The following is a 138,774-nucleotide window of genomic DNA, read 5'->3' as shown; positions in this document are numbered from 1 at the left end:
AGCTGGTGCATGATCGCGTCCCCCCGTCATCCCCAAGACCCCAGCGCCAGGCCCGGCTGGAGGCCCGCGAGTCCTGGGAGGTCCTCGAGAGAGTTCAGAGCCCCAGTCTCGGCTTGGGGCTGGTGCGCGTTCTCAGGCAGCACTGCCCGCCCAGGGCACCACGCCTGAGGCTGGAGGGGGCAGAGGCAGGAAGGGACATGCCCAGCCTGCCACCCAGGGCGTAAACACAGGCGGGGGCACTGGCAGGGCCCCCCAGCTTCGCAGGACTCCTGGGCAGATCTGAAGGAGACACAATGCCGCCCCGGCCTCGCATCGGTTTCATTTAGCCCAGCCAGCCCCGGCTGAGGACGCCCTGCCCTGAGCCCAGGGCCACCGCGGGGAGGCTTGGTGCCACGTCGGGAGTGGTGTCTTCCCGGGACTGTCAGCCAGGCTGCAGGGGGGCAGCGGTTAAGCCATGAGTGCCTGCCCCTCACTGGCCAGACCTTGAGTCCAGCCCCCACCCGTGGCTAGCCAGGTGCTTTTCCCTCTCTGCCTCAGTATACTCATCTGCAAAGTGGGAATGATACTCTGCATGGGGGCAGTTGTCACGAGAACTCACGGAGCCAGTATTTGTTGAGAGCTTATAGTGCTGTCAAGCCTGGAACAGACACTCCATACCAGTTACCCATCAGCAGCTGCGTCACTGCCTTAGGGACAAGGAGGTTGAGACTCACAGAGGTCAAGTGACTTGCCCAGGGTCACACAGGCAACAGAAAAGCCAGGGAACGGACCCGAGGCCGCCTGACTCTAGAATGAGCACCCTTGCCCCCTGACCCTGCAAGCAGGCCGTCTGGCAAAGGTTTGTAACGAGCGGGGGGCAGGAGAGGCGGAGCTCTCCTTTGTGGAGGGCCTACTGGGATACCAGCTCGGGGCTGGTGGTCAATCTGGAAACTGATGCCCAGGGAGGGCTGTTAAGGAGCCTGGTGGCCAGCTGGGGACCAGAGCTCAGCCTCCTGGCTCCCACCCACGGCAGCTTTCCGATGGGGAGTTGGGGGGTCCCAAGCGTTGCCCCGGCCACCCCCTTGGGCATTTTCCTCTGCACGCCTTGTCGCCACCAGGGTCAAGGCACAGCTGTCAGGGCACGAGGGAGCCCTGGGCTCTGCCCTCAGGGGCGCGGTCTCTGCAGGAAGGACGTGGGCTTTGTGGCCGGCCAGCCTCGGTCTGAACCTGCTTTGCCACTGGCCTCGGAGTGACCCTGGGCAAGCGTAGCCCCAACCGCAGGCTGGCCCTCCCTCCACACAGGCCTGTGTGAGGGGACGGAAGTGGCCTGGCCTATGCGCTCCAGTCACTTGAGGACGGACTTAGGGTCCGGCGGGAGAGTGTGGGGTGGCCTCCTGGCCTGCTCTCTGGTCTCTTGCTACACAGACGGGAGACGGACACCTAGAGAGACACGGCTTCATTGCACGTGGGAGCTGACTCATCGGGAGGTGGAGGACACGGTGTTTGGAGCTGGACTTTCTTGCCAGCTGTGCGGCCTTGAGCTGTGCGTCACCATGCTGAGCCCTGATCTCCTCCCCCGTAAGATGCCGTGGTGTCGGCATGTTCTCAGTTAACATTGGCATCCTTCAGGAGGGCACCGGACAGGATGTTATCGGGGCCGGGGCATCTGAGATCATCTTGTGGCCTCTGCGTGCAGCTTCTGGGTTCACGACGTGAGTCGTGCACAGGCGTGTGTTCACTGGCTTCATTCTCAGCACAGCTGTGTCCACGGAGGAAGACGGATGCAGAGAGGATGGGTCTCCAGACATACCCCCCAGCCCCCCAGAGCCTGCACCCCGTGTGCTGGAAGTGCCCACCCTTGGGTGCCCCGTGGCCGTGACCTCCCCTCCCAGGGGGTGTGCTAGCGAGGGGGCCTCGGGCATCCAGCTCCGTGGCTGAGGGGCGTCCCACCCCTTTCTGAGATTTCCCATTGGGCACCCTGGCCTTGGAGCTCTGAGGAGGGCTCACACATGAGAGGTGCTCCCAAAGGGCCAGGAGGAGGGGGCGATGGCCCAACCAGAGACCCCTTCCCTGCTGGGACCCCTGAGCCGGCACTCACACCCCGCCAGTCATCGCGGTAACCGATACCCGGGCAGCCAGACGGAGTTATGGTGTGCGGCTGGGAGGCTATTTTGTCTAATGCGCTGAGAGGCGTTTGGAAATTCCTGGAGCCCATCTGGTCCTAGTTACGCCACAATATTGCTGTCTCTTCAGCTTGCAGACAAGGGAACACTTTTATTTCTCCTCTCGGAGCTCAGGAATGTGCCGAAAACACAGGCCGGCAGACGCCCATCTGGTTCCCGAGGTCTTCGGTCACGTGAGGACCCGCCGTCGTTTCAAAGGCTGTGGCTCCTTCCCCAGGAATCCTGCGATGCCGCGGGGGTCCGAGGCCTGGCACGGGGTGCCGGCTGTGTGATGCGTTCCTGGACCCCAGGCTCTCGTCCGCGCGGCTGAGATGGGCACTCCTGGTGGTGGGGCTGGGGGGCACGCTAGCCTGGCACGTGGTGGGCACCTATCCAGCAGTGGCGGCTTCCCCGAGAGCTCCTCGAACCTGAGACAGTTCTTTGACCAGTCCGAGCACCAGTAGCCTCTGTCTAGTGGAAGCTTCAACTCTGATGGATGAGTCATTCCTGACACCCCAGCCTGCCCACAGCCAACCCCAGCACCAGAGGGGAAGCAAATAGAGAGGGTCCCCGTCTAACCCATCCCGGTGGAGTCCAGGCCAGACCACTCCTGCTGTCTCGCCTGGGCCGGAGCCTGACTCCTTATTCCCAGAGAGCTGGTCCCTGGGGGCCCCTCGGGGCTCCCGCTGCTGCAGTGCCCAGAGCCTGGTGCGGCCGCCCAGTGCCCCTGCTCACACACCCCTGCCTGGCCCAGCTCCCTCTTGGCCGCAACCCCGGGCGAGTGTTTAGAGCCGGTGGCACCCTCCTCCCCTTCCTGGAGGAGCTCCCACCCCTCCAGCCCAGGCTGTAGTGGTCATGGTCCCCTGCCCGCCCCCCAGCCTAGCCCCTGCTGCCCCGAGAGTGCAATGTGATTCAAGGGCAGATCCTCCTGGAGGGTGCTCCTCTCCACCCCTGAGCTTGGACGTGCCCACAGACTTGCTTCATGAACCGTGAGCTCAGTGCCTGTGTGTCTCCCCGGGGACGCTTTCCTCCCTGGGGACACTTTCCCAGCCAGTGGGCGATGCTCCAAGTGCCTCGCTCTTGCTGCAGCGACGGCGGGAACACATTTTGAGCTGGGGCATCTGTCAGTCTGGGTCCCTGAAAGCCCCAGGTGAGCAGAGCCCCCTGGACAGACAGGGGTGGATGTTCAGAGTGAGGGAGAAATAAAGCACCGCTGAGGTTCTACATGGCGCGTTGCATGGCACAACCTTGCCCATCCTGACACCTGTCCCCTGCCTCTGACCACGGAGAAGGTTCAGTGATGGACCAGAGTCCTTACCTAGACTTTTATATTTGGGGGCGGGAGGGGAAGGGACTTTGTCTCACAAGTCACAGAGCAGCCTGATTTCAGCCACAAAGATAAAGCCTGTCTAAGGTACTAGAGAATGAAACGGAGAGAGAAACAGATAAAACACGATGGGGAAACAAGGAAGCCTGGCGGCGCTTAGACAGGGTTGCCATGGAAAAAGTTGTGCACTACACAGCTCTGATGTGTGCTGCTCAGAGGGGCATCAGGGTAGATGTATTTGCCAGGATACTTTTCCAGCAGGTGGCGGTAAAGCATCTCAAGGAAGTGGAGCTTGCTGCACTTGGCACAGAACTTCATCCAGGCTGGCACCCTTGTGGTGTCAGATCCCCGAGTTCCGTCCTGGAGCCCCCACAGCGTCCGGAGCTCGAGGAGGACTCGGTGGCGCTTGTTCTCGCCATGAATTCCCCTTGTTGTTAAGCTCTGCTCACAGCAGAGTCATCGATGGTCCATTCACTGGCAAGAGGCATCGAGCTTGTTAGCCGCTTTCCAAGCAGAGCCTGGGTGCTTCTAGAAGTGACTGGACAATGACAGGAGAGGAGACAGAACAACCACTAGAAGTAAACACAAGAACAGCAACAACCAACTGCCAGTTTGGGGCCATCTGTGTAGAGGCGAGTAACCCCCGCTCTCTCCACAGGCGCCAGATGCTCTGCTGTGCTGATGCGCTGTAGCCTGAGCACGGCTGGCTGGCCTGGTCATTTTTCTGTAGGATCACAGAGGAGACACTGTGTGGGCTTCACTTCCTCTTGAATGGTTAAGTATAACTGTGTTGTTGCTTAAAAAGGACAGACCAAAATTATCCGCAGAGGGCGCATGTGTGTGTGGCTTGAGCTAGGTAAATAATGTATCATTGTAAAAGGATGCTGTTGGCCGAGGCCCAGTCCCCCAGCTGTCCCTGGCACAGGAGGGGGCTGCCCGCTGGCCGGGGGCCCTAACCCCACTCTGCCTGGCTCATGCGGACTCCCTCCTATGACTCAAAATGCGGGGAGTTTCAGGGAAAGTTTTGGGAGAGACAGTGGGTCTTCCCTGATGGCTCAGCGGGTGAAGAATCCATCTGCCATGCAGGAGACACAGGAGACATGGGTTCCATCCCTGGGTCGGGAAGAACCCCTGGAGGAGGAAATGGCAACCCACTCCAGTATTCTGGCCTGAAAAATCCCATGAACGGAGGAGCCTGGCGGGCTACTGTCCAACAGTTTGCAGAGTCGGACACGACTGAGCGACTGAGCATGCAAGCCTGTGGGCTCTGACGTCGGACCATCAGGGCACCGGGGGGCAGTCTTGGTGTTGCCTTTCCCAGCGAGATGACTCCAGACAAGCCCCTGCCCCTGCCCATTTGGAGCTGCGGCAGCCAAGAGTGGGAAAGCTGACACCCACCTGCGGGGTCCTCGGGAGGGTCTGGTGGGCGGGCGAGGGGCCCAGGGCGTGGCTGGCGGGCACAGGGCCCAGGGCCCCTGATGTGGGTCCCCGGGTGCCCGTGGCAAGTCGCTTCGCCTCTGGGAGTCTGGGTTTCCTCGTCCGTCAGGAGGTGGCTTCCCAGGGTGCAAGGAGCAACCAGGCCCTTTCTGCTTCCCTGCCGGGCAGCAAGGGGGTGGGGGTGGGGGTCTGTACCCTCGGCGTCAGCCCCAGAACAGGGCCTGCAGGCAGGAAGTGGGTCCTCAGAAGCACCCCGTTTGTGTTCTGGTCTGTGCCCACGGGCTGCAGGAGACCGGCTGGGAGTGGTCCTTGCTGGGCCAGCCTAGAGACCCCCTCCCCACGCCACATCTGGGAGGGGGCCCCCTTGCCCCCCTGAATTCTGAGCAAGTGCCCCGTCCAGGCCCCCCCCGGCCAGCCCCTCCCCAGGGGTCCCCGGCAGGCTGCTTGGCACCTCTGGTGCAGGGAGGGGGGCCCCGGGCCCCGCCAGCAGCCCTGGGCCAACACCACAATTGTTTTTCCACCTGGAGCTTCCAAGGGGCGGCTGGCAGCCAAGCCGGGGGGCTCGGGTGAGCCGCCAGCCGGCGCGGGAGGAGCCGAGTTTCAGCCACGCCATCCACGGAGTGAAGTGGACACCGCAGGTCGGCTGTCCACTGTCGTTTGACCCCGGGTGCGTGACCGAACCGCCCTCGGCTCCCGTTTCATCCATGAAATGGGGATGACATCTCAGCCTGGCTGGGGGGCCCCATGCAAAGGCCTTAGAACAGCGCCTGGCCCTGGACGAAGGCTCCAGAAGTCTGTTGCCGTGATCTTTACGGTTATAAGGCATCGCTCCTGCCGGTTGTCATCTTGACGCTGACGCAGCGTCTGTGGTGAAGCAGGTTGGACCTGTCTCCTAGCCGCTGTGTGTGTAGGGAAGCCGTGAGCCCACAGACACCCCCGCCCTCCCACTGGTCCCTGTCCCCTCTTCCTGCCTTTAGCCTGGTGGCTGCCCCCAAAAGTGTAAAGGATAGGTCACCTGCCGGCCCCCTGCGCTGCAGATGTGGTGGGCCTACGGATATCGCCACGTCCCAGCAGCCTCTGCGCGGATTTCGACATCCAGGCTGGGGACGGGGGCAGGGCAGCCCCGCAGCTGTGAGGTCCGGCGGGGCTGAGGGGCGGCCACTCAGGTCCCCAGGGCCCGGCTGTGAGAACAAGCTGTCCCCACCCACCTGGCCGCCGTCCCTCGCTGTTGTTTGGAGGAGACACGGGTCATCACACTCCGGCGGGCCTCCCTGCCTGCCCCTTGGCTCCCCCGGCTCTTGGCCTGGGACAGCCCCTGGCTGACCGAGTCGGACCCTGGCGGTCAGTGCTTCAGGCCTGCTCTCCCCCGGCCTCCACGTGAAAATCGGGGGGATGGAGCAGTCGGTCTCCGCGTGCCCTCCCCGCTCCGGGCCTGGGAGATGAGGATGGGGTGTGGGGGTAGGGGCCGGCGGGGGGGCACTCGGGGCGTTATACTCCCAGCCGCGTTTGAGAGGCCCTTTTAGGGAAGAAGGTTCTCAGGTGGGTGTGCAATCCGTCAGTGGGATGTGCCTCATCCCTCACCCCTCCTGACCTGGCCGGGCCTAGGCTGAGAAGCAGCTGCTGGGCTGTGGAATGACCACGCGCCCCAGAAAGGGACGAGGCCTCAGAAAGGGGAGGGGAGAGTCATTAACACCGGCTGGGGAAGCTGGTCCCAGGCCAGTTGGATCCCGAGGAGGACCCCGCTGGGGGAGGCAGGGGCACCTCCAGGAGCCCGGTTCCAGGGCTTGATGACAAACATAACCCAGCAGGGAGACGGTAGCTGTGTGGGCACCGGGGCACCGGGGTCACTGGCACTGCAGGGCCCGCCTGCCGATGGGAGGAGGCGCAGGGCCCAGGCGGGGAGAGGCCGACTTGAGCGGCGTTGCAGAGACCAGGCCCTGGTTCCAGTCCCGCCTGGACCTTGTCCCAGCTGTGTGACCGTGAGCAGGGCCCTTCTCCCCTCTGATTCCCCGCTCCTCGTCCACAAAGCCGAGGAGGAATGCCTCCAACATGTGCAACTTGGCCCTGGCGTACTCCAGTGGCCGGCAGGCCGGCAGGCAGGCAGGGCTTTGAGCCTCTGGCCACCTCGGGCCTCCTGCTCTGTCCGGGGGCTGGAGGATGCGGCCGTGGGCACTGATCGCGCTGGCTCCAGCTCCCAAGACCCTGGAAGCTGCCAGGTCAGTCCCGGGACGGGTGCTCTGCCCATGGGAACTTGGGTCTGTCCCAGGAACAGGAGGGCAGAGCTCTGTCAAGCTCTCTCTGACCCGGGACGGACAGTGGGCACTGCCTGCCCGTCCAGTGCCAGCGGCTGCCGACCAGGGTCTACAGCAGACAGCGGTCCTCCACCTCTGAGGGCTGGAAAGGGGAGCCAGGGCAGCCTGCAGGCTGTGAGCAAATGTCTCCCCAAAAGACGCCTGGAACTGAGCTGAATCGGGAGCTCCCTGTGGCGGCTGGACGCGTGGACCAGGCGAGAGGGAGGCACCAGCTGGGAGTGAGGACAGGGCGTCCAGCTGGGCTTGGCAGTCAGGTGCAGAGCCAGGGGGCCAGGGCGAGGTGTCCGGGGCTGGGGCCATGGCTCCAGGGGCCAGCCTGCGGCCCCTCAGAGCCATCCGAGACGCCCGCTGGGAAAGGGGGGGCCCTGCGCAGACACAGCAGGCAGGCTCAGGATTGGTGGGGGGCATGCCCCCCGTGCCCTTGTAGACGCAGCAGCCCTGGCCGTCCTCAGAGCTGATGCCTCCTCGGGGTCCAGACGGGCAGCCCCCTTGGGGGGAGGCTGGCTCCCAGCATGGCCCTCGAACTTGACCTTGAGCCCCTCCGCCCTCACCGATGACTCCACCCTTTCTCCAACACCCAGAGTGCTGGCTCCGCAGCCTCAGGCTGGATGGTTTAGGATCTTGTGTGTAGATGAAGGCGCCACCCGAGGGGAGTGCCCCCTGGAGTGAGATCGGGCAGGGTCCCCATGGATGACCAAAGGGACCTCTGGCTGCCCCCACAGACACCCGTGGGCTCAGGCCGGGGCGGCCTGCCTCCTGCAGCCTCCTTCTACTCCCTGGGGTGCTGGGGAAGCCTGGCCCCCTGATGCCCCAGCTCCCCTCCTCCACCCAGCAGCGCCAGGCTGAGATGGGGTGCCCCTCCCTCCATGGCACCCCGGGGTCTCTGAAGAGCCCCCCATTTTGCAGCCCGAGCATCACAGATGTGGGGAGAGCCCTCCACTCTTCTGCGCCTGTTTCCCCAACTCGCGCTCCGGCCAAGCCATTCCCAGCTGGATGGAGGGGGGTTCAAGGTAGGGGGGCGGGGAAAGCTGAGGCTGGAGGAAACGTGGTCAGCTGCCCAGGTAGGGACAGGGCAGTGCCCACCTCAGGGAGGCACCCCCTGCCCTCCGAGGACACCTTCCTGCCCAGGGGGCTCCACGGGGAGGGCATCATCCCGGAGATAACACCGTGGAACCCAGGTCAGCCAGGGATACCTGGGCAGCCATCCACAGCCATCCCCCTGTGGTCCTGGTGCCAGTGCCTCTTCCTGATGTGGGGTCCTGGGCTGGGGGTCTCAGGCGAGGACAGACACTTCCTGGGGTCAGGAACGCAGGGAACCTCGTGGTGGGCACGTGTGCGCGGTCACCGTGCTCTGCTTCCCACCTTTACTAAACCTGGCGGCCCTCATCAAGGGTCCTGAGAGGAAAGTGAGGCCCGCCGGGTGATGCGCCTGTCAGCGTCCCTCCAGGTAAGGACGCGGAGAGCCGGGGAGAGCGCTGCTGGCTCGCGTGCCCAGGGACGCGGTGACACAGGGCTCAGACAGAGAGTCCGCGAGCACCAGGGCCCGGGGTCCAGACGGGCTGGGGATGGGAGTCATAGCAGAAGCACGTGGGGACAAGGGGCCCCTTCGCACCAGGCCTGTCCTGGGGACAGAACGTCTCTTTGTCCATAAGTGGGGTTCAGAGAGTGTTAGTTGCTCAGTTGTGTCCGACTCTACGACCCCATGGACTGTATGCCCCCAGGCTCCTCTCTCCGTGCGATTTCCCAGGCAAGAACACTGGAGTGGGTTGCCATTTCCTCCTCCAGGGGATCTTCCCGACCCAGGGATGGAACCCGGGTCTCCCGCATCGCGAGTACATTCTTTACAGTCTGAGCCATGGCGGGGCTCAGAGTGGTCAGGAGCAAACCCAGGCTTATGCAGCTGGTGTGTGGTCGTGAGGAGCAGCCCTCCATGGGTGTGACACCAAAGCCCACGTTCGTGACCTCTCCAGCATTTTCCGCAGCTTAGCACAAGGGCTGGATGGCACAGGGCCTGGCAGGGGTCGACAGACGCTGGGCAGGCAGCCTGCTTCCTCCCTGGCCGTGGGGAAGGCCGAGACAGGGGGCCGTGGTGAAGGCAGCTAAACAAAGGCCTTTTATGTGCGGGAGGGTTTCTGGCCGGCCTGTCTGCATGCAGGATTGGAGTCATCAGTCTGGCAGAGCAGGCACGGGTTGGTCCAGGCTGCCTGCTGGGCACAGCATCCCGGCTGGCGCGGGGGCTTGTCTGCAGGGTCATGTCTCTTCAGCGGTGTGCTCGAGGCCATCAGGGCTGGGGAAGTCAGAGAGAGACAGAGAGAGCTTGACAAGCATCTTTCTGGGGTGCAGGGCAGAGCCAGAAAAGGCTCCCCTCCAAGGGTCCACCTCGATCTAGCCCTACCATGCTACCACTTGGAGTGGGGGCCCGGCAGTTGCCCCAGGTGGGACAGAAGCTGAAGACCCTGCTGACTGGTGGCCCACCAGGGGCACCCAGCAAACCCAGGAAAGCCTACAGCCACAGGGCCTCAGCGGTGGTCCTGGGGTGAGGCCTGGCGAGCAGGACTCTTTTTCCAGAGCTAGTGATTTGACAGGGCCATGCAGAACCCGGTGGGCTGGTAGGAACAGCAGCCCCCACCCCCGCCCTGGCACAGCTCACATGGGGGCCTTGCCTGTGCATGAGTTGAATCAGTCATAAAGGCAGTCTGCTTTTTATGATCACCATGCTCCAGAAATTCTGCAACGAGTTCTGGATAAAGTGCTTGCCTGTGTTAAGCCATTGCCGTGGACATGGTCGCTTTTGTGACACAGACGGGTGCTTCGGATGTGCGTGTTTTAGAGACGCACCTTTTCATAAGCATCACATCATCCGTGGAATTGAACTCAACTCCCTGTGATCCGGCTGCCCTGGCACCTGAGGACTCAACTCCAAGCACGTGTTTGGAGGGCTGAGTCGGTGGCGGCTCAGGCCACATAAGGTGCATTTGGCGTCTCTGCTGTCCAACGTGCCACCTACTCCTGTGCTTGGCTGGTGGATTGGAAATAATCAGTTCCTGCACTGTGATTACAGAGCTGGGAGACATAGAAGCTGACTCACTTCCATTCTACGTGACCGCATGCAGCTTTTATCTGGATTTAAGATCTCAAATCTTTTGATGAAAGATGCAAATTCTGAGAGAAATGCATGCACTTGGTGGGTGCACATTTTTGTTCAGACATAAAATATTTTCATTTCATGATTAAAAGTGAGGTGTGCAACGGATATCTGCACATCCGTGTCCACAGCAGTATTCTTCAGAGCGTGTTTTCAGGCGCTCAGGCGTGTCCGGCTCTTTGTGACCCCAGGGAATGCAGCACTCCAGGCCTCCCCGTCCGTCCATCATGGAATTTGCTCCAACTCACGTCCATTGAGTTGGGGATGCCATCCAACCGTCTCATCCTCTGTTGTCCCCTACTCTTATGATTCCACATATATGAGGTCCCTGGAACCGTTGAATCCTTAGACACAGGAAGCAGGACTATGCGGGGGAGGGCGTTGCCAAGGGCTGGGGGAGGGGCTGGGGAGTTGGTGTTTAATGGGCGCAGGGCTTCACTGTGGGAAGATGAGGACGTTCTGGATATGAGGTGGGGGTGTTTGCACAACGATGTGAGTGGACTTGACCCCACCGCGTTGTGCACCTAGCAACAGTCCAGACGGTCACTGCTGTGCCCTGTGTCAGCTCACGTCAGTGCAGACGCTCAGTCGGGTCCGACTCTTTGCAACCCCATGAATCACAGCACGCCAGGCCTCCTTGTCCATCACCAGCTCCCGGAGTTCACCCAAACTCATGTCCACCGAGTCGGTGATGCCATCCAACCATCTCATCCTCTGTCGTCCCCTTCTCCTCCTGCCTTCAATCTTTCCCAGCATCAGAGTCTTTTCAAAAGAGTCAGCTCTTCGCATCCGGTGGCCAAAGTATTGGAATTTCAGCTTCAACATCAGTACTTCCAATGAACACCCAGGACTGATTTCCTTTAGAATGGACTGCTTGGATCTCCTTGCAGTCCAAGGGACTCTCAAGAGTCTTCTCCAATACCACAGTTCAAAAGCATCAATTCTTCAGCACTCAGCTTTCTTTATAGTCCAACAATCACATCCATACATGACTCCTGGAAAAACCATAGCTTTGACTAGACGGACTTTTGTTGTGTGTATTTTACTACAATTACGCGTTACGTGTAAAATGACTACAATTTACAGGCAGTGGCCATGAAGTTCCCATGGGGAGGGGAGAGGCGGGCTGGGGAGGCCGGCGTGGAGGCGCCGGAGCCAGTCCTGCCCGCTCCCAAAGCCCCGGGGCGCACCCAGCGCTGCAGCGGGACCCGGGCTCTGCACACCCGGCCCACCGGCCGGGGACCCAGCGCTGCTCTGGGAGGTCAGTATGGTGATGGACCCGGCCGGGAGGTGCCCAGTGAGCTGCTGTCTGGGAGGGCGATCGGGGTTGGGGTGACACTGGACGCTGGCGTGGGCTTGTCCACCAGCTATGCCTTTAACCTGCCACAGTGGAATCGATACATCCCCGCCCTTTGTAGGGTTACCGTCCAGGCCAGTCTGCACAAAGACATTGACTGCATCGAGCACTGTTCTCTGTGCCCACTGAGACGACGGCGTGGCCTCCCGCGTTTCTTTCGCCACAGTGACCGGTCCTCCTGCCCTCCAGGCTCGCCGTCCTGGGCGGGCCACGCTCACACGCGACGCTTCTCTCTGCGGAGGCGGCCGGATTTGCTTTGTTCGCCTTCGTTGGGGTCCTTCGCGCCCATGTCTCTGGATGAGACTGGCCTATGCCTGTCCTTCCTCCTAGCTGGGGAGTCTTCCATTTCTCAGCCCTCTCCCTTGCCCCAGCCCCGGCCATGTTCTCACAGCTCAGCCGTCTAAGCTCATGGGGGCTCCAGGACCGAGGGGCAGGCCATCGCTGGGGGTGCCGCTCCCAGGGTCTGGGGAGCCTGAGCCCCTCTATGTAGCCTGGGGGTCCTGGGGCGGCGGTCCTGTTTTCTGAGGATGGTGCCCGCTGGCAGAGTCACCAAGCAGGCAGAGGCCTCCTCAGTCTGCCTGGCATATGGGGGTTTAATGGGGGGGCTCCTGCAGCTGGGCCACAGCCTGACGCCCCATGAAGCCCCGGTCTCTTCCTTTACGAGGCCCAGCTTCCTGTTTCACTGCCACTGGCTTGACGAGCAGCCTGCACTCCTGGGCGGACAAGGCAGAAAGCTCTTTTCCTTCCATCCTAGCTCTGCTGGCCGGCTGTTCCCTGATCCCCACCTCCGGCAGAACCCAGAGGGGTCAGCCAGGGAAGGCGGGTTCAGGACACTGTGAACCTCCTCTGCTGTGCCCCTCCCAGGTGGGACGTGGCCTGTGGCCTGGGGCAGGGTGGGGCGGTTGGGGCGGGTGGGGCGGCGGACCCCCCCCCCCGTCGGCCCCCACCCTCCTCTGCGTCCAGCCTGCGGAGGCCGGAGGTTGCAGGGAGGAGGCGGCGCCCGCCTCTGCTGCCCCCCTGCCTCTTCTGCTTCCCACCTCCGCTGCCCCCCGCCTCTGCTGCCCCCTCGCCTCTGCTGCCCGCTCACTGCCGTCTCCGCAGCCCCCTGGGCTGCCCTGTATGGCCATCAGGGTCCCTGGGGTGGCCTCCATCCCCACCATCGCATTCGTGGGCATGTGAGAATCTTCCAGAAGCACTGTTAGGGAGAGCGCTGACCCCGGAGCACCTTCCCTATCTGCTTTGATGCTGCCCCAGCAGGGTGCTCCAGGCCAGGCATCCCTCTAGCGTGGGGAGCTGACCTGACAGCCCGAGCCTGGCCCCCTCTAGCGCTGACCATCGGTGGGCACTAGCGACTGCCCTCTGCCCTCCTCTCCCCTGCACACCTGGGCCCCGGACACAGGGCCGCCGGGATCCAACCGGGAGTGACAGGCCTGCCTCCTTGCAGATCCACACGGTCTGGAGATCCGGCTTTGGGGGGTGCATGTTTGGGGGTTACCTTGGCTTCTGGGGGAGGGGAAATGCGGCTTATGTCCTAACAGTATAGAGCCCTCCCTGGTTGTTGAGCCCCCAGCCACCACATCCTCCTGCTCCACTGCAGATTCAGGTGTGTGGTGGGTGCTCCTGTGGGGGTGATGGAGCTGCGGCTCTCTGGCTGTCTTTAGAAGGTGGGGTTTGGGACTTCCCTGGGGGTCTAGTGGCTAGAATTCTGCGCTCGCTCAGCCGAGGGCTTGAGTTCAATCCCCGGTCAGGGAACGAAGACCCCACACGCCAAGTAGCGCAGCCAGTATAAAAAGAAAGAAAAATATGCAAGAAATTCACAATCTGAGTCTATCACAGAACGTGGGCTTTGGTGGGCTTCTTTGTCTTTGACTCTGGGTCCTGGTTACTAGTTTTTGCAAAAGCAAAAGCCGCCGTCAAGATGCTGAGCGGCTCAGATAAGTCGGTGACTCAGCCCCGGGCACCCGCAGTCTCCTGATTAGATCTGAGGCGGCCGCCTGCCTCCAGATTCCCAGATAGGGCTAATCCCTCCGGCTGCCCTTTTGTTCCACATCTAAGGACACAAAAGGTGACTTGGAGCAAGGATTCAGGCACAAGGGGTAACCCGGAAAGCTCAGTGAGGGAGGGAGGGAGGCGAGGCGGAACGTCACCAGCAGGGGTTGTGTCGGCCCTGGGGTAACTGGGGCGCAGCCAGCCAGGGCCCCTGAAGGGACTGCGCAGGGCGCGCTTGAGAACTGCTCCCATGGGGGCCGAGGAAGCTGGGTGTTTGCCCAGCAACCCTGCCCCTTGCTGGCTGAGTTAACTCCACAGCACTGGGGTGGCCCTGCACACACACACGGTCCAGCTGCGCCCCTGAAGCCAGAAGCCACACGTGTGTGCAAGGCTGACCACAGGGGCTGCAGTGACCTCCTGCATGGGCTGAGGGCGGCAGGCAGGGTGTTGCCTGCCTTTGGGCCACTCTGCTACCCTCCTGAGACCTCATCAAAACTCACATAAACAGAGCTGGGGGGATATCCCAGTTCCCACATGATCCTGTCTTGGGGTAACTTCTCACACCCCCAGCATCAGGGTGTGCATACTGGATCTTCATGAATCACACAGACTCATGAAACCGGCCCCCAGGTTAAGATTCAGAACCCAGGGACTTCACTGGCAGTCCAGCGGCTATTACTCTGCGCCTCCAACACAGGGGACACGAGTTCGATTCCTGGTCGGGGAACTAAGACCCCACATGCCAAGCACGTGACCAAAAAAAAAAAAACCACAACCCAAGAACCCTTCAAAAGTCCCCTCCGTGCCACCTCCCAGTTCTGACTACCCTGAGGGTCCCTGTTCCCAACTTGTAGCCGTACAGATTAGTTTTGCGTGTTCCCGAACTTCCTCTGTGTTCTGTTTGCGCCTGACTTCTTGGGCTGCGTTGCTGAGCGATGTCCATGTTGTCCCATGTGGCTGGGAACTGTTTGTTTTCACCGTGATGCCATCTGCAGCTGTGTGGACGCACTCTGAGCCCCGTATCCATCCCTCTGAGGTGGGCATGCAAGTGACATCCAGTTTGGGGAACTAAGGGCAGTGCTGGTGGGGACCGACTTGTCTGGCCGCTGGCGGACACACGCTCGCCTCCTCTGCAGGGGAGTTTCGGGTCATCCAAGTTCAAGTGCTCAGCTGTAGCCAATTCTACCAAATGGTTTCTGAGATGAGCGTACGGCGTGAAGCTCCCACCCGTGGCGGACAGGGATTCCAGCTGCGGCTCCTCCCGCCCACACTGCAGACTTGCGTCCTCTTCCTTCTACAAACCTAGCGGCCATGGGGCTCGTCCACAGGCGCCACGCCCTTCTGACCCCCGCCGGCCTCCTCCACGCTTCAGAGACGAGACAGAACAGAGGCCCAGAGAGGGAGTCCCTGGCCCCACGTCACACAGCGTGCGGGCGGCTGGCCGGGGCTTGAGCCAGGCTCTCTGCAGGAGGCCTTCTGCCAGCTGGCAGGAGGCGGGTGGAGGGGACGTGGGTGGAGGGGACGTGGGTGGATGTTCGGCAGATTTCCGGATGCGAGGTGGTGATCGGGACTGAGGCCCGCTCCTCTCCTGGAAGCCGTGCAGCCGGCCGGGTGATGACAGCTGGCCCTGCCCGTCCTCCGATCAGCCCCCAGGAGGGTGCCATGCCCCATCTTCCCAGGGCAGGACCAGGGAGGGTGAGTGGACGACACACCCACCCTGGCTGCTGAGACCCTGGCAAGGAGCCTCCGGGCAGTGCAGCGGAGTGCAGTCCAGTCTCTGCCTCTCCTAGCAGCGTCCCAGGACCTCTGACCACGACCTCCAAGCCTCTCTAGTTCCCCGTCCGCTCAACAGGCCATGGGCATGAGCCCTGCAAGAGCCAGGGTGGAGAGCATGCTTCCTCCAGCGCCCTTGGGCCCACGGGAGACTCAGACAGCGGGCTCTGGAGGCCGAGAGGGGGCTGGGGTGCTGCCCGCCCCCAGCCCCTCCTCCCACGTGTTGGCACGTGGCTTTGTTCAGCTGCAGCCAAGCTGCTGAAAGAGCCCAGAACACGGCCTCTTTGTTTGATCCCAGGTCTGTCTGCTCCCCGAGACTGAAGTTGTGGGCCCGACCTTGGGCTGGCCACCCACAGCATGACCTGTGATGAGAGGAGAGCCAGGACACCCCTCTGCAAGACAGGGAGACTCAGAAGACACGAGAGGTGCCTGGAGAACTCAGTCTGGCAGGACTGGAACCCGCCTCCAGGGCTCCCAGTCCATTGCCTGCCCCTCCTCCACCCTGTGGTCCCTGGGGCTCTCCCAGGGTCTCTCTCAGCGCAGCCGCTTTTCTCAAATATCCCCTAGCTGCCTCTGTCCATCTGTGTCTTCCACGGAGTTTTGCTGATCTGCTTCTGTGCAGCTATGTTCCCACTTACGAGGCATATACTTGTGAGCAAAACGGCCATACTCTTGACCCTCAGGGAGTCTGCTGTTCAGTGGCAAAGGCTCATGAGCCGGTTGACAGTTATGGCACACAGAACAGAGCCTGGAGACAGGCCTTGTGGCCCCACCGTCCGGGTAGGGGTGGACAGAAGCCAGGAGGGCTCCCTGGAGGAAGTGATGTTTCAGCTGAGACATGAAGGCTGAGAATGGAGCGAGCAGGCAAGGATGTGGGGCTGCTGGGGAGAGGGAGGCTGAGAACGGAGCGAGCAGGCAAGGATGTGGGGCTGCTGGGGAGAGGGAGGCTGTTTCTGGCAGGTGTCACAGCACAAGCAGGAGCTGGGAGGTTGCAGAGAGCAGGGTGTGGACAAGTAAGTGGATACAGCCCCACAGGCGCAGAGAGGAGGGGAGACTGAGAGGAGAGAGAGAAACGCTCGGCTCCTCCTGAGGGTAGATGCCGATCAGAGCCCAACCACTCGAGGGCCTTGCCCGCCTGGCCTCAGGCGTGGGCTTTGCTCCAGGGCCCCCAGGGAGCCACGGAAGGGCTTAAAGGCAGGGAGTCACATGGGCAGACTGCGCTTTACAAATCAGTGATTGCCGAGAAGAAAACAGTATTTTCAGGGGCGAAAGGCCTGAGCGGAAACTTCACTGAAGAGCAGCTGCAGACCCCTGGCAAACATGTCAGAATCCTCATCCCCATTAGTGACCAGGGACATGTAAATTAGAACCACGCTGAGACACCATTTCACACCTACTGCACAGGCCAGCGTTAACACGGGCTGGCGAGGAGGCGCGGCCCCTGCCGCCAGCAGCAGTTGGCGGGAGCCCGTGTGGGTGCAAACACTTGGAAAGAGCAGTTTGGCTTGAGCCGGTGGACTTGAAAACGCGCACAGCCGTGACCCGGCCGGACGCTGGCCCTGGAGGACTAGCACGGATGTCACCGGAGCAGCCAGAGCCGCGTCACGTGTAACAGGGAACCAGACCGCAGCCTGGAACGTCCAGACAGCAGACTCACCCGGCGTGCTCACCCCGCTGGACTACTACACAGCACTGAAAGCAAACCCGGACCGACGTGCGCATGCTCGCTGATGCAAAGAGGAACGTTTACAGGGCGTCTGCTAAGGTCCACTTCAAAACCAACCCAAACAGCATAACGATTTAGGGATGTACCCAGAGCTGGCCACTGCTTTTAAGGGGAGATGCTGCAACTGGGGAGGGGCCTAGGAGAGGCTTTCTGGATCTGGTAGACCCCGTCGTCCACAATCCCCCGCTTCTGGTATTTTCACAAAGTGGGAATCAGCCACTGGGCTCGTGTCACATTCCCTCCTGCTGGCTTCACATTTTTGCAATGGGTGTAACCTGCTTGTTTTATTATTAGTCACCAGCCGCAGGCGACGGCATTCCTATCAGGCCCACGTTGCGTCCCCGGTGCTGCCGGGGTTCCTGGTACCCAGTCCAGCCTCAGTCAGCGACCATGTGCGATGCAGGAATCTCTGGGCTCTCATTGGCTGGTGGCTCAGGGCTTCGTTGGCTGACAGCCAATCACTGATGAGCTCAATGAAGTCCCCAAAGTGTCTGTAGGGGATTTTACAGAGAACACACTTCAGAAATGTGTGTTGTGGGGGATTTTACAGAGAACACGCTTCAGAAATGTTTGCTATCATCTGACAGCATCTGAATCGAATGCAGAAGAAATCAAGTTCAAACCCAAGAACGCAAATGCAGTCACCCTGTGAGGGTCATTCACGGATTCCTCTCCAGGATCTGGCAACGGCCCCCAGTTTCCATTGAGAGGCTCACTCCCACACCCAGGCTTTTGGGAGAGCGTACAATCGGGGCTGAGCCAATCAACACAGCCTGTTTCTCTGGCTGCAGTGATTGGTCCAGGGCTGAGCATCTGACTTAAGCCCCTCCATCGGGAGAGAACCTTAAGGCCAGTGGAGTATTGCTTCATTTCGTCTAGACGTGAAGGGTTGTGGGCTGGAACTTCTGGGAATTTTGGTCACCAGGAGAGATGCTTTGGGTGGAAAGCGGAGAGAGGAGAGAAGAGCTGAGAGCCGAGGGGGAGAAACTTGTTCCTGGAGACATTTGGGCACCTGGATCCAGCTATGCCTGAAGTCCTCCTCTCTATATTGTTCCATTATGGAATTGACTACCTCCCCCCCCTCTTTTTTTTTGGCTGTGGGCCCCTGTGAGTCAAGTGTTCTGTGACTTGCAGCAGAAAGTGCAGTCCAGCACCCCTCCCAGCTCATCTGTGACACCTCTGGAGCCAGAAGCCTGGGAGTCGCCCCACCCCTCCCTCTCCCCAGCTCCCAGTGTCACACTACCCCAGGTGGTCTCTCTCCTCAGTGTCTCTCCAGTCCTGCCACATCCTCACGCCACGACCCTCATCCGAGCTGTGTCATCTCCCACCTAAACTCTAGCACCCAGCTTCTCAGTGTGTGCGTGCCGCTCAGTCGCTCAGTCGTGTCTGACTCTGTGGACCCCGTGGACTGCAGCCTCCCGGGCTCCTCTGTCCATGGGATTCTCCAGGCAAGAATACTGGAGTGGGCTGCCATGCCCCGCTCCAGGGGATCTTCCTGACCCAGGGATCAAGCCCACACCTCCTGCATGCCCTGAATTGCAAGAGGATTCTTGTAACTGCTGAGCCACCAGGGAAGCCCCAGCCTCCTCAGTCTCTCTCATTAAAATCCTTGAGCAGTTCCTCATAGCTCTCCGAATAAACACCAAATTCTTTGACAGCCCACTGGGCCTGGCCAAGTCCTCTCCTCACCAGCGTCCCTCCGAAGGACTCCTCAGCTTTGTGTGGGCAGCCGGGCAGCTAAGGGGCACTGCGGCCAGTGTGCTGGTGCTTCAGTATGGCCACCCTAAATAACCGCCTCCAGCATGGGTCACATCACATGAGGTCTAAAGGCTGGAATGTGGAAGGTGAAAATTCTCTTTGGACGGTGTAGACAGCCTCTGGCCCAGCCCTGGGAGAGGGACGGGCTTAGTTCGTCATAGGGTACTGGAGGAGTTGGGGGTCTGTCAGCTTGGAAAACAGGCACCCTGGAGCTCTGACTGAGGAGTAGCAGAGAGGTCTGCAGGTACCAGAAGGCAGGGCCAAGCCCAGAAAGGAGTCGCCTTCCTGTGTGAGGAAGACTTTTCTCTTCACACCCAACAGCCCAGTTTCTGGCTCCTTCTTTCAGATTCAGCTGGGACAGGAGGATCTGGGCTCCTCTACTCAGGGAAGGGCATTCTGGGCCCTTTCCTCCGGCATCGCTATAACCAGCTGGGGTCCAGGGGTCTCGGAGCTGGAAGAGGAAACCTGGAGCCTGGTGGGTTGTGTCTCTGGACTGGGAGACCTGGACTCAAGGACTTGGGACTCCGGGGTGTGGGTAGGGTGGGCACAGGGCTCACGTGAGCTTCCTGGTGGGAAGGAGAGAGGCTGGGTTTGCATCCAAGCTCAGGTCTGAGTCTCAGCTGTGTGGTGGAGAAGGATGCGAGAGAGGTGGTTGTATCAGAGGTTCATAAGCTAAATGAAGCTGTGGACTATGTTTTTTGTTTAGTCACTAAACAAAAGAGTCAAACAACATGTTTGACTCTTTGCAACCCCGTAGACTGTAGCCCACCAGGCTCCTCTGTCTGTGAGATTTCCCAGGCAGGAATACTGGAGTGGGTTGCCATTTCCTTCTCCAGGGTTTCGTCCTGACCCAGGGATCGAATCCACGTCTCCTGCTTTGTAGGTGGATTCTTTATTGCTGAGCCACCAGGGAAGCCCATGACTATCTTGATTACTATCTTTACCATTATTCTCGAAAGCTTCAGCCGGGACGAGGGAGCCCTCAGCCACTTTCTGCTGGGGGAACCCCGGGTCCTGCTGAAGTGATCCTGCATTGGCAGCCACTGTGCTCAGTTGCTGGCTGGGGGGCATTTCACACGGTGGGAGTGGGGGTCGACCAGGCTCCTTGGAGCGGGAGGTCTGAGTGAGGCATTCCCAGGGCCACTGAGAGCATCAGCACCTGAAACTCCTCAGTACCCGCGGACTGGTCGGGTGCAGCCCTGTCGGGTAACTGGAGGTTATTTGGAGCCTCAGAGGCCAAACTTCATGATTTAAATAGAGATGTGTTTTCCGTCCCACGTTCCCAGAAGGGGAGGTTTCAAGGAATTACTGGAAATTCCTGTCCCTCAACAAGTCATGGTGCTGAAGGCCCAGCCACCAGGGGTGTGGGCTAGGGTGGCCAGAGACCTAGGGCTTAAATATGAGAGTAACAATGAATGAAGGCTGGATGAATGAAAAAGAGCTGGAAGAAAACACAGGTTGCTTACTAGTCCATCTTAGAATGGAGAAATCCTACGCACAAAGGAAACTGCTAGACAGTTTTTCTACATCAAACTTCACAAGTTAAAAAAAAAAAAAACTTTACAAGCTCTACATGTTAAAAAAAAAAGAAACAAACAAATAATCTTAAAACAAAGGTGTCTGCAGCAGGTACTTGGCAGACAAAGAGTCAGCACTCCCACTATACAAAGAACTCTCAAAAATTTTTCAGATGAACACCTCAATGGTTAAAGCGAATGAAGAACAGGTTCATGGAGTTCTCAGAAGACACACAATCATTTACAAAGGCAATCAACTTCAGGCGGTGGGAGAACGCCTTCGCCTGGCAGATGGACTAGGACCTTGGAAGACGGGTGGTCCCCAGACATGGTGACTGGGTGAGGAGCAAGCGCCCTCACACGACTGTGGGGAGGAAATCTGTGTGGCTTTCCGGGGGTCCTTTGGCAGGATATATCGCAAGCATTCACACATCTGTACACCCTTGCAACTTCTGGATGGTGGACAAGTGCCCAAAAATATAGGTTGGAGGATATTTTTCAAATTATTTTTCATGATAAAAACATTGGAAATGATGAAGGGAGGATCAGATCAAGCATGGTTACAGCAGACAGTGGAATACCGGGCAGCTCTTGACTGTAGTTATGTAGATACGCGTGTTGATGTAGGAGATGGCCACTGTGTATCACATAAAAACGGAGCAGAAAGTGTGTTAGAATTTGATTGTGGGCATATATACAGACGGGCTTCCCAGGGGCGCTAGTGGTAAAGAACCTGCCTGCCAATGCAGGAGACACAGGAAACTTTAGTTCCATCCCTGGGTCGGGAAGATCCCCTGGAGGAGGAAATGGCACCCCACTCCGGTATTCTTGCCTGGAGAATCCCCGGGACAGAGGAGCCTGGGGGGCTACAGTCCACAGGGTCACAGAGTCGGACGTGACTGAAGCGACTTAGCATGCACGTATGTGTACGTACATACATTCATTCATGCAACTACTTGTTTTTATAAAACAAAAGGGGCTGGAAGAGTTTCTCTTGTGAAGGTAGATTTGCTAGTGTTGAGTGTTTTATTATGCACGTCCTAACTTATTTAGTAAACTCAGAACCAGCCTCTCCCATTTCACAGATGGGAAAACTGAGGCTCAGAGCAGACAAGAGACTTGCTGGGATCAGGCCTCCCGTCTCTGGGCTGACCCAGTAGGGAAGGGGCGCTGAGACCTAGTTTTCCAGCCCTCCAGGGAGGTCCTAGCCCCCTGAGTAGAGCGCCCCTAGCCCCCTCCCCCTCTTTCCTCCTCCCAGGAAAGCTGGCCTGGTGGTGAGACTGGGCCAAGTCTTGTCTAGGGTGACCAGAACTTTTCAGAAGTGCCAGAAATTTCATCACACCAGGCAGAGGGATGGGCGGTGGTGAGTCACGAATGAGCTAGGCCACAGGAGGTAGGGTCTGGCCATTCCCAGATGGGAGGCGTCAGGCTTTCCTGGAATCAGCAGATGGCTTGGGAAAGTGGAGAGAAATCCTAGAGTGAGAGACTGTGAAGGCTTCCTCCAGCTCCTCTCTCCACACAGCCCTCTCCAACCACTCTGCCAAGGGGTCCCCCAGCCCCTGCTCACACCCCGTGGATGGGGAACCTCCTGCCTGGCTGCAGGGTGCTCCCCTCTTGCCTCTGGGAGGGCAGGGAGAGTGTGCAGACTCTGCGCTCAGACTGCTCTGGGCTGGGGCCTTAGCTTTGCCAACAAGCTGCGGTTTCTTTGTCTGTGAGATGGGGGTGATAATACCAAGTTTCTCAAAGACTACTTTTAAGATCAAATGAATTAATCAGCGTAGGGTTCCCATTAAAGTACTGTCGTTGTTGTTCAGTCACTAAGGTGCGTCCGGCTCGTTGTGACCCCATGGACTGGAGCACACCAGGCTTCCCTGTCCTTCACTGTCTCCCAGAGTTTGCTCAGACTCATGTCCATTGAGTCAGTGATGCCATCCAACCATCGCATCCTCTGCCGTCCCCTTCTCCTCCCGCCTTCAGTCTTTCCCAGCATCACGGTCTTTTCCAATGAGTCAGCTCTTCACATCAGGTGGCCAAAGTATTGGAGCTTCAGCATCAGTCCTTCCAGTGAATATTCAGGGTTGATTTCCTTTAGGATGGACTGGTTGGATCTCCTTGCTGTCCAAGGGCCTCTCAAGAGTCTTCGCCAGCACCACAGTGTGAACTATTAAAGTGTATGATTAACAGATATGAGTTTATTTTTCATTCCAATCAGTGTCACCTTTATTTAAGGCAGAGCATCCTTGGAGATCATGAAAAACAGATTCCTGATGGCTAACTAACCTGGTGTCCTAAGTGGGCCTGGGAACTGCCGGGAGGTAACGTTGCCACAGTGAAACTCAGGCTATCAGCTGAAGCTCTTGGGTGCAAGTAATAAAACCCCAGTTCAGATTGGCTGAAGCCCCAAAGGGAATTTAGTACGCCCTGGAACAGGGGGGTGGGCTGGCTTCAGGCCTACAGACCCAGGGCTCAGCACACCTGAGGGCTCATTTCTCTTGCAGGTGAATGGCCAGGCCAGGTTCGGTGACTCCACGAGGCTCAGGGATGGTTCCAACCCAGCCTGACTTCCCCCTGGTAGACAGGGGGCCACTCCTGCTCCGTGCCCACCCCAGGCCCTCGCTTCAGCCAGCAGGAAGGGGAAAGTGTTCTTGACCTCCTGCAGCCAGAGAGTGGGGCCACGCAGAGACCGGACACAATCAGCTTTCATCGGGTTGACGAGTAGGATGCTGGGGATGCAGAAAAGAGCGCAGACAGGCAAAGGGGCTGCAGGGACGGGTGGAGTCCAGAGCAGAGGGGGCTTGCGCGGGGCTCCAGGCCTGACTGTGTGCCTGGATCTGAGCTCCCTCCATGCTACCTGCCAGCAGCTGCCCTCAGCCACCCCTTGGGACTGGCGTGTGTCCACTGTGGCCACTCCTAGGGGCAGATCGTGGGACTCGGGGGCCGTTTGAGCAGGGGATTCCAGGGCCTGGCGTGAGGCATGGTGGGCTCCAGGCAGCAGGGACACAGTTCTGCCAGAAGGCTACAGGGAGCCTGAGTTTTCCCCACTTGGCAGCACCTCCAGGCAACTGGGGCTTAAAAAAAAAAATCCCAACACCTGGCTGCACCCTCCAGAGACTCAGATTTAATCGTTCTGGAGTAGGGTGATTCTAGACAGCAGCTTTGTCCTAGAGCTGAGTTCCCAGGGGCGGGGCAACCCCGGGTCTGTCGGACAGAAGCCTGGCAGGCAGCGCCGCTCTGGGGAGGAGGGCATCTGTCTGAAAGTCACTGTCCATCCACTCTGAATGTCTTTCCCGTGTGTAGGAGACATTCTGGCTGGGCCCGGACGCTTCACTTTCTGTGCCGCGCAGTTACTGTGAACGTAAGGCCAGAGTGATGGGAAAGCCGGCCCAGCGCAGAGCTCAGTCTTGGGAAAAGGAGGGGGTTCCCTGTCACCCCCAGAGGCAGCAGCAGGCGGATCCTGGGGGAATGAGCAGCCCCCACACTGCCGGCACACAGGGCTGCAGGGAGAAGGCGGCCGGCTCAGCTGGTGCAGGCTGCGTGGAGCTAGTGACAGCGGACGTTTAATTGAAGGCTCATCACGTGCCAGACTCGCCGTAAGCATCTTCAAAACAATCCCACAGGGCAGGAACTATTTTCCAGACAAGTCCACTGAGGGCAGAGGGCTAAAGCCCCCCACGAACGTCACGCAGGCAGATGTAGCTTTAAACCAACCCTTTGGCTGCAGAGCCCGTGCGTCCAAACCTACGTGATTGTTGTCTGGGGTTATCACTGTGGTCACTCTCGTCTCTCACGCACCAGGAGAGGCATGGGACCTCCTCCTGCCTACGCAGCAAGGATATAGACCCAGCCAGCTCAGTAGGCCTTCTCTGCCTCACCGGGGCTGGCATAGGGATTCAGGTGAGCCCCCACACCCGCCAGCCCTGGCGCCTCGATGCCTGGGAGATCGTCACCGATGTAACCCCTCTGCCCACTCTGAGCATTCTGTCTCAGCCTTATCGGCCCAGAACTTCCTCCAATCATGTCTTGGCCGGGCCCCGGGCCCCAAATTCCTGGTGGGTGATGTGCACGCTGTTTGCGATAACGGCCCTGGCAGGACTCTGAGGGGCCGGCTGCCTTGGCTCATCTCCAGCTCAGATAACAGGGAGGTATCTCCACTTTATCTTCTGGAAAGCTGGCCAGGCCTTGGGGGCGGGTTGGAAGGTGAGGCCCAACCTCACTGCCGCCCCTCCCGGCCTGGACACCTGGGGCGGAAAGGGAGTGCATCTGAGAGCGGAGAGCTGCCCAGAGCCTTCCATAGCTGCCCACAGCAGGAAGGATTCAATCCACCACTCACCCGATCACCAGATATTTACCGAGCTCGCCCCCGGGGCCAAGCCCTGATCAAAGTGCTCTGGGATTTCAACTTATTTAATCCTCCCCACAAATCCCACAGGATTGGCCCTGATGTCTTTCGGCTCATTTGACAGTTGAGACAATCAAGGCCCAGGAAGGTCAAGAAATTTGCCCAAGGTCACACAGCTGGTGGGTGGTGGAGTCCTTACCGGGTTAGCTTACTTCAGTTCAGTTCAGTCGCTCAGTCATGTCCGACTCTTTGAGACCCCATGAATCGCAGCACGCCAGGCCTCTCTGTCCATCACCAACTCCCGGAGTTCACTCAGACTCACATCCATCGAGTCAGTGATGCCATCCAGCCATCTCATCCTCTGTCGTCCCCTTCTCCTCCTGCCCCCAATCCCTCCCAGCATCAGAGGCTTTTCCAATGAGGTCTTTGCATGAGGTGGCCAAAGTACTGGAGTTTCAGCTTTAGCATCATTCCTTCCAAAGAAATCCCAGGGCTGATCTCCTTCAGGATGGACTGGTTGGATCTCCTTGCAGTCCAAGGGACTCTCAAGAGTCTTCTCCAACACCACAGTTCAAAAGCATCAATTCTTCGGCGCTCAGCTTTCTTCACAGTCCAACTCTCACATCCATACATGACCACAGGAAAAACCATAGCCTTGACTAGCCGGACCTTTTGGCAAAGTAATGTCTCTGCCTTTGAATATGCTATCTAGGTTGGACATAACTTTCCTTCCAAGGAGTAAGCGTCTTTTAATTTAATGGCTGCAGTCACCATCTGCAGTGATTTTGGAGCCCAGAAAAATAAAGTCTGACACTGTTTCCACTGTTTCTCCATCTATTTCCCATGAAGTGATGGGACTGGATGCCATGATCTTCGTTTTCTGTATGTTGAGCTTTAAGCCAACTTTTTCACTCTCCTCTTTCACTTTCATCAAGAGGCTTTTTAGTTCCTCTTCACTTTCTGCCATAAGGATGGTGTCATCTGCATATCTGATAAACTCTGCATATCTGATAAACATAGCTGTCATCTGTAAACTATAGCTTACTTAGAGTTACTTATAAACGGACTTTAAAAAGGCATCTAGGGACAAGAGCTCTGAGGAACAAAGCCGGTAGAGAGGGACGGAGGGAGGGGCAGTTGCTATCTCTGCTAGGGTCTCAGGGAGGGCTCCCTGGGGGTGGGGTGGGGAGTGACATCCCATTGTATGGGGATCTGGGGGAAGGGCATTCGAGGCGGAGGGAATGGCTAGTGCAGAGGCCCCAGGCGAGAACAAGCTTCAGGGGAAAAGGGCCCGCAGAGAAAGGGCCTGGAGGGTTATGGGGAAGCCTCTGGCCTGGTCCCAGGCTTTCAGTACAGAGCTGGCCTCTCCATCCGGTTCTGGCTCGTCTGCAGCCAGTCTGAGCCCCTCGGCACTCTCTGGCTTCACCTCCTCCCAGCTGGGTGACCCTGGGCAGGCGGCTTCCCTTCTCTCTGCCTTTGCCCTTGGCTGCCTCATCCCAGTCTGGGCTCTGGAGGCCCCTAGGGTGGGGGCAGGGCCCACGATGGGCCCTCGGCTGCTGCTCAGATGTGAGGCAGCGACCGCTACCACATGTCTCTTGGCAGGGACGGAAGGTGCTCCCAGAGGTCGCTGAGCTGAGACACACACAGAGACGGAGGACAGAGTCAGAGGGAGATGCGGGGACCGAGAATAGAGGAAGACAGAGAGACACAGGTGGAGACGCAGAGACGGAGAGACAGGGTCGGTGGGGAGGGGGAGACGCCCCCACAGAGCCTGGGAGACACGGGCCATTTGAAGGAGACACGCAGAGACACAGGGAGACGTTGACCCGCAGCAGCAGAGAGATGGGGACGGAGACACTAGCAGAGAAAGCTGACTGTCCGGACACCACTGAATGGTACTTGCCGTGATGAATTTCACGCTCTGTAAATTTTACAGCGAAAAGAGAGACAGCGATGGAAGGACAGAGTTCAGGGATCCTGACTCTCTGGGGCCCTAAGCAGTGGTGGGGAAGGAACCGGGGCTGGGTCCCTGTGCAGAGTCTAGGCCTCCAGGGCCCAGGGGTCTGGGGGCTAGTCCCCCTTTCACCGGGCTGCCCCGGTCTGGCAGTGGCCGGTTTTGCTTACGTGGGCTTTGGGACGGGTTCTGAGCCCTTGGCCAGGAGACAGGGCCTAGGAGGTCTGGGGAAGGCAGCCTGTCCCTGTAGGTCCTGTCACCAGCTCCAAGGCTGCCAAACCCAGGGAGTGGGGGCCGGACGATGCCCCCCGCCCCGGCTGTGGGGGTCGGCGTCAGGGCACTCAACCTTCTGAGCTGACAGCTTGGGGTGTTCACTGCCTGTCGCACCTAGCCAGGAGGGCATAATACGGGGTTCTCCGTGGCTCCCCACCAACAGCCCAGGATATGACTGCTCAAGAGATGAGGAGCCTGGGCTGAGAGAGGTCAAGGGCCTTGGCTGAGGTCACACAGTGGCCACAGGCAGCTGTGTGGGCTGGGGAAAAGGACAAGCCTAGGCTGGGGGCTGGGACCTGGTGCCAGCAGGCCAGGGGTGGTGTGGGAGACCCCCAGACGGGGAGCGAGAGGGTGAGAGGCGGCCAGGCCCCTCGGGCCCTCTCAACATGCTCGGGGAGGCCGGCCCATCTTCCCGGAGGGGACACTGAGGCCCAGCTGGCCGAGGCAGCCGGGCCAAAGCCCCTGTGGGCGGTAGGGCCAGGGCGAGGACTCCGCGCCGAAACGGGTCGGAGAAGGGGCGCGCCCAGGGCGCTCGGGGCTCGAGGCGCACGCGCGGCGCGGCCACGTCCGGCCCCGGGGACGCGGCGGGGCGGGGAGCGGCGGCGCGCGCTCGGCCCCCTCCCCGGCCACGGCCGAGACCCCGCCCCGGAGGCGGAGGGGGCAGGGCGGCCCGGGGGCCCGGCGCCCGCTCGGCCCGCCCCCGGCCCGCCCCCCGGCCCGCCCCGCGCCGCCGCCGGGCTCCCCGAGCTCTCGACGCGCCGACGGCTGGACGGACGGACGGGTGGACGCGCCGGCGGCCGGGCGAGCGGAGCGCAGCGCGGTGAGTGCACGCGGACCCCGGCCCTCGCCCCCGGGACCCCCGGCTCCCCCTCTGCGGCGCTCCCCCGCCTAGTCCCGCCCCCAGCCCCCGTCCCCGGAGGGAACCGGGCCCTGGTCGGTTGGCACCGCTCTCCTCCCCCGCGCGTCCCCCTACCGCGGGCGGCCCAAGTTCTCCTGCTCCCGCGCACGGCCACCCCGGACCCCCTGCGCACGCCCGGCCCCTCACACTCGGCTCTCTCACGTCTCTTGTGCGCGCACAGGTTTCACCCACACGTGCCTTGCACACGGGCGGCCCCAGACACGCACGCCAGTCTCCACCCCGCTGCCTGTGAGGCGCGTGTGCCTCGCCGCCGTGCACGCGGGTGTCTGTCCCACACGCCTCTCCCGTGTGTCATACGCATACCTGCGGTGGTGAGCAGACCCCACTCCCACACACACACCATGAATGCCTGCACAGGCCAATAGCTTCCTCGTTGGGGAACCCCGGCCCCCCCACCCTCGTGGGCACCCCGCTTCATGCCCTCCTGACCCCGGTGGGGGCCCAGGCAAGCCCCCAGAGGCTTTGTCACTTGTTGGGGAGCCTGGGTGGCTCCCAGGAGCACAGGCCGGGGTGACTGGCCCTGCCAACCTCCCCCTCCTCTTCACCCCCACCCCCACACACCCCCTCCCTGTATCCTCTTCTGCCCACTCTCCAGGTAGGGGTGCCCTCTCGCCCTTTGCGGTCACAGGGTCTCATTCCCACCTCAGTGTGTGCCCACCACTCGGGCTGGTCCAAAGCTGGCCTGAGCCAGCAGGTGTCACCGTGACCGGCCAGAAATGGAAAAACGGAAAGAACGTTTGGGTGCTGGCCATCACCCCGAGCCCCTTGGATCACCATGCGGCTGCAGGGCCCTCCTGGGGTCAGCTGGTGCCTGGGCCTGGCCCGAGTCTGTGGCTGAGTGATTGGGACTCTGAGTGTCCGAGTCCCCATGTACAAACAGGGCTAAAGATCCTCGTCCCGCCGCCCCCCCCAGGAGGAATGGAGGGCCTGGGAACTACTGCTGGATCGACTGCCCACCGCGCCGACCCCCGACCAGATCCAGAGCCTTGGGAAGGGCAGTGGGCAGGGCGTGGATGGTGTCAGAGGCTCTTACTCGGAAGGCGCGGACTTGCCAGCCCCCACCGAGCCTGGCCCTGCCTGTTTGGTTTGGCTCTCAGCACGTTAGTATTCTTTTTAAAAATTTAATTAGCTGTCAGCATTTACAGATCGGTGAGCTTCACAGAAAAGTCCGGATTTCAGTCTTGTGAGAAATCGCAGGGTTCCGGCGGCTTGGGACCCATGTCGCTGGGGGTTGGTGCCCTTGAGTAGTTTGGCTTGCCTGCCGCCCCTAGGGTCCGGGCCGGGGCCCACTTGGCTGTAGTCCCCAGCTGGCCGCTTTCACATTTGCGGCTCCCTCCAGACCTGCTGTATAAACTGGGATGTTCTTGCAGCAGCAGCGCCCACCCCAAGTGGGCCTGGGCCGGTGGACACTCTTCCTGCCATGGCCTTGCAGTCACTGTGACTCCAGGACCGCCAGGCTGCAGACCCCGAGTTCCCCAAGGCTGCAGGGCCTCGGTGTGTCCTGTTGGGCATCAGAATTCTGTGTCTGCCGTGGGGGGGAGCAGGGAGCACTTCCCTTCCCCACCCCTCGCCGGCCTTGGAGGAGGAGGTGCTCTCTGCAGGGCAGGGCTCAGGCTGGGGGACAGGCTCCCAGCTCCCACTCCTTGGCGGCCTCTCACTGGGTGGCGTGGGGCGGGGCGGTGGCTGCCTTAAGGCCTGGTTGCTGTGACTCTCTGCTCTCTTTCTGCCGCATGGATGTGGCTGAACTCATGCCAGCTGACTGCCTGTGGTGGGTGGCTCCCTGGAAGTTTGCTGACTGACTGACTGAGGACCGGCCCTGTGGGCGGCACGCGGGACTTGGGGGGTGGACTCAGCCCCTGGCCTCGTCCCTGTACCTCCAGAGGCTTTCATTCCTGCTACGGAGGAGGGTGCCAAGGGCCTGTTCCGCCCTTCCGTGACCCTGTGTCTTCTCTTCTGTAAAGTGAGTTCTGTCTGATGGCTTTCCAGGGCTCATGGTCCTGAAACGGGGTGTTGGGGAGGGGAGCCTGGGGTCCACTGCTCAGGAAGTGTCTGGGTATCTCCCCTTTCTGGCTTCTTGAACCCTAATGTCCCACCTCTCACCACCTGCCCCCCTAAACTGAAGCCCTGGTCCTGGGATGTAGTTCCAGCCTGCCGGGTAGGGTGACTGAGGCAACAGAGAATTGAATTAGGTTGACTTCAGGCAGGTATAGTTGCTATAAAGGCGCTGAAGCCAACAGGGCAGCCCAACCCAGGTGGGGGGACAGGGTCCTCAGAGGAAGGGATCTCTGAGCTGAGATGGGAGCGTGCAGGCTGAGGGTGCAGCTGGTGCAAATGGCCTTTGGTGGGCTCTGGCGTGGTGTGTGTGAGCCTTGGCGTGTTCGAGGGACGAGGGACTGAAAGGGAGGGGGCTGGAGCCGGTAGGGGAGGGGAGGAGGGGCAGGGCAGGGAGTTGGAAAGCTGCGGAGAAGTGTTTATCCAGGGAGCCACGAGCTCTAATTGCCATTTTAAGACAGCCTCCCTGGCGGCGCAACCTGGGCGCTGTGTGCCCCCACCAAGAGGGTGCTGGCAGGAGTGGGGAGGCCCTCTGCGGGCCTGGGCCCGAGGGCAGGTCTCCCCCTTGAGATCCTACAGGGGAGGTGAGGAGACAGGGCCATCGACAGACCTTTGAGATCCAGGGTGATGCATGCTAGAGAAATAGGTGTTGGGGCAACCTCCATCGGAGTACTACGCAGCTGTAGAAAGGAGGCGCTGATCCTCGAGATCCACCGAGAGAAGAGAAGAAGGTGCTGAACAGTGTGTAAAATAGAGTGTGTCTTGTGCCATGTAAAAGCTGTGAACCCGGATTTGCTTATACGCTTGTAGGCAAGCGCTGGGAGGAAGCCCTGGGGCGAGTTAGAGGGCGGGTGCAGGTGGGGGCCAGGGTGTGAGATCAGTGGCACTCCACTGCCAGCCTTATATTTTTGGATTTTGAGCCACACCACTGTATTTGCTGTTTAAGCATTACATTAGAGTCAGACGCAGCTGAGCAGTTGCTGGGTGAGTGTTCATTTGTGAGTTTTAAGTGCACTGTTTAAGGCCGGTTTCTAAGTTCCTTGCTCTCCCGAACAGACTGACTTCTTCCTGGCATGGTATACAAAGGTTTCCACTGTGATGAAAATTAGATGCGAGCAAAGTCACGTTTTGCAAAGTTTGGCAACTGGACAAAAGAAAAAACGGCGCCCTTTTCTCTGCCCCTTTTCCTGTGGGAGTTTCCTTCTCCAGGTTTGACTGCTGGCTCTTCCTGGGGTGGGCACCATGGCACTTGGCGCCCATCCTCAGCCTGTCTCTGCAGTCCGCCTGCCAGTGGGCTGGAGCTTAGCGACAGGTCCAGACCACGGGGGCCTGCTGGACGCAAGGAAGTCCCCGCCTTGGCGACCCGCAAGGCTCAGATCCCACCTCTGCTGGTCGCAGGCCATGCTTTCTTTGGGACAGGACCCCCTCTGTCAAATGGCGTCACAACCCATCTCTTAGGGTTGTTGGAAGGAGGAAGGGAGTGATGCCCAGTGAGTGCTGGTCGCTGTCCTTGGGGAAAGCAGTGCCAGGACCAGCTCCTCTGCCCCCCAGAGAGCTCGCTGTCTCTGGGAGACAGACGGATGCTCACTGTGAAGTCCTGAGGCGGCCGGGTGCACCTGGGCTGCAGAGCAGGTGAAGCTGGCTGGGAACCTGGGTGGGGGTGGGGCTGCTGTAGGGGGTACGTCAGCGGAGGCCAGTGGGGTTCGGGGCAGGGGGCACAGCAGGGACTATAACCTGGAGCAGCTGGAGGAAGGACCCCCGTGAGCATGGGGGTGGTCAGATCTGGGGATACAGGGGGACTTGCAGTTTTACCCTGGGTGTGATGAGAAATCAGATGAGCGCGGGCCGATCTGATTGGGATTTTCAGGGACCCCTGGCTTCTGGGAGTGGGGTCGCAGCCTGCCTCCGGGAAGGTTGGGAACCCAGAGTGGGGATTGTGTGGGAGCAGCTGGGAGAGGCTGGCTGGACTCGGGGTTCCTTCTGTGTGAGGGACCTTGAGTCCCCTGCTCACAGCCAGCACTCAGGACAGCCTCTGGTGTGGGCCAGCCCCGGGGTCCCTCCAGTAGCCATCCTGAGGGCCCCAGGCACCCACGTAGGCAGTTCTGAAATGCTTCTGTCAGAGTGGTTCTAGGGGAGAGCACAGAGCCTCTGGGAGTTTGGGCGTGGTCAGGGAGGGCTTCCTGGAGGGAGCGATACTTCTCTGTAATGTGAACATTGAGGGGTGAGGAGGAGAGCACTGGTTCCTCTTGGATGAGTGGGAGGGGAGGTGGGCTGTGAGGCTGGCCTCACGCCCTGGACCAGACAGGGAGGACCTTAAGTCCTGCTCACAGGGTGGCGGGTGGGCAGCCTTGGGTGTTTCTGAGCGGAGGGGCGAGGGTCCGCCGGCCAGCGGGAGGCCTAGGCGGGTGACAGGGCAGGGAACCAGGCTCAGTGTAGGTGGGAGGCTGGCTGCAGTCATGCAGCATGTGAGGACCAGGGCTGGGTGGGGGCCAGGTCTGTCCACCTCGGGTCCTGCCCTGGGTTACGGGGTACCGTGGCGCGCAGGGACCACTCATTCCTTCCCTCGGGCTGGTCCCTTCCCGGGGCCCCTCGGGTCAAGTCGTGCGTCATTTTGCACCATTGTCCGCAGGGTTGTTGGAATCTGGAAGCATTGCAAAAATGCCCGTCTTCTCATATATGGAGATTATTGCAAAGAAAGTGCTGGTTTGGGGAAAGGTCATTTCCTTCCTCCAGGGTGGGGAGCCTGGCTTTTCGGTGGGGGGGGACGTGTGCTGTAATATGGGCGGCCAGGGCACCCCCGCCTGGGTCAGCGGCGGTGAGGAAGTGCTGTGCCTGTCTGCCAGGGGGGCGTAGTTGGCGGGGAGCATCAAGAGCCTCTGTGTGGCCAAGAGGGTGGGGGCCACCAGCCCCCGTGTGCCCAGGAGTGGACGACCTCCTGCGGCCCTGGAGGCTTTTGCCTTCGAGCAGACTCTGCTGGCCTCAGGCCATCTCACCTCCTAGGGCCTCAGTTTCTTCCTCATCTGCTAACTGGGGCCAGCCCTCCTGGCTCTGCTGTCACTTGGAGCCCAGGAATGGCCTGAAGCGTGAGAAGAGGGGTCCGAGGTGCTGGGTGACGGTGGGGTGAGGACCCCGCCAGGCCAGGGCGCCCGTGCACCTGCCTGGGCCTGGAAAATGGGGAGTTGGAGATTCGGAGCGAGGCTGTGGAGTCCTGACCTCCAGCCCGGCCTTCCTTACTCCAAATGGTCAGGACTCCACGCGCAGGGCACAGGGAGGGCAAAAAAGGCAGCTGTGGACGCCCAGGAAAGGTTTCCTGGCAGGGGTCATACTGAGCTGGGTCTTTAGGGATGAATAGGAGTTTGCTCAGGCCATGGGTGTGCCTGGCAGAGGGCCCAGAGCAATGGGCAGACCTGAGGGGCCGTGAGATTGAGAGGAGCCGAGGCAGGTCCTTTACTGAATGCCTGGTTTGCCTGGCTCCGTGCTGCGGTCCTTACATCTCCTCTGGAGTCTGCCCGTGTTGCCGGGAGGCTGTTGTGATTGGGCTCACAAACGAGCAGACAGGAGCGGGTCTGCTCTGGGGTCACGTGCTCTGAGCCGCCCACAGCCTGGGGGGAGCTGGGCTCACATTTGAACCCTGACCTCCAGGGTCCAGAGCTTAATCCCACTTGTTGCCCATCTCTGCTCCAGCAGAGTTGACTGACGGCCTTGGGGGCCCTTGGGGACAGCCGTAAGAAGTTTCTAAATTTCAGGGCCATGCAAATAAATGGGGGTGCTGGCCTGGCAGAGGCCCCAGACGGTCACAGAGCCTCCCTGGCTGCACTGCCTTCTGGATGCTGATGCCTCGGAGGGTGGTCCAGGAGCCCGGGTCTGCGGGACCGGCCCCCTGCCCATCCACTTCATCACACCTCCTGCCCATCCCTGTCTGTCTGTCTGCCTGCCGCTGCTTCCCTCTGTGTCTCCGTGTCTCTGTCTGTCTCCCTGCCCCCACCCCCGACCCCAGAGTCCCTCCCTGGCCTCCGTGAGGCTCAGAGGAGAACCCAGGAGACGGGGCTTCTGTATGAAGGGTGGACACACACCGGCGGTGGTTACGGTGGGACCACCACCTCCAGCTTGGCCAGTGACTTGCCAGGTGACGTCAGGCGAGTTTTTCTCCGTTGCTGAAGGCCCTTCTGGGGTGAGTGCAGGTGACACTCAGGTTGAGGACGCATCTCATATCCTGTGCCGGTCTTGTGCTGGGGCCAGGCGAGCGAATCCAGCCACCCGTCCCCACTCTCCCACCCACCAGAAGCATCAGGGCTGAGCAGGAGAGCTGGGTCCCCGCCTCCGGCCCATGTGTGCCAGATGTCAGCTCCCAGCACGGGGAGGCAACCTGCCCGCCTTGGCCCCGTGGGCATCTGGCCTGTCTGGGCAGAGGGGAGGTGGTAGCAGAACCAGCCTGCCCAGGGCACCGCGGGAGCCCGGAGCGCAGGGATGTGGGCAGAGCTGCCCGCGCTGAGGTTGGACAGGATGCAGGGTGTGATAGGCGCTGATACCTGGTCACATCAGTGCAGCTGGGAACCCAGTGGGGCAGGCATGCACAGGCTCACACTCACACACACGTACTCCTACATGCTTAAACGTGCCTCGGGGCACACACCTGCCCACACGCATACTCACTTAGACTTCACGTGCACACAGATGCTTTTACCTCACCCCCCTCTGCCCCAGCACTCCTGCTCACACGGACCTGCAGGTAATGGACATGCATCTCTCGTGGAGGGACCCTTGGTCTTTCAGCTTACCTTGAAAATGCATGTTGCTTCCGAAGGAGAAGGAAAACAGGAAGCCAGAGGTGGTCTGCGTGGTAGGTAGGGAGGTAGGGAGAGAACCGGGTCCCGGCCCCGATCGGGGACTCCTCTCTCCTCCTCCAGCGGTTTCTCAGTGTGCATGGACCCCAGGAGTCCAGGGGCTGGAGAAGGGCACATGCCTGGTTTGGGAGGCTCTGAAGGAATGGTGGACCCCAGAGTTGATCTCCTACCTTTGTGTCCCTTTCAAGGGAGAGACATTGGGCTTCCCAGGTGGCTCAGTGGCTTAAGAGTCCACCTGCAATGCAGGAGACACAGGAGACGTGGGTTCGATCCCTGGGTTGGGAAGATCCCCTGGGGGAGGGCATGGTAGCCCCCTCCAGTATTCTTGCTGGAGAATCCCATGGACGGAGGAGCCTGGAGGGCTGCACTCCATGCAGTCACATAGAGTCGTATATAACAGCATGCACACACGCAGGAGAGGAATTAAATCCCTGTAAAGGCCAGTGTATTCTGTGTATGTGTGGTGGTGGCAGGGTGGGTGATGGGTGAACCCATTCTCCATGTCTGTCAGGGAGGGAGCCCCTCCAGTAAGGACCGAGTGGATGATCCACTGTACCAGGAGCAACTGACTTCTCTCAGGGCTTTTAATCACAAAATGTTGAAGCTTTCTGAGTAGCATCTATTGAAAGTCTCACATAGAATTTGTCTTTTAGGGAATTGCCTTGATTTTTCAGTGTTGTACGGTGCTTGCATTCCTGAGGTAAGCCCTGTTTGGACACGATGTATTATTACCCCTGTAATGTGCTGCTCGATTCAACTTTCTGATATTTTACTTAGGGCTTGGCAGCTCGATTCATAAGTGAGGCTGGCCGGTACCTCACTCTTGTCGTGTCCACGTCTGCTTTTGGTATCAGGACTTTCCCTAGTCTCATAAAACGGGAGGAGGAGGCCCCGTTCTTATTCTAGGCGCTGGAACAATTTTTAATAGAGTGGGAACTATCGTCAGCTCGACTGGACCAGGTCTTGGGCTGGCCGCTGCAGCTACGTTTCGATTTCATCCCACGGCGCCCTGCGAGGGCAGCGTGTTCTCCTTGCTGGATGGAGACGGGGAAAAGGAAGCTCAGAGTTGGAGCCTCTCAGACGGCAGGAGGGGGCTCTGCTGGACTGTGAACGTGAGCCAGTCTGACACCCGCCCCGCGCTTTGCTCGCTGTTCACCGCAATGCAGGACTCCCCTGAGACGCTGGCCTGCAGGGGAGCCGCGGGCCTTGTTCTGGGTTTTCCAGGGAGGCTGGGAGGAGCACTGATGGAGCGAGAGCTCCCCTCACTTGCTCACGGTCTGCTGGCCCACCCGCCATCCGAGCATCCGCTTGTCTGGTGACCCGCTTCCTGCCCAGCCAGCCCGTTGTCCTTCAGCCCTTCGTCCCCGTGCTGCTGCCCCCGCTGCTAACCCACCCTCCCGTCCACACTGCCTGCATCTCCTCACCCGTCTTTCCACCCACCCGCCTGCCCATCCACAAGACATTTATCCACGGGCTGGTTACTCCTCCATCCACCGATCCATCTTCACATCCATCTGTCTTCCATCTGCCATTCATTCACCCATCATCCCTGATCGGACCGCCATCTGTCAGACACCCGTCCATCTCTTCATCATTGTCCATCCACATGCCAATTCATGTACCCATCTGCTAGTCCACCTTCTCATCCACCTTCCCTCTGGTGCCCACCCACTCATCTGTCCACTGATTCATGCGTTCATCTGTGCCTTCATCCACCCATCCATTCATCCGTCCACCGGCCCTTGGGTCTTGGCCTTAGATTTGGGTGTGCAGAGATTCAGGAGGGAGGGTACTCGTGTTTGGGATAACGATATTAGCCAAAATGAGCGTCTGGGAACCAGAGCCTTAGACTTTAGCAGGAATTACATATGTGGAGGACAACTCAGAGAAATGGAGTAGGAAAGATAGGTGGGAGTTGCATAGTGACGGACTTTGAAAGCTAACCCTAGGAGTTTTCACTTTATCCTTGGGCCAGGGGTATTCAACCCTGGTTCCACGAATCCCAGAGAGTCTCTGAGACCCCTGAAATGATGGGCATCAGTTATTTTCTATATAAGCCCATATATCTGTTAAGACTTTGGGTTGCAAGTGATGGAAAGCGTAAGCAAGATGGGTTCATGACTTGCAGAGCTCAGCTTATCGCTTAGCTTCAGGTCTGGCTGGATCCAGGTGCTTGACAGCTGTCGCCGTGACTCCGTCTCTGTTTTCCTGTATCTTGGCTTTGCCTTTGTTTTTTTGTTTGTTTTTGAGTTGACTCCAGCCTCAGACAGTCTCCACCTGACAACACGATGGCTTCAGGGACCCTCATTGTTAAATCAGTTCACACCTAATACAGTGGGAACAAGAGAGGCCGTTTGCCCAGGGTCTCACCTCAGTTGGGCCTCATGGGCTCAGGTCGGCCAGGTGTGCATCCCTGGGCTAGGCACTGTTGCGAGAGGAATGAGAAGCACGGATGGCATGGCGATTGAGTGGTGTGGACCCCAGAATGAAATGCAGGGGCCCTTCTTGGAAGGAGGGTGAGTGTACGATGGGTGAATGAGAAGCCGTCCCGTGTCCAGGGAACTCTCACATTTTCCTTTTGTGGTGGAAATGGGTGCATTAACCAAGAGATTGGGGTGGTAGAGAACCATCAGAATTTCTAGCAACTGGGAGGCAGTCGGGTGAGAGGTCCTCGGCGGGTAGGACCACGGGCAAGCTGGATGCCTGTCTGTCTGCCTGGGGCCGGGTGGAGGGCGTAGGGACGCAGGTGGGGAGGGTGATGAGCTCAGCCTTGGCCCGGGCAGGGCCATTTCTCACCGCTCCGCCCAGTGTGTTTCCTCTCTCCAGAGTCTTGACTCTTGGAGAAGGAAAATATCAGCTCCGTCCTGTGCCAGAAGCAGCATTTTCTTTTCTCGAGGGTTGATTGTGAGTCTTGGGTGTTCATCTTTGTAATTTTTCACCTGCTTATGTTGATAATGAGATTAGTGATTATATATGAAGGCTCAACTCTCACTCCAGATTTAAGGAGACTTTGATCATTTTACTTACTTTTTTTTTGTTTGTTTGTTTCTCTTTATGAGCAAAGAGAGGGAAGGGAGGGGAAGAAGTCTGGCTGTTAAACTGGAAGGATGGTCTTCCTGGTTTTTACAAGTCGCCCGTGGAGGGTCTCCAGGGCCATGAGTGTGAGCACACGGGCCCCAACACCCCCTGTGCCTTCCACCTGGGCCCCACTGCGGTCAGTACTTTGCACCTCAGGTTGGCCTGAGACCCGGGGTCCCCTGCACTCTCCCTCTAGTCCCTGTCTGCCTTGGGGGTCCCAGGCTAGTCCCCTGTGACCTCAGCCATGCCCACTCTCCCCGGCCAGACCTGTCTTTTTGCAGATGACGGCATCGATTACTGAGATGTCTTTCCATGAGAAAGGGAAGGAATATTGGCCTTTAAAGGTGGAAGCCAGGCCTAATCACTTTTCTTTGGGTGATTTGTGACTATTTTTCATATCTGTCCACTCCTGTCCATTTCTTCTGCCAACAGCTCTCTTGTTTCCTTTTTCTGGACTATTATAATAGGCTCTTTTCTTTTAAAACTCTCTTCCCTTGTGAAAAAACACGCATACCAAAACGTACCCAAAAGTCCATGAAAGTCAGCATACCAATGAAGAAACGCTCCTGTGACCACTACCGCCTCTGCCCCCGGAGGACACCCCTTCCTTCCGTGGTCCTTCGCCCATCCCCGCCCCCACAGCACCCAGGTACCCACCAGCCTCACTGGGCGTGGCTGTCTAGCCCTGTCCCCTGTGCCTGCTCTCCCTCTTTGACGATGACAGAGTTTGACCCGGCCCTCTGCTTCCTGTGGCTGGAATCTTCCTCCGGCTTCCTGACGACTTTCTAGCGTGCTGGGACCCGGTGATGCCTCCCGCCACCCTGTTGGAATAGTGTCCACCAAGACACTTTGCCACGTTCCCTGGGGCCCTGGGCATGGGTGACTGACTGGTCTCCTTCTCACCTTCTCTTCTTCCTTAATTTTCACACTGCCACCTCTTTTCCGTCTTGCTGTTACCGTCAGCTCCTCTCCCTTTGTTCTTTGTTTCCGTGTGTGCCGGCCACAGGGAGTGTAGCCGGTTCATGCCACAGGGCCTTTGCACGTGCTGTTACCACCTCCTGGCTTGCTTCTCCCACATCTTAGCGTGGCCACCGCGCTTGTGCCAGGAGACTCTCAGCCCAAGTGTCGCCTTCTTGGGGAGGCCCGTGCAGCCCCATCTTGCCAGGGTAATCCCTCACAACCTCCTTGTTCCCTTCTTATGTGGTATTTGTCTCTTCTGTCCACCAGGATGTTGGCCACACGAGGTTTTGGCCGCCAGGGGTCTTGTTCGTGGCCACGTCCCAGTACCTGTTGTGGAGGCTGGCAGGCAGCAGGTGGGCAATGAATGTCTGCAACGTGGAGGACCCAGGCTGTGCTCCCTGGCCCGGCAGATCTGCCTTCCGATATCTGAACCACCTTTTACCGTTGGTGTAACTGTGGGCCTATGTGGGCCTCGTTTCCTTATCTGTCGAGCGTGGTTAAATAAAATCAACATGCTGGAAGTTCTCAGGCCGGTGCTGGGCATTCTTCGGTGCCGAGGAAGCAAAGGTTAATACGAACCTGATCAACAACTAAAATCCCTCCTGACTTTTTGTGCCAAGAGCACGTTTATTTTTCCCAGAGAATTAGATGACTTCCTCTGATCAGACAAGGAGCACCGGGTCATCCTCCGATTTCCCTTTTAGCCTTGGCTGCCAGGAAGCTTCCTACAACGGGGAGGTCTCGGGGGCGGCCCTGGCTTCCTGTTAGGTCTTTAGCACAGCACTTCTTTTCCTCTGTGCTCTCTGCTCCTTGACTGTTCATTTTAGGCTCCATAGCACACGTTTTATTACTTTTGGCTGTAGAAGATACATATAAAACTGACCCGCTGAGCCATTTTTGAATGGACACCTCAGTACCGCTAAGTCCACTCCCACTGTTGTGTAAAGGTCCCCACCATCCTCTACAAAACCTTCATCTTCCCAAGCTGACCCTCCTCCCCATTAGACCCTCGCCCCTCCCACCCACCGCACACACCATCTTGCTTTCCGTCTCCGTGGAGCTGACTTCTCTAAGGACCGCGCGTAAGTGGGTCGTTCAGTCCTTGCTCGTGTATCTGACCTCTTTCACCGGGCAGTGTTCTCCAGGTTCATCCGTGTGGTCACGAGTGTTAGCACTTCCCTTTTACGGCTGGGTAATATTCCGTTGTGTGTAGGGAACCATATAATGATGATCCATCTGTCTGTTGATGGACGCCTGGGTTACTTTTCCCTTTTGGCTAGTGTGAATAATGCTGTTGTGAACATCTGTGTGCAGAGACTATTTTCAGGACACGTGTTGTGGTGGTTCAGTCGCTCAGTCGTGTCCGACTGTTTCTGACCCCATGGACTGCAGCCCGCCAGGCTTCCCTGTCCTTCACCATCTTGCGGGGTTTGCTCAAACTCATGTCCGTTGAGTCGACCTTTTAGGACATTACTTTCTTACCTTTCTGAGCCTGGGGTGATCCCAGCCCAAATTATATAGAAAGTAAAGCTAGGTTTGGGGGTAGTTTCTTGGATTAGGCTCCCTGCCCTGCTCTTGTGCACAGCACATGTGTGTGCATCTGTGCGTGGCAGAGCCTGTGGTCCCCGCTGGTGCCCAGGCTGCTGCTGCTCCTGGCTCACGCCGGCACCCTCTCCAGACGCTCAGCCTTGGCCAACACGTGTTGCTCCCCACCTCGCCCCCGCCTCAGGCCCAGGAGGGGATCTCCCGCTGTCGTGCCTCCGCCATCGTCAGCAGGTGGCCCTCTGACGTGCCTGATGGGGGTGAGCCCTGGGTGCTCCCCGTGGGGTCAGGCGGGTCAGACTTCGGCCGAGACGGCACCATTGCCATCATGTCCCCTTTCCTCTTCTCCCAAGGGCTCTTCCAGGGAGAACCGCCCTTCCTCCTGTGCTCAGAACCCATCTCAGGCTCTGCTTCTGGGAGGCACCAGCGTGCCACTCCCGCTTTCCCTCCTGTGCTTCTGTGTCTCGTGTGGCTGCATGGATGATGTCGGATTCTCACACCGTTGACCTTCCAGGCCGCCCGGGTAGGAGCGGGCTCCTTGGTTGGTGTTCAGTCGCTCAGTGGTGTCCGACTCTTTGCAACCGCATGGACTGCAGCATGCCAGGCTTCCCTGTCCTTCACTGTCTCCTGGAGCTTGCTCAAACTCATGTCCCTCGAGTTGGTGATGCCATCCAGCCATCTCATCCTCTGTCGCCCCTTCTCCTCCTGCCCTCAATCTTTCCCAGCATCAGGGTCTCTTCCAGTGAGTCGCTCTTTGCATCAGGTGGCCAAAGTATTGGAGCTTCAGCTTCAGCATCAGCATCAGTCCTGGAATTCCAATGTATATTCATGGTTAATTTCCTTTGGGATTGACTGGTTGGATCTCCTTGCAGTCCAAGGGACTCTCAGGAGTCTCCTCCAACATCACAGTTTGAAAGCATCATTTCTTCAGCACTCAGCCTTCTTTGTGGTCCTCCTCTCACATCTATACCTGACTGCTGGAAAAACCATAGCTTTGACTACACAGACCTTTGTTGGCAAAGTGACATCTCTGGTTTTTAATATGCTCTCTAGGTTTCAAGGCTCCTTGGAGTGGACTTCTTGGAGTGGGCACAATTCCCCAGCTTCCACTTAGAGAAGAGACAGTTCCTAGCCCAGAACACTAGGCGGTTCAGAACTCTAGGTGGGAAGAAGCAGGGACCCACCCCCACCTCCCCTGGGACTCTCTTGCCTGTGTGTAGACAGGAGAGGCCTGGGAGGGTTACAGGAGATAGAAATGGGGTGCTGGGGGAGCCCCGTGATGCCGATGGACAGCGAGCGTGGCCCCGCCGTGGACCACTGAGGCCCTGCCGTCAGGCCCAGCTTCAGATTTTCCTAGAGAAATTGGAAATCCAGGTTGACTGTAAAATGTTCTGATTTTCTGTGTTGTAACATTAAATCAATTCTATAAATTAGTAACACTGCAACGTTAATAACAGCAACTAATTTCAGAAGCACCGTGTGGATTCCAAACACACCCCGTGGACAGACGATGGGGTGGCTGGTCAGCGCTCACCCTCTGCTTGGACTTGGGGGCAGCAGGCAGCGGTCTGGACAGGCTTCTGGGAGATGCTGGGGCCAGCGCTGCTCTGTGAGGTGGCGGCCAGCAGGCCAGGTGGTCCCCATTGCTCGCGTGCTTGTAACTCGTGTGTCTACAAGGGTCCTGAGTGTTTATTTCCCTTCTGTCATCCCCAGCTGCTTGAGAGCCTCAGCGTTTGGCTGTGTCTGCCTCGGGTTTAAAAGAAAGATGCCCACAGATATTTTTAAAGTTTTGAAGCCACACCAGCGTCGACCTGAGACTTTGTTCTCGTCTGGGGTTGCCCGGTAAAGATGTAGGATGCCCAGTTACGTTGGAATTTCAGAGAAACGATGGAATAAGTATCTCCCAAATATCGCACAGGACTGACTTAGTACCAAACAATGATGCCTTGTTTATCTGAAATTCCTCTGTAACTGCCTGTCTTGTATTTTTATTGGCCAGCTCTGGCAAGCCTGTTCTTGTCAGAATCAGAAGGCTCAGCGAACTGGAGAAAGGAAGAATTCCCTTATCTTGTGAGTCACTGTCTGTCACGTGAGGCCAGACCCCACGCTCAGGAGTGGAGCCTTGGTAGTGGTGATGAGTCGGTGCCCCGCGTGGGGGACACCAGGGTGGCCTTGCCGGCTCAGAGAGTGTGAACCCAGGGCTTCTGTGGACGGGTGCGCTGTAGTCCATTTATGGGGGTGGGGGTCATCTGAATGGAGGAGCATGTGTCTGTGTTTGGGGGGGAGCTCGCAGCCAGGCAGGGAGGGCAGTGGAGGTGTGGTCAGAGTCACCAGCCCCCCGTTCCCCGGGCGCCCTGTGGATGCGGGGCTGTGGGACAGTAGGCATGTCTCCCTGGGCACCGTTGGAAGACAGCCTTGCTGAGCGAGCCCCGGCCCCATCCTGCCCACACCCCACTTGTGAGACCCTGGCCCCGGGACTGCATCAGAACCCCTCCCCGGCAGAGCTGTGGTCAGCCAGGGCCACCCCACCTCTCCGCTGCTGCCCCGAGCCTGCCCTGGGCCCGCAGGGCGGGACGCCCCCAGCCGAAGGCATCTCCCATCTTCCTTCCCGTCTAAAGGCCTCTTGTTTCTGCCTCTTGGTGATGGAGCATGAGGCCCTAAGAGGACGCCCATCACTGGCCATCGCCACGGGCTGCAGATCCCTCGGGAGGACCCCGCGGGTCAGGAGAGCCTGGCGCCCGCCCTGCACGCACGAGTGCCCCTTTCGCAGTGTCCGCTCCAGGGCTCACGTAGGCCGCTGGCACTGTGACCGTCGTAGTCTTATTATCATCAGCGTGCATGCCTTCCTTACCCAGCTTGGCTCATCTGCGGGTGTCGGGAGAGACTGGGGGAGCCTCTGTGTCTCCCTGGTCCCCGATGAGCCCCTACCTCGGGCCCAGCGCCCCCCAACCCCAGCCCAGCCACAGGCCCTGGGCAGTCCGCCACAGGGTCTCTATGTGTCCCCCAACTCTCTGGCTGCAGGAGGTCAAGAACCCTTTCTCAGCCCCTCCCCTCGTGATTCCTCTTTGTAGGTTGGAACGGGGGCCCCTCTGCAGAACCCAGACGTTTGGGGGGCTCTGTCCGGCAGGGGCCCTAGGAGAGCAGCAGCGGGCACCCCCTGGAACAGCGTGTTTGGATCCGAGAACCAGCTGTGTAGAGATCGTGCCCTCCCAGTCCTGTCTCGCGTGCGGGTTCCCAGTCGGCTTGCTTGTCTCCGGGGACGGGGAACTCCCTCTGCTCCCTGCAGCCTGGTCTGTCTCTGACCCAGAGGGGCTGCCTTTGTTCCCCCATCTCTGTGGTTTGTCATGTGGATCTCGGGCCTCCTTGCTGTGGGGTCTTCCATCCGCCTGAGGTGGGCCGTGGGGGTCAGCCCTCGCCCAGGGACACCCTGGCTTCTGGCCCCACCACGCATGCCCTCCTGTCCTCACCTGCATCCTTACCGTCCTCACCTGGACCGTCCCCGGGCTTCTCAAACTCAGCCTGGCCCAGTCTCCCCTGCACATTGTGACCCTCCTCCATGGAAGCCCCAGCTCCATCCATCCTTCCGACTTTCGGGCCCAGACCTCCGCTTCTCCTGGACTCCTTACCCCCTACCCAGGCTGTCAGCCGGCCCTGCCACGTCCTCTCCCGCCACCCATCATTTGCCCAGCTTCCTGCTCTCAACGCAACAGCAGAGAAGCCCTTTAAGTCGAGCATCCTGTCGGATTGTTCCAGGCTCTGGGGCTCATTGGCAATGAGCACCCTGGCCCTTGCTCCCTGGGCTCCACCATGGTGGGTAGACCCTGCGGGTGGTGGGGCGCCCCTTTCCCCCTCCCCGGCCCCGGTCCTGCCTCAGGCCCTTTGCACTCGCCGTCTCTGCGTCTGCTGTGCTTTGCCTCCTGAGAGGGCTGGGGCTCAGGCCTCTGCTCACATGTCGCTTCCTCAGAGAAGCCTTGCCCGACTCCCCTGGCTGACACAGCCTCTCCCCGGCCCCGGCCTCTTCCTGTCCCATTTCCTGGCTTTCATTCATTTATGTCTCCATTGTCCTCATGGCCGCCTGGCGTTCAGTAATCTCCGGAGTCCATGTGGGTTGGCACCCGCCTCCCCACGCTGGGGCCACAGCAGTGGCGGAACAAGCCCCGTTCTGGAGGGTGCCGGCTCGGGGGCCTGTGCCCTCAGCCCCGGCCGACGGGCTGCGGGTGCGGGCTGCTCCTGCTGCTCTGTGGCCGCCGCGCCGCGCCGTCACCGCCCCGGCGGCCGGGCCCTTGTGCCACTGTCATGTCCTCCCGCGTTCTCTCACGTTTCTCCCATGTTCTCTCATTGTGTTCTCCCGTGTCTCTCATCATGTTCTCTCATCATGTTCTCCCATATTCTCTCATAGTGTTCTCTCATCGTTTCTCCCGTGTTCTCTCCTGGCGTTCTCTAATGGTGTTCTCCCATATTCTCTCACGTTTCTCCCGTGTTCTCTCGTGGTGTCCTCCCGTGTTCTTCCGTGTTCTCTCATCGTTTCTCCCGTGTTCTCTCATCGTTTCTCCCGTGTTCACTCGTTTCTCCCGTGTCCTCTCATGGTGTTCTCCTGTGTTTTTTCGTGTTCTCTTATGGTGTTCTCCCATGTGCGCTCATCGTTTCTCCCGTGTTCACTCATCGTGTTCTCTCATGGTGTTCTCCTGTGTTATCTCGTGTTCTCTCATGGCGTTCTGTGTTTTTTCATGTTCTCTCACGGTGTTCTCCCATGTTCTCTCATCATTTCTCCCATGTTCTCTCATCGTTTCTCCCATGTTCGCTCATCGTTTCTCCCGTGTTCACTCATCGTGTTCTCTCATGGTGTTCTCCTGTGTTATCTTGTGTTCTCTCATGGTGTTCTGTGTTTTTTCATGTTCTCTCACTGTGTTCTCCCATGTTCTCTCATCGTTTCTCCCATGTTCGCTCATCATTTCTCCCGTGTTCACTCATCGTGTTCTCTCATGGTGTCCTCCCGTGTTCTCCCGTGTTCTCTCATCATTTCTCCCGTGTTCGCTCATCGTTTCTCCCGTGTTCTCGCATGATGTTCTCTCATGTTCTCTCACGGTGTTCTCCCGTGTTCTCTCATCATGTCTCCCATGTTCGCTCATCGTGTCTCCCGTGTTCTCTCATGGTGTTCTCTTGTGTTCTCCCGTGTTCTCTCATGGTGTTTTCCTGTGTTTTTTTTGTGTTCTCTCACGGTGTTCTCCTGTGTTCTCTCATTGTTTCTCCCATGTTCGCTCATCATTTCTCCCGTGTTCACTCATCGTGTTCTCTCATGTTCTCCCGTGTTCTCTCATGGTGTTCTTTTGTGTTCTCTCATGGTGTTCTCCTGTGTCCTTGCGTGTTCTCTCATGGTGTTCTCCCATGTTCTCTCATCAATTCTCCCGTGTTCTCTCATCGTTTCTCCCGTGTTCTCTCATGGTGTTCTCCTGTGTTCTCTCATGTTCTCTCATGATGTTCTCCTGTGTTCTCTCGTGTTCTCTCACGGTGTTCTCCCGTGTTCTCTCATCGTTTCTCCAGTGTTCGCTCATTGTGTCTCCCGTGTTCTCTCATGGTGTTCTCCTGTGTTCTCTCATGTTCTCTCATGGTGTTCTCCTGTGTTCTCTCATCGTTTCTCCAGTGTTCGCTCATTGTGTCTCCCGTGTTCTCTCATGGTGTTCTCCTGTGTTCTCTCGTGTTCTCTCACGGTGTTCTCCCGTGTTCTCTCATCGTTTCTCCAGTGTTCGCTCATTGTGTCTCCCGTGTTCTCTCATGGTGTTCTCCTGTGTTCTCTCATGTTCTCTCATGATGTTCTCCTGTGTTCTCTCATGGTGTTCTCCTGTGTCCTTGCGTGTTCTCTCATGGTGTTCTCCCATGTTCTCTCATCAATTCTCCCGTGTTCTCTCATCGTTTCTCCCGTGTTCTCTCATGGTGTTCTCCTGTGTTCTCTCATGTTCTCTCATGATGTTCTCCTGTATTCTCTCGTGTTCTCTCATGGTGTTCGCCTGTGTCCTTTCGTGTTCTCTCATGGTGTTCTCCCATGTTCTCTCATCAATTCTCCCGTGTTCTCTCATCGTTTCTCCCGTGTTCTCTCATGGTGTTCTCCCATGTTCTCTTGTGTTCTCTCATGGTGTTCTCCTGTGTTCTCTCATGATGTTCTCCTGTGTTCTCTTGTGTTCTCTCATGGTGTTCTCCTATGTCCTTTCGTGTTCTCTCATGGTGTTCTCCCATGTTCTCTCATCAATTCTCCCATGTTCTCTCATCGTTTCTCCCGTGTTCTCTCATGGTGTTCTCCCATGTTCTCTTGTGTTCTCTCATGATGTTCTCCTGTGTTCTCTCGTGTTCTCTCATGATGTTCTCCTGTGTTCTCTCACGGTGTTCTCTTGTGTTCTCTCACGGTGTTATCCTGTGTTCTCTCATCGTTTCTCCAGTGTTCGCTCATCGTGTCTCCCGTGTTCTCTCATGGTGTTCTCCTGTGTTCTTCCGTGTTCTCTCATGATGTTCTCCTGTGTTCTCTCATGGTGTTCTCCTGTGTCCTTTCGTGTTCTCTCACAGTGTTCTCTCGCTGTGTTCTCTCTCCTCCACCCTCCTCTGTTCGCTCATTATGTTTTCCATGTTCTCTCATGGTGTTCTCCTGTGTTCTCCCATGTTCTCTCATAGTGTTCTCCTGTGTCCTTTCATGTTCTCTCATGGTGTTCTCTTGTGTTCTCTCATAGTGTTCTCCTGTGTTCTCCCATCGTTTCTCCCATGTTCGCTCATCGTGTTCTCTCATGTTGTTCTCCCGTGTTCTCTCATGGTGTTTTCCTGTGTCCTTTCGTGTTCTCTCATGGTGTTCTCCCATGTTCTCTCATCGTTTCTCTCATAGTGTTCTCTCATCGTTTCTCCTGTGTTCTTTCATGGTGTTCTCCCGTGTTCTCTCATCGTTTCTTCCACGTTCTCTCGTTTCTCCCGTGTTCTCTCATCGTGTTCTCCTGTGTTCTTTTGTGTTCTCCCACATTCTTTCATTGTGTTCTCCCCAGCTCAGCCAGGAGGCGGGCAGCTTAAAGGCTGTTTCCTCTTTCTCTCTGTTACAAATGTAGTAAAGTGAAGTCCCTATCCTTATATTTCTTGGGTGTGAAATTTACAAACTTAAAGTACTAGCGATGTGGCTTCAATGTGTTCGTTTCTAGGTCAGAGAACTTTAGCAGTGACTGACAGCACAGCCCCGGGGCGGGGAGTGGGTGGAGGGGGACCCCTTGTCATGCGGCCCCGGGCGGGGCAGGCCTGCCCCTGAGTCACGGCAGGTCCCAGGGCCGTGGGACCAGTGACCTTTGTCAGGATGGAGGTGACGGGATGAGTGAGGCCCTGTGAGAAGGTGACATTCGAGGAGCTTGTAGAGGAGGCTGAGGAGGGGCTGCGGGGGTCACGTGAGGGCCCTGGAGGGCAGGTCGGGGCAGCTCCCACAGGGAATCCAGGCTGCTCCTTGCTGGCCGGGAAGCCGTGGGGTCAGCTGCTCTCAGAGCACACTGGCTTTGCAGAGAAAGAGATCGGGGGAGGGAGGCAGCAGGCGGCTTCCAGGGTACTGGTAGGGGGAGGGGAGTGTGCGGCTAGAGCGGGGCAGGGCTGTGGTGATGGAGGGGTTGGGCAGGGGTGGGTGGAGGGGGGCGGGCAGGGGCAGGTGGGTGGAGAGGGGCGGGCAGGGGCGGGTGGGTGGAGGGGGCGGGCAGAGGTGGGTGGAGGAGGGCAGGCAGAGGCGGGGAGCTGTTCACAGGGCCCCATGAGTAGATGGCATTGGTGTGTGTGTGCGTGCACATGTGTGTGTGTGTGTGTGTGTGCAGGACAGTGTACGTGCAAGGCTAATTCTGCGAACGGCAGTAACATTTGCTGAGGAGGTTGGCAGAAGGCTGCCCTGCAGCTAAGCTTGCAGTCATGGGGGGCTCTGTTGGGGGTTGTTCCTGAGCTCTGGGACCTGAGGGCTGCAGTGGTGGGGGGCTTGGTTTCTGCGTGAGACCTGGGAGGGCCTGGTTCCCGCCCCGTGTCCACCTGGCCGTGTCCTTCGGCTGGCTGCCCCGGGCCTGTGGGCGTGTGGCTGGGGTTCAACCTGGATTTCGGTGGGGAGATAAACTGGGCGCTGCCGTGTGCACGTGCCTGGGACCATGTGTGCAAGACCACCCGTCGTGTCCCGGCACACGGGTGAGGCTTGGTGACACGGTGTTCATAAGTGCCTGGAGGACTGTGGTGGGGCCTCTGCCTGGCCGTCACCCGCGTGCCCGCTGAACATGTGTGACATGCGTGTGTGTGTGTGTGGGTGTGTGTGTGTGCCTGCGGGCCTGGGGGCAGAGGGTCCCACTCGGGGACGTGTCAGGAGGCGGGTGAGGGCGGGGGTCGCGGCCCTGAGCTGGGTGCTGGCGACCCTGTACATCACCCAGGTGAGAATCGAGGTGACCTGTCTGTGCAGTGTCTGAGCAGGTGGGAGTGTGTGTGCGGGGATGTGGGGCGAGTTCCGTGTGTGAACGGAGGCGGTGAGGCTGTCCAGCCGTGCCCCCATGTGCTGGCGTGTGTGCCGGGTGTGCACGCGAGTCCCCCCACCCCCACCATGCGGTGCTGACCCCTGTCCTTTCCGATTCCCCCAGGGCCTCGCGGGAGAGGACGGTCCGTCTGGAGGCTGCACGTGGCTCGCTGCGGGGCATGGCACGGCTCGGGGAGCCCGTGGGAGCCTGGCTGGCCCTGGCCCTGGCCCTGGCCCTGAGTCCCGGCGGTGCGGCAGCCCCAGGGCAGGACTGCACGGGCGTCGAGTGCCCACCGCTGGAGAACTGCATTGAGGACGCGCTGGAGCCGGGGGCCTGCTGCGCCACGTGCGTGCAGCGGGGCTGTGCCTGCGAGGGATACCAGTACTACGACTGCCTGCAGGGCGGCTTCATGCGCGGCCGCGTGCCCGCCGGCCAGTCCTACTTCGTGGACTTCGGCAGCACCGAGTGCTCCTGCCCGCCGGGCGGCGGCAAGATCAGCTGCCAGTTCATGCCCTGCCCGGAGCTGCCGCCCAACTGCATCGAGGCCGTGGTGGCAGCCGACAGCTGCCCACAGTGCGGCCAGGTGGGCTGCGTCCACTCCGGCCGCAAGTACGCCGCCGGCCACACCGTCCGCCTGGCGCCCTGCCGGGCCTGCCACTGCCCCGACGCGGGCGGCGAGCTCATCTGCTACCCACTGCCCGACTGCCACGGAGACGCCGCCCCCGGGAACGCCTCAGACGCCGAGGAGGGGGACCCCGAGCGGCACTACGAGGACCCCTACAGCTACGACCAGGAGGTGGCCGAGGCGGAGGCCCTGGCGGGCGAGCTCCAGGCGGGCGCTGGGGGCCCGGCCGCTCTGGGAGGCGGGGGTCAGCCACCTTCGGCCCTCCAGGCCACTCTCTGGCCGGCCGCCCTCCCCAGGCCCACGGCAGCCGCCGCCCTGGGTCCCCCGGCCCCCATGCAGGCCAAAGCCAGGAGAGTGACGGACGATGGTCAGGAAGACAGGGAGGCGCCAGCCATGCAGAAGCAGCTGGCCGCAGGCGGCCCCCGGGGGCTGGACGGACGGCCCACGGCAGGCCCTATGCCGGCTCACCCTGTCCCGGAGGAGGGGGCCGAGGCCAGGGCTGGGGTGGAAGAGAACCTCATCCCCGATGTGCAGGCCACGCACCACAGCGCCGGGCCCCCTCCCACGTTCAGCATGCCCAACATCCTCCTGACTGAGACCACGCAGGGCCCCCCCGAGGCCCCCACCGAGCCCAGTGCCCATGCCACCTTGACCACACTTCAGCAGGAGACGGGCCGTGCCCCACCTACCCAGGAGGTGCCCCAGCAGCCGGCTGGGCCCCGGTCCCGGCTGGAGGAGGAGGAGGACCCCAACTCCGTGCACTCTGTCCCGAGAGGTGGCCTGGAAGGTAAGACTCTTCCCTGGCTCCTCCCGGGATGCTCGGCCAGTGGAGGGCGTCCTTGGGTCTTGGTGCCGGCGCAGGTCTGTGCTCAGCTGGAGAGGGGTTGGGGGGTCTGTGGCCGAGCCCCACCCCTCTGAGGGAGCCCTGGGAACCTGTTGTCTGGAGACCTCTCTCCACGGCAGGGAGTCCACGTCCTGTCCAGTCCTGGGTCGTTCGCTCTGAAAACCTTCACTGGGCATCAGCTGTGGGCAGGCCCTGCAGGACCCTAGGGAGGCAGTGTGGGCCCGGCTGGCCCTGGTCCACGGGCTGTGAGCGGGCCACCCCTGGGCGGGGTCCAGGAGGGTTTCCTGGGGACGGGGGACCCATCTGTCCAGAGCTGTGGCCCTTGGCGTGTGTCCACGGTGTGCTGAGGCTGAGACTGCAGGCCCCCGGCCCGACGGCTCCTTCCCTGCATCCTGCTCCCAGTGGACGGCACAGAACTCGCCCTCACTGAGTGCTCACCCCATCTGTGGCTCGATCCCCCACAAGCTGGCCGCTGGGCTCCTGATTTTCAGCTCACCAGGTCGAGAGTGGAAAGGCGTGGTTCGTGGAAGCGGGTCGCATGGCGGGAGGTGGCGAGTTGCCACCAGGGCAGCGGGCTTCTGGGGGCTCCTCCTCACCCAGGCCCCCGGGCCTGCAGGAGGCGGGGAGCATAATGAAGTCCACGTGTGCCCGAGCGGGCGGGCTCACAGGCCTGCCTCCCGAGTCTGTGCCTGCAGCCTCCGGGGTTTCCAAAATAGACATGGCCCCCCGCCCCCTCTGCTTGCTGCCAGAGGCCTCTGTGGCTGTGGGCCTTGGAATCCTGGAGGCTTGCTTTGTTCTCGGGCTCCCCAGGTTTTTTCTTTGCCTGGGCTTTCTCAGATGGTCTTTGGGGTGTGGCTGCCGCTGCAGTTGGCCAGAGAGTAGGGGCCGTGACTCAATGCCCCTCATCCCATCCGAGGGTTGTCTTGGCAGGGGCCCAGTGGAGGGCGCAGACGGGACGGGCTGGGTTTCTCGGTGCTCCTCTGGGGAGGGAGGTGTGGATGGTGAGGGGCGGGTGGGGTGAGTGTCAGTGGGACCCAGGAGTTTGGCCCTGGCCGCATGAACAAGGACTGACGGCCGCCCATCACCCCATCCATCTAGCCGCCGCCTCCTCCTCACCCTGACCCCTGACCCCTCTCCCTGACCCCTGACCCCTACCAGTTCTGCCAGCCTGTAACTCAGGTGGGCACCACTTTGTGCCTCGTTCTCTCCATCTATAAGCACAGGGAAGGCCCTGCGTCGGGGGTGGGGTAGGGTTCTGAGCGTTAAATGAACTAACTCATTCAAGCTCGGGGAGGGGCTCAGCACTGCTGAGTAACTGAAAACGCTGGCCGTGATTATTCACCCTCTGTTACTTGGTCTGCCCACTCAGTTTCTACAACAGACGAGTACGGAACAGTCTCTCTGCACCAGGGCTCGTGCTGGTGAAACTGGGTGGGCACAGCCTCTGCCCTTCGTGGTCTGGTGGGGGCAGAGGGCGTGCGTGGATGGGCACACGGAATTATTCGTGGTGGCCACCATGCACACGGCGTGGGGAGGCGGGTGGGGGAGGCCTGGTGGGTGGGGGTCAGGGGTCCGATGGCACATCGCTGGGGCAGCCAGGGCCTCGGCGCCCTCTGGCTGCTGTTGCAGGGGGTGGCTGGGGGAATCCCGAGGGAAGGAGGGCCCTTGGGTGAAACTGGGGAGCTGGTAGCTTAGTCCTGCTTGCCCTTGGGACCTGCTGAGAGGTGGGTCACGGGGTGGAAATGCCCCTTGGCCACTCCGCCGTGGCAGCCCGGGCCTGGAGAAGGTGGTTGCCAGCCATCGCCCCAGGCCCGGCTCGGGCAGGGTTCCGAGCTTTGCCAGGGTTCCCGGCTGCCTCTGGGCATGTCCAGATGGAACCTGATGGAAGCCACATGCCTGACTCCCCCGCGGGGAGAGGGGCTCTGACGTCTCCTGTCACTGGGGGGCTCCTACTGCTGGGCTGGCAGGATGGAGGGACCCAGGGACCACCCCACCCCGCCCCCCCGAGCACAAGGGAGGGAACCTGGGGCCAGGGTGGCCCAGCTAGAGGCAACCCCCTCCCCAGAAAAGGACCCCAGGGAAACCTGCGGGCCCCGGGACCCTGTGGGAGGAGGAGCCCCCCCGCCCCCGTTGGGACTTTACACCCCCGGATTCTGCTGGGCAGGGCTGTTTGAGTGGCTCGACGTCCAGTTAATAGAGAAGCTTTGACATTGAGATAGCTGGATGCAAACTGCAGACCCCGTATCACGCTCAAGGCCTGTGCCTGCACCGTCGTAAGCCCTCTGGGATCAGAGGCCCTTTCAATTGTCACGGCCGCCCCCTCAGTACATGGTGGAAGAATCGGGGCTGCTTCCCCACCAACACACACGCAGGAAGTGGTGAGCCCACCTCACGCCCCATTTCTCCACGTCTTCAACCCAACAATCACTTACGGTGCCACCCCAGGCTGCCCGGGGGCTGTGATGCATGCCAGATGTTCCCCAAAACCCAGTGTGGCCTTGTCGCTGGGACTGTATAGTTCAGTGGAAGAGAAAACCCCTGCGTCGTGGGAGCGCAGTGGATGTGCTCTGCGGGCCTGTCCAGGGGAGCTGACGTCCCCTGGAGAGGGAGGGCTTCCTGGAGGAAGGGCTGTTTGAGCAGGAGGAGCTGTTGACCAGGTGGCAGTGGGGAGCAGAGAGTGCGTCTGGCAGAGGCCACAGCAGGTACAGAGGCCCTGCAGGTGGGGGGGAGGTTGGGTTGGGATGAGGCTGTGTGGCTGGGGCGAGAAGAGGCCTGGGAGGGGCAGGAACTGGGCCCAGGGCAGCAGTGTTACCCTCAGCATGAAGACTGGGGCCTTTCCCCAGGGGCAGGGGGCGCCCCTGCTGGTGTGAGGCAGGAGCTGGTACAGTCTTACTTGGGTCATGGAACGCTTCCTCCGGGTGCAGGGAGCAGAACGTGGGTGGGGCCTTCAGCGTCTGGGGTTCTCCAGGGTCCCCCAGAGTCCCCGGGTTGTGGGTCTAGGCAGCAGAGAGACCCGCCCAACCTCTGCCTGGTCCCTGGACGATCACCGCAGACCGTCCCCTCCGCTGTCCTCTCCAGTCTGGGCGTGTGGGAGATTTAAACTCGCGCTGGGTCTGAGAGGTCCCCAAGCACAGCCAGGGGACCTGAGGGAGCCAGGCTGGAAACCTGGACAGCTGAGCCCACGTCCTGTGCGAGGGCGCCTGGCTCCCAGAGCGGCCTGGAGAGGGGGCGTCCCCCCGCCCCCCATGCCGAGCTCATAGGCAGGCCAGGTGGCCCTGCCCCGCCCACAGCCGCTGGGAGCAGACCTGGGACCCAGGCCTCCCCCGGCCCCTGCCCATCCACGCTGAGTCCCCGGACGAAGCTCAGCCTCACTCCTCGTGTGACCTGAGGCCTGGGATGCCACCTTTCTGAGCCCCAGGCTCCTCGCTGACCCCGCACAGCTGGGGCCGGCCCTGCTCTGTCTTGTTTTGTTCAGTCACTCAGTCGTGTCTGACCCTTTGTGATCCCTTGGACTGCCGCACACCAGGCTTCCCTGTCCTTCACCATCTCCCGGAGTTTGCTCAAACTCCTGTCTGTTGAGTCAACGACGCCACCAGCTGTCTCATCCCCTGTCTGCTGTTGGGCTGAGGGTGCACGCCAGTATCACGGGTTAGTGTTTTTCTGAAAAGCACCTTCGTAAGCCCTCGAATTTTGTTGCAATGTTTAGAAGACGTAACATGAACATGAGCTTCCTGGCTTTTGTGAAGTCGGCAGCTGTGGGCCTGCCAGGCCCATGTGTCCTGGGGCAGCTGCCGGGGGATCTGAGAAGGGGCTGCCTGCCCGTCGGGGTGCAGGGGGGGAGCTGGACTGTCCTGGGCTGGTTCCCCTTGGTTTCATCACTGGCCCGGCCCCGGTTGGCAGCTGGGTGGTGGATGGGTCCTCTGCAGGGAGTGCCTGTCGGGGCACTGAGATGTCCTGTGTGGTGACCTTGGGAGGGTCCTTCTATTCCATGGAAGAGGAACTGGGATTCCGAGAGTGGAGGGGATGGGAGGTGCTTTTCTAGAGGTCATAGTAGAGCTGAGCAGGGGGCCCTCGTCTTCCAGGCAAGGGGTGGGCTCACAGCTCCCATGGGGCACCAGGGGCAGGAAGGGGTCCCCAGCTTTGGCTGCCCCCAGAGCCTATGGCACTTGGAGGAAAAGGGCGCATTTCACAGCAGCTCCCCATAGTGAAGGTCTGGGCTGAGGGGGGTTTCTTGGCTTTAGAAAAACAGTTTCCTTCCTTCCTGCCTCCCTCCCTCCCTTCCTTCCTAGACAGCTTTATGAGACATTGTTCGTGCACCACTAAGTCCTCCCATTTAAAGCGTACAATTCAGTAGGTTTTGTCAGGGTCATGAAAACATCATCAGAATCGAATTCTAGAACACTCTGATCACCCCAGAAAGAAACCCCATGCCAGTAGCAGCCACCTCCGGCTTCCTCTTCCCAGCCCCCAGCAGACTCGGGTCTAGTCGCCGTCCCTATGGATTGCGTGTGCTGGACATTCCTGGACATGGAATCACAGAGTACGTGGCCTTTGGGGACTATCCCCAGTTAGTTACTCAGCGTGACTCTTTGGAGTTTCCTTGTGTTGCAGCATGAATCAGGGCTGCATTCCTTCTCATGGCGGGCATTCCAGCGTGTGGATGGGCCACGTCTTTGTTCATATGCCAGGTGATGAAGTTGGCACCTTTCAGCTACTGTGAGTGCCACTGCTCTTAGTATTCATTACCTATCTTTGAGTGGACGTGTTTTCATATCTTTGGGGAATGTACCATTGTTGGGTCATCTGGTAACTCTGTGTAACTGTCAGATGAAGCACCGAACTGTTAACCCACAGCGGCTGCCCCACTATCTTTGCCAGCACTTGTTATTGTCTGTATTTTTTAAAAAATATGTATTTAGTTTTCCGTTTTTTGGCTGTGCTGGGTTTTAGTTGTAGCCTATGGGACCTGGTTCCCCAACCGGGAATTGAACCCCAGCCCCCTGCGTTGGGAGCCCAGAGTCTTAACCACTGGACCACCAGGCAGGCAGTCCCTGTGTGCCTTTTTGAATGTGATGTGTTGAAGTGTTAGGTGATACCTCGCTGCGGGTTTCACTGGTGGTTCCCTGAAGGCTAGTGACGCTGAGCTCCTTTGCTCGAGTTGAGACCGCCCTGAACACGCACGTCCGCATTCGTTAGCCATCGCAGCAATGCCATCATCGCTGACACGTGGCTTCTGGAAGGTTCCACCGCCTACTCGCAGGAGAAGGGGCAGGCACGAAGGGGGCCGCCAGTGTTGTTCGGAGAGTAACCTTGACCCCGTGGGTCCCTGGCTTGGTCTCAGGGACCGCAGGGCGGGGGAGCACGCCCGGGAAGCACAGGTTCCCACGAGTGTTGGGTGTGTGCACCAGCTTTCACAGATACAGTGTCGTGCGTGCACCTGTGTGTCCTCTGCGCTCCTCCATGGGCAGCCCACCCTGGGGCTCTCCCTGTCGGCACGTTCCCCACGGCTCTGCCCCCTGCACGCCCCCGCGGTTGCTCACTGTCCCTGCTGGCGGACGCTCGGTTGCCTCCATTGCCGCAGTGAACATCTTCCCGTCCTGGCAGGAAGTTGCCGGGTCCGTGTCCACCTGGGTTTCTGTCTTTTCTCTTGGTGAGACGTTTAGCCAATATAATCAGGAGACCCTCTGAGAAGTGTGCACGCGTGCGTGCTCCCAGTCACCCAGTTGTGTCCAGCTCTGCCACTGCTGCTCCAGGGCATCTTCCTGACCCAGGGATTGAAACTGTGTCCCTTGTGTCCCTGTGTCCCCTGCCTTGGCAGGCGGGTTCTTCTCACCGCGCCCCCTGGGCAGCCTCAGAAGCTTGCAGCTCAGTGAGATATCTCAGAGGTGAACGCTTGCGTGTGCAGCACCCAGATCATGAGGCATCATCCCGAGATGAGCAGGCTCCCCTCGTCTGTGCCCGTCCCCAGAACTGCTGCCCTGACTGCAAACAGCTCTGGGAGTTTTGTGAACGGGGCCGTGTAGTCCGCAGCAGCAGCAGCAGCCTGCTCTCTGGGGTGGCGACTTGCGCTCAGCACAGCACTTCATGTCCGCATGTTGTGGGTGGCGCGGTTGGTCCTTTTTGTGGTTGAGAGCTGCTCCATGGTGAGGACAGACCCCGGTTGGTGGTTCCTTCTCCTGAAGGGCTGTGGGCTTGTTTCCTGTCTGGACCCTTCAGAGGAGGGCTGCTGTGTGCACGCCACTCCATGTTTTGATGACTGCCTGCACGCTTTTCTCCAGGGAGGCGCCAGCTGGCTGCCATGGGCTCTGCTGGAGACCACGGGGTGTGTCCTTCTAACCGGTGCCTGCCAGCTCCCCTCCACTGATGGTACCAGACGGTACTCACACCTGCCGTGTACAAGAATGACTGTTTCCCTAGGTTACTGAGTCAGCAAATATATATGAGAGCCTCCTGCATGATTCTAGGTGCCAGAGAGACAGCTGAGATCAAAACTGAATGAAGTTGGCACTCCTCATGGGCCTTCCACCCTGTGGGAGGGGGTGCCCACAGCCAGCCGTGAGAACATGTCAGATCTGTGTCAGATGCTGAAGAGCGCCAAGGAGAGTGCTGAGCAGGGCTGCGAGATGCTCGCGCCTCGGCCAGAGGGACGTGTCCCCAGGACCGTTGGTGTGTGCGTGCGCTCCTCTCTCCCCTGCTTTGGCCAAGGGCCCCCCGGGAGGTCTGCCAGCCCTGCGTGGGGTGCGGGGTGATCTCTCTGCCGTCTCGCCAAACCGGTGACAGTCCTTCCTGCGGGGCACGCGCCTCAGTCACGGCATGAATGAACGCGTGGTCTGCTGCCGACGCGGAACCTCTGTGGTACACTGTATGCATTTCTTCCCGATTCCAAGACCACGGGTCTGCAAGGCTCGCTGCCCCAGGCTGGGAGTGGCCCCTGGGAGGGGCTGCTTTGGGAGTGGTTGTTTCAGGACGGCCCCCACCAGGGCAGCTGCCTCCGCCCCACACGCTCGTTTCCATCGTGGAAACAGGGCTCCCAGGGAAAGGTGAGATGCGCACGGGGACTCTCGGACCGGGCTCGGAACCGGCTCAGCCACTGCTTTCTCCACGTCTGCTGCCCACCAGGCAGGACGCCGGCCTGGGGTCGAGGGTCCCTCTTGATGGACATTACAGGGGGTTTGGGAAAGAAAGGAAGCACAGTGGGTGGTCGTTGCAGTGAATCTGCCCCAGGCTGGTTCTCTGGGAACCTCATCTCAGCCCCCAAACAGCCTTCCAGCGAGTCCCCTCCCACCAGGGGACACAGCCCGTGGTCCAGCAGTGAGCAGTAGTGGGCCAGCCGTGGATCCAGGTCCTTCTGACCCTTGGGGGTCCCTGGCCTGGTCCCCAAGGCTGAAGCTGCCCTTCCCCGTGCTGGCTGTGTGACCTCAGGCACATTGCTTCACTGCCCCGGGCCTCGGTTTTCTTGTCTGTACAGTGGGCTTCCTGAGGGCTCCCTGCTAGGGTGTGTTCTCAGCTGGCAGGAAGCTGGCCCCACGTGCTGGGGTCTGCTGCGTAGCAAGGCTGCCCTCACGCCGGTGTCCCGGGCGCTCCACTGGAGGGCAGCCCCTCTGAGCTCCAGGCTGCTTCCCATTCACCCACCAACTGGCTCTTCTGAGGCCCAGCCAAGCCCCCTGGGCCTCCTGTGCTGTGAACCTTCCAGAGCCTGGGTGCCCCATGACCTGCAGCTCAGAGGTGGGGGCGGTGGGCTACCCGGGGGGAGTGTCAGCCCCGTCGTCCTCCAGCGCCTCCTGCAGGCGGGGCTGGGGTTGTACAGCCTCGGGCCCCTGGTCCTCCAGCGTCTGGGGCCTCCAGGAGGAGCTTCTGTCCGGCCGAGGTCAGCTGTGCGTGGACCGGGTGTCTACCAGGCCCTCCCTGCCTGCTCCGGGATCTCCACGCAGGGAAGTTGGACGTGGGACTGACTTGTGCTGGTCATGAGCCAGCTTGGTCCTCCGAGGGTGAGTCCCTGGGCGCGAGCCCTGCCTCTGAGTCTCTGGCTGTGTGACGTCAGGCGATGAATGCACCCTCTCTGAGCCTCAGTGTCAGCATCGGTGAGACGGAAGGGTAAGCTCTCCCCGCCAGGGATTACTGACCGGTGGAGAGGGGACCACCGCCTGCTCAGAGCAGCTGCTGTGGCCTGAGCTCCATTCTATCCCTGCCCCGGGGCCCAGGACTCTGGGCGGTGGGCTGCAGGTTTGTTTCTGCTTAAGTAAACAGATGTGGCCTTTTCTGGGGCCAAGAGGTGTCCCTCTGGTGAAGAGGCAAAGGGGCCGGGCCTCGTAGGATTGGCTGGGGGCGTTCAGCAGCTTACTGCCTGCCCCTCCAGCCCCCCAGATGTGTAGAGATTTCCCCCCACTCCCCGCCAGGCTGGCCCCTGCCCTGCACCTTCATTCTGGCACCTGCCCACGGACTCAGCCCCCATCCTGGGGGGTCCTGCCTTCGGCGGCACAGCCTGGCCGTGGGCTGACATCCCAGAAACAGGGAGGGTCTCCTCCTTCAGCCTCGGTCGGGCTGCGTACTCATCCCGTGGCAGGCGCTGTGGTCCTCCCTGGACACGTATCGATTAGGGTGTTACCGCCTGGGACACCCATAGCGTGGGGGGGCCGTCATCCCCACCTCACAGCCGAGGTGCCTGAGGGACAGAGGTGATGTCCACGTGCAGGGTCACTGAGGACGGTGAAGCGGATGTTTGCCGACCGACCGCCGATGGTGCCTCCTGGGGTTCGTCCAGCTGCCTGGCCCGGGGAGAGGGGTGGTTCTCCCCGATGGTCAGAAAATCGAGGCTCCAGGTCCCCAGCTCCAGCGTTACTGCAGAATGAGAGGGGACGAGGCGGCATGACCTGTCACTTTAGATTTTCCAAAAGATGCCTCGGATCTGGAATTTTGAATCAAGTCTGCAGATTTGTAAATGTATATCAAGGCCCCAGCAAAGTGTGCAGTGGGCATCAGCTTGCTGCCATGGTTTAGACTCACAGAGCGCCAGCTGCCCCTAATTATACGTCTGGGACACAGAGGCCGACGGGGGGGCTGGCAGACTTCACAGCGAGCTCAGAGGGTGGGGTCCCCAAAGCTTCAGCTCCTGGCCCAGCAGAATCCAAGTCCAGAAAACAGGCTCTAGGCTCCTGGAGAGGGTGACCGAGGGGGCTGCAGAATGAGCGCACTGCAGTGGGGGCGGTCACCCCCGGCCTGGAGGGGGGCTGTGACCTTAGGCCTAGGCGGCTGTGCCCAAGCGGGGACCCAGCTCTGTCCATGGTGAGCAGGCCGGGCGGTGGATCAGGGTCAGCTGGACGCCACCTCCCAGCCGGGGAGCGGTGTGTGCTTCCTGAGACAGGCGGCCCCAGCTCGGTGCGCCAGGGTGGCTCGCGGGCCCATGCTGGAGGGAGGCATGGGGGGCAGACGCCGACTGCCGGGTGGAGGAGCTGTGGGAGTCAGAGCGGAGGTCTGGGCCATGGAGACCTGCTTAGAGAGGGGAGAGGCCGGCCTGTTTCTTTCCTGCCAAGTTGGCCCCACCTGGTCAGGTGGATGGCCTCGGGGGTAGGGGCTGGTCGCTCAGGGAAAGTCTCGTGATTCCTTGTGCATCACCGCCTGGCGCCCAAATCCTGGATCCCGGAACAGAGAGGCTGAGGGTGTTATCTGTGGTGGCTCAGCCCGGGGGAGGCAGAGCAGGGTTCCGGCTTCCCAGCTCTGCACCCAGTGACGTCCAGTTTAGGGTCCTCAGTGGGGGTGGGGGTGTTACCCATCTCTTCACGGTCCCTTCACTTTGAATATTCGCCAGACACTGCAGACTGCGGGGGATGGGGACAAAGGATGGAGATATTTGCGGGTGGGGTGGGGAAGAGATCTGGCCAAGATCTAGGTTGGGTAGGCCACGTGTGTGGGTTACGAGAAACGGAAAGTTGCTGGGCGGGGTCGCTGGGAATTTGGTTCCAGAAGGACCCCAGACTGGCCCAGTGGCATCCCCCTTGGGAACACTGGAAACCTTGCAACCCCAGACCCTTGCCCAGTATGCACCCCCCCACCACCCCACCCCACTGCCTCATCTGATGATGGACTCAGGGTGCCCGCTGCCCCTTCCCCAGCCAGGACTTTTCATGTCGCCTCTGCTGATGCTCTGCTTCCTGTTTGCATCTCATCTCAGAACAGAAAAAAAAAACTTGTCCAGTTTTTTTATGTGATTTTTTTTTTTAATGTTTTTGACGAGTCAGTTTTATTAAGATGGGAATTGAAGTTATATTTACATTTCTCTTAGAATAAATACTGGCTCTGGAAAACCCAAATTGCCTTATAGATAAACATCTTCTCATTAAACTGTGTGCATGTACAATGAACTGGTAATTAAACTATCTGGAAAGAACAGGAAAATAGAATGATGTCGTTTACAAGATTCGTCTGTAAAACGAAAAGCTATCCCAAGAACTGGAATGCCATCAGACTCTAGTTTGAGCCAAAGCATCGTCTGGGGTAGCGGCCGTTTCTGAAGCTTGTAACGAACAAGAGCGAGTTCACAGTTCTTTCTAAGGAGAACAGAATCCGTGTCAGATGTCTTGGTTTTTCTGCAGTGTGAGTTACACTGCAAGGCTGTACTGGGGTACGGGGGTCTGCAGAAGCCTCTAGAAGCACAGCAAGGGAGTGAGCCCACATCTGGGGCCACCAGGAGCCTCGGCAGGGGCTGGGCTGGCCGGTGGCCGAGGTGAGCCTGGGTGGAGGGAGGGACAGGTCTCCTTCCAGATGAAGGCCACTGTCATGGGCATCCAGCCTCGGTCATGTGCCCTGCGTCAGAAAGATGCTTGCAGTGGTGTGCTTCTAGACTCCTCTCGCAGTGACTCGTTCATTCTTAGGGCGTGAGCTGTCCACTGCAACGTCCAAGTGCTTGGGTCTCTTTGTTCCTTCCCTGTTTCTGGGAAAGTTATCTTCTCAGAAAACAAGGCTGGTCCCGTTCCGTTTGTCAGCGTTTGCCTGCAGGTTCCATCTGCCCAGTGGCCCTTTCTGGGGTGGCATCCGCTAACCATGGTGCCCGGGCCCCACACACCTCTTGAACAGAGCAGAGCCTGTCAGGAGTCTCTGCATGGCCCCGATCAGGGTAGCCTGCTTTTGTATAAGCAGCTTTTCTCTTTTCCCGTGGTGTCGGCTTCTCATTGATAGTGAGGGTACCAACAGCCCTAGCTCTTTCAAATGCCCACGACAGACCCACGCCCCTACTCCCTGGGAGGCTGGGAGGGTAGGACTTGTGCTGGTCATGCGACCACCCCCTACCACCTTCCAGAGCTTCCCAGGACTGGCTGGAAGCCTGGCACAGCCCATCCACATCAACAAAGCCCACCATAGAGCCTGCAAGTAACTGCGGCTCTGCCAGCCACGGCAACCAGCGTCTCAAGTACCACCTGCTACACCAGCCCCCGCCAGGTAGCTGGGACAGACCCTCGAAGCGGCTTGGGCTCGGGAAAGAAATCTCAGACCCGTAATTGTCCAGGGCTTGTTCTTTCTCTCTGGTTTCAGTTACCGTGTGCACATGCGTGTGTGATGGACCCGGTTCAGTCTGGCACAGTATGTTGCAACAGAAATAAAGACACCTCTGGACACACTGCTACGTGCTGTGGTCCTCCACCTAACAGTTGTAGCGCCCTCCTGCCGCGTACACTTCTCCGCCAGTCCCCGGAGTGCTGCCTCCAGTCCCTTTTGTAAAGGAGTATCTAATCAGGGACGATGAGATCTTTTCTGGTTCGTGTTGTTTTATTTCTTGAATTGCCTTCTTTCTGAAAGCTTTTATTAAAAAATACCATGGAGGCTCTGGAGCATCTTTTCATCTAGATTAATTTAATAGTACTCCCTTAAAACTTTTTTATGTCTTACTAGATAGTTTTATAAAGTATTATGTCTGTAAAGCACAGGGATCTTCATAAAAAAAGCTCAGTAGGTTCCAGGCAGCTCCACCCAGATCAAGACACAGAACATCTCGAGAGGGCCAGACTCTTGCTGGTGTCCCTTCTCGGCCGGTTCTGCTCTCCCTCCCCCCGCCCCACCCCCACCATGGAAGCCACAAGGCTGACTTATCGCTATCAATGACTCCTGCCTGTTCTTGAATTTATTCTGTGTAACGGGAACCATATGATACGGTTTCGCTTGCATTTAACTTCTTGAGCTCTGGACCGTGTGTTTGAGAGTCATCCAGACTACTGCGTGTAGCAGTAATTCATTTTAAAATGCTGCTCTTTATTGCTCCGTCGTAGGGATAAATCATAGTTTATTGATCTGTCGCAGTGTGGATGGAGGTTCGGGCTGTTTCTGGTGAGTGAGTGCCGTGGCTGTGGACATTCTGTGTGTTTCCGAAGGGTGTCCACCCAGCAGAGGAATTGCTGCATCCGAGCTGTGGCCGACCCTGCCAGTTTTCCAGTCTCACCGGTTTCTGTCCCCACCAGCCGTGAGCAAGACTCCAGCTGTCCCCCCGTCTTTGCCGACACTGGATGCAGTCTGTCTGTTTCATCATCGCCAACCTGGTGGCCGTGTAGCGGGATCTCATGGTGGCTTTAATTTGCATTCCCTTGCATCTGATGACGTTGAGCACATTTTCATATTACTGTTGAACAGTTGTTCTTTATCCGTTTCTAAATTAGGTTTCTTTGTCTTGCCAGTGCCTAGGAATTCTTGAGATGTTCTGGGGATACATCTTCAGCTGGGTCACAAATGCCTCATCTCATTCTCTGACTTTTCTTTCCACTCTCATGATGACATTTTCTGATCAGCACATTGCAGACGCTGTCTTCTGAGGAATGAAGACTTCTCAGTTTAGTGAAATACACTTTATTGACCTTTACTTTTATGGTAATGTATTTTTTGCCCTTTTCAAGAAATCTTTGTCTACCCTGGAGTCATGAAAATATTTTCCTTTGTGACATTCTAGATCTTTTAACTTATTTCACCTTCCACATCAGATCTCCTTTGTTTCTCTGGGTGAAGTGAGTAGGAGTCAAAATTCCTTCCTTTTTCTGTACAAAAGCTTTTAGGTTTAATCAGGTCCCACTTGTTTATTTTTGTTTTTATTTCCATTACTCTAGGAGGTGGGTCACACAGGATCTTGCTGTGAGTGTTCTGCCTATGTTTTCCGCTAAGAGTTTTATAGTTTCTGGTCTTACATTTAGGTCTTTAATCCATTCTGACTTTATCTTTGTGTGTGGTGTTGGATCGTTGTTTTCATTTCATTGTCTTACATGTAGCTGCCCAGTTTCCCAGCACCAACTGACTGAAGAGGCTATTTCCCCGTTGTCTCTTCTTGGTTCCTTTGTCAAAGATAAGGTGCCCGCAGGCGCGTGGGCTTATCTCTGGGCTTTCCATCTTGTGTGTATCTCTGGTTTTGTGCCAGTACCATACTGTCTTGATTCAAACGGATAGTCAGTTGCCCCCAGTCTGGGTGTTGAGAAGCCCGTCTCCCCGCCCCCCGCCCACTGCAGTCTCCTAAGTCAGGATCGGGTGCGTGTGAGTAGGTTTTTTCTGATCTCTCTTTTCTGTTCCACGGTCAAGCTGTCTTTGCACACTGCCCTGAGTTACTGGAGTCCCTTGGGAACTTTTGCTGTCTGGCCGCCTGACTGCCCCTGGCTGGGCATGTGGTCGGGGCTGCTGTCTGCTCACCTCTAAAACGGGGCTGGGGATGGGACCTCGTCCTGTACCTGGAGGGACGGTGCTGTGGCTGCAGGCTGGCGCCCACCAGGCCAGAGATCTGCCAGTCAGCCAAGGTGGCCGGGCACCTCCCAGGTCAGGGTGGAGTAGGCGGCGATCTAGCCAGTGAGCCAGGGTGGCCGGGCACCTCCCAGGTCAGGCTCAGGTAGGCGGCAGGTGGGCAGGGTGCTGACTCAGGTCGGGGGAGGGAGTCAGTGGGCACCCCCCACAAGGAAGCTAGGCAGTGAGAGGGGCTGTGAGGGGCGGCGGTGCTGGGGGCCTCCTGCCCTGGGGGAGGGATGGAGGCCTCTCTGAGGGGCTGGATGGCCTGGGCCTGGCAGCTAGGCTCAGCCCAGCCACTCCTGCTGGTTCTCAGCCATCGTGTCCGGGATCCTGGGGCGGGAAGACAGTGCTCAGAGTCTTGCTTGTCTGTCCATCTTCCAGTCATTGTGAAAGGCGTCCAAGCACAGCCAGGGCCTGCAGGTGACCCCTCCCCCCAAGAGCACGGAGCACCGGCGCCACAGCGTTCCCCGGGCTGTTTGCTCAGGCCCCGCAAACATCCTGTCCAAACAGGGCACTGGCCTCCCATCACCCTGCAGGTGGACATTTTTCTGCAGCATTTCCAAAGCCGCCATTCTCTAGGGCTCTGATGTCTGGGAGAGGGCACCCTCTGGAGGGGTCATCGCCTCCGGGCTGGATTGTTCTGGGCCCCCCCATTTCCTGTGATCAAAGGAGGTTAGAGTCCCCAGAAGCTCAGGGTCTTTTTTATAACACCACTTTCCTTCAATAGGCAATACCTGCCTGCGATAAGGAAAAGACATAAAAAGTACAAAGGAGGCCAACAGTGAATGACGGGGTGCTGCCTCCCCGCCAGGGCCAGGCCCCTCGCTGGGCACGCACTGTTACCCCCTCCTGAAACCCTCCGTGTGTGTGCCTGTGTCCCTTTGGAAAGGTCCTGGTAAGTCGTGCCTGACTTTTGGCGACCCCATGGACTATAGCCCACCAGGCTCCTCTGTCCATGGGGTTTTGACAGGCAGGAATGTTGGAGTAGGGTGCTATTTCCTCCTCCAGGTTTGAAGAGGTTGGCAGTGGCTTACTAGACGCTGCTCAGCGTGAAGCCTGTCTTCTTTGCTCTGTGTCGTCTATTGGGAAATCGTTCCACGGAGTTGCATGAAGATCTCACACCGAGCGTGTCCTTTTCGACACTCGTGTGCGATGCGGCGGTCATGACACAGCTGTTTCATCGCTGCCCTGTCGGCGGGGTTGGCTGGGTCTGCATCTTCGCTGTCGCACGTTCCGGGGCAGCTGGTATCCGGGACTTGCATGTGAGTGCCCGCTGTGACCTGTGAGCTGTTAGATTTCTCAGAGGGGAGGCGCTGCATCACCCCTCTGTTTTTGCACTGCGTGCGTTATTTTCTTCCTGTTGTGGTTAACGACACGTAGCGTAGCCCTGGGCATTGCGACTGTTTTTAAGTGTACACATCCGTGGTGCTAGGTACGACCACCCTGTTAGGTAGACATCACCACCCTCCCCACAGTCCAGCTCCAGAGCGTATTCTCTTCTTCCCAAATGGGAGCTCTGTCCCCGTGAAACACTAACCCCCCCATCCCTGCCCCCTGCCCTCAGTAACCTCTCCTCTGCTTTCTCTCTCTGTCACTAGACTCCTATGTAAGTAGAATCCTCTGTGTAAGTAGAATCCTATGTAAGTAGAATCCTATCACACTTGGCCTTTGGTGTCTTGCTTGTGGCACTTTTGGGGACAAAGTTGTTCAGGACTCGTTGCATCTTCAGTCTGAGAATTTTCTAGCCAGACGATCTTTTCCAGTAATGCCTTTGTTATGGGGTATTTGTGAGTAGAGGAGCATGGGGCACTTGCTGGACGGTGGCGGAAGGGCTCGAGGTGGGTACCACCCACCACAGCACCAGCCGTGGGGGCAGGGGCTGCGGCCGCCTGCCCGGTCACGCCATCCTCACTTCTGCGGGCACGAGTGCCTCGTGTTCGTGGCAGCATCATCGCCTCAGCAGGCGCTCTGCCCTTCCGTGGGTTGGAGCTTCCCCTGAGAGGAAGCTCAGTGTCTGGCCATGACGGCTGCTCGCTCGAGGCCGTGTCTCTGCGGTTTGCCGTGTCTTCGTGGGGCATGGTGTGCCGTGTGCCCCTTTGCACTGCATGGACCTGCCCGCATGTCCACCTTCTCCTGGCCACAAATTCAGAGACAGGAAGCAGAACAGAGGTCACTGAGGGTAGGGGGCAGGGGCTGGGGAGTCCAGGAGGGTCCTGAGGTTGGCGCAGGGACGACCTGGGGAGAGGTGGTCTAGGGAAAGTCAGTTACTGGACAGACCCTGGCCGTGGGAGCGCCAGAGGGTGCCCCGGGCTGGTCGCTCAGCCACATGTGCAGGAGCAAGCCCAGACGAGCTCAGCCAACCAGGGTGTGGACGCACGGAAGAGCCCTGGGGCCAGAACTCTGTGGGCGTGGTGCCCAGGAGCTTAAAAAGACCCCGAGAGACGAAGCTTGCGACCTCAGAGGGGGTGATGGGTGGGGCGGGGGTCCTGGGGTTGCTGGGCTCTGGACAAGGAGCCAGGGTCCACACCTGGTGGTCTTTGCTGGCCCTGCCTCCCGCTCCCGCGCTGTGGACGGTACCGGGCAGTGCCAGGCTTGGTCCCCGAGCTGATTCCCCCACCCGCTCCAAGTGGGTGGCCCTCCCAGCCTCAGGGGTCATGCCCCTGAGTTCCTTTGTCTGAGAAAGGGGGGAAGCCAGCGTGGGGAAGACTAGGACAGAATGGTGGGAAGGCTGCCAAGTGCAGGCTGGGACCTAGCGTCTGCTGGGGGGGCGGGGGCAGGAAGGGAGCCTGCTCCGTCCACAGGGCAGAGAGCCTCCTCCTGGGCTGGCGCTGAGATTCTCCGACAGGGCCTCCAGGATCGGCTGCATCAAGCCACCCGGGCGCCCAAGTGGAGAAGCTGAGGCTGGAGACGGGAAATTGAGGCGTGGGACGTCCAACTCCCCGCCTGATCTCGAGTGGGCCTGACAGCGGTTCCCACCCCTCATAAATGCCTGTGGAGATCAAAGCGCCTGGCTCGTGGCCGGCACTCAGTGCATTCCAGCCGATGGTGTTACCCTGATACGGCACCCATCTCCTGCCATCTGGCTGAGCCCCAGGGGTCTGTTGCAATCTGCTAATCTTTAAGGCCGTTTTGGAGAAGGCTTAGGAAGAAGGAATTCAGTCCAGTGAAAGAAAGGATGTTGTGTGCTGAGCTGAGCGGAAAGGGACAAGCTGCCTGGGTAGAGTGAGCTCCCCACCACCAGAGGTGTTCAAGCAAGGCGAGTCTCCCACGTGCCTGGAGTGTGATGGGAGAGGATTAAATGTGGATGGTGGTGTCACTCTCAGGGGCCACAGAGACTCAGGCCCCTACCCTAAGGGGACGAAACAGACAAGAGGAAAAGTAAGCTCATAAATAACAGGAGGGTCTCACATAGTGATAAGGGCTGTGAGGAGACTGGAAAGTGAGTGATGTGATAAGATTGGGGCCGTGTTTTACCATCGGGTGTTTTCAGCTTTTATCCAGTTGCTTGGATTAAGGTTTTCCTTTTTTCTTGTGAATTGTATTTTCTTTTTTCCCCTAGCTTTATTGAGATGTTTAACTGTTGTTCAGTCTGTGCATCGTGTCCAACTCTTTGTGACCACATGAACTGCAGCATGCCAGGCTTCCCTGTCCTTCACTATCTCCCTGAGTTCACCCAAACCCATGTCCATTGAGTCGGTGATGCCATCCAACCATCTCATCCTCTGTCGTCCCCTTCTCCTCCTGCCTTCAATCTTTCCCAGCATCAGGGTCTTTTCAAGTGAGTCGGCTCTTTGCATCAGGTGGCCAAAGTATTGGAGCTTCAGCGTTAGTCCTTCCAGTGAATATTCAGGATTGATTTCCTTTAGGATTGACTGGTTTGATTATTGAGATACAATTGCTGTATAATACTGTGTAGATTTAAGGTGTACGATATGATGCTTTGATATACACATAAATAGTGAAGTGATGGTTATAGTTAGGTTGGTTAACACATCCGTCGGCTCGTATAGTTCTCGTTTTTTGTTCTTGTTTGTGCTGAGAACATTTCAGATCTCTCATGGGACTGTTCAAGTGTGTAACACAGTGCAGGTAGCTACAGGCACCATGCTATGCATTAGATCCTGGGACCTACTCGTCTTGTAACTGGAAGCTTGTGTCCTTTGACCAACATCTCTCTGTTCCTCTAACTGCTCACCTCGCCTCACCACCCACCCCAGTTCTCCGCGACCATTCTACTCTTTCTGTGAGCTTGGCTCTTTTAGATTCCATATGTAAGTAATACTACAGTATTTCTCTTTCTCCATCGGATGTATTTCAATTAGCGTAATGCTCTGAAGGTGCGCCCCGTTGTTGCAGATGGTAGGATTCCCTTCTCGTTTATGGCTGAGTAATACTTGTGTGTGTGTGTGGTGCTTTCTTTATTCACTGTCGATGGACACTCAGGTTGCTGCTGCGTCTTGGCTTCTGTAAACAGTGCCACTATGCACATAGGGACGCACGCATGTTTTTGAGTTCGGGCTTTTGTTTCCTTCAGATAAATGCCAGAAGTGGGGTAGATGCGAGTTCTGCCCTTAATGTTCTGAGGAGCCTCCACACTGCCCACAGTGTCTGCCCCAGCTTGCATCTGCACCAGCAGCGTAGGAGGGTTCTCCCTTTTCTCCGCATCTTCACCAACACCTACTGTCTCTTGTCGTCTGGGTAATGTAACAGCCTTCCTGCCCAGTGTGAGGTGATGGCTTGTCGTGGTTTGACTCGCGTTTCTCTGATGACGAGCGATGTTAGCGCGTTGTCATACCTCTTGGCCACTTACATGTCTCTAGGAAAATGTCTCTTTTGGTCCTTTGCCTACTGTGAAAATAATTTTTGGTTTGCTGTTGACTTGTATGGGTTCCTTATGTATTTCTTGTTAACCCTCTCATCACATATCTGGTTTTCAGGTGTTTTCTCCCACTTCATAGATTGTCTTTTCATTTTATTGACTGCTGCTTTGGCTGCAGAGACTCTTCTTAGTTTGACGTAGTACCGTCTCTTGATGTTTGCTGCTGTGGCCTGCACTTCTGGCGTCAGTACCAAAAATTTGTTGTGAAGACCACTGTTCAGGATCTTTTCCCTCTATGGTTTCTTCTAGGAGTTGTATGGTTTGAGTAAATCGTTTTGAGTTGATTTTGGTATATGGTGTGAGGTAAGAGTCCAGTTTAATTCGGTGGATTTTATTTCTGAAGAAGCCTCTCTTTATCTCTTTAAGTTATTTCCTTAGGTTTTCTTCTAATATTGCCCTTATAGATGTGGAATTTATTTTTGTGTGTGATGTGGGGTAGATACCAACACCAGATATTCAGTCCTTTCCCCACTGGGTATGAATGCCACCTTTATCGTATACTAAATTCCCACGTACACATAGTTCTGTTTCTGAATTTTATTTTGTTGCATTCATGTCTTTGTCTTTTTTAATTATTAAAACTTTAAGGTATGCTCCTCTTTATTTCTTTTCATGGATTTTCTTGGGTATTCTTAAGACATATCCTCTTTGCGATGAATTTTAGAATCAACTTGATAAATTTCATGACGAACTGTTTTGGACCTCTGGGATTCCACTGAAGCTGTAGATTAAGTAAAGGAAAATGGACATCTTTAAGGTATTTAATCTTCTCATCTAAATACATAGTGTATGTTTCTAACAAAGTATATGGTTATATCTATGGTGGTTGTTTAGTCACTAAGTCGTGTCCAACTCTTTGCGACCCCCTGGACTATAGCACGCCAGGCTCTTCTGTCCCCCACTGTCTCCTGGAATTTTCTCAGATTCATGTCCATTGAGTTGGTGGTGCTATCCAGCCGTCTCATCCTCTGCTGCCCCCATTCTCCTTTGGTCTTCAATCAAGGTCTTTTCCAATGAGCTGGCTCTTACCTATTAGGTGATTTTTTTCTTCACATAGATTTAGTGTATTTACCATAGATTTATTTCCAGGTTTCTTTTTAGTGTGGAACTTCTTTTCTTTTACCTTTTCTATTTAATTGTTGCTGGTGTATGGTAAAGCCACTAATTTGTATGTGTTGATTTTTTCTACCAAGTAATAATAATTAGTATTCATTTTAGTACTGTGTCAACATTGATTCCTTTGGACTTTCTAGAGAAATGAAACCATAACATCTGCAGGGAATGACAGTCATGTCTTCTTTTCTAATGTTTCTGTCACCTCTTTTTTTTTTTTCTTGCTTTATTGTGTCTGCTAGCATCTCTCAGACAGCGTTAAACAGGAGGATTAGTGGATACTTTTCTGCCTGCACTGGGGCACCGTCTGCTGTTTCACCACTGGCGTGATGTTTGTTCCTCGTTTTGGTAGACACTCATTTTCAGGAATGTTTTGCACGCCTCCTGGTGCCTCAGAACAGCCTTCAGGTTGATGTCAAAGCTTCCTGCCCCTGCTTTCAGAAGGGGAATTGAAACGCAGGAGAGCTCAGTGACTTGAAATGCACGCTACGCCGATGACACAGATGGTTGTTAGTGAGCTCTCCATTGCCAGAACCTTGCAGGCTGCTGCCGCGTCCTGATGCCTTTCTTCCGCAGCCCTGCTGGGCTCTGTGAACTGCTCAAGGACATTTAGAGGTCCTCGTAGGCTTTGGCAGCTGTGCAGCTGTGGGTCTGCATAACAGAGCAGGCCACTGAGTCTTCAGGGAAGAGAGATGACTGTGCACGGTAGCCCCGAGTTGTGGACCCAGGTACGACGTTATCCTGTGAAGCTGTGCTGCTCCTCAGCACGTACATAGGCGTCCAAGCTGGGCTTCGTCTTTGAATGTCATTTGTTTTCAGAGCGCGGAGGCAAATGGTTGTGTCAATTACTTCCCTTATTTCCTGGTTCCTTATCATCTTAGCAAGACTCTCTCGTTTTATTTATTTATTTATTCCTGTTTATTACCGACTCGATGAAGATGAGTTTGAGCAAGCTCTGGGAGTTGGGGATGGACAGGGAGGCCTGGCGTGCTGCAGTCCACGGGGTCGCAAAGCGACACGACTGAGCGCCTGAACTGAACTGATCCTCTTTCCCCAGGGCCACCTCTCCCTCCATCTCAGCCTAGGCAGCGGTTCTCCTCAGTCTGTCTGGGTTGCTTTTTTGCTTTTCTGTGTTCTTGCACAGCGTGCACTTGTGATTTGCATGCAGTCTTCTCAGTGCCCGTTCCCGCCCGGTGCTCTGATCCCTGCTGCTGCTGGTTGCCGTGTGTGCTTGTGTCCAGGTTCAGTGTCATGCAGACATCTTGCCTGCTGCTTCTGACGGCCGTGGGGTCCTCCGTGGAGGACGTCCCCACGTTCCGTCCATGACTCCTGCAGTGATGAGCACCCCGGCTGCCTCCTCCCCACTGGCATAAGCCTCACTGAAGTGAGCGTCCTTGAGCTGCTGGAATGTGGGTCCGTGCGATGATGACTGTCCTGCCGTAGACACTGGGAGCAGGACCGCTGGGCCGGAACGCCGATGTGCCTAACTGTGTCCGAGGGGCCAGGTCTCCACCTGGACTGGCCTCTGCGGTCACCTCTCCCGCGCCCAGGGCACCAGGGCTCCCGCCTGTGCCTGGCATTCATCACTGTTTCCCATTTTTCTGGTTTCACAGATACTCTACTTTGGGGGTTGGTTTTTTTCATGTTTATTTCCAGGAGGTTACTGTATTTCTCAGTAGCAACTCTTTGTCAGTGTAGACGCTCCAAAAACACCTCCTAACCTGTCAGCAGTCTGTTGTATTTGCCACAGAGTTCTTGGTTATTCAGGGAATGTTAATTCTGAGGTAGGAAAAGGCATCCATGTTTTAACCCGTGATCTGTGCCTTTAAGACCTCCCAAGCCTCAGCTCCTCCCGTCCTCCCCAATCATCACACCTGTCCTCCCCAAGAACTTTCCCCGATGATGATGCCGCTGCTCACATGTTGGTGTCTTATCTGGTCCCTCAGAGGCAGAGTCTGGGTCGGAGGTTCTTGGGCACTTTGTGGTTCATTGGGTGAAACTGCCCAGGGAGGGGACCGGAGAAGGAGCTAATGATACTCCTGGTCCCACTGGGCTGTCCCCTTGGAGACGGAGTGGGTCTGTGAACCCCGCCTAGCCGGCTCCCCCTGGCTGGACTTAGCCACCCAGGCAGCTCTGCAGAGACGGTGGTGCCTGCGAGCTGCGGGCTGGCGGCCCGCATGGGCGGCAGCAGGTGGGCGAGGCCGCTGCCCAGCGATGGATGGGGATCTGGCCGGGCGCCGGCAGCCTCCGTACCTGCCGGGCCTGCACGCCTGTGCACCGCGGGCCCCCTCCGGGCACTGACTCTGCCCGCGTTACTGCCCACAGTGTCCACGAAGGACCTGATCGAGACGTGCTGCGCGGCCGGGCAGCAGTGGGCCATCGACAGCGACGAGTGTCTGGACATCCCCGAGAGCGGCGCCGAGGGCGACGTGTGCAGGTAGGGCGGGAGCTGGCTCCGCGTCCCATATCCCCACCCCGGATCCCGCGCTGCCCCAGGAGCCCGCTGCACACTTCAGGTGGCCGCCCCATGTCCCCACCCCGGACCCCACGCTGCCCTGGGAGCCTGCTGCACACGTCAGGGGCCCGCGGGCGCTCTCCAGGTCTAGGAGCTCCGGACTGGCCCTGACAGCCAGCCCACCGTGCAGACTAGCAGCTGATCGGTCAGAAGTGGGCAGCTGGGAGCAGGTGACAGGGGCCTGCCGTCACCCGCGAACAGCTGGCTGCTTCTCTGACCAGGTGCTGCTCCTGGGCCCTGGTCAGCCTTGAGCCTTGATCGCTTCTTCTGACAGTTGTTCTCAGCAAAGGAAGCCTTTTTACCCACACCCTCCCTGTGCCAGGCCCAGGGGACGTCCTCTCAGACATTCACCCCCTCTCTTCCTGGGGCGCGCCATCTCGTCCAGCCTGTTCCTCTTTCTACATAAGGTTCAGAGAGGGCATATGGTTCACCCCAAGCCACACAGCTGATTGGACATTGGGCTGGGTTAGATCCCGTGCTTCCTACTGTCCTGGTGGCACAGATGGTAAAGAAGCTGTCTGCTCATCTGACTAACACACGCACTTCCCTGCTGCCCACCCACCGTGCCTCTGCTGGGTGCTGAGCCGCTCAGTCGTGTCCCACTGTGTGCGACCCCAGGGACTGTAGTAGCCCACCTCGCTTCTCTATCCACGGGATTCTCCAGGCAAGAATACTGGAGTGGGTTGCCATGTCCTCCTCCAGGGAATCTCCCCGACCTAGGGATCGAACCCGAGTCTCTTACCTCTGTTGAATTGGCAGGTGGGTTCTTTAACCACTGAGCCACCTGGAAAGCCCTCTGTTAGAAATATGCAAATTCTAGCCTCGTCCCTTGGCTTTTGGGCTGCCTACGAGTTAGGGCGTGCAGTATTCATGAGTCTTGAACCTAGCAGTCCAGTGCTTGCTTGTATTCCTCCTGTGATGGGAACCTCACTACTTCATAGGCAGCCATTTCTGTCACCGGATGGCCCTTGCTGGGACATGGCCTTCCTCAAGCGAGGCTGAAGCCTGCTTTTTCATCCCCCAGTCTTGGGTGCTGGTCCATCGGCTCTCTCAGCCCTATGGTTACTGGAGGCAGGACCAGGGACCCTGACCCCCATCATTGGTCAGGGACGCCGAGCCTGGAACCCTGTGAGGCCCAGGCCTGAGTCACCCTGGTTAGGCTGAGAACAGAGCTCATGTCGCTCGGTGGGGATGTGCCGTCTGGCTGCTGCCCCGGCGCCAGCAGGGAGCCCGCCCGCAGTGGACCTCGGCGGGGCTTTCCTTCCCTGAGCCGAGCATCCTCTGCTGGGAAAGCGGGGTCCCTGGAGGACGGGGTGTTCGGTGGGGCTGAGGCACGGCTCTATTGCAGGACGGCCCAGAAGCACTGCTGCGTGTCCTACTTGAAGGAGAAGAGCTGCATGGCCGGCGTGTTGGGCGCCAAGGAGGGCGAGGCCTGCGGGGACGAGGACAACGACACGTGCGGTGTCTCCCTGTACAAGGCAAGCTGCCCTGGGGCGCGTGCCCGAGCCCGAGGCCCTTGAGGGCAGAGGGAGTGGGCAGGCTGCGGTGCGCACTCCTGGGGGCAGCGGCGGGGCGCGGCCCTGCACCTACATAGGAAACACCGCCAGTTACCCTTGGACCCATTCATTCGGGAATATTGACGGAGCACCAGTGTGTCGGGCCCTGTGTCGTGTGTTAACAACACAGAAATGGCTCACACGAGATCCTCTGCCCTCACAAGGCTTTCTTTTTCTTTTTTGGTCCGTGTGTGGCTGCTCAAAGCCAGTGGCTTTGCTGGCTAGATCTAGGATGGCCGTCACTTGGGACAGTGTTTCTCTGCTCCGTGTGGTCCCACTGTCCAGCGGGCTAGCTTGGGCTTGTTCAGGTAGTGGCTGGGCAGCTCTCCAACACAGGAAGCAGAGGTGTGCGAGGCCTTTTGTGGCCAGAAGACCACTCCGTCACTTCTGTCTCCTCCTGTTGGCTGAAGCGAGTCATGAGGCACAATCAAGAGACTGGGAAACGAACACTCTCTTTCAATGGAGAATCAGCACTATCACGCTGCAAAGACAGGAGACAGTGAAGAGTGAACAACCGGGGCTGTTACTGCAATCTGTCTGCCACAGTAGTTTAAACAAATTAAAGGCTTTGATTTTGGAGGCAGGCAGGCTGGCATAGTGAATCTAAAAATATCTTTGAGCACCTAAGCATCTGTATTTCTGCTTGATCCTTTTTAGGTTGTAGTTTCCATCGTTAAGGTCACCTCATGACACAAGATAGCTGCTAGAGCTCCAGCCATCACATCTGTTCCAGAAAGGAGGAAGTAGGAATGTAAAAAGATGTGTTTTCAAGTTGAGTTAACCCCAATTAAGAGCTCTCCTGAAAGCTTCACCCAGCGACTCCTATCTCTAACTTCAAGGGGCCATGGGAAGGGCTGTCTTTTAGGCAGCCAGAATAGAATTGGAGTCTACTGGCAAATATGGGGGCAGTTAATGGGTGTGGCCAGGGGTTAACTTGTAGTTCTTTTCATAAGAAGTCATTTATGAATTATTAAAAAACACTTGCAGTAGCTGAGCCAGACACAGGACGTGGGGACAGGTGGCATGTCTGTCCCTGGAGAGCACGTCCTGGGCAGAAGATACAAGAGGAGGGTGAAATCAGCCCCGCCTCTGAGCCTGGGGGCTCGGAGTGAGCCCCGTGGGCCCTCAGGCCGTGGGGCAGGCAGGTGGGGAAGGCCTGGGCTGAGCAGCGACCGTCCGTTTCTCTCCAGCAATGCTGTGACTGCTGCGGCCTGGGGCTCCGCGTGCGGGCTGAGGGCCAGGCTTGCGAGTCCAACCCCAACCTCGGCTACCCCTGCAACCACGTCATGCTTTCCTGCTGTGAGGGCGAAGACCCCCTCATTGTGCCTGAGGTCCGCCGGCCTCCAGAGCCTGAGGCCGTACCACGGAGAGGTGGGTGCTGCTCCCCAAGCCAGGCGTGGGGGCTAGTGGGTGACGGGACAGCTGCTGGGGCTTCTGGACAGGGCTGGTGCCCTCTGGCCTTCTGTGGGGACCTTGGTCACCTTCCCAAGGTCCGGTCTGGACAGAGTTCTTCTGCGGCTTCTGATGATAGACTCCTATTATTTTCAAGATGGTGGTCTCATTCGCTTTTCTATTTAACCATCCATTCTGCACAACTGCGAACCACCCATCTCCCTCCGCTCTCTGCCCACCCACCCTCCAATTTGCTTTTTCACCTATGCATCCATGCTTCTTCCTCCCCATCCAGTCATCCGTTTCAACCAGCCCCCACTGGTCCATCTTTCTACCACTCATTCCCTCATCCTCTCATCCACCCACTCCTCCATCCATCCAGTGAGCCAAACACTCACCTCTCCATCAACCTATTCATCTACCCACCCACCCACCCCTCCATCCATCACACCCATCCATCCACCCCTCCATCATCTACCACCCCTCCATCCATTCATCCATCCACCCGCCCCTCCATCCATCACACCCATCCATCCACCCCTCCATCATCTACCACCCCTCCATCCATTCATCCATCCATCCATCCATCCACCCACCCCTCCATCCACCCGCCCCTCCATCCACCCGCCCCTCCATCCTACATCATGCTGTCTCAGCTGAGCACATGGAATGTTCTGGGGAGGACCTGATCAGATTTCCTGAGGGCCTGTGGTGTGGTCTCAACCACTCGCTGGGGCCAGCCTGGCTCTCATCACGAGCACGGACCCCCACCCCAGTTTCAGAGGCAGAGTTGGCGAGCCGGGAGGCCCTGTCGCTGGGCACGGAGACCGAGCTGCCCAACAGCCTGCCGGGCGACGACCAGGACGAGTGCCTGCTCCTCCCGGGGGAGCTGTGCCAGCACCTGTGCATCAACACCGTGGGCTCCTTCCGCTGCGCCTGCTTCCCTGGCTTCTCGCTGCAGGATGACGGCCGCACCTGCCGTCCAGGTGAGGCCGGGTGGTGCGGGCGGGGCCGGCCCTGCCAGCAGGCCGTGGTGTTCCTGGGATGGGGGTTGGTCCTGCCCCTCCCGCCACGCACAGGTAGGAACCCACAGTTGCCAGGGGTCCTGAGCAATCGGTTTGTGAGCCCAGGCAGATGGCTCCCTCCTGGAGCTCCATCTACAGGGGAGCCCCAGCACCCCACCCTGGATTCAAGCTCAGGGCCAGGACCTGGGCCACAGAGGAGGCCCCCATGTCCCCAGACTGTGTCCCCAGCACTGGGCCCACGGAAGTCAGGCCCCAGCACCCTGTCCAGGAGGACTTTCTCCCTGCCAGCTTCCCGGGTAGAGTCATCTGAGTCTAGAGACCCTTTCCCCTCCCTGCCCCCGACTCTGATTAACTGCGAGATGGATCTTGCCTGAAACGTGTTCCTCCCTGAGCCTCTGTTTCCTCTGCCTTGGGATTGGGGGTGCGGGGTGTGTGTGTGAAATGAGCCATCCCCACTTGAGTGCCCCGAGTGACACCTGAAAGGGCCTAAGGTTGACTATAGACATGAGACCCCCTCGTTTTTTTGCCCTGCCCGTGACAGATGGCGGCCCCCCCAAGCCGGAGGCTGCCGAGGAGTCTGCACAGAGGCCCGAGTCCGCCCAGGTGGCCCCCAACACCATTGCGTTGCCTGTGCCGCAGCCCAACACCTGCCAAGGTAAACCCGGGCGCGGGCAGGCGGGGAGCCCTCCGGGGCTTGGCGTGAGCAAGGTGGCCCTGCCAAGGGGTGCTTCTGCTCGGGGAGGTTGGCTGACCTCGCTGTCTGCGCTGTGAGAGGTGAGCTGGGGGACACGGCCTGGGACGAGCGTGTGGGGCCCCCACATGGCCCATCAGCTGCCTTCAGGCTCAGTTTCTATAAAACCGAGAGTGTAGAATCCCCGCCTGCCCAGGCGCTGTGCAGCCTGTATTCAGCGACACACGGGAAATTCTCTGCATCCTCCCCTCCTCCCTCCCCATCTCCTTCTCCCCGGCATCCCTGGTACTTGAGGGAGGGGTGGGTGATGGTGGCAGAGCCCAGACCCCAGCAGGGATTGAGCAGGGAGGGGAGACCTTGTGGAAAGGGTCGGGACTGGGGTTCCCCAGCTCCCGGCCCCTCCGCATGTAGGCTGGAGCTGGGGGTGCTGGGCCGGGTGGTCTCCTGGCAGACAGTAGGAGTCTGCCTGCGGCACAGGAGACCTGGGCTCAATCCCTGGGTCGGGAAGATCCCCTGGAGGAGGGCACGACAACGCACTCCAGTAGTCTTGCCTGGAGAATCCCAGGGACAGAGGAGCCTGGTGGGGCTGCAGTCCATGGGGTCGTGAAGAGTCAGAGCCAACTGAGCGGCTAACGCGTCCACTCTCCTGGCAGACAACGGGCCCTGCAAGCAAGTCTGTAGGGTCGTCGGGGACACGGCCATGTGCTCCTGCTTCCCCGGCTACGCCATCATGGCGGACGGCGTCTCCTGTGAAGGTGAGTCCCGCCGCCCACCTGAGCGGGCCGGCACGGGGGAGGCGGTCCAGGGCTGGGCCCCGCTGTGCCGAGAGTGGGGAGCAGGCACGGTTGCCGCAACCGCCGGCGGCACGGGGAGCGGCTGAGACTGCTGCCTCACCACGTGCCAGGGGTGCGTGCAGCCCCGGCGGGCACACGGGGTGACTGCAGCCCCGCCGCCCCCTGGAGCGGGCCTTCCCAAACCTGAGTGTGCAGCCGGTCCCCTGGGGGCCTGGGACCACGCCGATCCTATGATTGCCACCTGGCCCCAGAGATCCGACCCAGTAGGTGTGGGGAGGGGCCCGAGGCCCCCCTGGGCCCCGCTCTGACCAGCTCTGTCCTTGAGGGTCACCCCGCGTGAGTGGCCTGTCTTGGCTTGTGACCGCCTTGCCCCTGTCATGGTGAGCACTCCAGACTCTGAATCCAGAAATCCAAGTGCGTATCTCGGTGGGACCTTTCTGTTAGCCCTGCTGGTGGCTCAGATGGTAAAGAAACTGCCTGCAACGCAAGAGACTTGGGTTTGATCGCTGGGTCGGAAAGATCCCCTGTAGGAATGCAGGGCAACCCACTCCAGTATTCTTGCCTGGAGAATCCCCATGGGCAGAGGAGCCTGGCGGGCTACAGTCCCTGGGGTCGCAAAGAGTTGGACACGACTGAGCGCCTAACATGCCTCCTCTTGCTCACAGCCCCTGTTCCAGCCATGGGTGAAGCCAGGACAGCAGGCAGTGCCTCCCGCTGGCTGCCCTGGGGAGCAAGGCTGGGGCGGAGGCAGCCCAGGTGGGGAGCCTGCTCTCAGACACCATGGAGGGGTGTGGGTGTCGGTGACGCTGCCTTCACAGAGGGGCAGGAAAGGGTCTGGAAGCGCGTCCCTTTCTCACCTGTGAGCCTGCTCAGTCTGGGTCTGGTCCCAGGGGAGGGGTCTGCCCTGCGGGCTGGGCCCGCCCTCTGTGAGGTGGGGTCATCAGGGCGTGGTGCCCACAGTGAGCATCACCTGGAGCCCCTCCGTGTCTGGAGGCAGTGTGGGCGCAGAGCGAGCCGATGGTGTCAGAGATGCTTTAGTTCACGTTCAGGAGTCATGATGCTGGTGGGGGTCCTGGGGGGTTACGTCTGTCTGGGAAAGACCCCCATCCCTATCAGCAGCCAAAATCTGCCTCCGGCCGCTTGCCCATGACCATTCTGGTGTGGGCGGAAACCATCCTTATGCTCAGAAAGGGCAGGAGACTTGCCCAGGATGCACAGCACGGCGGTGCCTGGCAAGCCTTTCTCTCAGATGGTGGGGACCAAGCTGGCTGTGCTCCCCGTCTTCCGGGACCTGTGTCTTTCCTGGGCCCATGTCCCTGCTCCTCCAGGTCCCCGCTTCTCTCTGCAGGGCCCCCAGCGGTGAAGGCTGTGGTGTCCAGGTCAGGGGGTGCATGCGAGGGTGTTCCGTGGGTGCAGCCTGCCCTGCAGGGGAGTCCTGCTGGGCTCCATCCTGTTTAAAATCATCCACCAGGTGACCACCAGTGACAGCTCAAGAATCATTTTCAAGTGTCCAAATTTCAGGTTTTTCTCGGATCTTTATAACATCCGAGCCTGCAGCCCCGCTTCCCCTTTGGACAGAGCACAGGCTCAGCAGTGCCCACGGAGCCCCCTTGGCCCCTGCTCCTGTGGGTGTCCCCAGCTTGGCCCCCTACGCGCTCAGGTTTGCAGCCCCCAGCATCTGTGCCTCCCCTGGCCGCCCGTGGAGCTGGAGTGTCTCCGGAGCATGGGTGGGGGACAGCCTCTGGTCCCGCCCGCTGTGTTACCCCAGGTAGGCTGTCTGCCCTCTCTGAGCTTCACCTGGCCACCTGTCCTTACCGAGCTCCTGCTCCCTCATCTTTTGACTGCACAAACTCAGACTTGGGCCCAAAGCCCAGAGGGACTGCTGATGGATGGGCTGAGAGGCCCCGGGCAGCTCCCTGCCCCTCTGGGCCTCAGTTTCCCCATCTGTCACTGGAGGCCACACCTCTCTAACGGCCCTTCTGTTTCTCCTCCTGCGACTTATCACTAGACCAAGACGAGTGCCTGCTTGGCGCTCACGATTGTAACCGGCGACAGTTCTGTGTGAACACCCTGGGATCCTTCTACTGTGTCAACCACACAGTGCTCTGTGCTGAGGGCTTTATCCTCAACATGCACAGGAAGTGCGTGGGTAAGCCGGAGCCCCGCTCGCCGCCACGCCCCCCGCTCTGCTCCACGCCGCGCCTGCCACGCCCGCAGCCACGTGCCAAAGGGCCCGACCTTTGCATGTGAGCCCTCAGCACGGCCCCCACGCTCCATGTCCTGCCCTGCTTCTCCACTGACCCCCGGGGAAGCCGCTCTCCCCAGGGATGGGCCTGAGTCAGAGCTGGAACCGAGGCGTGACCCGGCTGCTCACTGAAGAGGGGCGTTGAGACGCGTGGGCAGCAGGACAGGAAGTGTGGGGCTTGGGGGCAGGGAGGCCAGGCTTCAGAGCAGGACCGCCTGGTCTTGAGCTTCCTCTTGGGCCTCTGTTTCATCTGTGAGAAGGGGGTGCTCAGAGCACTGCTCCCCCTTTGGCGATTATGTGACGTGTGCGTGGCATAGCCGGAACGCCAGGCACAGTGAGCATGTGACCTCAGCTGCTGAGGTTGTACTTCAATGGGGCCAAAGTCCCTTCCAAGGCAAATGGATGGAGCTGGGGTCCGGATGGTCCAGGGCTGTATACCCCAGCTGGGTGTTCATTTGCTGTGTGACCCTGAGCCATGGCTGCCTGGGCAGCTGGTCTTCCATGGCTGGAGGGGGCAGTCTGAGGTTTTCTCGGAGGAAGCATCATGGACCTGACCAGAGAGGGACCCAGGGTAGCAGGGCATGGGGCAGACTGGGAAATGCTATGGCAGGGGCACAGGCTGAGGGGGAGGCCGTTCCAGCCAGCGGTGTCTGGACACCCTCCCTGGAGAAGGCAGCATGGGCACGGGTCTCCAGGGACGGCAGGGACGCGGGAGATGAGGAGGGCACGCGGGGAGGAAGAGCAGCGGCAGGAAGCGCATGGAGGTGGGAACGGCTTGCGCCCAGACCCCCTGCCTGTCGTCTCTGTGCTTGAGGACCATGCCCAGCTTGGGCATGTCCTCTGCCTCACCCACCACCGCTGGGCAGCTGTGTGGCCACTGCAGACATGTTTGCCCCCCGGCCCCCGGCCATGGGCACAACATGAGCCCTGCGGAGCCTGCTTGTCGGCAGCTCCTCCCGTCTGGGTCATGTCTGTGTGTGTGTCTGGGAGGATGGTCCATGGGGCCTGCCAGCACCCTCCCAGGATGCGGTATGCAGGTTTTCCTAGTGGTCTGGACAGATGACTTTGTTCTCAAAGGGGTTGCCAGGGGGCTGGAAAACGGGTTTTGGGGTTAAAGAACAGAGGTGCCTCCATTCAGCAAGGTTTATGGTCGTTCGTTCAGTCTTCCCTCCGTGTCATCCTGCCTGGAGCCCGGTCTCTTCATCCTTGTTCCACACACATGTTCATCTCGTCCGTGAGGGCTCACTCATTCTTTGCATCACTTGTGTGTCCATAAACGTGTCTTCTGTGGTGCGTTTGTAAGCTCCAGGCGTGTTCTGTTAACCTCGGCTGGTGAGACGGGAGATGGGTGCCCGGGTGAAGAGTGTGGTCTCTGTGGCCAGACGGCCAGGGTTCAAGCCCTGGCTCTGCCACTTTCTACTTGTAGGATCCAGGACCAGTCGTTTAATCTCTGAGACTCAAGTTTCTTCACCTGTGAAAAGAGAAACAGCATCCACCTCCAAGGGTCACTGTGCTGCTTAGATGAGTCTGCGTAAAGAACTTGCTAGAGTTCGATGTCATAATAATGATTCAACAAATGTGTTATACTGAGGCAGCCTGTATAGGTAGTGAGCTCCCCATCACTGGAGGTATGTAAGCCAGAGTGGGACAGGACTGAGTGGTGCCAAGTCCAGAGGACTTCTGACAGGCTGGTGACCTCTGTGGGGGACCCCCTATGCTTTTCTGTTGGCCTGTTGTGCCCTGTCCTTTGAGGACTGTTGTGGGCCCTGGGGAAGAGTGTTCCAGGTGGGTCGGGCTTTGGGAAGATGGGAGTCCCGGCTCTGTGGCCCACTCTGCGGGAGTGAGGAGAAGGCTGGGCACTCCGGGCTCTGTTCTTGTTGCCACGTGCAGGCCGTGGGACTTTGGTCCGGTCACATCCCCTCAGTGAGACCTAGTTCCTTAGCTGGGAAGGAGTGTTCAGGGTCATGGAAGGGCATTTCCTCTAAGCCAGCGGTCTGCACCCTTTTTGGCACCAGGGACTGGCTTTGTGGAGACAGGGTTTCCACGGGGAGGAGGGGGATGGCTTGGGCGGTAACGCGAGTGATGGGGAAAGGCAGCAGAGCGGTGCCCGCTTGCCCACGGCGCACCTTCTGCTGTGTGGCCTGGCTTCTAACAGCCCGCAGACCGGTGGGGTTGGGGGCCCCTGCTCTAAATCACCGGATCCCTAGTGAGCCGTGCAGCCAGTGGCGTCTGCTGTCATCCCTCAGCATGCTTTCTCCCAGCCTCCGGAGCAGGGTGGGGACCGGGGGCGGGGGGCTCCTGACCCACGACGTTTCTGGGGTCCTGAGAAAGTGTCAGTCCAGTTTGTAAATCAGAAGTCTCTATCTCGCCGAGCCAAGCCTTTCTTGGAAACTGTGGGTCCAGAATCCCCTTTTCTTCTCCCTCATCCCCACCCAACCAGGCTTGGCTCGGCTTGGCTTATATACCAGTCGGCTCACCTGGGAGTTTGGGAGCATTTCTTTTCTGGTGGCTCAGAAAATAAAGAATCCACCTGCGATGCAGGAGACATGGGTTCGATTCCTGAGTCAGGAGACGGGAAAGGCTGTCCACTGCAGTATTCTGGCCTGGACAATCCCATGGACCGAGGAGCCTGGTAGGCTACAGTCCATGGGGTCGCAGAGTCAGACATGGCCGAGTGACTAACACACACTTGCCCCACAGCCCGGTACCCCTCCTCTCCACCTTGTCCCTGTCCTGCTTGTAGAATCAGCTCTGATCTCAGTGTCCCCCAGAGCAACCCTGACATTCCAGCCCCCGAGCAGGTGGTACTTCTGAGACCGTGCCACCTTCCTCCCCAGTGTCTCCACCCGCCTGTCCCCTTTCCCCTGCCAGCTCGGGGTGGCCCCCACGCGGGTAGGCCACCTGGGCTTACCACAGAATAGGTGCTGGTTGAGGTGTGTCCAGGGAATGAAGCAATCAACAAGGACTGCTGCGCCTCCGCGGCCGGGTGGGGCTGGCAGGCGGTGTCCTCCGTGCGTGCTTAGCTCCCACCTGCGGGACGTCTGTGTTGATCGCCACTCTGGGTCCCCTCTGCCCTCCCCGGGGCTGCTTCTCCCTCCTTTGCGGGCATCTCCCCACCACCTGCTCCCACCAGGCGTCGGTCCTAGGCCTCTTCTGTGCCTGTCCTGTCCCCGAGCTGACCTTAGCATCCACCACGCCCAGCTTAACTAAGACCCATTCTGTGAACTCCAAGGCAGGACTCCGGCTGGCCCTTGACCCTCAAACTCAGTGTCACCTCCAGGGCTCCCAGCCTTCCTCTGTGAGCCTGCTCCCCTCAGCTGGCCCCATCCTCAGCTGTCCAGCTGCTTGGCCAGGAAGCTTTGGCAAGACCCCTTGGCTTCTTTTTTCCTTTCTCCTTCATCTCATTCGTCATAGATCTGTTGCTTTGACTTTCACATTGTTTTCAGAACGTGACTGCGTCTCCTCACCTCCATGGATGGCAGCCTCAGCCCCTTCATCTCCTATTCTATGAACCCCTCATCCCTGGAGTGTTCACACTCAGCCAGGGGCCCCTGTTACAAACAAGTCAGTCCACTCTCCTCCTCTGCTGGAACCCTCGATGGCTCCCGCCTCCCCCCGCGTCTCCTGATCACCTCCTCTTCCCACACCGCACCATCTGGACCTTACTCTGAACCTGCCCCCTCTGCCTGGGATGTGTGTTTGGCTCGTCCTGGGTCTCTTCAGATGATTGCTCAAGTGCCCTCTGCCCTGATGACCCTTCGTGCCCCCCACCCCCGCCCCCCACACTCCTGGTCTCCTCCACCCCACTGTTTCTGCCATAAGACTCCAGACCACCCTCCCTCTTTGGTCTGTCTGCGGGGCGTCCTCTGAGTGTGCCCCATGGCAGGGCTCCTGTCTGTCTCGTTCACCGGGTGCCCTGGGGCCAAGCACAGTGCTGCTGGCACCAGGCACGTGCTCCATAAATCTTTGTTGAATGGGTGGTGGCACAGAGCCTGCTGCTGTCTGGCAGGCGAGCACCTTGAGGGTGGGGCTGGTTGGCTGGTGCTGTCCCCAGGACCACCCCGCAGCCCCTGATGGCCTGGCCCTCCCCGCAGACATCAACGAGTGCGTGACAGACCTGCACACGTGCAGTCGCCGCGAGCACTGCGTGAACACGGTGGGCTCCTTCCACTGCCTCAAGGCTCTGACCTGCGAGCCGGGCTACAGGCTCGAGGATGGCGAGTGTACAGGTGAGGAGGGCTGGCTGCAGGCCCTGCCCTGCCCCTCACCCTGCCCCGCCCCCCCACCCCTCACCCTGCCCCGCCCCCCCACCCCTCACCCTGCCCCGCCCCCCCGCCCCTCCTGCCCCGCCCCCTTGCCCTGCTCCGCCCCGCCCCCTCGCCCTGTTCTGCCCCACCCCCTTACTTTGCTAAGCCCCGCCCCTCGCCAGCTCTGCTCCGCCCCTCACATTGCTCCGCCCCACCCCGCCCCTCACACTGTCCAGCCTCGCCCACCTACCCTGCCCCGCCCCTTACCCTGCTCTGCCCCGCCCCTCACCCTGCTCTGCCCCGCCCCTCACCCTGCCCCGCCCCCTCACCCTGCTCCGCCCAGCCCTCGCCAAGCTCCGCCCCATCCCCTCACCCTTCTCGCCGCCCCGCCTTGCCCCACGGGCCGCTCAGAGCTTGCTCAGGAAAGTTCCAAGCTCCAGGGTTTCTGGCCCGTTAAGAGACCCCACAGATGATGGTGTTTGGGGGCAGAGGTGGCCTCCAAACTGGTGGCGGGGGGTAGGGGCGAGGTAGATGTGTCTGGGTCACGTTACTCTCTTCATGCCTCTGTTCCCACAGAAGGGTCGTTTCTGTCCTTGTTAACCAGAAGATTCTAACCTCAGAAGAGAGAAGTTCTGCTGAGCCATTTCAGCAGCTGCTTCCCCAGCTTCGTTTGTGGGCCCGGCAGGGTTCTGGGTGGTGGGGGTGCGGTAGGGGCGTGTTTCTCTGTCGGGTCTGCTGACCAGGGAGGCAGGGGCTCACAGGCACGCCGGGATGGCAGGGCTAAGGCTGGGTTTTGCTTTAGTTGGGGGTCCAAAGAGGCCAGCCCCCTGTGGGGGTGATGTCGAGGCAGGGACCTACAGAATGTAGAGCCCCTGGGAAGGGTGCCAGGAACACAGGTGCCAGCCCTCAGGGGACAGGGGAGGAGGGGGCCTTGGTGCCAGGAGCAGAGGGCAGTCTTGGCTGGAGGCACACTGCCAGTGCTGGGTTGGCAGGCCCAGGCAGGCAAGGACTTGGGAGTCTATTTCACACATGATGGGTGACAGTTTATTTACATGTCCAGAAGAATGTCACCCAGGAGGTGAGACCCAGAGCAGTGCTCCATTGTTGCAAGCTCAGAAAATTTTGATGGGAACCAACTCTGAGGTTGGGCATGAGCTCAGGGAAGTGACTGAACACACTCTGTGCCAGGCCCTGAGCTGGGCTCAGAGCAGGGGTGGAATGAGCTGAGAGGAGAGGAGCTCAGACCCCTTGTTGCACACCTGTGCACACCAACGCACGCCCAAGGCACAAGCACACCAATGGCGAGCCCCCTTTAGAGAACCCTGACCCCTGGGGAGCGGTCCTGGCTCCCTGGACACCCGGCACCCCTGACCCTCTGCTCCCAGGGCATCCTCCTTAGACCAGAGTGGCCGGGCAGAGGCTGTGTCCTCAGGCTTCTGGGGGTCCTTGGAGGGGGTCCTCGAGCCCAGAATGGGCCCCCTAGAGACTGGACTGCTGTGGAAACCAGAGGGGGTGGACGAATGGACAACAGACAGACGCACGAGGTGGGCCTGGCCGTCAGGAGGCTGACGGAGTCTCGGCCGTCCCACGAGCCCCATGTGTCGCCTTTCGACTCCATCCTCGGCTTCCTCATCTGGGGAAAGAGCCCAACGTGCCTGTTGCGGGGTGGGGGGGGCACAGGCCAGCACTTTGTAAGCTGTGGGTGCTGGCAGTGGGGGTGGGCTGTGACCCACTGGGGCCGCATGGCAGGTGGGGACAGTGGAGACACGCGGGTCTGGCGGCTCCACCCTTGGAAGCTCCAAGCCCGGCGGCCCAGGAGCAGCGCTGAACTGTGCCAGTGCCTCAGTTTCCCCCACGTGGGAGGGGGCTCCTCTTGGCCCCGGCCCTGGGCTCCCGTGCGCACCGAGTAAAGACGTACATCTCAGAGTGCCCGGCAGTGAGGGGTGAGGCCATCCTCACTGCTGCCCGGCCACGGCAGTGCCCCACGATGCGGGAGACCTTTGTAACATCAAGGTTGTGACAGGGGTGTGCGGGTGCGTGCCCGCCAGCCCCTGAGCCCCGGCCCCATCTCTCTGGCAGACGTGGACGAGTGTGAGCTGGGCACGCACAACTGCCAGGCGGGCGCCGTGTGCCACAACACCAAGGGCTCCTTTTACTGCCAGGCTCGGCAGCGCTGCCTGGAGGGCTTCCTGCAGGACCCCGAGGGCAACTGCGTGGGTGAGCGGGGCCTGCCCGGCTGTGTCTGCCGGCCCCGGGGGGTGGGCGGTGGTCTTCGGGGAGGGTGCTTGGGGGGATGGGCTCTGAGGGCTTTAGAGATCGGGGAGGCCTGGGTGGCTGCCCTTCCCTCCCCCAGCCTCTATGTTCCCTGTGAATGTCAGTGCCTGGGCCCCGGAAGTCTTTGCAGACAGAAGCTCCCATTACCCTGAGCTGTCTGATCATGGCCGAGTTGCTTCTCCACTTTCTCCCCCATCTGTGGGACTGGGCTGGATGAAGGTGCATCACATCTGTTTTGACCTGGTCAACAGTGCCCGGCTTCTGGGAGGGAACACCCTTGGGTCCTGGGACACAGGCACTGGGGGGGTCTGACCTTCCGGCCCTGACCTGGGCTGGCCTGGGGCCCCAGGAGGGGCTGCACCCGGCTCCCTGTCACCTGCACCCCCTCCGCAGACATCAATGAATGCACGTCTCTCTCCGAGCCGTGTCGGCCCGGCTTCAGCTGCATCAACACGGTGGGCTCCTACACGTGCCAGCGGAATCCGGTGATCTGTGGGCGCGGCTACCACGCCAGCCAGGACGGGACCAAGTGTGTGGGTGAGGCCTGCCACTCCCCCCCACAGCCTCCGCCCTCCTGGTGGCCCTGGGCATGGCGGCTCCTGCAGGGGGGAGAGCTCGGCCTCAGCGTGCCCTGCTGGCCTCCCCCTGCAGACGTGAACGAGTGTGAGACGGGTGTGCACCGCTGTGGCGAGGGCCAGGTGTGCCACAACCTTCCCGGCTCCTACCGCTGCGACTGCAAGCCTGGCTTCCAGCGGGACGCCTTCGGCCGCACCTGCATCGGTAGGTGGGGCTGGTGGCTGGGACGCGCCCCCAGCAGTGCCCGCCTGCCCCAGGCCCCAGCCAGCCTTGCTCTGACCGCCTGCCTGGCCCTCTCTGTGCGTGTGTGCCCAGCTGAGGCTCCCCTCACGGTTCTTGTTGCCCTCATTTCTTGCCTTTCATCTGTGTCTGTCCGTGCATCCCTCTGTCTCCCTACAGCGCCCCAGCTGCTTCCTGCTCTGATCCCTCCTCCCCCTCGCTCCTTTGGGTCCCTGGGTCCCTCCTCTGCCCGAGGTTGGGGTAGGGGCTGGCATCCAGGCCCCTCTGCCCTCCTGAGGCCCCCCGCACCTGCTGCCCGCAGATGTGAACGAGTGCTGGACGTCACCCACACGTCTCTGCCAGCACACGTGCGAGAACACGCTGGGCTCCTACCGCTGTACCTGCGCCTCCGGCTTCCTGCTGGCGGCCGATGGCAAGCACTGCGAAGGTACGGCAGCCCCCCACCCACCCACGCACCCCGAGTCCCCGGCCTCGGCTGCCTGCCGCTTCCTGCAGGAACCCCCGTCTCAGAGCCGGGGGCTGGCTGGCTGTGCTGTCTGCACGCCCGGAGGTGGGAGTTTCCCCGTGTGCAGGGCTGGCAGCTCAGCTTCTGCCCCTTGGTAGGCTCCGGTCCCGGTCACCACTGCGGTGCCCTGGGGTCTGGGGAGGGAGCCAAGTGAGCGAGACAGGAGACAGGCCCGTGGCCCCGCAGCACCCCACTGATGCCACCCAGCCACGTGCTGTGTAAGCGGACCAGTCACGGTTTTCCAGATCCCAGCAACCCAGATATTTATCACGCATAAATCCTGTTGGGTTTTACATGTTGTTGGTAGGTTTAAACTTAAAAGAACACGCTGCGGGGTGCCCCGGGGCTGACGGAGAGGACCTGTGAGGGGCTGTCCCAGGTCTGCTGGGACTGGGGTGGGGGAGGCGGAGGTCTCAAGCTGCTCAGTGCAGGGGGAGGGGTCGAGGGGGTGAAGGGGTTGTGGGGTCTCCAGCCTCCCCTAGCTGGCGCCGTCTCTCCCAGCACCTTCCCCAGAGGTGTTCTCCTTCCTTCCCTCCTGGGGAGGTGAGTTTGCTGAGATCCACAGGCAGGCCAGGCCCCTCTGTCTGATTGCCTGGCCTGGCTAAAGAGCCGGCCTCCCTGGGACAAGTCCAGCCCAGGGGCAGCGGAGCGTCACCAGGCTTGGCTCCGTCACACGGCACTCGGATGGGCTCCCCAGACAGACCCTGTGGCTGCCGTTGAGTCACTGGTGCTCCCGTCACCTTTGAGCCCCTCCGCCGGGCCAGGTGGGCACAGAGCTGTGGGGGGCGGGCCATCTAGCCCACCCTCGTGGCGGTCCATTCTGCCTTCACCCACCCCTCGTCCCTACCTCACCCACTTCTCTCGGGCTGCACGGTAGACTCGGGGAAGGAACCAGTGTGGCCTCGGAGCCTGGTAGAGGAGGTCAGGCACTTATGCATTCATTAGTGGCTTCAGTCATTCCGTGTGAAAGCGGTGTGTGCGGAGAGGCCGTGAGCGTCACGGGTCAGGCGGCGGCCCCAAGGGCGTGTGCGATGTCAGCCCCACCCCACCACGGCTCACCCTGCTCCTACCCCAGCACCCCCTGCCCATGCACAGGGCCACCCCCAGCTGCTCTGTACCTCATCATCTCCAGAGGGTGGGGGTGTTTGTCTGTCTTGTTTGGGGCCGTGTCTACAAGCTGGGCACAGACCCGGCGCTTGTCAGAGCTTGGCAGGTCTCAGCTGGATGAACAAGAGACAAGTCCCTTCCTGCACGGAGCTCGGGGTCCAGCCAGTGCTCCCCGCACTGTCCTCCACTCGCTCCCTCCCCGTCCACCGCAGACCGGCTCTTGCCTGTCCCCCAGCCCCGTGAAGGGGGTGAGGGCAGGTCCCTGTCTGCACCTTGGGTGACACTCAGAGCCGCCTGCCCAAGCTGCCGTGGCCCGCGGTGGAGCAGCATCTAGTTCCCCATGGGGGTCTGCGTGCCACTGTGGTGCCCCTCCAGGCAGCAGGCCGGCACTCCACCACTCCCACCCCTGCCTTGCCGCGTGTCCCCGGCTGACCCCTTGCCTTTTTCTGGACCTCGGGTTCCCCATCAGCCCCAGGCGGAGGCTGGACCCGATGGTCTCTCAAGAGAAGGCTCCACGTGAGCGAGACCTCAGTCCCGGCTCTGGTCCGGGTGGGCTCCTCCGTGACCTCCGGCCGGTCTGTGCACAGACGTGAACGAGTGTGAGGCCCAGCGCTGCAGCCAGGAGTGCGCCAACATCTACGGCTCCTACCAGTGCTACTGCCGGCAGGGCTACCAGCTGGCCGAGGACGGGCACACCTGCACAGGTACCTCCCCTGGCCCTCCTGGGGCCCCTGCCCAGAGGCACTGCCCCCGTGTGCCAGGCTCGAGGGCCCCCGCCGCGGTGGGGGGATGCTCCGGACACGCAGAGGCCTGTGTCGGAGCGGCGGTCCCATCCCTGCTGCGTGGCTTCCTGGCGCCTGGACAAGGGCTCCCCAAGTCTGACTTCAGGCGCCTTCCCTGCAAAGCAGCGACGATGGTCGTGACCTCAGCGGGGTGAAGGGTTAAGTCACATAGTTGACCCTGAACCCTGCAGGGCTCAGGGCCTCCCCTCCCCTGGAGTCACGTGTAACTTTACAGCTCGCCCTCTGTATCTGTGGTTCCACATGGGTTACTGGCCCGAGGGTGGATCCCACAGTAATTACTGAAAAAGTCCCTATGCACGTGGATGCACGCAGTCCAAACCCGTGTCGTTCAGGGGTCAGCCGTGTCTCGTCCAGGCCATGTCTGGTACCTGATGGGCCCTCAGCCGGCCGCAGCAAGCCCGGAGTGGCCCCGGCGTGGCCACGGGCGGCTCTGTCCTCTCTCAGCCCCGTTGTCCTCATCTGTGAGAAGGGCCCCCAGGCTCCCTGGCTGGGGCAGGGACGGGGTGACCGGGGGTTCCTGAGGGCTGACCCTCTCTCTGGCAGACATTGACGAGTGCGCCCAGGGCGCCAGCATCCTCTGCACCTTCCGCTGCATCAACGTGCCGGGGAGCTACCAGTGCACGTGCCCGGAGCGCGGCTACACCATGACGGCCAACGGCAGGTCCTGCAAGGGTGAGTGCGGAGTCCGTGCCGGCGGGGCCTTGGGCAGCCCCCGAGCAGGCGCAGGAAGCCTTTCACAGTCTGCCGTGCGCCTGGAGCCATGATACCGAGCATGTGAGCCCAGAACGGCCGATGCCGCTGGTGGCCAGGTTCACCGGGGCCCACGCCTGGGATGAGGAACGTGGCGGTTTTTCTGCTGCTTGACCCAGCTTAGAGTCTTGAAGGCTTGGACTCCACTCTGGGCCCTGTTCTGCGAGCGGGACAGGGATCCTGGGGAGTGGTCCTGAAGGTGGGAGACCTCCCCAGGGAGGAGCCCACAGAAGAGGAACCCCAGGGCTGGCCAGGGCTTCCTGGCTGCAGAGTTCTTACTGTTGTTACTGTTTTAATATTTAGTTCAGTTCAATCGCTCAGTCGTGTCCGACTCTTTGCGACCCTATGAACCTCAGCACGCCAGGCCTTCCTGACCATCACCAACTCCTAAAGTCCACCCAAACCCATGTCCATCAAGTTGGTGATGCCATCCAACCATCTCATCCCTGTTGTCCCCTTCTCCTCCTGCCCGCAATCTTGCCAAGCATCAGGGTCTTTTCCAATGAGTCAGCTCTTCACATCAGGTGGCCAAAGTATTGGAGTTTCAGTTTCAACATCCGTCCTTCCAATGAACCCCTAGGACTGATCTCCTTTAGGATGGATTGGTTGGATCTCCTTGCAGTCCAAGGGACTCTCAAGAGTCTTCTCTAACACCACAGTTCAAAAGCATCAATTCTTTGGCGCTCAGCTTTCTTTAGAGTCCAAATCTCACATTCATATGTGACCACTGGAAAAACCATAGCCTTGACTAGACGGACCTTTGTTGACAAAGTAATGTCTCTTTTTAATATGCTGTCTAGGTTGATCATAATTTCCCTTCCAAAGAGTAAGTGTCTTTTAATTTCATGGCTGCAATCACCACCTGCAGTGATTTTTGGAGCCCCCCCCGCAAAAAAAGTCAGCCACTGTTTCCACTGTTTTCCCATCTATTTGCCATGAAGTGATAGGACCAGATGTCATGATCTTAGTTTTCTGCATGTTGATCTTTAAGCCAGCTTTTTCACTCTCCTTTTTCATTTTCATCAAAAGTCTCTTTAGTTCTTCTTCACTTTCTGCCATAAGGGTGGGGTCATCTCTGTATCTGAGGTCATTGATATTTCTCCCAGCAACCTTGATTCCAGCTTGTGCTTTTTCCAGCCCAGCGTTTCTCATGATGTACTCTGCATATAAGTTAAATGAGCAGGGTGACAATATACAGCCTTGACGTACTCCTTTTCCTGTTTGGAACCAGTCTGTTGTTCCATGTCCAGTTCTAACTGTTGCTTCCTGACCTGCATACAGGTTTCTCAAGAGGCATGTCAGGTGGTCTGGTATTCCCATCTCTTTCAGAATTTTCCACAGTTTATTACTAATTTTAATTAAAAAAAAATAACCAGTCTGGATTCTGTAAAAGGCAAGGATCCCACCTGCTCTAAACAGCCAGGTGGGAATGATGACTTCATGTGCCTAGAGTTTGGTTTACTCTGGAGGCTGAGGCCGTGTCTGCCTGATGGCGGAACCCAGAGGGGCGTCTCAAAGCTCAGACGCTGCAGTGACTTTGGCTCTTGAAGGTGCTTCAGGCTGGACACCTGTGTCCATTCCGATTGTCTCCCCCTGAGCCTTCCTCCCCGGTGCCAACCCCACAGAGGCTCCAGGCCCTGACTGCTGTCCAGAGTGGATGAAGTGGGGACGTGTGAGCTGTGCATCCACAGGACCAGCTGCTCTGAGACCCAGGCCCCCAGGGTGGGCGGGGGCGGGGGGGGGCGGGGCTCGGACAAGGGTCTCCAGACCGGGGCCCCCGTAAACCCGCCCATCACCCTCTGTTCCCCACAGACCTGGATGAGTGTGCGCTGGGCACCCACAACTGCTCTGAGGCTGAGACCTGCCATAACGTCCAGGGCGGCTTCCGCTGCCTGCGCTTTGACTGCCCTCCAAACTACGTCCGAGTCTCCGAAACGTGAGTCGTCCCCCCGCCCCCCGCCCCAGCCTTGGGCCCGGGCACCCTGTACCAGTCCCGCATTGCCCGGGGCAGAGGCCAGGTGGCCAGTGCGCCTGCCTTCGCCACCTCCTGGTCTTCCCAGGCCCCCTGTCCGGGGTGTGGTCTGACTGACCATAAATGGTGCAAAAAAAAGCACCTTGCAGGAAGTTTGGAGCAGAGAGAATGAAAGAAAGAAGACTCTCACACGTAAGAAAAACCTCCATCTTTCTCTCTCTCAAACATGCACACGCTTATCTTCTGTTGTGTAACGAGTTTTTCCCAACACGTAGCATCTTAAGTATGACAAGTAGTTACCGTCCTCCACGGTGTTTGGAGGGTCATGACCAAGGAGCAGCTGAGCTGGGTGGTTCTGCTCCAGGCCCCGTGGGGCCACGTCCACTGGAAGCTTGCCAGGGCTTCACCATTCCGCTGCCCACTCATGGCTCTGGGCGGGAGGCCCCAGCACGTCACCACCTCGGCCTCTCCGTGGGGCTGGAGCTCCCCAGCCCGGGTCACTGAGAAGGCAATGACCTTCTCAGTGATGGGTCACAGTGATGGAGACCCTCGTCCAAGCCCCCCCGGCCCGCCCTGGAGGCCTGGGTCTTGGAGCAGATGGTCCTTCGTGACCCAGGCTACTCTTAAAACCGCCGTATCATCACTTCTGCCACTGGCCGCACAGTCCAGCGCTGTGGGTGAGGGTGGGCAGGTGTCACCTGGGAGGTGACCCACACGGTGTGACTGCGGGAGAGGGGCGTGGGGGCTGTCTCACAGGCTGGTGACGACGTTCTCTCGTGATGCTTCTTGGCATTTTGCCTTTTTCCTGTCTTCTTACTAAAGAAGACAGGGCTTCCCTGGTGGCTCAGATGGTAAAGCGTCTGCCTGCAATGCAGGAGACCCAGGTTCGACCCCTGGGTCGGGAAGATCCCCTGGAGAAGGAAATGGCCACCCACTCCAGCAGTCTTGCCTGGAGAATCCCATGGTCAGAAGAGCCTGATAGGTTACAATCCGTGGGGTCACAAAGCTGGACACGACTAAGCAACCTCACTTTCACTTTTCTTACTAAACACACATTTCCATAAGTGCCTGCCATAGTGTCCGGCGTCTCTCCTCTGCACGGTGCTGCCACGCGGACGTGCTCGGGTGTTCCGAGCTTGCTTTCTCTGCTTTGCAGCCTCTTTTGCCTCTGCGTGTACAACCTGCCTCGGGCGGCCCTTCCTGGCACGTACGCGCCCGCGGTTTGCTCCTGGCTGCCCTGCTGACCCTGTGCCATGCTCACTAATCTACAGAGCCGGGGCGGGCCGGTGTGCAGGCGTGGGGGGGTGTTTAGATGAGTGTGTCGAGTGGCCAGTGGCCTCCCTTCCCTGGCTCTCAGCTGCTCCGCCTGCAACACAGGTGATGGTAGCGCCAACCCCAGGGAGGGTGAGAGCACGTGACGAGCGAGAACGGGTCATGAGTTTACACAGGGCGTGACGTGGCCTGGTCCTGCCTGCTGTGGTCCCCCCCATTCGGGAACTCTGCTCAGAGCACCTCTAGAACTGCGGAGCCCTGGTGCCCCTGGTGGAAGCACTGAGCTTCAAGGCGGGGGTTTAGTGATGGAGGAGACAGAGTCTCATTGCGCCAGGAAGAGACCAGATTATGGCTGAGCTTAGAAATCGAGTCAGGGGCCCCATGGGGTTTGGGGGTCACCCTGTAGTGTGGCCCGGCTTCCTCTGGGGCAGGTGTGACTCAGAGCTCTCTGATACTCGGAGAGGGACAAGGGCAGACCGTCCCAAGTCAGTGGGGGAAACGGCTCAGAAGGAGAGTCAATTACGGGAGAAAAGGGAATCTGAGAAACGATTAGAGTAATAGAAACACCATGGCCAGGGAATCCATGCAAATAGTGTGGGAAGGAAAAAAACTAGGGGTAGGGAGGTAAGAATGAAGGCAGACAGGAAGGAGCGCGCGGACCAGACGCTGTGGGCACTGTGCCGCGCGCTGCCTGGTTTATAACTCACCTCTTTCCGCCAATGACACCGTGTGGCTGTTAACCCATCCTGCAGACGGAAAAGCTGAGGTCCGAGGGGGGTCAGGTGACCCAGCTCAGGCTGCTGGGGGCTGCCGAGGGCGGAGCTGCGGGTGGAGGCTGGGTGGGAGCTGCGAGCAGGAGCCTCCCTCCGCTGACGCCCCCGCGTGCACCCCGCAGGAAATGCGAGCGCGCACTGTGCCACGACTTCCTGGAGTGCCAGAACGCGCCCGCGCGCATCACGCACTACCGGCTCAACTTCCAGACCGGGCTGCTGGTGCCCGCGCACATCTTCCGCATCAGCCCGGTGCCCGCCTTCGCCGGCGACACCATCGCGCTGACCATCACCAAGGGCAACGAGGAGGGCTACTTCGGCACGCGCCGCCTCAACGCCTACACGGGCGTGGTCTTCCTGCAGCGCACCGTGCGTGAGCCGCGCGACTTCGCGCTGGACGTGGAGATGAAGCTCTGGCGGCAGGGTTCCGTCACCACCTTCCTGGCCAAGATGCACATTTTCTTCACCGCCTTTGCCCTGTGAGGCGGCGCCCGCCGTGGACAGCGCGTGGAGCCCGGGTTCCCCCGCTGGTCCGGCGCCCTGGCCGCGCGCCCGCCTCCGCGCTCCCGCCAGCCGCGTGGGGGACTGGCGCTGTGGCCGGTTTCCTCCGACCCTGTAAATTAACTTAATTTTGCTGACTTCCTTCCTCGCGTTCTGGCCTCTCCTGGGCCCGGGACGGAGCTGTGAGGGCAGTTCCAGGCCATCGCTGGTGCCCCGTGGAAGGGATCGGAGGATCGGAGGCTGGAAATGGCGACCAAGACCGGAAACAGCGACCACGTCGGAGCTTTGGACTCAACTGCGTGACCCGTCCCCAACGATGATATTCTGTTTCATGTTACACTGTGATTAGCTCTTTACTTTTTTTAAAGATCATTTTTGTGTTTTTGTTTAATTATAAAAGTAGCACATGTATATTGCAAATATATATATATTCAAATAGTTCCAAAGGGTTATAAAGTAAAAAAGTGAGAAAAGAAAACCTGCTTCCTTTTGTGAAGTGCTTGGGATGATGTTCCCGAGTGTCTGCGGTCCCCAGCCTGGCCCTTGCCTCTCGTTGGAAGGATGGCAGTGGGAACACGCTCACTTCTGACTCTGCTTCTCTTCCTGCCCCGTTGCCTGGTACCCTCCTTTCCTTCTCCCAGTGTGGACCTCACCTGGCTTGTCACCTTGGACATCACCCAGGAACCGGACATCTATGTATAGTATTGGGACTTCCCAGGTGGTGGTGGTGGTAAAGAGCCTGCCTGCCTGTGCAGGAGATGAAGAGATGTGGGTTTGATCCCTGGTTCAGGAAGATCCCCTGGAGGAGGGCGTGGCAGCCCACTCCAGTATTTTTGCCTGGAGAATGCCATGGACAGAGGAGCCTGGCGGGCTGCAGTCCATGGGGTCACCCAGAGTTGGGCATGACTTCGCGTCCACGCATGCGTGGGTTATGTTACCTGTTTGACCTCTCAACCTGCCACTGTTCACACCTTACAACGAATGTGTGTGGGACTGTTGAGCAGAGAAATTAGCTAACGATTAGGCAAGTCCAGTTTCTCTCTCGGGCCAGCCACTTTCCATTGGTGTCTTCCATCCTTCAGAAGCTGTAGCTCAGTGTCCCCACGTATCTGGCCATTATCACTGGCTTTATAGCCTCACCAGTGGCGCCAGGGCTACGTGGACACATGGCAGGAGTCGCCTGCAGAATGAGACTGAGGCTGGGGTCCCAGCTGTCATTAGCGATTCGTCCACTGCATCGTCTCTCCTGTGACCACGTGTCCGCCGGGGTCCCCAGCCTCCATTCCACCTTGTCAGACTCCAGAGGCAGGCGTGAGCCTGGCTCCCCACTTTCAGACGTGATGGAGCTGAGAGATGACATCGTCTCTTTCTCCAAGCCCCGAGATGGTCATGTGGTGCTGGGCAAATGTAATACCGCCTTTCCCTCTTGTATAACCATTCTTCCTTTCCCCTTGGCTGCAACTCCCTTTCTGTTTGCACCCTGATTCTTCACCTCTGCAGTGGACATCGCGTTTGGCCATGGTGCTGGTCTAGACCAAAGGCAGCAGTGCCTGTCCAGCAAGTGCCTCCCCCAGTCCATTCCGCCCCCCGGGTAGGGTTGCAGACACAGAGCCAGGGGTCATCCCTACCAGCGGGCGACACGGCTGCAGCCACCGTCCGCCTTGGTCTTGCCAGAGGGGTTGAAGGCAAGGCCCTTCGGAATTCTGCCACCGGGTTTAAGGTCTTAGTTTCTTGTTTAGGAATCAGGCCACTGTTGCAGCCTTGTTCCTGGCGTTAGATACAGAAAAAGAAGGTTGAAATAACAGCATGGCAGTGTCCTCCCGCCGTGGGAAGAATTGTGTATTCGTAACAGCATTCCCTGCCTCCCCCTCCGTCGCTCCAGACCACCTAGAAACACCGAGGAATCCGTCTAGCAGGGACCTGCCTCGTCCCCCTGGTGTTGAACATATACCCAGGAAACCTTGAAAGCCGGCACGCCATGGCTTTATCTCCCCACGCCATGTTAGACAGCCAGCGTTTCGGATGCCAGTCGAACTGTCTAAGCAGCATTCCAAGGAGGAGGCCTCTCTGCCTGTCATTGGCACTATGGCTGTGATGTGTGATCCTTGGTCTGAAGAAACGTGATTGGCTGGTTCAAGTTGGCACTGTCTCCTGTGCCCAGGCTCTTACAGGTTCTTGAACATTTGTGTCCACCACCGGGCTGAATGGACTCAATGGCCACGAGTTTGAGCAAACTGGGAAATGGTGAAGGCCAGGGAAGCATGGCGTGCTGTAGTCCATGGGGTCACAGAGTCGGACAGGACTTAGTGACTGAACAGCAACAAGCTTTAGGCACCCCTCATTGGGCTTCCCAGGTCCAGTGGTAAAGAAGCTGCCTGCAGTGCAGGACACACAGGTTTGATGTCTGGGTCGGCAAGATCCCCTGGAGAAGGAAATGGCAACCCACTCCAGTACTCTTGTCTGGGAAATCCCGTGGACAGGGGAGCCTGGCGGGCTACAGTCCAGGGGGTCGCAAAGAGTCACGAAAGAGCAACTGAGCAGTCTGCAGTCCTCATAGTGACTTTCATAGGTGCCCATATGGCCGTCTCGAGAGTAGGCAGCATTACTTTGCCGGCAAAGGGCCGCTTAGTCAAAGCTGTGGTTTTTCCAGTGGTCATGTATGGATGTTAGTGTTGGACCATAAAGAAAGCTGAGCACCAAAGAATTGATGCTTTTGAACTGTGGTGCTGGAGAAGACTCTTGAGAGTCCCTTCAACTGCAAGGAGATCAATCCAGTCAGTCCTAAAGGAAATCAATCCTGGATATTCATCGGAAGGACTGATGCTGAAGCTGAAACTCCAATACTCTGGCCACCTGATGCGAAGAGCTGACTCATTTGAAAAGACCTTGATGCTGGGAAAGATTTAAGGCAGGAAGGAGAAGGGGACGGCAGAGGATGAGATGGTTGGATGGCATCACCGACTCAGTGGACATGAGTTTGAGTAAACTTCAAGAGATGGTGATGGACAGGCATCCTGGCGTGCTGCAGTCCATGAGGTCACAGAGTCGGACAGGGCTGAGCGACTGAACAGCGTTGTAGACCGGGTGTCCATTGCCCTCTGCCTGACTGTACGGCAGGCCACCGGCCACCACCCGTGAGTCAGCGTTTGGCCCAACATGGGGCCAACTGAGTGTCTCAAAGTATCCAGCCAGTAATTGTCTCTCAAGGGGAGAGCCTCTGGTCCCAAATCCACGTTTGACACATTGCACAGTTTGAGGAAGTAATCCCCTCACAGCTGCCCTTGTATGCCAGTCAGAGTTGTCTAGAGAAACAGAACTTATATATTTGTGTGTGTGTGTGCGCATGTGTGTGTATAGATAAAATAAGGAATTGCTTGCACAGCTACGGAAGCCAACAAGTCCGGTGACCTGCCGCCTGCACACTAGCAGCCCAGGAAAGCTGGTGGGTGGTGCGGTGTAAGTTGAAGGCCTGAGGGCCCGGCATGCAAGGGGCAGAAGGTCGGCGTCTCAGCTCAGACAGTCCGGCAGGGAGCGCTGGCTTCTCCCTTCCTCTGCCGCGTTGTTCTGCTCAGACCCTCAACGGACTGCACGAAGCCCATCCACAGTGAGGAGGGCAAGCGGCTTTCCTGCACCTTCCTGTTCAAATGCTCATTTCCTCCAGAAACTCCCTCCCATTTACACTTGGGAAAAAAATGTTTAGCCAGATATCCAGTCAGGTTGGTACATAAAGTAGCCATCACATCCTCAGACGCCAGCTACGATATCCAAGGACCACACTCACTTCAGACCAGCTGCCAGCTCAATCTGTGTTCCCTTCCGGTTCAGTAATTTGCTGTAATGACCCACGGAACTCAGAAAAGCGCTGCGCTTTTACAGCTTTGTTCACAGCAAAGGGATGTGTCCGATGGCTCAGTGGTAAAGCATCCACCTGCAGTGCAGGAGACGCGTAGGTGTGAGTTCGATCCCTGGGTCGGGAAGATCCCCTGGAGGAGGCAATGGTACCCCGCTCCAGTACTCTTGCCTGGGAAATCCCATGGACAGAGGAGCCTGGCGGGCTACAGTCCAGGGGGTCGCAAAGAGCTGCACACGACTGAGTGGCCAAGCACGCGCACATGGGTGCTGGCAGAATCCACGAAACAGATGATAGTGAAAGGACACAGCGAAAATCAGCCGAGGAAGGAGACATGCAGGGCAGGGCTCGGGGGCGTCTGCACACAGGTTCTGGTCACGCCTTCCCCGTGGAATCCCAGGTGCGGGATAACCTCCTCCCAGCCTCGATGCGGGAGTGTCGCCCAGTGGGGAAGCCTGCCCCGGCCTTGAGTGTCCAGCGTCCAGGGCCATCGGGCTGTGCAGGTGGTGTGTCTGAGCGCCCCTCGTGGGTGGCCCAGGCTGGCTTCGTCACTCAGCCCCCCCCACACTGGGGCCCCTCCCAGCGAGCCAAGGGCCCACGTGCTCCGTGGCATGACTGACACCATCTTTAGAAAAGCTTTGCAGCAACATACTCAAACTTGTAGGTCTTCAGCTTTTCTGGAAACCCGAGGCTTCCTCCTCCTCGTAATTTCCCAAGGCAAAGCTGTTCTTCTAAAATGTTGATTTGGTAACCCCTGTGGCCCCTTATGACCTCATTCAATTCATTTCAGTCGCTCAGCCCTGTCTGACTCTGTGACCCCGTGGACTGCAGCATGCCAGGCCTCCCTGTCCATCACCAACTCCTGGAGCTTACTCAAACTCATGTCCATTGAGTCGGTGATGCCATCCAACCATCTCATCCTCTGTCTTCCCCTTCTCCTCCTGCCTTCAATCTTTCCCAGCATCAGGGTCTTTTCCAGTGAGTCAGTTCTTCGCATCCGGTGGCCAAAGTATTGGCCAAAGAGTTTCAGCTTCAGCATCAGTCCTTCCAATGAACATTCAGGACTGATCTCCTTTAGGATGGACTGGTTGGATCTCCTTGCAGTCCAAGGGACTCTCAAGAGCCTTCTCCAACACCACAGTTCAAAAGCATCAACTCTTTGGCGCTCAGCTTTCTTTATGGTCCAACTCTCACATCCATACATGACCACTGGAAAAACCATAGCTTTGACTAGATGGACCTTTGTCGGCAAAGTGATGTCTCTGCTTTTTAATATGCCGTCTAGGCTGGTCATAGCTTTTCCTCCAAGGAGCAAGTGTCTTTCATGGCTGCAGTCACCATGTGCAGTGCTTTTGGAGCCCAAGAAAACAAAGTCTCTCACTGTTTGCATTGGTTCCCCATCTACTTGCTATGAAGTGATGGCTCCTCATCTAACGTCATATAACCTCATAGCTCCTGCAGAGCAGGCCACAGCAAAGCCGTGACAGCCTGGCTGGAGGTGGTAAGCTCCCCGTCACAGGAGATGTGCAGGTTGGGCCCAGAAGGTCCGCTGGGCATGGGATGGGGCCCTGGACGTTCCAGGATTTTGTGAGGCAAGTGTTCTCCGTCCTGCTGCTCTGCAAGCCAGTGGGATGGAGGCAGCTCCTTCCAGCAGGCCCGACATCCCAGGCACGTGAGCTGGGCAATGGCGCCCCCTGGTGGTTGCAGCCCAGCCCAGCAGCTCTGCCCACAACCTGTGGAGCGAGATGGATTTGGACAGGTGGGGTGGGGGAAGGTGTTTCTGGTGGCCAGGGGGGTTCATGCTGGCTCATGGGGACACACGAGAGACCCTGACCACGGGCCCGTGTGGCTGGAGGGGAGTGTGTAGTGGCATTGGAGGCTGGAGGCCTGGGGGAGGTCAGGTGGGGGGCACCGGATGCGGAGTGAGGGGTGGTCCTCGAGGGACGTGGGCCTGGGTGGTGCCCAGCAGAGCGATCACCCGTTGCTTCAACAGCAGTGTGTCCCTGGGCCCAACGCTGAGGTCTCCTGGGGTCTGCTCCTCTACTGCATCTGTGGGACCGAGAATTCCCCCCCACAGGAATCTTCCTGGCAGACGGATTTGCTGCCCTGCCCTGCCCTGCCATGGATGGGACCACTGTTGACAGCCAGGTGCGTTAATGGTGGAACTGGGGGCAAAGGGCGCCCCCCAGAGAACTGACATGCCTGGGCTCCACCAGCATCTACCTGGAGGCACCGCAGGGGTTCAGCCTCTGTGCTTGGGGCTCTGCGTTGCTAAGATTGCTTTTCATCCCGCTGTGACCTGTGAGTGAGGGCTGCTGTTCCCATTCCACAGAAGCGAAGACTAAGGCTCAGAGAGAGCGTGGGACTGGCCGAAGGTCATAGATTCCGGCCCAGGTGTGCCTGACTGCAAAAGCTCATGGCTCAATAGAACGAGAAGACAAGGGATCAAACACTGGCAAAAGACATACATAAAAAAAGGACAGTTCTCTAAAAATACAGAGAACTCAGAAATCAACAGTAAGAAAATGAATAACCTAACTTAAAAATGGGCGAAAGATTTGAACACACACTTCACCAGAGAAGACCTACAGATGACAAGGAAGCAGGTGCAAAAATGCCCTGCATTGTATGTCGTCAGGGAATTACAGATTAAAACGAGGAAGCATCATCACACACCTGTTAGAATGGCTAAGATATTGAATGCAGGTGACGCCCCATTCTGGTGAGCTTGTGGATGAGCAGGCTTTCTCATTCACTGCTTGTGAGAACACAAAATTGTACAGCTACTCCTCAAGATACCAGGCAGTTTCTTATAAAATTAAAAATACTCTTTGGCATACAAGTCAGCTGTCACCATCCTTGATTTACCCAGCTGAGCTGAAAGCTGGTGTGCACACAAAAAATGCCAAGATGGATATTTATAGCAGCTTTATTCATGCTGCAAAACTAGGAAGCAACCAAGATGTCCTCCCGCAGGTGAGTGGGTAAATAAACTGGTGCCTCCAGACAATGGGAGACTGTTCAGCAGTGTAAAGAAATGAGCTATCAAGTCATGAAAAGACAGGCAGGGACGAACCTTCAGTGCTTATGACTCAGTGAAAAAGCCAATCTGAAAAGGCTGCAGAGTGTGATTCCCACTCTGTGACATTCTGGAAAAAGCAAAACTGTGAAGACGGTGAAAAGATGAGTTGCTAAGAGTTAGCAGGGAGGGAGGGGCGAACCGGTGCATTCTGGAGGATGTTTAAGGGAGTGAAGCTATTCTTCATGGTATTATAACGGTGGCCACGTGTCATTGTACATTTTTCTAATCCCAGAGGACGTGCACCACCAAGAGTATAAACTGGACTGTAGTTATTAACAATGCAGTGAAATGGGCTCATTGACAGAAACACACCATGGTGGTGGGGCATGCTGATTGCTAGGGAGACTGCACCTGTGTGGAGGGAGGGCGGATGTGGGCACGCTGCATGTCCCAGACAATATTGCCGTGAACCTAAAACTTATGAAAAAGTAGTCTATTAAAAAAAAAAAATCACCGCATTACCCTAACCAGCTCCTGGAAGCTCCCAGTGTGGTGGGAATTGGACACGGAAATGGGTACGACCATCCCTACAGTCACCGCAGCGATGAGGAAGCCGCGGGGGGCGAGGGGCTGTGAACACGCAGAGGAGCTGTTACACCAGCATCAGGGAAGGCTTCCTGGAGGAGGTGTCCAGTGAGCTTCGACAGCCCAGCTGGAATAGCAGGGCCGGCCTTAGGGACGGAGGACCCAGCACGCAGGACGGCACGAGGGTGCGAGGTGTTGGGGGCACAGCGGAAGTTTGGGGGTGCATAGCGTGTGCGGAGTTGAGTCTCAGGAGGCGCCCCCAGCCTGGAGGTGAGGTCTCTGGGTTCGCTCGGGCTTCTCTGGGCCAAGACGTGTGCGTGGCGACACCTGGCGGCGGCTCAGGAAATTGCGGGAGGCCGCGCAGGCGCAGACCGCGGACAGCCTGTGCCTACCTGGGCGGGCAGGCCCGGGCAGAGCACCCGGCGCGGTCGTGGAGCAGGAATCAGGAGCATCTGCGAATACAGACGTGCAAAGATGACATGATTTGTTTGTCACTAACCTCGAGTGGAAGTGGAGCGTTTGCTTTCAGTACGAGCGCAGGCAGGAAAGCTCAGTTGCGTTAGCTGTGTTCCCCTCTCAGGTGTCTCAGAATAGCGCCGGGGCTCATCAGTGCTTTGCAAATCACCACCTGCGGCCGATCGTGTTATTCACGGCGCTAGGAAACAGGCCCACGTTGTGCCGTATTACAGACTTCTTTTTAGTGTCTTGAGAACTATAATTTCAATCTAAATTGGCGTTTTAAAAACCGACAGTCTCCTCCAAGCTGCCAGAGGTGTCTCTGGGACACACGTGCACACACAAACACACGTGCACACGCAGACACGCACACACAGTGTTTGAGACCCGCTTCCAGGAGGAAGAAGGACACCAGCAAGGACTCCGTGCGAGGTACGGGCTGTGTAACTATCGTCTGGGTCTGCACTCGAGGGAGAACGAAGCAGTGGGTGGGTGCACGGCCTCCCCCTCATGGAGGGCGTAAGGGCGTCAGTGGTTGCGTCTCTAGGTGAGTGAGCCTGAGGGTGGGTGCAGTGTGTGTGCGTGTGTCTCTGTGTGTCTGTATCTCTGTGTGTGTGTCTGTGCGTGTGTCTGTGTGTATCTGTGTGTGTGTACATGTCTGTGTGTGTCTGTGTGCGTGTCTGTGTGTGGGTCTCTGTGTGTCTGTGTCTGTGTGTGTGTGTCTCTGTGTGTGTGCGTGCCTGTGTGTCTGTGTGTGTGCTGTGTCTGTGTGTGTGCCTGTGTACGTGTGTGTCTGTGTGCATGTGTGTGTCTCTGTGTCTGTGTGTGTCTGTGTGCGTGTCTGTGCGTGTCTGTGTGTGTCTATGTGTGCCTGTGTGTGTGTGTCTCTGTGTGTATTTCTGTGTGTGTTTGTGCATGTTGTGTGCATGTGTGTCTATGTGTGTGTGTCTGTGTGTGTATGTGTGTGTGTACATGTGTCTCTGTGTGTCTGTGTCTGTGTGTGTGTCCTTGTGTGTGTGTGTGTGTCTGTCTGTGTGTGTGTGTGTTTCTGTGTGTGTGTGTGTGTGTGTGTGTCTATGTCTCTGTGTGTATGTGGGTGTCTGTGTGTGTGTTTCTGTGTGTGTGTGTGTGTTTCTGTGTCTGTGTGTGTCTGTGTGTATGTGTATGGGGTCTGTTCTGGTGCCTGGGCTCCGGCAGCCGCCTCACCTGCAGCCCCGTGTTCAGCTAGCCGTTCTCATTGCCCTGCCCGGCCGCCTCCATGTGGAGTTGGGAGGGGCTCTGGCCTCCTCTGAGAGACACGGATGGACTGGGTGTGTCACCTTCTTGCATCACCAAGCTCATCCTTCCTCCCGTGACAGTGAAAGTCGTTCAGTTGTGTCCAACTCTTGCGACCCCATGGACTGGAGCCTACCAGGCTCCTCTGTCCATGGGATTTTCCAGGCAAGAGTACTACAGTGGGTAGCCTATCCCTTCTCCAGCGGATCTTCACAACCCAGGAATCGAACCCAGGTCTCCTGCATCGCAGGCAGATTCTTTACCAACTGAGCTATGAGGGAAGCCCCTCCATGATCATCCCCGTTTTACAGATGCAGAAACTGAGGTCCAGGGAGGTTGAGTATTTTTGCACAGGCCACACAGAAAGTGCAGCCATGGATGAGGGGCGGGTCTTTCTGAGCCTCCGAATCCCTGCTGTCACTTCAGGAGAGAGGGGTGTGAGGCTGGGCTGGAAGGGGGCACTCTGCACCGACCCCTGTCCCGTGCGCACCCCCACCCAGCTCCTCGTCCTTGCCCTCCCTGGCCTCCAAGCTCCACGCCTGCTGTTGCTCTCAGCCCACCCTGGTGCTCCTGCCATCCCAGCCCCAGCCCTCCCTGGCTCCCCCAAGTGCCCCCACACCTCCAGGCATGTGCCCCTCTGTCCCCTGTGCCGGGAGTGCCCTGCGGACCCACTCCACCGCACACAGAGGGGCGCGTCCTGCTCTGCACCCCGTGGCCTCCGCACAGCCCCTCTCAGGAGAAACCCACGCAGACACCATCTCCGTTTCCCTAGCTCTCAGCAGCAGGCAGGCGCAAAGCAGGCTCTAAAAAATGTTTGCTGAGTGAATAAACAAACATCTTTGCGTGCCCCCACCCACCCACCTACCCACCCAGGAGAGAAAGGCGGGGTCCTTTCCGTCTGTTCGGGTGGTGATCAGAGTTTGCCCAACTGTCCAGGCTGAGTCAGAGCTGCAGGAGGAGCAGGGACCGTTGGGGCGGGGTCCCAGGCTGGGGTCCATCTGCGAGCTTCACGGCCCACCTAGAGCCTGAAACATCGGCTCCAGGTTCCCATCAGCCTGATCTTGAGGGGGGTTCCCCCTGAGGGTCCCCCAAGGGCTTGGACCTCAGCGGCTTTCTCTGTCTCAGCCCTAAAAGGTCAGCGCTACGCCCCACCTCATCCGCTCCTCAGTCCATTTATCAGATCGGAAGCTCAAGGCTGGTCCGGTCTGGCTGCGCCCAAGGTTGCGTGCTTGTCCTCTGCACCCAGCCGCCCTGACCCCGGGGAACTTGGCAGGAAGGGAGGGGGCAGGAAGGGGACAGTGGGTCTCTGCGCTGGCCCCAGGACACTGTCAGCCGTGTGAGGATTTATGCCTGAGAGCTGGGCAGCGGGTTGACGCCACTGGGCCAACCCTGGGCCACCCCTGCAGAGAGCCTGGCCAGGCCTGGGCGCCGGGATTTGGCCCAGAGGACGCAGCAGCAGCAGAGGGGTTCTGAGACCCCAGGCACCCGGCATGCTGGGCCCAGAGTGGACGCAGTGTCCCCGTCCCTGCAGTGGCCGGCCCAGCCTGGGCCAGCTGAGACCTTGGCCGGGGCATCCTGCCTCTCTGGGCCTCAGTTTCCTCAACCGTGACTGGGCGTGAGTCTCCGTAGGCACTCCTCGGCCCCCTCGGACAGTACGTGTCCACTGGCCATTGCGGGGGCGCTAGCTGTCTGTGTCTGCTTGGGGGAGCCCCTTCCCCCCCACCCCGTATTCCTCCGGGGGTCTTCACTGACCACCTTCCTGTCCATCCCTCCAGACGAGGGGAGCCGATGCGGAAACCTTGTCAGCAGGGGTCCTCAGACACTGTCGGTGGATCAGATGTTCAAGAAGTAAGGGGAGGGGGTTTGGTGGGGGGCTGCTGGCTGCAGAAGTCACAGCGGACGGAGGGAAGGGCCCAGTGAGCCCGAGGTGGATCACGGGGTACAGGGGCGGTGGTGTCCCCAGTCCCCCGGGTGTCTAGTTAGGAATCCGGAGTAGCCGCACTTCTCTGTGAGCCCCGGCATCTGCGCTGTCAGAGTCCTGCCTGAGAACCCTCGGAACATTCCAGAACCCCACCTCCTCCTCCTCTGCGGCCCTCTCGCCTGCCTCCTCCTCCTGAGCCCTGCCCCGCCCGTCTGCCCAGCACCTTCTCCTCACTCTAAATAACATGCCGGTTCTGTGTTCCTTCTGTCCCTACCACCCCACCATGGGTTTGCCATCACTCCCGGGACAAACAGCAGTTCCTTAACTGTGGCCTCTAAGACCCTCGGAGTCCTGGCCCCCGACCCCCCAGCTGGCATTACTTCTCCTCCCAGCCTTTTATATTTTCCATCAAACCACTTCCACTCACGCTATTTTACATATTTAGTTGTGTGATCACCGTCCGAGGTCCACACCTGCAGACTCTACGGAGTGATGAGTGCTGCGCGGGGGGCCACGCGTGGGTGAGTTGGGGGGACACGGAGCAGGGTGCGGGCCCTCTCCAGGCCTCAGTTTCCCCTCTGCGCCCGACGGCCTGGGCCCTCCCTCTGGCGGCGCCGGCTGCCAGGGGGTGGCTGTGGGTAATTCTGAGTCTCCGCTTTGTCCTGGAAGAGGGGTTGCCATGGAAACAGAGGCTGAGGCTCCAGTGGGAGGGAGCCTCCACCGCCCTTTGTTAGACCCAGAGTGGTCTGACTTCTGGGGGGGCCCCACTGCCTGGTTTCGGGGAAGAATGCCGCCTGAGGTCTGTGCTTGTTGACGGCCGGGCTGGCCACCCTCCTGACCGACCCTCCTGCCAGTCGCTCGCTCCACCAGGTGGTGACACCTGATGAAAAGGCAGACGCCCCCGGGTGGGTGGAGGATGGGGGACGCGGGGGGCCCAAGGCATCTGGACCCACCCGTGTGTTCAGGCGAGTCCCCCGCCTTTCTCTGCACCCCCGGCTCGGGCATTTCCATCAGCTGGCTGCACTTACGTTGAAGATGCACCCTGAGCCCTCAGGAAACCCGGTCCTGCCTCCTGGCCGAGCACGCATGGCCAGAAGGTCCCTGACCCTCCGGGGCTGGTGTGGGGTGTGACTGAAGGTCTTCCCTTCCCGCCGCTGCCCGGTCTGGGGGGACGGGAAGCCTGGGCCCCCAGGAAGGGGTCCCCCTGCCCCCTGCAGCTGGCGGAGCCGGCACTCGGAGTCATCCCCTCCCACTGTTGCCTGGCGCCCCATCCCTGCTCTGCCCTCGGGGCTCCCTGCTGCCTGGCACCCCGGTTCCCCCTGGCCTCTCCCCTCCCCCCGACCCTGTACTGAAGGAGGGTCGGAGCCGATAGGCCAGACGCCGCCAGGGGGCGCTCTCACCCCAGGGTCTGGCCGCTTGTCGCTGCCCGCGGGGAGGGACCGGCCGGCGGCTCAGAAGCCAGCAGGACCTCCGCTCCCGCCCTAGAGAACGGGCGCCGTTCAGAGGAAGCAGCCCCAGGGCTGGGAGGGACCTCATGGTGTCGTGGGCTTCTCTGAAGGGTACGTGTGCCCTTAACTGAGATCTCTGGGAGCCGACGTTGTCCCGGAGAATTGAAGGCTGAGGTGTGAAGAACACCCCACAAAGGAAATCTCTTAAGGGCTTCCCTGGTGGCTAAGCTGGTAAAGAACCCGCCTGCAATGCAGGCAACCCTGGCTCGATTCCTGGGTCGGGAAAATCCCCTGGAGGAGGGTAAAGAGAACCCGCTTGCCAATGCAGGAGACGTAAGGGACACAGGTTTGATCCCTGGGTTGGGAAGAGCCCCTGGAGAATGGAAAGGCTACCCACTCCAGGATTCTGGCCTGGAGAATTCCATGGACAAAGGAGTCGCCTTAAAGAGTCGGACGAGACTGAGTGACTAACAGATACCCAGTGATGGTGGGCAAGCCCTTAATTTCTCGGTGCCTCAGTTTCTCCACCTCTGTCGAGCAGGGTTACTGTCACTCATCACAGCGTGCTTGACTCATGGGCTCAGAAACCCAGAGACACAACTGGAGGTGCAGAGATTTGGGGAGCTGAGACAGAGATGTGTGAATGCTGACGGCGGGGGCTGTCCACGAGACGTTTGGCCCAGACTTTTCCCTTTCTGGGAAGAAAAGGGCAGTGAGAGGCCCCAGCAGGTGGAGACAGAGAGGGTGAAGTCTGCGTGGGACCCAGACCATGGCCTGCAAGACGCCGGCCAGCTGGGTGCTGTGGGCACCTTTGAGGAACCCAGAGCCCATCTCCCCACCGGTAAATGGGGTGCAGACAGCTCTCGCGTGGCGTGGAGGAGGTGCGTCCGGGGTGTGGTGTGGCCCGCAGGAGGGCATCAGTAAATGTGGGTGGCTGCCTGCCCTAACTTTGCCACACCCTTGGGCTGGGGCCCTTGGGAAGATAGGGCCCAAAGCGCTGAGGGAGTGCCCCAATGTTAGTCACTGCTGCCCCGTAACCAGGGTGAGCGTGTTGGTTCAAAAGCCATTATTGAGCACCTACTCTATGCCAGGCCCTGGTGCTGACATGAATTTGCTGGAGGCATGAATTTGCTGGAGGCACGCACAGTCGGCAGATAACCAGGATGTGACGTGGGTGGCGACAAGGATGAAGATGAGCCGCAGGGTGGAGCTGGGGCAGAGAGAACGTGGGGCCTGGGTTACCGGGCGCAGGTGTCACCGGGCCAGGCGCCTCGAGGGTGAGAAAGTGCTGCCGCGTGAAAGGCCAGGAGGGTCTCGGGCAGAGGCCCCCACGAGGGCGAAAGCCGGGGAGTACGAACGTGCTGGTGTGGCTGGGCTGGGGTGGGTGAGGCTCGAGAGAAGGGCTGTGCCCGACGCCCCTGGGTCCGCTTGTCGTCTGCCCAGCCCCACCCCTTCCACGCCCCGGCGGGCTCTGGGACCCCGAAACTGCCTCCAGGAGGCTGCGTTGACTCCTTCGGCCACACGAGGGCAGCAGAGAACACCACTGGGAAAGACCCGGGCGGCTGGGCTGCCGCTGAGCGCCCTGCGGGCTCTCGGAACCCGCTTTGGGAACCAGGGCCGGATCCTGGACACCCCCCTCCCCAACCCACTTCTGTGCTCCCATCCTGCTAATCTCTTCCCACGCTCCCCCGCTTCTGACCTGCAGGACACGTGCTACAGCCGGGCTTCAGCACTTCCGGTACGGTGCAGGCGGTCCCCCTGGAGCCTGGAACCCGCATCTCTGAGACAGGAACAGAGTCCCACCTCCAGCGGCGCGGCGGTCGCGGTGACGATGTGTTTGCCGTCACACGTGCCGCGGCCGATGAGCTGGGTGGCCTTGGGTAACCCGCTTACCCTCTTTGAGCCTCAGTTTCCCCGTCTGTGAAATGGGGATGATGGCCTCTGGTGTAGGGATCTTGTGCAGGGAAACACAAAATGCGTCACGCACACCGGGGACTCTTTACTGAGCCCGGCTCTCAGTAAATATGCTCCATGGTGATAGTCAGTCATGACCAGGGCATTCATGACTGGGGGCGGGGTAGCGGGGTGGGGAAGAGCCCAGAGACCGTCTGTTCAGATCAGAAGCTGGAGCTTGTCAAGAAGGGTTTACCCAACGTTCCGCACCAGGAGCGAGGCCGAGAACCCCCAGGACTGCCCGTCGGCCTGTCCAGACCATCCTGGGCCGACCCAGGACTGGAACCCGGGCCGCCTGCTTTGTGGCCTCAGTTTGTCCCACTCTGTCTGGGAGCCTCCACCCACAAGGTCCCTGTCCCCAGCCTCTGGCTCCGCCCTGGACACTGCTTCCCATGGTGCCCATCCGACCCTGCTCGCAAACCCGGGGAGCTCACCTCCTGCCCTGGCAGCCGGTGCGGGGGCCACTGTAGAACTCCAGGGAAGAGCTGGCGGGGGAGGGGGCGCCTTTCAGGCTGTGACCCCTGGATTCCTGGTCTCCCCAGCTTCCCCTGTGCTAGACTGTGGGGGCCTAGAGACCAGGAAATCTTGGAATGCCACATTCTTGGAAACCTGGTCCCTTCCAGCCTGGGAATTCTTTGAGCTTCCTCTTAGGGGTGGGGCCCTTCATTTCCCATGGAGCTTGTGGGGGGCCGCTCCTTGATTTTGATGTCATTTGGGGTGAAGGAGGTGTTTCCGGAGGCTGGGCCGTCAGAGAGGGGGCAGCTGGAGGTAGGGGTGGGAGTTGGGCAAGCACAGGAGGGGACGTGGGGAGCACCGTGTGGACCCCCGTGGGGTAAACCCTCCTCCCGGGGGGCACACCTTTCCCCGTGGTGCAGAGGTGGGGAGAGGTCTTCCGAGCCCCCTTCTCTCCACCTCCTCGTGAACCACCGCAGCCCTCGCAGAGTAATTCTTCTGAAACCTCGAATACCTGCAGCATCTCCCAGGGTATTTTTCTTGTGGTTAAGGTGGTATTTACAGTGAAAACAGCTATTGAAGCGAATCGGGAAAATAATGTCAGTGTTTCCACTTTTGACAAAAATGGGAAGGCGGGTGGTTTCTTGTCTGTGATAAGCGCATCTGCTCCTGCAGTAATTACTGTTTGAGATAATTATGAAAAAGAATTTAAACACTTAAGGCATGCACAGGGGCCAGGACAACTTTCTTTCGCCTTATTCATAATTTCTCCTGCAAGTCAGAGTCTTGTCCCGACGCGGGCTGAGGGAGGGGCCCTGGGAGGCTGTGGGCCAGAGCTCAGACCCTCTCCCCCTGCCCCCCACTGGGGCCTGCTCCAGCGCAAGGGGCAGGACCCCTGGGTTGCAGCTGGATTTGTCAGGGGAGTGACTGTGGACAGGTTCCTCCGAGCCTCAGCTTCCCTATCTGCGTTAAGTCGCTTCAGTCATGTCCAACTCTTTGTGACCCCATGGACTATAGCCTGCAAGGCTCCTCTGTTCATGGAATTCTCCAGGCACGAATACTGGAGTGGGTTTCCATGCCCTCTTCCAGGGGATCTTCCCGACCCAGGGATCAAACCCACATCTCTTACGTCTCCTGCATTGGCAGGCGGGTTCTTTACCTCTAGTGCCACCTGGGAAGCCCTTCCTTACCTGTGAAACGGGGTTAGTACTCGGGTGCCTTTGAGGATAGTGACGAAGCAGCCCTCTCACGTGGGCCGGGTCCCTCCTTGTGTTGTGGGAGGCCTGGGGCCGCTCCTGCAGCTCCCTTGCCCACGGAGGTAGCACCCTGTCCTTGAGAAGCCCCGTTGAGCTGGCATTGCCTTCCTCCACTGTCCTTCGGGAAGCAGACACTCAGGAGCTCGGAAAGGAGCAGCATTGGAGAGTCCGGGTCCCTGTGCCCAGGTGAGCCCAGAAGGTCACTCGCATGGCCCAGTTGGAGCTCAGCAGGGCTGGCCTGAGCTGGGCTGTCAGGGAGGAATGTTCTCTCTGTCACCTGGGGTGTCCCAGCAGGACCAGAGTGACCATCTGCCGGGGCGGCCAGGGAGCGACAGAGCTTGGGCTGAAGGTCCCCTGATCTTCAGCAGATCCTCTGGTCTTCAGATTTCAAGGCAAACCAGAGCCCAGGAACTCTGGGTCCTCGGGGAAACTAGAGAAAGGAGGCATGGAGGGTAGCGGCCGGGACTGACCAGGCACACGGGAGGCTTTGCCCAGGTTCACATAGATGCCCTGGCAGAGCCCAGGGTGCCCTGTGCCTCCACCCAGGGCTGCCTCTAGGGACCTTGGGCTCACCGTGGGTGAGAGTGAGGCGGGAAGCTGGCCTGGGCAACCTTGAGGGAAAAGCTCTTGAGACCCATTAGAGCAGAAACCAGAAGAGCTGGCTAGGGGCTCATAGGAAGACAAGGCCAGTGCTTCAGTTCAGGTCCTGCCCTGACTCATCATCTGGCCTTGCACAGGTCCATGCCTGACTCTAGTCCACTCGCCCCCATCTAGGCAATGAGAGGGTTGGACTGTAAATGAAAATCCCAAAGACCAATGACTTAAATAAGAGAGAAGTTTCTCTCTTTCATATTTAAGCCTCGGAGTGTGTGATACAGGAGCCAGCCTACTTCTAGCTCCTGGATGCACCAAACCAAGGCAGAAATCTGGTCCTTAAGGTCCAAGAGGGCTGCCAGAATTCCAGCCATCACATCTGACTTCTAAGTAGGAAAAAGGAGGAAAGAGGGAAAAGGGGGCCAAGTGTGGGTATCAGTTATCTTTTAAGAAAGGCTCCTGGGAGTTGATGCTAGACACTCTTATATTCCACTGGTCGGAGCCTAGATGTGCAGAGGCTGGGAATGGAATCTTTGTTTTGGGAGCCCTGCTGAAAATCAGAGAGAGAAGGGGAGGTTGGTGCTGGGGGCCACCAGCTGATTCTGCCATAAGGTGATGTGGTGTAGCCTTTCTGCTTTGACTCGGGAGGGGTCTGTGGGTCTGGAAATGTGCAATCTGCCATGTCTTGGACTTCCAAGAAAAGGACATGGACTAATAATAAGTTTTCAGAATTTTGAGACTCTGGCATTTCCAAATGGAGCGCTTGTGTGTGTGTATGTGTCCAGGCGTGCCGCCCAGGTGCCCAGGAGCAGGGCTCAGGTAGCAGATTTGGACGCTTGGGGCCGGGGCTGGAGGTGCCCCACGGTGGGCAGCCTCTGCGCCCAGCAGGCTGCTCCCTTGGCTCCTGGAATCCACTCGTGCCGGCCTGTCTGCACACGCGCCTCGTGTGCGCCGGAGGCCCGGGGCAGGGGCGGCGGGAGGGGGGCGCCCAGGAATGCTTGCTCTTTTGAAGGCCGAGCTGTCCCTGCAGACTTCGTCGATCTGGCGCCGTGGCGGGCTCCGGCGCTGGGGGGCGCCCGAGAGCAAGCTCCAGGCGCCGGTGGAGTGGGGGTGGGGTCAGAAGGGGGCTGACTCGGGGGTGCTTTGCAGCTGCTCCAAGTAGGGTTCTGTCTTAAGCACCGGGCACTCGGCAGAGAAGCTGCCTGCCCCCGGGAGGAGCTGCAGTCACTTGACAAAACATACAAGTGAATAAATGGGAGCCAAACCAACGGAGGAACGGGGAGGGGGAGGGCTGGTGACCGTAGGGACTGCAGGTTTGGGTCTAGGTGGTCAGGGAAGGTGGGAGGGCGGCACTTTTGCAAAGACCTGAAATGGAGGAGGAGTGAGCCCAGCAAGCATCCAGAAGCGTGTGGGTCAGAAGGCACAGCCTGAGCAGAGGCCCTGAGGCAGGAGCCAGGTCAGGGGGCCCTGGGAGCCAAGATAAGGACTTTGGCTCTTGCTGGGCATGAGGCAGGAACCATGGGAGGTCTGAGCAGAGGAGGGTCACTATGTGACCTGGGTCTTCATGGGGTGCCCCCTGCTGCCGTGGGGAGAATGTCGCTGAGGTGCTGGCGGCAGGTTTTCCACAGGCTGTGCCCACTCCTCCCGCAGCACTGAGCTCCATCTTCCCATCCTGTCGTCTCCTGAGTCTTCCTCCTCCCGGGCCCCCTGCCTTCTCCGCAGCCACTGTTCCAGCTCAGGCCTCAGCTTCTCTCACCGTGATTCTCTTGCTCCTGCTGCCTTTGTGTGGCACCCCCCTCACGATGGCAAAGTGGCTGCAGAGGCTCCAGGCCTCACAGGTGGGATTTCTAGCAGACTCGGCAGAGGTTCTGGACTCAGCAGGGATTGGGCCACTTCTGTGCTGATTGCCTGGGCAGGAGGATGCCTTGCTCTGGTTGTCCTCTGGGACCTGGGTCAGTTGTTGAGGCAAGTCCCATCCACACTGGTCCTTCTCCTTCTTCTACCTTTTTAAAGGACCCCTGTGATTATGCTGTGCCCATTTGGATCATCTGGATCACCTCCCCCTCTCACCATCCATAACGTAACCATGTTTGCAAAGTCTCTTTTGCTGCCTGCGGTAACACGTATGCGGGCTCCAGGGTTGGGACGTGGACATCTTGGGATGGGAAGCATGATTTGCCTGCTGATGACCGTGTCCTCTCAAGGCCAACGTGTGGCCCCTGCCCACCGCCGGCTGTGGTTCTCAGGGGAGTCTGGGCTGGTGTGAGTGAGGTACATGGCGAGGGGTGTACCCTGAACAAAAGGCACAGGACCCAGGATGGGAAGGTTGCCTTAACTGCTCCCCCCGCTCACAGCAGAGCATCCAGGCTCCAGTCTGACTTGCCGTGTGATGTTCAGCATTCCCTTGACCTTGCTGGGCCTTGGGAGGTTTCCCCACCCGTGAACGAGAGAGGGCAGGTGACATGTTCTTTCAGAGGGTCTCCAGCCTGGGCCCTGAAATGCAGTCTTGAACTTTGCGTTTATCCCTCCCTGAACGTCCATGGTCCCGTCTGTAGAGTGAAGTCCTTGGTCCCCACACCACTCCTTCACATTGTTGCTGCTCAGTGATAACGGACAATGTTCTTGAACTTGCTTCATTAAATTCCAGGCTGACTCAATGGACGTGAGTTTGAGCAAACTCCAGGAGATAGTGGAGGACAGGGCGACCTGGTGGGCTGCAGTCCATGGAATTGCAGGGAGTCGGACTCAACTTAGTGACTAACAACCACAGGCCGAAGGGAGCGTTTATTGAGCGCTGCTGTTTGCCAGGTGCTGTGTTGGGCGGGGGAACCCCATGGCCACTCTGCAAGCTGGACCCATCACCCGCATTGACGTGCAGGGACCCTGAGCCCTAAGGCGGCCATGTGTGCTGCCCAGCGGGCAGGAGATGGGGGCGGGGTCTGGATTTGCACAGAGACCGCCTCCTCCCACCGGCAGAGAGCGCGGTGCTGGGGGACCCTGGGCAGGAGAGCCGGTCTGAGCCCCTTGAGGGTCTCGGGTCTCCTGCAGCCCGGCTCCGACCCTGACTGCCTGGGAGCGTGAGGTGGGTGGTGGGTCTGTGTGCTGCTGGGGAGGGCCGTCCGGGAGGGGCCGACAGGAAGACACGGGGGCCTCGGGCCCTGCCAAGAGGTATTGATTCCAGGCACCAGGCACTGCGCTGGGGCTGAGCCAAGAGATGAGGTCATGAAGGACAGCACGGTGACTCCGGGGGCCGGCGTCCCCGCCGATGACGTGATCGCCGGACGTGAGGGATCTCTCTCTGCCTGGAAGACGCAGGCCCGCTCCTTCCTTCTCCTTGACAAGCCCCGGACTCCAGCCTGCGGCGCCGGGGAGGGCCGGCCCGGGGACCCTGCCTTGCTGCCGTGCTGTGTGACCTTGGACAAGTCACCCGCCCTCTCTGGGCTTCCTGCTGGGACCCAGGGCTCTGCAAGCACCTGCTGTGGACAGTTTGACCAGTTCCCACTCGAGATCCCCAGGCTCTGCAGGGTCAGGCAGGGAGGCCGGGGTGCCCCAGAAGGGGGTGATTGGCGGCTCCCAGCACCCACCCACGGCTGCGTCCACTTGCACACAAGTCCTCAGGGCACAAGGTAGCTGTTGTCCTAGCGCCCTCTGGCCTGTTCCCGTGCTGGAAGCTGGAGTGTGCCTGGGGGGTGGAGCCCCCGGCCTTGCCTTTTCCGGGCTGTGTGGTCTCGGAGGAGTTGCTTAACGTCTCTGTGCCTCGAGCCCCATCAGGAGGCCGTGGAAGAGCTGAGGGGCGTTGAATGGACACCTTGCTGTAAACTGACCCTCTCAGCCTGTCACACGTTCTCGCAGCTTGAATTTGCATCCTGGCTTTGGTGCTGCTCAGCTGTGAGACCCAGGCTAGGTTGGTGCCTTTCTCAGAAGCCCAGTTTCCTCATCTGTAAGGTGGGGACACAGTATCCCCCAGATTGGGTTGCTGGGGACACAGGGGAAGGCTGTGTAGGGTGAGCTCTGACCTAGGGCACCACCCCGTGGGTGCTGACCACTGATGTCCTGGCTGCCTGGCAGGCCCCGCCCTGCCTGCACCCCTCCCCTCCCCTCAGGTCTGCTGGGGGCTCCCCAAGAGGGTCCTGTTTGGGAACTCACCTGGGGGTCACCGGCCAGGGTTGTGGATGGTGGACTGGGCCGTGGGGGTGACCACCGTGTTGGTTGCGTCTTCCAGCTCCCACCGGGTGTAGAACCACAAAGCTCTGCTACTCTTTGCAGCTCCCATTCTTACTCAGGGGAATTGAAGGAACTCCCAGGGGGAAAACCCCAGATAAACAAAAGGAAGGCAAGAAAACTTGCCTGCAGTTTCCTGCCCCAGAGATGGCCGATGGCGTTTCCAGTCTCTTCTGCTGCGCCTGTGTGTATCTGTATTTAGAAAAAAGGGACACCCCCCTCCGTTTTTCCTTTTAATGAAATAGAGTGCCTGTCTTTCTGTGTTGGGAACCATTTCTCTGAAGCATCATTTCACAAAGCCTTGATACCGTGTTGTGATCCACACAGCCAACCCATCCACGGACACAGAGTGTTTTCCAGACCCCTTCCCCTCTGCCCCGGCTGTAATTAAATGTGTCTGATCACTCTTGCAGCTAAAATTGCCTGGTCAGAAGATGTGCATTATTAATGTTTGAATCTTGATACCAGTTCATATTCCCAGCAGCTGCGTGTTCTCTCTTATCCGCACAATGTCCTGGGATCAAAAGCGATTGCGTTCCTTTCATTTCCTCCTTCAAACATGATCTCCCCTGCTCTGGGAGGATTGATGCTGCCCGGGAGGCAGACGTCATTCCTGGGGATCCTCCTGGCTTCACACTCTCTGCCCCTTCTGGTTCCTTCTAGCTGGACTGGCTGCCTTGCTGTTCCTCCAAGCACATGCCTGCCTCAGGGCCTTTGCACCTGCTTTTTTTTTTTTTTTTTTTCTTTCTGGATTCCTTTCCTCAGACAGCCATGATCCATCTCTTCCTCAACAACTCGGATTGTATTTTCTGCGAGGTCTTCCTTGGCTGTCCTAACTAATAAACACGTGCCCGCCCTCATCTCTTTATTATCCAGTTTTTCCTCATCACAGCATGTTCGCTTCTGGACTTTGTCTTTGTTAGGTAGTCATTTTCCTTGCACAGGGGGCAGTAAAGGAAGGTAGCAGTGGACTGGCTGGAGGTCAGCCCAGGTCTCCCCAAGACAGATGGAGCAGGGCCTCCCTCGTGCCCTTCCCTGTGGTCTCCCAAGAGCCCAGTGCCTGGAAGTGAGAATGAGGATGACCACGAGCGGGAGCAGGTGGGCAGTGCCCAGAGAGTGGACACTCTGGCCTGTTGTTCAATAGGACACCCCGGGTAGTTTGAGGGGCACGGAGGGCAGCAAGCCTGGCTCTTTTCCCGAGTCTGTTTCCCCCGCTGTAAGATGGGGAGAGTCCTCTCTAACTACCAGCACTTCATGAGGAAGAGAGGGGGCAACATATGTCATGTGCCTGGTGCCGGGTCTGGCCCCCAGGGGCGGAAGCATGCAGGGCTCTTGGCCATTTCCACGTCTGGGGTGCTGTTCTCTGCACCTGCCACGGGTTACCCGATTTCATCCTCAGAACACCTGTGTAGTACGTGGTTAGTCCTGTAACAAATATCCCCATTTTACAGCCAGGTAGACTGAGCCCAGAGAGGTCTCTGGCCAAGGTCATGGAGGCTGGAGCTGGTATCCCACTGTGGGAAGCAGCCCCTTTGTCTGCCCACTACACAGCCCTGCCTGTTCTGTTTTTTACTTTCATTTTATTAATTGTTTTACTTTTATTTATATTTTATTTAAAATTTTTATTGACGTATAGTTGATTTGCAATGTGTGAGTTTCTGCTGTATGGCAAAGAAATTCAGTTATACATATATTAATACAGTCATTCTTTTTAAATATTCTTTTCCACTGTGGTTTATCAAAAGATACTGAACGTAGTCCCGTGCTATACAGTAGGGCCTTGTTGTTTATTCATTCTGTGTATAAAAGCTTACATCTGCGAACCCCAGCCTCCCGTTCCATTCCCCAAGCCTGTTTCCCCTTGGTGACCACAAGTCTGGTCTCTATGTCCGTGGTTCTGTTTCCGTTTCATAGATAGGCGCTTTCGTGTCTTGCTTTAGATTCGATGCTAAGTGATGTGGTATTGGCCTTTCTCTTTCCGACCTGCTGCGCTCAGTATCATAATGTCTCGTTGCATCTGCGTAGCTGCCAGGGGTGTCATTCGTTCTTTTCCACACCTGAGTAGTACTCCGTTGTATTTAAGAGCCACTCATCTGTTGACAGGCCTGTAGGTTGCTTTCTCGTCTTGGCGCTCGTGAACAGTGTCGCTATGCACAGAGGGGTGCGTGGATCTTCTTGAGTTATCGTTTTGTCTGGATATACACCCAGGAGTGGGATTGCCTTGAATAAACCTTATGGTAATTCTACTCTTAGTGCTTTGCGAAACCCCCATGTGCTGTCCGTGGTGGCTGGACCAGTTTACATCCCCAGCAGCAGCGAAGGAGGCTCCCTTTCCTCCATGCCGTCTCCAGCGTTTGTTATTTACAGACTTTAATCATGGCCATTCTGACCGGTGTGAGATGGTACCTTTTTGTAGTTCTGGTTTGCATTTCTCTAAAAATTAGCGGTGTTGAGCATCTTTTCAAGTGCCTTTTGGCCATTTGGATGTCTTCTTGGGAGACATGCCTGTTTAGATCTTCCGCCTTTTTTTTTTTTTTTTTGGATTGGATTTTTTTTTGTTGTTGTTGTTGTTAGTTGTATGAGCTGTGTGTATATTTTGGAAATCAGGCCCTTGTCAGTTATATCATTTACAGATATTTTCTCCTGTTCTGTAGAATTTTTTGCATCTTTTGTGGTTTCCTTTGCCATGCAAAAAGCTTGTACGTCTGGTTAGGTCCCGTTTATTTTTGTTTTCACGTCTGCAGCCCTGCATGTCCGGCGGTGGGGCCGCCCGCAGAGGTGGCGTCTGGTCTGGCCCTTGACGCTCTAGGAGACCGTGGGCGACAAGCGTGTTCTCCAGAGGCCTCAGTGTCCCCGTCCGCCCACATGTGTCAGTGGTTCTTGGGCGAGGAGTAGGGCTGAGACTTCAGGAAGCTTCTGGGAGATGGGGGCAGGGAGCTGCAGCCCTGAGTGTGAGACAAGGGAAAAACAGACGAGGGAAAAGGAGACACTTGAGGGGGTGTTGAGGGTGGGGGTTCAGCTCAGCCCCCGGCCATGGGGACCCTGCCCTGCCCTCTGCTCCCCAGCGCCCTGTGGGCTGTGCCACCTCCCCAGGGAAAATACCACCATGCCCTGCCTGTAGCTGAGCCACAGATGGCCCAGAGCCATGGACAGACTCAGGGGTCGGAATGGTCTTGTCCTGGGGGGAGGAATGGATGGGGCAGAGTGAATTAAATTAGAAATGAATGTCAGTTCCAGCACTTGCATCCCCAAAGCAAGTGGCATGTGGCTAGGATCGGAGGAGCTGGCTTGGCGCTGTCCATGGTGGTCAGGGGCTCAGTCCCTGTGCAGTGCAGACGAGCCCCGGGTCGTAGGACCTAAGGCAGAGAGCCTGGAAGGCGGAAGGTGGTCACTGCCTTCAGCCTGTGCTTTGCAGAATTCCTTAAGTGCTGCAGCTGAGATCCTTGAGAAGAGGACAGGTGTAGGCTGGGGGTGTCCGGGGGGCAGCCATCCATCTGTCCATCCACCACCCATTCTTTCTTCCATCTGTCCACCCATCCATCTGTCCATCTGTCTGTCCATCCACCACCCATCCATTCATCCATCTATCCACACATCCATCCATCCTTCTGTCTGTATGACCATTCATCTGTCCACCTACTCACCCATCCATCCATCTGATATTTATCCACCCTCCTTGCAGTAGGCTGGGGTCGCAGCAGTGGAAATAGGCTCCCTTTCTGCCCTTGCAAAGCTCACAGTCTGGAGTAAAGACTGAATAGGCAGCAATATCAAGAGGGGTGAGTGTCGGCAGAGTGGGCACTCTCACTGTGGAGATGTGAAGGAGGGTGGAGAGACCGTCTGCTGGGGAGCGGGGATTAGCTGTCACATGGGAGGTGGGGCAGGATGACCTCGGGGTCTGTGTGCAGGAAAGGACTTGTTGGTGGAACAGACCGCATGGTTGAGCCCCTGAGGCCATGGAAGCATTGCTTCTAGGAATCTGCATGGGTCCCTGGACATCCCCGCTGTGATGCGCGCAGCGGGGTAAGGTGATGCGTGGATGGGTCCTGGACCTCCCGATTGCCTCCACCAAAGTGACCCGCACGTTGAGTGTTGAGCACCTGCTTGAGCTGTAGTTTGAAGTCAGAGTTTTGTGCTTCCCCGAGCTGGACCCCACGTCTCTCTAGGGTCCTCTGTGGGGGTGGCTTTTCCCAGCACCCACATTGCCTTCTTGGGGAAGATTTATTGTCTTTGGGGGATAATGCGAGTTGATGGGGGAGTGGATTGTCACTCCAGCTTCAGACTTGAGCCTGAGACTTAGGCCTGGCCAATCAGAGAAGAGCTGGTATTGACCACACCGACTGGGCCTCAGCGGTGGGCCGTGACGTTAGACGTGTGAGGTCACGTGGCAGCTGCATCAGTGCTAGCCTGGGGATTCTCCTGGGCGAGGCCGTGTCTTCCCGGGACTTGGGGCTGGTGGCCAGCATCTTGCCACCGCAGGGGACACCTGCCTGAGGACAAGCCACACAGATTAAAACGGTGCTGCTGGGGGCCAAGAGACAGCCCGGAGGACACTTTGGGGAAGTGTCCAGCCCTGCCTGAGTCCGAATCCATCACTGAGCTTTTCGTTTACGTGCGGCAGTATTCGCCACGTCTCCATTTCTCAGTGTTCATTTATTTTCCCAGCCCTCCTGAGGCATAATTGACAAATACAACTGATGACTTGCTGAGCGTGTACATGATGACTTGCTGAGCGTGTACATGATGATTTGCTGAGCGTGTACATGATGATTTGCTGAAAGTGTACGTGATGACTTGCTGAGCATGTACATGATGACTTGCTGAGTGTGTACGTGATGACTTGCTGAGCGTGTATATGATGACTTGCTGAGCGTGTACACGATGACTTGCTGAGCGTGTACATGATTTGCTGAGCATGTACGTGATGACTAGCTGAGCGTGTACATGATTTGCTGAGCGTGTACGTGATGACTTGCTGAGCGTGTACATGATTTGCTGAGCGTGTACGTGATGACTTGCTGAGCGTGTACGTGATGACTTGCTGAGCGTGTACATGATTTGCTGAGCGTGTACGTGACGACTTGCTGAGCGTGTACATGATGACTTGCTGAGCGTGTACACGATAACTTGCTGAGTGTGTACATGATTTGCTGAGCGTGTACGTGATGACTTGCTGAGCGTGTACATGATTTGCTGAACATGTACATGATGACTTGCTGAGCGTGTACACGATGACTTGCTGAGCGTGTACATGATTTGCTGAGCGTGTACGTGATGACTTGCTGAGCGTGTATATGATGACTTGCTGAGCATGTACATGATGACTTGCTGAGCGTGTACATGATGACTTGCTGAGCATGTACATGATTTGCTGAGCGTGTACGTGATGACTTGCTGAGCGTGTATATGATGACTTGCTGAGCGTGTACATGATGACTTGCTGAGCGTGTACATGATGACTTGCTGAGCATGTACATGATTTGCTGAGCGTGTACGTGATGACTTGCTGAGCGTGTACATGATTTGCTGAGCGTGTATGTGATGACTTGCTGAGCGTGTACGTGATGACTTGCTGAGCGTGTACATGACTTGCTGAGCGTGTACATGATGACTTGCTGAGCGTGTACATGACTTGCTGAGCGTGTACGTGATGACTTGCTGAGTGTGTACATGATTTGCTGAGCGTGTATGTGATGACTTGCTGAGCGTGTACGTGATGACTTGCTGAGCGTGTACATGACTTGCTGAGCGTGTACGTGATGACTTGCTGAGTGTGTACATGATTTGCTGAGCGTGTATGTGATGACTTGCTGAGCGTGTACGTGATGACTTGCTGAGCGTGTATGTGATGACTTGCTGAGCGTGTACGTGATGACTTGCTGAGCGTGTACACGGCTCCTCCCATCTGGTTGATTCACGCACGGCCACCTCACGCGTGCATCTTTTCTTTGTGTGTGTGCTGAGAACGCTGAAGTTCTTCTGTCTTGGCAGGTTTCACTTAGAAACACAGTGCTGTCTGTGCAGGCGCCGCGTGCTTCACGGACAGACCCTTATTCATCTTATGGCTGGGAGTCTGTGCCCTGGGACCACCCTCTCCCTAATTCCCCCATGCCCATCCCCAGGCCACTTGTCTGCTTTCTGTTTCTGTGAGTTTGGCTTCTTTTTTTTTTTTTTTTTAAAAAGATTCCCCATATAAAAGAGATCATGCAGTATTCGACTTTCTCTGTCTAGTTTATTTCACTTAGTATAATACCTTCAAGGTCCATCCATGTTGTTGCAAAAGGTAGGATTTCCTTCTCTATCGTGACTAATATTCCACTGTATGTCTATATGAGTATGTATCTATTAGTTCAGCTCTGTCACTCAGTTGTGACCCCATGGACTGCAGCACGCCAGGCCTCCCTGTCCATCACCAACTCCCGGAGCTTGCTCACACTCATGTCCATCGAGTTGGTGATGCCATCCAACCATCTTATCTTCTGCCGTCCCCTTCTCCTCCTGCCTTCAACCTTTCCCAGCATCAGGGTCTTTTCCATGAGTCGGCTCTTCATTCATACACCACACCTTCTTTTTCTGTTCATCCATCGATGGACACTGACATGTTTGCATCTCTTGGCTGCCCTAAATAATGCTGCAATGAGCATGAACTGCTGGTATCTCTTTGAGATCCTGTTTCCATGTCTTTTGGATAAATACCCACGTCCACAGGCATTTTACAGGTGGAAAAGCAGGCTCCAGGCAGAGTCAGGACCCTGCCAGGGACCTTCGGGGGCGGGGCAGCCCTGGTGGAAACCTGCCTCCTCCCACAGCCCTGTGATCCAGGCTTGCTGTGTGATGCCTGCCGGGCTCCGTGCCCTCCCCGTGGCTCTGTGGGGTCGTGTGGTCTCTAGGAGCTCTCCAGCCTTGTGCTTTGCTTCCCTGGCCACCTCCCGGGTTCTCCCATCCTCACGGCCACCTTCAGCAAGGCAGGAAGTGATTTTGTCTTTACCGAAAGGACGGATGAATCAGAGGGTTGATCAGCAAGGGGAGAAAGGCAGCACCCCAGCTGGCTTCGTCACTCCTGTGTGCCTTGAATGAAATTCCTCTTCTGTACGTGCCTTTCAGAAAAAAAAAAAAGAACATTGGGTAAAGAATTCAGAGAGATGAATTGACCCTGATAATATCAAACAGTTAATTTCTGAGCTCATTCCTGTGCTGTCAGGGGTCTGGAAGGCTTTCTGCAAGCCATAAATAACGCATTTTAATAACGGGGACTTTGATTCCTCTCTGGGGGCCGAAACCATATTGTGATTCGGGTGGTGGCTTGTCAGGGTGCCCGCGTAGGTTTCTCCAGGGCTTATTAAGAGATTACATATTTGGGCATGTTCGGGTCTTCATGGTCTACTGGAAACCCATCCTGCTGAAAAGCTTTTGACCCGAGGAAAGGGACTTGTGGTGGAAAACATTTTTTTTTTCTTTTTTTTTTCCCCCCAGCTCTTAAGTTCATTGTTTGCCAGTTGCACCTGATTTTGGTTGAAAGTTATGGTCAATTATTTTTGCCACTCCCCTGACCTTATAGCAGCTGCAGGGCTCAGAGGTGACTCCAGGCTGCCGCCTCACTGGGACCCATGCATAAGGCTTCTGTGCATAATGGAAGACCAGTGTCTCAGGGAGCGAGAGAACCTGCCTTGGACAAACTTCATGGCTGAGATCTGTCCAGACCAGGTTCAGTCTGAAATGTAATCTTGAAAAGATCCAGGCTCTAGCCTTCGCCCTGGATTTGCTGTTTGATCTTGAGCAAGTCACTTAACATCTCTGGGCCATGTCTCCTCCTCCGTGGACTAATGACTTTAAGCCCAGTGACTGTGTGATTTGATGTTTCTGAGTTCTGGAGAAGAGCTGCTTCCTCTCCTGTAAAGTGGGAATAATGCCAGCTGTGTGCAAGAGGCATTGGTTTGTCCTCAGGGGACTGAAGACAGAGCTACAGACACAGAGCTTATCGCTACCCTGAAAACTGCAGGCTTTTATGCTCCATTCCAACCTCTATATGCTTTTTAATCTATAAAGGATAAAAGAGAGAAATATGGATAACCATGACAGATAACTGCCGTGTCCCTAACCAATATCCATATCCCCCTTTTCTCAATAAAAGGACTGTGATTTTGTTCAGAGATGGACTGTGTGTGTGTTCGGTCACTCAGTTGTGTCTGACTCTTTGTGACCCCGTGGACTGCAGCCCGCCAGGCTCCTCTGTCCATGGGATTCTCCAGGTTGCCATTTCCTCCTCCAGGGGATCTTCCCGACCCAGGGATCGAACTTGCGTCTCTTCATGTCTCCTGCGTCGGCAGGCGGGTTCTTTACCACTATTGCCACCTGATTTTGTTCAGAGCTGCACTAGGCCAATGCAAAGAGCTTCCTTTCTGGGCTTCCCGTGCAGCTAGGAGTGGTCATAGGAAACAGTCCTAGCCAGTGGGTTCTAAGCAGGTGGCGTTGGGAGGGGCTTCTGGGAAACTCATTTGGCTACTCATCCTCTGGCAACTCTTTTCCTATCTGCTTTGGATTCGGGTGTGATGGCTGGAGCTCTACAGCTACCTTGTGAGCATGAGGACAAAGGGCATACCTGAAGGAAGGTAGAGGATAGTGTGGGCCTGGTATGTATACCTCCTGGGTTTTAGTAATAAGAGAGAAAAACAAATCAGCATCATGTTTTAAGCCACAGTTATATTTAGATTTTCTATCAAACACAGCCCCACAGAGTAGAGCAGCGATGACCAAGAACTTTCAGGCAAGGCAAAATGGAAACTTTTATGAGATCAAGTCTGGGAAGAAAGTAAGAATGCAGCTACATGGAACACAGAGCTCTATGCAGTTTTAGAGGCTGACCTTAGAATCTGGCTGTGAGCTTCCTAACAGCCAAGTAAAGGAGGGAGCACTGATGCTGCTGTGATGCCCATGGCCCCCTGGCAGCATCTGTGAGTCACCCCTCTCTTGTGTCTTGAACCCCTGGTCTCTCTTCACTCACTTCCTTCCCTGGCAGCTTGTCTCTTCTCTCCCTTTCCCAGTACTTCCTGCAGGAGTCCTCTATGCCCCCCTCTCCACCCTCACTTTTCTAGATTCCTGGCCAAACTCAGAGAGGACCTTAGCAGTCCTCTCACACTTGACCCTCACTCATTCATTCAACAGATTTTCACTGGCCGCTCACTGCAGCCCAGGAGCAACCGCAGTGCAGGGAGCAGACCCTACTTCCCACCCCGCACTGAGCCGGTGGGTGCACCAGCCCCTCAAATCCACGCCTGTGTCTGCTGTCCTGCTCACACCCCCGCGGAGACGGCTGACAGCCAGGCTGAGGGTGTGCAGTGCTGCGGGAGGGGCCGGATTATATAATATAAGGTAGCCAGGGAAGACCTCACCCAAGAAGGGCGGGGAAATCTCCAGGAAACCTGTTGCCTTAGTGAGCACCATGAGTGCAAAGGCCCGGAGGTAGAAATATGTTTGGCTTCTTCGAGAAGCAGCACAGAGGTAGCGTGGCTGAAGCTCAGGAGAGAGTAGTTGAAGACGAAGCTGGAGAGGGAATGGGCTGGGGTCTTTGGAGCCTCAAAGGTGCTGTGAGCCTTGGCGGTGTGGCACAGGGGTGGGCGTGACCTGGCTCAGCCTTCGTCGGGCGCCCACCCTCCTCCTGGAACCCTCTTTGCATCTACCTCCTGCGTTTCCTCTGACCTCTTGCTCTTCCCTCTGGGCTGATTTCCTTCCCATCTCACATGGTAGAGTCCAGGGGGCTCTGTCCTTCGTTCTGCTCTACCCCGGCTCCTTCCCTTCATGTCTCCTCTGTCCTTCGATCACCAGGACTGCCTGCTCCTTCCTGCCTTCCTCCTCACCCTCTCACCTCCTGCCACCCTGGCCCTCCCCAGGGCTCACACTCTCAGCTGCCGTCCAGCCTCCTCCCTGGCCTCCCTGCCTCCAGTCTCTCCCCACGAGCCCGTCCCTACCCACAGTTCACCCTGTAACTCAAAACCAACTGTTCCTTAAAAAACTGCTCCCGTGTTCTGCCTCCTGCTTCCCCCCACGACCTTCCCACAGGTGGGACAAAACTCCAGCACGTGGTCCTGTGTGCCAACCTGAGCCTTGCCAGCTCCGGTATCAGCTGTGGGCACCCCTGCCCCAGGGGACTCTCCCAGCTCCCAGGAGGCAGCATCCTCTCCCACACCTCTGCGCCCACACACATCCTGTCCTTACTGCTTGGAATGTACTTGTGCATCCAGGTGACCTGGAAAGCTCTGACTCACTTGTGAATGAGAGTCACTCAGGGTGATTCTGACTGCAGGAAAGCTGCCCTTCAAGGACACTGATTTTTACCTTTCGAGAGTCTGGAGGGGAGGGAGGCGGTGTGTGTTCAAGGGCTCAACACAGACATCAGAGTTCTAGTTTTCTCCACTCTCCCACGTGGACGCCTGTTCATGTTCACTTTCCCTGCAGGGTTGTGACTCCCAGCCCCAAAATGGCTGCCACAGCACCAGCCATACACAATAGATCCAAAGCAGGCAGCGATCAGGGTACCAAGGTATTTTCTCTCCATGTGCTAGTCTCTTATCATGAAGGGAACATTTCCCAGAAGCCCCTAGCAGATCTCTCCTGATGTCTCATGTCCGCTCCTTGAGCAGTCACAGGCAAATAATGATTAGAATGTCATGATTAGCATGGAGCAATCATCCTTTGTTCTCTGGGTCAATGCATTTTAGCAAAAATGAGAGTCTAGTTAGTAAACAGAGAGAAGGAATGACGGTAGGGTGGGACGGCCAACCAAATCTGCCACGTGAAGTCGAATGTAGATGCCCCCCTCCCCATCACCTGTCTCTCCCCCCCATCCCCACCCCACACACAGGGAGTTGGTGAGAGCCTGAACTCCAGATCACGTTCCAGTGACTCCTGGCCCTGGAGTCGGTATTTCCTGGGCCCTATCTCGTGTATCTATCTCTCTAAGCCCTATTACCCCCAGTTTACAGAAGAGGAAGTTGGGAAGGACAGGTAGGTGTTGAGGGTCAGAGGGGAGGAGGGGCTGGCCTGAGGTCTCGCATCGAGTTCCCGCTGGAAATCGGCTGGCGAGAGGGGCTCTCTGCAGGAATGGAGCCGTTACATGTCTGTACAGGCCAGTGTGGTAGCCACAAGCCACGCGGCTCCCGAGAGCTTGAGTGGCCACATGGTGCTGCAGCCGGGCCTGGACCTTCAGCACTGCTTCAGATGGGAGGTGGGCTGGCCGCAGACAGACAGATGGCCTCACCACGTGTGAGCTGGAGTTGGCCACATCCTGGCCCCCACTAGGGGCTGGGCGCTGTCCCTAGAAATGCGATTAATTTTGGAAAGGGGTGGCAGGGTGAGGAAATCATTCACCCACCCTAATGAGCTCTGGAAATCATTTACAAGGAGAAGCAAGGCCCTAAATTTGTTCTGCTCAGAGTATTTGCCTCTGGAGTCTGGTCCATCCCACAAGAGGCAGGCGATGGGCTCCAGGCTCTCACCTAAGACACTGCATGGTTCATCAGGACCTGAGCTCTGAGCACTGGGTGGGGGTCTAGAGATGCCATCCAGGCAGCCCCTCATATTCTTGCAAGGGAAACCAAGGCCCAGAGACAGGTATGCCAGTGATAGAGGAGTGGTCACTTACCCAAGGTCTGCCATGGGGCTGGGCACTTGCCAGGCCCCTCACTGCAGCCTCCTCAGCACCCATCCCTTCTTTTTCCCACGAACCTGTGGTCATGAGGGGTGAGGAGTCACTGTCTCCACCTTAGCTCTGCCATGGACACTCCAAGCCAGTAGGCACAATCCCACCGCTTTTCTCATAGCGATGAACCAGTAATGAGTGCCTAGGCCAACCAGTGCCTGGGGACAAGTCACCTTGAGGACAAAGTCAACATCTGGAGGACTGTCCAGAAGAAAGAGTCACAGAGAAACAAAGTCGGAGCCTTGATGAAACCATGTCTGAATCCATCGCTTTTTGGAATTTCCATTATGTGATCTAGTAAATCCCCCTTACAGGTCGTTGCTGTTCAGTCACTAAGTCACGTCTGACTCTTTGCAGCCCCATGCACTGCAGCACACCAGGCTTCCTTGTCCTTCACTATCTCCCAGAGTTTGCTCAAACTCATGTCCACTGAATCAATGGTACAATCCAACCATCTCATCCTCTGTTGCCCCCTTCTCCTCCTGCCCTCAATCTTTCCCAGCATCAGGGTCTTTTTCAGTCAATTGGCTCATCGCATCAGGTGGCCTAATTATTGAAGCTTCAGCATCAGTCCTTCCAAAGACTATTCAGGGCTGATCTCCTTTAGAATGGACTGGTTGGATCTCCTTGTAGTCCAAGGGACTCTCAAGAGTCTCCTCCAGCACCACAGTTGAAAAGCATCAATTCTTTGGCTCTCAGCTTTATGGTCCAACTCTCACATCTGTACATGACTAGTCAAAATTGGGTTTGCCACTGAAAGCATTCTTCCTGATGCCCCTTCTGACATCCTTTGTCATGCACCCCACCAAGTCTCCTGAGGTAGTAGTGATTAACCCCAAACTACATGTGGAGAGGTCTGGAAAGTGACAGGTGCTGGTCCCAGGCTACTCAGTCTATCAGGTCAGTGGACCTGGAAGACAGAAGCTGTGCTGTGTCCTGTTCTTACACTTCCTTCTCGTAACACGTTTGTGTGTTAGGGGTTCGTGCCCTTCCCGGGTGGCGCTAGAGGTAAGAACCGCCTGTCAGTGCAGGAGACGTAGGAGACTGAGGGTTTGATCCATGGGGTTGTAAAGAGTCGGACACGGCTGAGTGACTTAGCACAGCACAGCCCTGTTTTACAGACAGGGACACTGAAATTCAGAGATGGAAAAGGACTTGCCCAACTTCTCTCGATGATCCTGAAGCGGGGCTGGGGGCCACGTAGCAGCTATGCTGAGCCCCAGCTTAGAGCTGCCACGTGAAGAGCCCTGACGGCACTCTTTGCTTGTGTGAGAATGCTCTGGTTGTCTTTGAGGCTGCTGTGGAAGTGTGGGCTTCTTCTCTGCGTCTTGGAGAACTTGCACCTAAGGGGCCAGATGGATGCTTTTTAGTTGGGAACCGCACTGAGGTGACCCTCTGGGTCAGTGATCACCACGTAAGAAACCACCCCAGAAGTTAGCAACTTGAATCCACAGCCATTTATTCTTGCTGTCCTGTGTGAGCTGGTTGGTTCCCCTCTAGACCAGGCCCCACGCAGGGTGGCTTGAGAGAAGGGAGTTTAAACAGAAGGGCTAGCGGGGCTCACAGTTAGGATGACCTGGTTTGGAATGTGGGCCAGAACATGTAGGAATGTTGATGTTGCACAGACTCAACTCCCCAAGTGACACCCCCTCCGAGGGAACTTCTGGCTTGCGTTTCTTGGCATTGTGAGACATTGATTCCGCTCTGCCACCCGTGGTGAAATTGTATCAGTCAGCTGTTGCTGTGTAACAAAACAACCGCAAACCCAGCTGCTGCAAACATAAGCTTGAGCTGTTGTTCTCGAGTCTCTAGCTCACCTGGGCAATTCTGATGTTTTCGCATTTTGGAATAATCATATAGCTGTTAAAATGAATGAACTTGAACAACAAATGTCAACGTGGATAAATACAATGTTGCACCTGAGAAGCCTATACAGAAAGGATACTTATAATGATACATTTGTGTAAAACACAAGGACAGTGTTTATAAAAAGGGGAGGATCCAGAGGACTCTCTGGAGAGCTGGCAGAGAGTGACCCTATGGTCACTTCCTGACCACGTGCCTGCCAGCTCGGCTTTGCTCAGACTTTGTCAGCCAGTGGGGCTTCCCTGAACAAGAGAGGGGGAAGCTGGTGGTGAGAGGTGGGCATTCCCTTCTGCCAGGAGGACCCCCAAGAATGGGAAAGGGGAGACTCCGGAGGATGTCTGGGGGCATTAGGGGAGAGTGGACGCTGCCCGCCCCAAATGAGAGCCCTGCCCTCCCCCACACCCAGGTCCCTCCCCGTCTTGTCTCCATCTTCCCAGAAGATTTTAACCCTTCTGACTCAGCGCCTGTCTCTTCTGGGCTTTTCTGGAGTTCTTTGTCCTCGCTTCCTCCCTCAGGGTCCCCAGACTTTTCTGCTGCTCTGTGTGCATCAGATCTGGTGTTGTCAGGATTTGGCAGGTGGAGGGGTTGAGAGAGATGGTCTGGAAAGGGGGGCAGATGGAAGAGGGAGGGCAGGAGAGGCTGAAAGGCTGACTCCTTGGTCGCGTGTCCTCTGCAGTGCCCCAGTCCAGAGACGGCTGCCTCGTCTTGGGGACTGGCTGGCCGTGGGATTTTTTGGGGAGATGGTGGATGTCCCCTGAGTTTCCTCCCCATTGTCACTGAATGCCCTCTGACTTAGTGTCCACTGGTGCTCCTGGAGAGTCCATGACCCCGGTCCATCATCGCTCCTGGGGGGTGTGTGGGATGAGCAGACACGTTCCTGGCACTTACTTTCTAGCCTCGGGGTGCTGTCTCAGTAGAGGCATGGCTGTGAGCTGGGAGGCTCACACAGTGATCAGCGGATGGGTGCCCCCCGTCCAGGGGGACCCAGGCTTGGCACCAGCAGCACCCACAACCTTCTGCCGCATACTGGGCATCGCATCACCTAGAGGAGCGTGTATCACGGGCACAGGGTGGGGGCAGGAGACCAAGAAGGGGGCAGCGGTGTGGTCCAGGTGCAAAGCGATGGTGGTTTGAAGGGCAGTGGTTGCCATGGCAACTGAGAGCTGGGGCTGGATCGCAGAGAGACCATCCTAGAGGGCTTGGCGGTGGTCGGCTGTGGGGCCAGGGAAGGTGGGCAGGACGGGTGCTGGCCGGGGTCCCGGGTTAAGTCACAGATGAGCAGGTGAGCGTCCTAGAGGGAGCCTTGCCCCCACTTCCCCCCTTGGCTGGCCAGCCACGTCCAGCTCCGCAGGGAGAGCGTCTGCTGAGCCAGACTGAAGCGGCCAGGCAGCGAGGCCTCACTTTGCCTGGGGCGGAGGGTGAGCAGCCCGCCTCCAGGGCACACAGGCGCCGAGGCCCACCTGGGGCCGTGCGGTCAGGCTCAGGGTCTGAGTCATGACCATCACCCCTGTGGTCGCTCCTGTGAGCCCGAGAACCCCGGGACCCCAGAGCTCAGAAGCCAGGCCCTTCCCTCTGCCCTCAAGGCCCTGGAGGCCCCTGGGCTGAGCCAAGCGCTCTGACCAGGCCACCGGCTCCCCGCAGCCCCGACTCCACCTCCTGAGGGGGCTTCTGGGCTCTGCGTCCAGGAGATGAGCTCAGGGCTATTCCTGCCTGGTGACGTCGCCCGGCCCGGGGCTGTCCCAGGGGCTGAGGACTGCAGCCCTTGGACGCCCCTGTGTGCATGCTCAGCCACTCAGTCGTGTCTGACTCTGCGACCCTGTGGACTGTGGCCCGCCAGGCTCCTCTGTCCATGGGGTTCTCCAGGCAAGGACACGAGTGGGTTGCCGTGCCCTCCTCCAGGGGATCTTCCCAACCCAGGGATCGAACGTGCATCTCTTTCACCTCCTGCACCGGCAGGCGGGTTCTTTGCCAGCAGAGCCCCCCGGGAAGTGCCCAGATGCCCCCTGCCCCTCCCTGTCACACCGCACACTCACACACACTCATTACTCTCACATGCTATCACACTCACCTTGTCACACGTACCGTAGGAGCACACAGCCTCCCACACCTGTGCTTCCCCCTTGACACACCCTGTGCTCAGGGTCCTGCCCTGCCGGCCGCAGTGCACACACACACACGCACACACACACTCGTACATGCACACCTGCCTAGCTGCACACTCTCCCTCAGACCCACATGCTTACGTGCCGAGGGCCATCAGGGTCACACACACCATGCTGGCTTCTGTCTCCCGCCCACCCACGCACCCACCCATGAGTCCGCAGCCCCGAGTCCAAATCTCCACGAGTACCCTTGTGCCCGAGTTCATGCCTGCACACCTGTAGGTCTCCCTTGACCCTCCCATCCGCTGCCGCCAATGGCTCTGAGCCCATGAGAACCTCCCTCGGGGTCTCTGTGTATCTGTCTCTGCAGGGAGCCGGCGGCCCGTGACCCCGAGCGGGGTCAGCCCACAGCAGCAGAGACGGGTGAGCCCGCCCCAAGCCTGTGGCAGGGACCATCTGGGTCGAGCTGGCTGAGCGTGGGAGTGGGGTCCCTGTCACAGGAGGTGTGCAAGCATGGCAGATGCCCCCTCAATGGAGAAGGGGCGGAAGGGCCTCAGCCCAGAGACCCCGGGAGGCAGAGGGGCCGGGCAGCAGGCTCCAGGGCGATGGAGGGGCCGGCTGGGGCAGGAAGGGGGCAGGCAGGACCGGAGGGGCACGCAAGGGTGGGGCCGGCTGGCCCAGAGGGTGAGAGCTGTCTCGCTGTGACTGCCATAACTCAGCTGGGGTGGACAGTTTCCTTTCTCCTGCCTGATTTACTGCCTGCTTCGGAGGGGCGAGGCCCATTCTTTGAACTTCAAAGGGAGCAGGGAGGGAAGCCAGGGCGGCAGTGACAGTCCGCTGAGCCCGGGGGCCTGTCCCCAGCTGGCCAGGAGGGCCCTAGGCCTGGGTCTGCCGGCTGCTCGCCTGGTCCATGAACACGGGCCCAGAGAGGAGGGAGAAGGGGCCAGTCCTTCTCGTGTTTCAGTGCAGAGGGCGTGACACCTGGGGGTCTGTCCTGAGGCCCCAGGCCCATCAGGGCTGTCCAGGACTGAGGCGGGACCTGCCCTTCTGAGGTTTTTAGCCCTTTGCTCCTTGAACACCTTCTCAAAGACAGAGGTGAGAAGCAGCATTCTTATTTTTTTCTTGCCCCATTTTACAGGTGGGTAAATCAAGGCCCAGAGACATTAGGGGTGCTTGCCAGCCGCACAGGGAGGCCCCTGGGCCCAGTCCCTGGTGTCTCCCACAAGCCACCCCAGGGCTCATGCCTGGGTGCGGAGTCGGGCAGCCTTGGTTGGTTGGGTTTTCCGTCTCTCTCACCGAAGGCCTGGCTGCCTGGGCTTGACCGCAGCAACTTTGTAACCGCGGGCTGCCGTTTCCACTGCTGGGCCCCCGTTTCCTGCTGGGAATCCCAGGCTTCGTAGCAGTGGCCTTAGTGCCGGGGTCAGACGAGCAGGTGTGTTAGCTCTGCTCTGCCCTGTGTTATATCAAACGTTCAGAGCAGGTGTGCGCCAACCTTCAAAAATCGATGTCTCATAAGACGTCTGGGTTTCCACCTTCTTTTGAAGAGTCAGAAAGCTGGATCATGCTGGCATTGCTCCTGCCTCCTTGCTGACCCCCGGCCGACTGGAGCTGACAGGGACTCCCTTCCAGGCAGGGCTCCTGTGGACATACTCTGCTGGTCCCTGGGACCAAGGAGGGTCTGGACAGGAGGATCTGAAGATGCGGGGAACAGGAAAGAGAGGGGAAGTGCCTGAGAAGCCTGCAGCTCGTCTGGAGGGGTGGCTGTTGCGGGGGCCGGGGTCTGGCAGGGGGCTGGGGACGTGGCCTCAGGTGCCCAGACCCCTCTGGGGAAGCCATGAGGTTCTTGGGCAAAGGGGGCACCTGCCTCCCTGACGTCACCTGTGATGTGAGCAGATGAACTTGCCCTCATGCCCCTCCCGTGGGGGTGGACACAGACTCTGTCCTCAGGGGTCCCGCCCAGGGCCGTGGAGAGGGCAGCGTTGCTGCAGCCTGGGCCTGGGACCTTGGGCTCAAATTCCCGCCCACCTGCCGCTCGGCCCCACCTGGGGCATCGCATGCTCCCTGAAGACCCGCTGGGGTGAAATGAGCCGGGCCTTTGGGTTCACGTGGTGAGCACGGGCCACACCCAGCTCCACCCCATGTGGCCCTGGCGGGATTCCTTGACGCCTCGAGCCTGGGTTTCCTCCTGCATGTAGCTGCGGATGAAGCTTCTGGAAGCTCATGGTGCCCTTTCAGTGTCGAGTGGGAGTGTTTTCTTGGAGGAGGCGAAGGACAGGTGCCTCCAGCCCTGCGGGCACACGAGGGGCTCGAGCTGGGGTCCCGCTTGTGGGGCTGGTTGAGGTGGGAGAAGGGGACCCTCGCTCTCGGTCCTTCGGCGTGGCCACCGGTCAGACACAGAACAAGACGAATGTTCGTTGAGCGCTTACTACGTGCTGGGACCTCCCTGGGTCCCGATCGAGCAGATGCTTCGGGCGGAAAGGCGGGACCTACACCCGGGACGCAGCTGCGTGGGGAGAGAGGCAGGTCGTCCCGAGGAAAGCCCTCAGTTGGGAATGTGCGCTGTCTCTCAGGAATGATTTGGAGGCCATAAATTTTCAGTAGCAGAGCAATCTGCGGAGTTTTCATAACGCTGAAGAGTTTAGACTTGTCTCGAGGGGTAACAATTTCACCCGGGTAATACACCAGCTCCAGCTATTTGTTATTGCAAAGGTGGATTTTTTTTTCCCCCTTAAGGTAGAATCCTCCTCAGATTTCATGCTCTGCTTTAACTTGTTTTATTTCACCCAGAATATGAATAAAAATAGCCCACGAGATGCAGGGCTGAGGAGGAAGGAAGGACAGAAGGCGTGCTGAGCGTCGGCTCTGGGTCGGGCCTCCCTCCGGCCTCTGCAGCGCCCCCTGAGCCGGGCGGGGCGGGGTGGACCCCCTCCAGCTCCTTGGTCCTCAGGACAGGCCCCCCAGACACAGCCCGATCACGGACCAGGATAGGGAGCCTCCGGCCGAGCCCCACAGGTGGGCCTCAGGAGCGAGATTCACACTCAGGGCCGTGCGACTTGGAAGTGCATTTTGGGAGCAGAGATCTCTGTGGCGGCCAATCTCTTGAAGCCCTGCTTGTCTCCAGGGTCCCGGAGAGCTCTCTGTCTATGGCTGGAGTGCCGACATCGAGTGTGGACGCGATCGCAGGGAGGGGATGTTTCACACACTTGGTTCCCAGCTCCCCGAGCACCCTGGAAGCCCCGTTGCCATGCCGACCGTTGCCATGCCGCTGGCACGGGTGTTTTGATCCACTCACCAGGGCAAGCCCTGAAAGAACACCAGCGGGGACACTTGGTGCTTGGAAGCGGGTCGTTTGCATGTCGTTTGCATATCATTTGCATGTGCTGTGATTTCGGAGGTTCTCCCCGGACCGGGGCCAGCTGACCCAGGGAGCGTGTTGTCTCCAGAGCCTGACTTGACAGCACAAAGGGGGTCAGAGTTCTGCTCTGTATTGACAGAGGGGCTGAGGCTGAGCCGGAGGAGGGTGGGCACAGGGCCCTGTCATGGAGCCCAGGGCTCTTCAGGCTCTCCTGCAGGGCAGGGTGGGGGGCCCAGGAAGGCAGAGTCCTGCCCAGTCAGCTGGAAGCTTCTCTGAGCAGCACTGTCGAGACGGAGTCCTTTGCTTCTGTGTTTATTAGAACCCTGGGTGCTTTACATGCGTTAGCGCCATTCTCCAGGGAGCAGGGAGGGTTTATATTCCTCCAGGTGCAGAAAGGGGCTGCCACTTGCTCCATGCCCAGCAAGAGAGACCAGGAGAGACGGGGTGTGTGAACAAGGTGGGCAAGCATCATCTGGCGAGCTCAGGTGGCACACAGAGGGGCCCCAGGATGGGGACAAAGCTGTGGAGGAGCGTGCATCAGTCAGCTCTGGCTGTGTGACGAGCACTGCAGGCTGGGCAGCCTCTCAGATCCGCAGGCTGTCGTCTGGAATGAGGACTCCGCGGGGCTGGCTCTCCTGAGGCCTCCCTGCTCCCTCCTCAGGGGCGCATGGACGGCTGCCTTCCCGCTGTGCCCTCACGTGCCGGCCCCTCTGTGTGGCCAGCGTCTTCATCTCCTTTAGCACAGACACCAGTCAGGCTGGAGTTGGGCCCTCTGCACGACCCCACGTTGATTTCATGACCTCTCCAGGAGCCCCGTCTCCAGATCCAGTAGCGTGCCAAGGTCCTGGGCTGTTGAGGACTTCAGCATGTGAATTTGGGGGAACACATCTGACCCCCAAACAGTGATGGTGGTTATGGGAGTGTCTATGGAGACGCAGGGAGGAAATGAAGGAGAAAGAAGGGGGGATAAGGGGTGAGAGAAGAGTTTGGGGAGCTTGGGGCGCCAGTCTCAGGGGGTGTGTGACGGACGCCTGGCCGCATACCCCAAAGCAGGGGGCTTCAGGCTGCCAAGGACCTTTGGAGCCAGCCGGGCTGGTGGAGGGCCTGAGGGAGTGACGTCCCTTCCGGCACACGGTTCCAGAGTAGGTCCTCCTAAGCAGGCAGCTTCCTGGGGGCTGATGGACCTTCCGGCATAAGGAGAGTGACTTGGTCTCTTAGCCTAGGTTCCACCCCAAAAGCAGAGCCTGAGGCAAGGGTTTAGGGCCCGGTGGTTTATTTTGCGGTGAGATTCCCGGGACCAGGATTGGGAGACTAGGGTGAGGCAGGGGACGGGACAGGCTGTCCAAGGGGGCACACTAAGCCGGCCACTGCTCTGGGCACCAGGGGCCCATCCTGCTGGGGTTGTGCTCCGAGGGGCAAAGAGAGGCTCCGTGGGTGGTCTTTGTCCGAGGGCCAGCCTGGTCCTGGATTGGCTGTGCCCTGCATGGTAGCTTCAGGAAGCCAGGACAGCTCGTGAGGGGCTCCTGTCACACCTGTGTGGAGCTGGGGGTCAGGCCATGGCCCGAGTGGACATGTGGCCAGAGCGTGTGAGGTGGGGGCCGGCAGGCGGACGACACCTTCCAGGCTGGCAAGAAGCTCAACAGATAGAACCACGTGCTTCAGGGAGCCAGTCCCCGCTGACGTCTGTTTTTGACCGAGGCTGACAAGCGCGTCTCCCAGGTAGGGCCGCGTGCTGGCCTCCTGCGGCTGATGGGGGCTTGGGAAACCCCCCAGGGGGCTCAGCGAGGAGCGGGGAGAAGTGATGCCTGCCATGTCCAGGTCTGACCCAGAAGAGGCGGCGGCATCCACGTGGTTTGTGTCCGCTCACCCGCCGGAAGAGGCCAGGCCGCCTCTGGGCCACCCAGGTGCTTGTGCCCACGATGGGTCCCCAGGTGACTGTGTGAAGCTGAGCTCCTTGGCCGACCACAAGGGTGAGAAGAGGTCTTTGTCACGATGAGACTTCGGGGCTGTTGGCCCGAAGTCTTACAGCCGTCGGCCTTCCCTCACCGAGTCAGAGACTGCTTGTCGGAAGCGCAGGGTCAAGAAAAGGCCCCGAGGGTGGGGCGTCGGCTTGGCTGTGGAGTGACAGAGCGTGGATACTGACCGGTCTGTGAAATCCGGCATCTGCGTGATGAAGCGGTGAGCCCTTTGGGAGCAACAGCGCTGCAGGGCAACTTAGAAGGCCAAGCACGTGGGCGCTGAGCCTGGAGCTCTGGGGGAAGTGGTTGAAAAGAATTAAGGGATTAGCGTGTCTTGGCCACTACTGGCTGCATTTGGCAAGCTGCTGCTGGAGAAGAGGGGAGCTCAGGAGAGGAACAGCTGGCGTGAAGCAGAAACAAAAGGGAACACAGGGGAGGTTTTCAGCACTGAGAGCCAGCAGCTCGAGGACCTGAAGTGGTAGGAAACCAGGCTGAGAAAGAAACCTCGAGCCGCCTGAAGACTAGCTGAAGCGTGAGGCGTTGCCACGCGAATGCAGGCCGCAGGCTTTGTCAGGACGAAGGGGAGACGGAGGGTCAGGGTGGCACAGAAGCAGGAAATGACTGGGCTCAACAGTCACGTCCAGGAGAGAGCTCGGGCCTGGTTGCGGGCACCCAGAAATGGCTGGAAGCAGACCGATCGGAAGCCTAGGTTCAGAGAGCAGTGTACTGCTAAACAGACATCGATCCTAGGCTAAACAGAGGCTCCAACTGAAGCTTGAAATCGCCCGTATGGGCCCAGCCCTCCGGGAGCTCGAGGAGGAAGGTGAACCCGGAAAGCAAAGCTGGGTCTGGATGGTGGGGGCCGTCCTGCGTGACCCCTGCCCCACAAGCCCCCTGTAGACCCTCCTGCACCCCTCACTCTGCCCAAGCGGAGCTTTTCCTGCTGTCTTAGCCTCACGCATGCTGTATGTGTGGGCGGGGGACAGACATATTTCCTCTCTAGTTCGGAGGCCACCAGCCTGTGCGGTGACTGCATGGGACCTGGGGTGTCTCCTTGGGGAAAAGGTGAGGTTTTTTTTTCTCTGTAGAAAGGACACCGATGGACATGTGTTGGCCAGGGGCTGGGGGACTGTGGCAGAGACTAAGTGTGCGGAGACATCCATATCACTTCCTGTCCCCTGGGGGCTCCGCAAGGTCACCCTCCCTTTTGTGAGCTGGGGTCATGTGGCAAAGTTATGGCTGAAGGAGTGTGGGCAGAGAGGTTTGCACGTCCTCCGGGCCTGGCCCCCACACCTGCATTACCCTCTGTGTCCTGGCCCAGCCGGATGAGGCCAGGGTGACCTTGGCGGTGATGTGTTGAAAGCCAGGGGTGCACAGAAGGAAAGGAGCCAGG

The 138,774-nt window shown here is 58.4% G+C and overlaps 1 protein-coding gene across 4 annotated transcripts; it reads left to right on the top strand.

Moving 5' to 3' along the window:
• Positions 1-27,763: 27,763 nt before the first annotated feature.
• Positions 27,764-95,752, top strand: FBLN2 (fibulin 2). Of its 4 annotated transcripts, none has more exons than XM_025271959.3 (18): positions 27,764-27,868; positions 49,056-50,344; positions 72,462-72,573; positions 74,000-74,129; positions 75,398-75,578; positions 76,376-76,585; positions 77,166-77,279; positions 77,969-78,070; positions 80,118-80,258; positions 84,449-84,583; positions 86,681-86,818; positions 87,269-87,412; positions 87,527-87,655; positions 87,993-88,118; positions 89,891-90,007; positions 90,650-90,778; positions 92,669-92,792; positions 94,996-95,752. In XM_025271959.3, exons 2-18 carry the CDS (start codon positions 49,111-49,113, stop codon positions 95,351-95,353), a joined length of 3,624 nt encoding a protein of 1,207 aa, XP_025127744.3. In that variant the 5' UTR covers positions 27,764-27,868; positions 49,056-49,110; the 3' UTR covers positions 95,354-95,752. The 4 variants fall into 4 exon arrangements, with proteins under 4 accessions (XP_025127744.3, XP_044789407.2, XP_044789405.2 ...); XM_044933470.2 differs by lacking the exon at positions 27,764-27,868 and adding an exon at positions 29,784-29,927; XM_044933471.2 differs by lacking the exons at positions 27,764-27,868; positions 80,118-80,258 and adding an exon at positions 29,786-29,927.
• The last annotated feature ends 43,022 nt before the right edge of the window (positions 95,753-138,774 follow it).

This window comes from Bubalus bubalis, chromosome 21, assembly GCF_019923935.1.
Source record: "Bubalus bubalis isolate 160015118507 breed Murrah chromosome 21, NDDB_SH_1, whole genome shotgun sequence".
In the NCBI taxonomy this organism is placed as follows: Eukaryota; Metazoa; Chordata; class Mammalia; order Artiodactyla; family Bovidae; genus Bubalus; species Bubalus bubalis.
Note: the sequence above shows the minus strand (reverse complement) of the source record. Positions and strands in the feature narration are given on the sequence as shown.

Bases quoted from the DNA above. Each gene is read 5' to 3' on its own strand.
- FBLN2 (XM_025271959.3), top strand. From the start codon at position 49,111: ATGGCACGGCTCGGGGAGCCCGTGGGAGCCTGGCTGGCCCTGGCCCTG. The intron at 87,656-87,992 runs GTAGGTGGGGCT...TGCTGCCCGCAG, and splicing joins CTTCGGCCGCACCTGCATCG to ATGTGAACGAGTGCTGGACG. The intron at 90,779-92,668 runs GTGAGTGCGGAG...TGTTCCCCACAG, and splicing joins CAACGGCAGGTCCTGCAAGG to ACCTGGATGAGTGTGCGCTG.